This window comes from Buteo buteo, chromosome 11, assembly GCF_964188355.1.
Source record: "Buteo buteo chromosome 11, bButBut1.hap1.1, whole genome shotgun sequence".
Taxonomy (NCBI): Eukaryota; Metazoa; Chordata; class Aves; order Accipitriformes; family Accipitridae; genus Buteo; species Buteo buteo.
The window spans coordinates 6,072,256-6,216,434 of NC_134181.1; the positions used below are offsets into that span (position 1 = coordinate 6,072,256).

The 144,179-nt window shown below is 39.4% G+C and overlaps 1 protein-coding gene and 1 long non-coding RNA gene across 3 annotated transcripts; one reads left to right on the top strand and one right to left on the bottom strand.

The window, feature by feature from the left end:
* Positions 1-2,846: 2,846 nt before the first annotated feature.
* Positions 2,847-10,554, bottom strand: DYNLRB2 (dynein light chain roadblock-type 2). Of its 2 annotated transcripts, XM_075039369.1 has the most exons (4): positions 10,541-10,554; positions 10,242-10,317; positions 5,071-5,238; positions 2,847-3,119 (listed from the first exon to the last, which is right to left on the bottom strand). In XM_075039369.1, exons 1-4 carry the CDS (start codon positions 10,541-10,543, stop codon positions 3,076-3,078), a joined length of 291 nt encoding a protein of 96 aa, XP_074895470.1. In that variant the 5' UTR covers positions 10,544-10,554; the 3' UTR covers positions 2,847-3,075. The 2 variants fall into 2 exon arrangements, with proteins under 2 accessions (XP_074895470.1, XP_074895469.1); XM_075039368.1 differs by lacking the exon at positions 10,541-10,554 and having other exon boundaries at positions 10,242-10,506.
* A 43-nt stretch (positions 10,555-10,597) lies between these two features.
* Positions 10,598-93,638, top strand: LOC142036244 (uncharacterized). Its single transcript, XR_012652126.1, has 4 exons — positions 10,598-10,969; positions 13,187-13,298; positions 86,374-86,475; positions 93,461-93,638. It is a non-coding gene; the product is annotated as an uncharacterized LOC142036244 (long non-coding RNA).
* The last annotated feature ends 50,541 nt before the right edge of the window (positions 93,639-144,179 follow it).

Genomic DNA, 144,179 nt, shown 5'->3' on the forward strand with positions numbered 1-144,179 from the left:
ATTTTGTCTGGATGATTCCATTCCTTTTCAACGGCTCACCTTTGTTCAGATCAGTGTGCTGACCAGGGTTTTCCACTAGGACTGTTAGAGACTTAACTATTGTTACTTCCATTTCCTACTGAAAGAACTAAATGAAAAGTTTACACGTGTTCAGCCTGCTTTTGCTAACAGAAAATAGGAACAAATTACCAGGGAATGAAATGGAGTATTTCAATTTATGCTCCCTAGTGAAGATGTTGCCAAAATTGTATAATACTACAGTGCTTTCAAGGAAACCCGATTAGAGACTGCCCTGGTAAGAGCAGTTGGCAGAAGCACAGCTCAGCCCATGTGTTTGCATAGCATTCGTTACTGCGCACATCATTATAAACGGACCAAACTTTGCCCTCTTATCTACATCTATGCCTCTCATAGGAACATGGAGAGAAACTAATTTGTGAGCAGTATTTGACCCTTGGAGAACTACACGCATCTGCTTAAGGCCATTTTTCCACATAAAAACACTTTTCAGCAAAATGATTTAGCATGTGTTTAATTTTAATGATTTGGCTTAAGTGTCTTTTTGAGTGCTTTATCAAGCCACAGCAATCATCAGCTGCTTAATAAATATTGGATTAAAGTCTGTAAAGGGAACTAACACATGTATCAGAAAGACAAAAATGAAAGAACATTGCCAGAGACTAAGCTTTTCTCTTTGCAGTGCACTGCTGTGTTCTTTGGGCTGAAGGACATTTTTCAATGATGCTGGAAATTGCAACACAGATATTATTTTTGACAATAGAAAAGTGTAACAGGGACTGTAATTCTGGCAGTTTTCTGGACTTACACAGTGAAACCTCCACAGAATTTAATGCTGTTAAGAGAAAACTATGGAAACAAAACTATTAGCCCCAAATACACATTAATAGTAGTTAGAATTCAGCAATAGTTTTGGGTATGTGCTGAAATGAAAAATCTAGGCTATGAATTGGTAGGAGTTTGATGTGCCAGGATATTAGTAGAATAAATGTTCACTAATGCATAACAATAAGTAGGTTAGATTTTTAAAATTATCACAAGATAAGCAGAGAAGATAACAAATAAAAAATCTTTTTTTTTAAAACATTGCCACATGTCAATATATTGGTTCATTATAAACAACTTAAAATGGTTGTTTTCCAGTGAACAATTAAAAAACCCTCCTGCGGTAAGGAAATTCTTCTGGCACAGCACTGACTACAGTAAGTGCCAGCAATAGTGTCCCATTGATTTATATATCCTTAAAATTTTGAATAGCCAGGCCCAGCTGGATTGCTATGCTTAATTTCCATCACACTGGGCCTCTGTGCCTTTGGGTTCGCTTCTTCTCAATACGCAGCAGCACTGAATCTTCCGCGGTTCCCACTGCCCACTGCTTGGGCGTGGAATCTGGCTGCTAGCCTTTGCGATCTCAATGCTCAGATACCTTCAGCTCCAAGGAGCAGGACCAACTCTCCCAGATTTTTCAGTGATTTTTCAGCTTGGCCTTTCCAAGCTATCCAGCAAAGTCAGAGCAAGCAGATTTGCAAAAAATACCACCGGGCTTTGATACTCTTCTTTGTATAAGTTTTGAGTGATACATAACATAGTCCTAACAGCAAATTGCTGACTCCATATCCACTGAGACATTCAGTGATTTATCAGTTTCATAACCTCAACCACAATTCATATGATGTACTACAAAGATCCCTGAGCAGTATTCAGCGTTTCCTTTCATCCTCATAGCCACCCCACGCATTTGTTGTTCTTCCTTCCTATACCTAGAAAAACACCCCTTCTTGTGACCAGCTGAAGACAATCTGAAGTTTTAAAGTTTAAATAATTAATTGATAAAATTTATATATAATCTACAGAACCTGAGATGATTTGTAGTACAAGTATGACTGGATATTTTTTCAAGCACAGGGTCAGCTCAAACTCCCTGCGCTTTCATGCTGTTTCCGCATATACTCAAGTGCAAAGCTTAGCCTGACTTCAGGATCATGAGGGAGGAAAGCTTGTAGCCGTGCTTACCCTCACGCGAGGTGTACAGTGCGGGCAGAACAGGGGTGCTGCACCCAGTTCTGCACTGCCCTCCCGCAGCCAGGAGGGCACATCAGCCCACATCATCCCAAGGCACTGACAAAGCATGTCTTCTGAACAGAACGGATTTGTAGGTAGCTTAACCCTACAGCGGCCTTTTATCAGTGCATCTGTTTTAAAGGCACTCATCAATACCTATCGGATCTCTGGTGCTACTGTATAAACATGGATCTGATTTGGGAAACATTCTGAGCTTTAACCCACCTGTTGTCCCATGTCACTAAGGTTTACGGCTTGTGTATTGGATCTAAAGGCTTAAGCAGTTATCAGATAGCACCGTAGTGTAGTTATCAAAAAGCACCGTTTACCACTACCAACAAACTAGCAGTAGTTCTACATTAGACTGCAGGCTCAACTTTGTCTGCTTGCAATTCCCAGTAGTGAAAATATTAAATGAAGCTATTGTTTCCATCCGTAGAAATTGGAAAATAATAAAAGATAGCTTTTCTTTCACTTTTCTTCCCTTAGAAAACTTAAAAACCAGGAGTTAAAAGACAGGCCAATATCCAGTCCATCATTACTGACATGAACTACACTTGTATACTTTGATTCGTGTTAACTGTGGTGACTCTAGTTCATAGGGACACATTTATAGATGTGTCTATACACATGATCTACAACTTCCCATGAGGTATGATTTCTCTTCCAACATAACATTAGAAGTGTAAAGAGAATGATTTAATTGCAAGAATAGCTTGAACATCCATTAAAGAGAATTTTAAGCATTTTGCTTTATTATTGCTCTTCTGAGTATCAAGATAAACATACAATATTTTGATACATGTGTTATGATTTGCTCAAACACAAATTGATACAGCTACAACTGAGAACTTTAAATTGGCAACATTTCAATAATGACAGTTACACTTTATGTAAAATTACTTAGTGCTATGTTTGATATTAAATATCAACAAGTAATATTAGTTTAACAAGTAGAACTACATCACTGTCTCTAAAAATATTACCATAGTAGGACTATTCGCATGGGTTCTGAATAACGATCAGGAGATACTCCTTATCTGCAAAAAGATATAAAAATGTTTAGTTAAAATATTTTATCTTATCTCCTGATAAATACTCTTTATTCATCTATTCCTCTCCAACTTTTTATTTGTTTATAAAACATAAGCAAAAGCAATGTCATTTATATAAAAAAACATTTAGAAAACGTAAGCACTTTGTACAAAAATCTGGGATTACAGTTTAAAAAAAATCTGTGTCATAAAGCTTAACTATAGCATATTAAAACTATTTTAGTAAGCAGTAGATTTGCTTTCAAGAAGCTGTAAAGATATTTAAACAAGATGAAAAAAGTCACAAGATAAGCACCTGGAAGCTAGCACTTGTTATAATAAAAAACTTTTGACATCTGCAGCCTCTTCTGCAGGTGCAGAGAACTCTTTTCAGTTCACTAACTAGTTTATTCAAAATTGAGAACCCCATTTAGACATGAAAAAAACAGAAAAGATTTGAATAGACTTTTACTATGGATAAATTCTAAGCATGCCAGACTTTGCCTACTAATTCTAAAAGCCCAGTGAAGTTTTGGAAACAATTCAGTTGGATAGCTATTTAACATCATCTGTTTTGAATGAAACATTTCTTGAAAGTATCCAGTGAATTTAGTAGGGCCGAATCTGCTTGGGAGAGTTAAGAAGCTGCAGTCCTGCATTGTCACTTTCATCCAAAAGCAACTTAATATAAATCACAGGTGGTTCATTTGCCACCTTCTATTACAGTAAAATACAATCAAGCCTTTGAACAACTAATCTACCTGTTAGCAAAAAAGCTTCACATTTTATATCACTTATTTTCAGGCCAACATGCTTTAATAGTAACTACTCAAAAAGTCACCTCTAAAAAATAAGTGAAGGGCAAATGCAAAATAAGAATCAAGTGCATCAGTCTAAATCAATGAGCAAAAAACCATGATTTAAAAAATGCATTAGGTTTACATTCCAAAATAGAAACTAAAATTTTAATCTTAGTATCAGCTGATGACTAATGTTAACACTTAATGACAGTGCCAGGTTTCTTTCACACATACTGGTTTCATAGCAGCATTATAAATAATTCCAGGGAGGCGAGGTAATGCATACCTAGCGCAGTACCTCTGCTCTACATTTGCTGTGAAATCAGCATCGGGGGACTACCCCCGTGAAGGCTGTCTGTCACTACAAGCTCAGAGCCAATGGCCTCCCCAGTGGCTATGCTGAGGAGATCCCTGAAGCTTCCTTTTTGTTCTGCATGCCTTCATTGGATGTTTCTGTCAAAATCCTGCATACCGTTAGTCTCTCAATTAGCTAGTGCACACACTAGGATCTCGGCCCCAGCCAATCACTGCCACTTTGCCTGATTTACCTTGTACTGGTAATTGACCACAGCTTCACTACAGCTCACCTGGCCTTGTTATCCATTTTAGAGATACAGCTAACAGATTAGCATGTTAAATATAAATACATGAGTGAGAAACAGGTTGCTACATTCCCCTGGTTGTTTTAAGGAAAAAAATTATACCACAGTTACTATGTTGGTGATAATACTGCATATCTGTGACAAATCCCACCTATGGCTAGGAAGTCGTAACAACATACCAAGTAAAAAAATAATTTTTAGGGAAAAAAAAAGATTTTTTTGCATCTGTTTGAGCTAAAATGGATTTGCTGTCTTTAATACTATATATACACACACACTACTACTTGATATATATATTTGACTGGTTTTCCTTTGTGAAAACCCACAGAAACCAGAACATTAATCAGATCTAGACTTTTTTGGTTGTCTCCAAGCTTCAATACTATAAACTCTGTACATTAAAATCCTAACACATCTGGTTACATTATGAACATATGGTTATATTTTCATATAATTATTTTCAAAATGCATTTTCTATGGTAGCCTTATTTGTGAAGAATTAAAAGAAACTTAAAAGGACATACAATTCTATTGTTATTTTAATAGAAATATTACCTGGAGCTACCATAATTTCGTGTTTCTTTGATCTGATCCTAAGAAAGGTTAGATCATTCTGAGGATCAATATCTCTCACTGTGCTCCTAGCTTTCATGGTGAGCTGATGAAGAAGACCTGCATACTGGACTGTTGTAGAGTTATCGAGAGTTGTTCTTATTGGAATTCCTGCAAATAAATAATTTTCTAATAATCATTCAGTTAAGTTGCATATTCTCCATATACAGCAGATCATAAGAGAAAAAACAAGGATTTCATAGATTTTTTTTCTGTTTTGTAGCAGAAAGAAGTTACCTTGATTTCAGGTATCCATATGCTTTTTAGAGTATAATTTATATTAATCAATGGCAATTAAACGTTGAGTTGCCTTATTAAACTTTTGTAAGAGGCTACTTGCTGTTCAAGGCTCTTAAATACCTATCAAATTACATTCTGCAGTACTTAACCAGTTATGGTGCTTCATCAGTTTAAACACTGTCCTTGAGTTTGTATCTTGGCTGCAAGAATCTAACCCACACTTTACCTGTAGCATTTGGCATATGCAGTGATAGAAATTACACATTCCCAGTGAACCACCAAGAGCAATCAAAGGGCAGAAGCGGCACGTTTGCATTTGGCAAGCAAAACCACCCTTGGAACAATCCCTTCCAATCAGCGGCAAAATATTAACAAATGGTAGCACACAGTGTATTGATCCCAATTATTGAAAATAGGACCACATAGGTCAAGATTAATTTTCGATGATTTAATGAATCTTTGTTTATCAATGATTTGTCAAATCATACTTTTTATATTAATAGGCTACCAGGTGAAACTAAAAACAGGGTTCACAGTAATCCTACAAGTATAAAACTGGCTTTAATAAGCTTGTTTCACTAATAAAAAATTTATTTGACCTACTAACAAAGACAATAGATTACAAGCTGACAAGGCAATTTTCTCTTTGCATACATTTGTACTGTGTCTTCCAGATGGGCAGGACAGGAATACAAAAATAGAATAATATGACTTAAGTTGAAGAGTTTGATTATGAAAGAAGAATTAACATACAATATAGTGAATGCCAGGTAAAGAATTAGAGGCAAAGGAGTAAAAGAAATAATAGAACCACCTCAGACACTAGACTAGTCCATAATTTTCCTAGGAAAGCGTTATTTGAATCACTTGAAATCTGTGCTGTCACTTGAGAAATAATTCTGCATTGGTAGGATGTGTCATTTAGGGAAGTTGTGGTGGTGCATTTGTTCCCCCTCTCTGGGCTTATCTACAAACTTGGGAAGTCTCGGTAGGCCTTAGCATAAATGTAATGAGTTGGGCAGTTAAGCATCCCTTGACCGTACCAGGAACTCTTGCATGGCTAAGACAGAGAGCTGCACTGACCGTACCAAGGACTCCTGCTGCTTGGTGGAGGGTGGGGGCGGGAGCAGAGATAATTAGTTCACTCCTGACAAACTTGGGACATATCTCAGTGCTCTCCTAACAGCCTTGGAGCACCCTGTATCTGAATCTTAAGTCATTCTCTGAAAGCCCTGGAGCCTTCCTTATCTGAATCGTAACTCATGCCTAATGGTACCAGCACAACTGGAATCTCATTAATTTGCTGATGACTAAAGCCAGTCATCTCCCAAACCTACAAACAGTGGTACTAAGTGAGACCCTTTGAGCTCTCCTGGACCTCAGCGGGCTGCGACCAGCATCTCCCTCTGAGTGGGACACCTTTCAGAGCTCGCAAACTCTTCAGTTTGCAAAAATCGGAAGTCTGTTGCTAAAAGCTGACGAGACTTGGGCTGATACTCTTTGCTCCTTGAGGCTCAACCTTTCGCCCCTTGAGAAAGATGCCGAAGCATTTGACGTGAATATTTTCACTGAACTCGAGGGGAATTTTTAACAGGTATACCTCTTTTACCTCATTATGTGTACCTCTTAGTGTCTTTATGCATGTGTATGTACTAACCTGAATATTCTATAGCAAGTATATTACATATATTGCTTTTCAAATCTATACTTAAATTACTGTCATGAACTTTATTTGACTGTGAATGAATCTCAGGCTGCTATTATACTCACAATCTCTTTAGATATAAACCATTGCCCAAGTCTGAGACTAGGAGTTGATCCAGTTGCACCTAGACTCCGCCAGGAGTTTAGAAAGCAAGGGGGTCTCCTCTGAACCTCGTGACTCAACGGGAGGGTCTCCCCTACCTTTTCACATTCCCTATCTCTGTACAATTCACAAGAAATCAGTTCTAACTCGATTTTTCTTTGTATGTTTCTCTTTTACCCTATTGCGTCTTCGGTCTCAGTATACATAATTTTAATTTGATTCTAACTTAGTTTACCTTTGTGCATTTCATCCATTATTAAGTAATAGAGTGAACCTTGCCATCGAATTCTGTGAAGTCGTGCTTTTATATAAATTCCTATTAAATAATTTTTGCTAATACCACTGAGGTGATTCTTTAAGCAGTCCAAAACACTCTATTTCATGACAGAAGTGTACAGAATGACCCAGTACACCCTTCATGTCTAATGTTTATTACACAGATTGAAACTGATGTTTTAATGGAAACAAACAGGTGTTCCCAAGCACTGCATTAGCATGATAATATCTATATAATCGCAGCATTAAATAGTAAGTCACTTAAAAGCAGCAATGAATTAGTGTCAAGTTTATATGACCTTGTATCTAAAACATTGCTTCAACAAATACAGCACTTTTGATGAAAATGGTAAATGTTAAATGATCCTCCAAGGTCTAATAATAACATGAAAATGAGTTGACACTAGTGACATCCTTAGATTAAAGCTGAGCTATGCTTACTTTAGGACAAATTCTCTTTGCCTCTGCCACCCAAATTAGAGAAAGGCAAATAAATCCTTCATTAGAAATGCTGCAGTGTGATCTTTCTCAACTGTGAAGGCTAGCAACGGTTTATGAGATTTTCCAAATAAACAAGGTACACTTAGCACAGTGTTTCAATGAACAAATCAACTTTGAGCATTAAAATAAATGACAGCTAATATTTGTATCGGGAGTCTTTAATTTGCTATTTCACCTGCATACTATTACACCTAAGTGTACCTACACTATTACAAAAATCTTAGTAAAAGACAACTGTTTATGCTAGTGAAGAACAGAGTGTTTAATCTTTTTAGGGAACCTGAACAGCCTAAGAAACCTCACTACCGCACCACTGGATTGAGTATTTTTACGGTGATTAATTCAAATTGTACACTTGTTTGAAACATTTCAGGATAGAGAGAAATTAATTTTCTGCAGAAAGATTTGAAGTAATTAGATTGACCAGTGCTAATTACAGATATTTGGAGATGTTACCAAAACTTGCAGCTACACACCTACTTTGAAGTTTAGTTTCTGGAATCTAACTTCTTGGTACCTTGAAGGCATCCTCACAGAGTACAGACTCTCTTGTGTTCACATCTGGCATTGAAACATTTCTAAATGATAAACTAAACAGAAAATTCCTTCACTAGTCTTGTCCATCTGCTACAGTCTGGCCACATGTTCTACAGGTTTGTGTGGATGAGAAGTTTGGACAGGACACGGAGGGACTTCATACCTTGCCATGAATAATCATGTGTAAAAGAGGGAAGTGGAATGTTCTTCCTCTTTTGCAAATCAAAACTGAGACAGAGAAATCCAAAACAGCCTTTTAAAAATCATGCTGTTGTCCTAACTCTGCACAGCTATATCTGAGCTTTCTCTCAATACCATAGAATGACCACAGGTAAAGATGGACTGCAGTAGTACACCTGATTAGGAAGCATACTTGACCAACATTGTGCCAAAAAGTCAAGTTTTCCAAGTAACAGAACATAAGAAAATTGGGTTATTTTTCTGTTAGATTACATTGCTGGTTTTGCCTTGAGAAATGTATCCATCCACAAGCTCAAAAAGGATCATTTGTGTTACCTAAGTGCTTGATTTTATTCACTTCTCATTTGCAGCTTAGTCCAAGTGCTCATTGGATCAAGTCACATTCTACTTACTGAAACAGAATACAGAAATGGCCAAAATGGTACTTGTTCTGAAACCTGACTGCATTTCAGCTTGGTGAACAGCCATATCTAGACATGAGCATGCGTCGGCACAAAGCAGCTTTTCAGTTTCTATTTGCCAGGCTACGCACTTCCCTCTTGACCTGCATCATCTATTCTGTGAACAAAGACGTATTTTGCTTAACATGTCCAGGCACACAAATTTAATTGTCCACATTTTCTAAAGACTAACATTTGGGCTTCCTTCTCAGTGTTCTTTCCTCCTGTTGCTAAACTGCTGCTAGTACAAGAGATTTGGCGGGGGGTGGTGGGGTGGTGTATAAGTGAAGGAGGTCAACTAAATTATGGGCAAGGTAAACTGAGCAAGTTGTCTTTTTTCTAAAGGAATGATTAAAATGGATTAACCTGAGAAGCCTAGCTTCTGAAAACTGATTTCTGTGACCAATCTTCAGGATCACAGACAAAGCTGGACTGATGGGAAACTTGTTCTTCCTCCTATGACAACACACCATAACACAGTTTAATGAACTTGTGAATATTTAGCAGGACCAAGGAATGGCTCCCACAGCAGAAGACCAACTTTGTTTATTAGATATTTTTCTCCTTATGTTTTTGTTCTGTTGTAACTTTTGCAAGAAAGAGGCGGGGGGAGTGAAATACTATTGAATTTTCTTGCATACACAAAGAATTTTGGACTAAAAATGCCTGCAGAAGCAACACCTTAGTGCCACTCATTCTCCCTTTCTGTAACCTACCCGGAGATGTTCAAGATCTTGTTCTGAAAAATAAAGCATAGTTTGGTTGAACAAGGGGGTGAAGTAACAACGTGGAACTCCTTAACTTAAATGAAGATTGTGATGCTTCTCGTTATCTCTTCAGAGAAGACTTATGTCAACGCTCTCAACTTTTCTGCTTTCCATTAACTTGAATGAAAAACTACATCATATGGGGAGCTTCAAGAAATGGCCACAACCCAAACGTTCATGTCTTAAGATGAAACACCCATTCCTGAAAATCACGCCACCTTCCATAAAACATCGCAAGCGGATTGCGTTAACACCTCATAGCTTGCAATTTTGCGCTTAGGAGTTAGTACGCCCGTTGCCACTACCAAGCTCGTTACTTGGAGGACGCAGAGGAGGTTTTTTTACCTTCGGCGTTCACAACCATAGTCGCGACAACCCCTCTGTGGGCTTGAATCCTCTTGAGGGTTTCCTCCACCTCAGCCTGTGAGGAGAGAGGACACCACAGCACCCGCGCAACCCCCACAGCTCCGCCCCACGGCGACCGCGGGCCCCCGTGAGGACGCCGCGGGGTCGCCGTGCCCGACAGCAGCCCCGGAGCCTCTGCCCTCTGCTCCCCCCCCCGCCGCCGCCCGCTCCCCAGCGCCGCCGGCCGCCCCGTTCCCCCTCTCATCGCCGGGGGCGGCGGGCGGGAGCGGCGCCATTACCATGGCCTCGCCGCCGCCGCCGTTGCTATGGAGCGGCGGAAGTGACGGCGGGGAGCGGCAGCGCGGGCCGAGCGCGGCCCCCGAGGGGACGGTGCCGCCTCACGGCGGGCTGCGACCACCCACCCGGGGCCGGCGGGCGCAGTGGGGGTCCGAGGTCTGTGCTGGGACCCCACAGCTCACGCCCGAGGGGCGGGCAGGAGAGAAGCCCCTCAAAGGGCCGAGGACAAGGGCACCTGCAGCACGGCCTGGGGGGGCAGCAGCCGCCCAGGCCCGCGCTTAAGTGGAGCGCGGAGGGCGTGAGGGGAGGCCCCAGGTGGGGCTCGTCAGGGCAGTGAGGGCTTATTAGCGCTTTCAAGGGGCCTACGGCTATTAGTGTCATTTCTGCTTTGGACAGTCTTGTGGCTCAGCTCTGTTGATGGACTCTGGCTGGTAGGTGAGGTAAAATGAACCCAAGCGGCCTTCGTTGTTGTAGTAGAGTGTTTATTTTATTTTACTTTTTTTTTTAATTTTAAAGCTGAGGATGATGCTGACCAAATCCCAAGGATAACTAGTTTAGCTGCTGCTGTCAGAAAAAAGCATTTTGCTTCTGCCTGTGTACAAGCATTGCCTTGTCTGCTCTCTTTTTTCCACAAGTGTGGAAAAAAAATATTGTGTGGGTGTGCAGAGCTTGTTTTTCACCAGTAGAACCTTTCCAGTTTAGCTGTACTGTGATTACTGTGTATAGATAGATAAATCATCTTCATAAGAAGTGTCATGAGTGGCCGTAGCTTACTAGACTTTTCAAATGGGTGTAAGCCACTTTTACAATGCTGTGGTATAAATAAGTTTCCTGAGTGTTTCTATTCTTTACCAAAATAGTAGGGGAACAAACTTTACATGCAAGATAGTTGAAGAGCCATTTTTCTCCATGCACACAGTAAATAGTACTGATATGTTCAAAAGACTCTTACATGTCTTTTTAAGAGAAGGGGGCTGGTCTTACCAAGTCTTCTGTGTTGTATGTGAAGCTTCTTGTGTTCTTGTCATTGGAGTGACTTTTAGCTGCTCTGCTCTGAAGAGTTGGCAAGTTTACAAAGTTTGGTGTTTTGGGAAGCCAGCAGCCCCCCCCCCCCTTTTTTTTTTTAAACAGAGAGGTCTTAAGACAAGCTAGTTATTAATCTGCAACTCTTTCAGGACCCAGTTGTATTTGAAACTTGCAACAGTATATCAGCACATAATTTAATGCAGTTTACGGCCCTATGTTGGAGAGAAAATAACTTCAGTGTGTGGGATTGCCCTATCTATTGCAACAATATTATTCTAGGCATTTATTAAGTTTCAGACTGGCAGGGGCCAGCATAAATCAGAAGTGTTGAAGTTGCTGTGTATTCAGATAAGTATAACTGAATGGAAAATCTGGCTTATGAGGGAAGGGAGAAATTATCAGAAATTCCAGTATATTTATTTCAAAAGCTGCTATATTAGAAGCTAACCCAACATCCTATGACATGCTATGGAAGGTAATCAAGAGCACTATGCCTACAGCTGATACTGGTCCATATGAATTACTGCATCAGCTGTGTGAATTGTTTTCACCTGTGAACAGTTTAGCCAGCAGTGAAATTTACATTGATACATCTGTGCAGTTTTGTTACAGTAAGAAGTATGGTGTTCTGAATTTTTGGAAATGAGGTATCTTTACATATATTTTTTCTTTTTTTTTTTTTTTTTAACAATTGGAAGCACTCGTGCATGATTATTGAATCTGACCGGAGCATCTGCTGGGCAATTTTGTTTTAATACAATCAGTAGATGCTCTTAAATGAAAACTTATAGGTTATACAATATAAACCTGGTCCTACTGTTGGTGGTGGTCACAGTAGTGATCCTTGCTATTATAGTCCATATAAAGTCAGCACATTGTAGGATAACATAATATATGGGATGGTGGTGATCCTACTCCCAGTTACTGGACTGGCAATTCCAGGGATTTAGAAAAAAAAAAAAAAGAGGAGGAGTTTTTCCACTTACTCTGTAGCCCTGTTGCTATTTTTTAATTTTCTAAGGCTTCTTTCAAGACCACTGTTTTCCTTCATGGATGCAAGATGCCTACGTGTCTTTTAAAAACCAATAAAAATACCAGCTCAGCTTTGCAAAAAATACTGAACTGGAGCCAAAATGACAGCTAGCATGATGCAGGATTATTCTTGGAAGCATTATTTATGCTCAGCATGAAAGACTGAAACACGCAGACTTTTACAGACACTCAGATAGGCTTTGTCTCAGACTTAGACTCATAACTACAAATGAAAATATTTTCTTAGTTACTTGAAATTTAACTGATTAATTCAGATTCCAAGCAACATAATTATTCTTTTGATATACAGTAGTGAGTGCAGTATTAGGAACAGAGTGATACTTCTTGAGAACTGGAAACTCCTCATCATCTAGGACTGGAGTCTTGCAAATGCTTATCTGTGTGAATAAGTTTAAGTATTTGCTGGTAAATGTAGCAAGTGAGAAGCTTAAACTTCAGGTGCTTGCACTTGAGGTCTGGTGTTTCTGCATTTATAGTTAACACTGAAGAAAAAAAATCAACGGAAAGATGGAAAATACTTATAACTATTCTGTCTCTCTCTTTTTTTTTTTTTTTTTTTTTTCCCCAAGCTGTGACAGAAGATGTAATTCTCTATGTTGAAACCAGGAGGAGGATTTTGCTGGTCAGTACATGAGAATTTCATTCCTTCCTAGCTGCTTGAACCTGGAGACCCAGGAAGAGGTAGGGAGGGAGTGAAGTACATTGAGGGACTTGAGCTACACTGAAGTGCTGTAAACAATCTTGATTTGCTGCCAGCCATTATGAAATAACGTAAATCAATTCAGGAAGAACTTTGCTTTTTATAACCAGTAATCTTGATTACAAGTAACTGTAAAGGTCTGCCAGCTATTACGATAGCTCCCTCGCCCATGTTGTAGAATATCTCCAGAAGGTTTCAGTTTTGTTGGCCTATAAAGTGGAGTGAACTCATGCATGACCAACAGTGATGCTGTTGATGACCATAGAGTTGGTTCTTTCAGTTTTTTCCTCTATGCTGTTATTTCTAGCCAAATAGTCTCCAAGGAAATGTGGCATAGTAGCTGAAAGCTTAGAGTCCATTCACAGGCACACAGCCCTTACACATGTCTAAAATAAATGGCTGATTATTTGGTATTACATGATTATTTTGACACAATACTGAGAAAAAGAGAAATACAAATTGTGTTCAGGTGTACAAAAGTTTGAATTTTTAATGCAGATGTGTCACTATAAGTCATGCTGCTGGTCAGTCACATATCAACCAATGAACGGGAGCTATGGTTTGGATTTATTGCCCACAAAGTCTGTGGAGCAATCGCATTCTGAATATTCTCAATTAATTCTTGGTCTTTCAGTCTCTAAGGAGCTGGCTCAGAGCTTCATAGAAGTAACAAAAGGATTGAACTTTGCTATCCTCAGAAGGCTTCAGGAGCAAAAATGTTATTTTATGGCAGTAGCAGAGTTAAGTTATGGGGGAGAGTGTGCCAAGCTGAAAGTAGTCAAAGCGAGGTTTGGGGTGTCTGTGGATGGAAAAAATAATCAGTAGGGCTCCAGGGCTGTACCTGTCCATCTCCTCCTGTTTTAACAGTTCTGCACTGAGCAATGAGTTGTTGTCAGCACCTCCTATGTGTGAAATATAATAAACTGTGATCTCTATTATTCAATTAAAAACCTCTTCCCTTTCCCTGATTGAAATTTGGCTTTGGTTTTATTAAGAGACCTCCTTTAAAAAGGTGAAAACTAAGGAAAACAGAGTAAAGGCCCTGCCTTTTTCCACCTGAAAAAGGTCTTATAGCAAGCATGTGACCCAGAGTGGATGAGATCAAGATATTTCCCAATCTGACTGTTGATAAAGTTTTTTTGGTTCTTATCTTCTGTTACCTCTATGAATCCAAATATAAACCGAGAAAGTATTTAAGAAAAACTGTATGTCATGTAGGCATGTATGAAACAATTTTAAAGTTACTCTGTAGCTAAATGTTAGAATGAAAATTTGCTCAAAATATTTTGTTGTGTGAAGGTTATTTTCTTTTCCCCAGAACTTTTGAGAGCAGTTTCCCAGGTTTTTTGCCCATTGTGTGAGGCATTTCTAGCTCAAATCCTCTAGATGGTGCTACAGCTACAGCACATGGAAGCGAACTTGCTGTTAGGTTTTGTGTCTTGCTTGTTGAAATGCCACTTCACTTAAGTCAGGTATCATAGGAAAGGATTAATGACTTCAGCTATGATGCTATTTACAGGTTTTTTGCAAGGAGGAGTCAGCATAGGTGGATTACCTATCCTGAGCTAAGTAAGAGTAGAACTTTTTTTTGTAGATACAGAAATCTTGCAGGAACTGTTGTGTGGTCAAATTATCCGCTCATCTCTTGAAACCATACCTTGAGTGCTGACAAGGGCAGAAGTGGCCAACTGTAGCCTGTGGTGCTGATTAAGTGACAGCAATAAGCCTCTTAAAACTCCCAGCAGATGTTGCTGCTTTCGTATGCTAATGGCAACTTCACAAACCATTTTCTCTTCCTTCTGAGAGCGGATGTAAGTACATGAAAATTGCTTTCTTATATCAAGAGCAAATTGATAATAACCTTGGTTCAGTTGTAAGGCAGAAGCTGTAGAGGCACTTTATTTGGTAATTGCAGAAAGCTTGTGCAGAACTTCATCAAAATTTTTTTTTGTATTCTGCTAACTTTTCTTGTACTGAAGTAGTTAAACAAAATCTGAATCATGAGCACACTGCTACCTGGGCTTTTAAACCATCCACTTGAAGGCTTTCAGACTGGCATGTGAATCTGCTCTAGTACATTTGCCCTATTACCTCTAAGGTAGACACTCCCCTGCTACCCTGGTTATTTCAGTGGGTAAAGTTTAGTCAGAACAGGCAGTCAGTTTATCAGTAGTATTCCTCAGCTTTTGGTGACCTAATATGATGCTTTGTGTGGTCTGCTGTGAATATGCAAAAAAGAGTTGTGCATCACAGAGGAGTATGCCTCTAGCCACTAGCCATATATGCTAGTGTTCCACAGTCCTGCCTTCATAGGAAATGCCCACAGTATGAAGCAGTAAGAGTTTAGAGAATGCCTCTACTGATGGCTGAATCGTATTGAGGTTAGTACTGTTGCTGACAGTGAAGGCTGTGTTTGTGATTAACTTGTGTGAAAACACTGGGGTCCAGAAGTGTGAAAACAGAGGGGCATAATCTGGGAAGGGGACCAACTATCTAGTCTCTGTTATAACTGAGTCTTATGTTTAGCTCAAGGGTATAGACTATGTCCTGTATAAGAATAAGAAGGAACTTGACCATTTTCATAAAACATCTGTCTGTAAAAGGTGTTTTCAGACAATAATAAATGAGTAGCCTGAGCCATGGAATTGCATTTAAAAACTTCATTTCACTTGGATAATTGCATCCTTTCTGATGTAAGTTGATACCATGCATTTTAGATTCTTTGTGAGGCTGAATAAAATTTGGTCGGCATTTTCCAAATAAATAATTTAAGGTGCTTTTTGTACTTCTGTTTTACGAGATGAAATACTGGTATCCTCTTCACTTGACACTATTAAAACATCTATAATATTCTTCATAGAGTAGAGAGTTTACTTACTGGCCAGATTTCATTTTGGGTAGCAGCAGTCTGTCCAAGGGTAAGCTATAGTTTCTATTAGATGTCGCAATAGTGATTCTGAGGTGATTAGTGGCAGCAGCTAAAGTTCACTGTTTCTGCTTCCTGTCTTAGATGTCTATTTAGCGTTATTTGCCCTCTTTAAAGTACAGCTGTCCTTCAGTCCAGAAGAGAAGTGAATGACCATAGCATCTGTAAAGTTTGTGTGTATATTTTTCATATTGCTGAGGCATTTCAGTTTGCAATAACTGAAAGAAAAAACCCACAAGCTTCTGTGACCAGTTCTGGCTACTAAGTGTGCATACGCACATTCAAAAGTTCAACAGAGATAACCAGAAACTAGACGGTTCCCTGCCAATCACCAGTTAAAGTTAAAATGCCTATTTTAATACCTTGCATATCTGCAGTGTAGTGGCTAACCTTGGGACACAGCAAGCTGTAGAGGCTAATAAAAGGTGGGATTGGGGCTCTTAAACAAGAAGAGCCTTTTTCCCACTCTGTGGTGTTCAAATGTGAAAGACAGTATTAGACTGGCTGTAGTTCCCATCTTGGGAGAAAGACTGGATACAGCTGGGCTCCTGGCAATTTCTGTCTTTATACATAATCATCAAAAGCCTGGACAACAACTGCCAATGGATAGTAAACTATTACAGAATTGGGGTGAAACTTACTATCGATATTTTTTGGACAAGAGCTATATTTCTCATTACTTGAGTGTTCTGGGTGATCTTTGATGAAGGCCTCAATTAAACTGTCCAAAAATGCAGCTTGTAGTTTGATGATGCAATATTCTTATTTATTATTTCTTTATCTCAGTTTGGTCCAGAAGTAAGAGTTCCAAAGTATCATAAAGAGTCAGTGTTTAACCAAAGAAATCTGAAAACACCACAGCAAGTGTACACACATAATTAGATATCATGATATTTCTCCATCACCAACAATATGAGCTCATTTACTAGGGTAAGACTGCTTGGAGCAATTTTGTTATTAGGAGTTTCTCCTGAAGGCTTTTTTTAATATAAAGAAAGTTTGCGAACTTAATTGTGAGAGTTATTGGGACCATTGCTCATAGAACAATGATGAGGAAAGTAGTTAGAAGTGAGTATAAGGCAGATTACATTAAATATGAGGGAGATTAAATTTTGATTTGCATTTGCAGTTATTCTGGAAAAATCAGAATTCCTGGTTTTAAAGAAAAACAAATGCAATTGTAGAATTTATTTTACATCACTAATCTGTTTGGAAAACATCTGTGTTTATACAAGACACTGACTATTTTCCTAAATGCTGCCCCTTGCGCATGGTGGGATTTTGCTGTAACCAGTAACTCCTAGACCAGATTACCTGAAAGAGAAAGGGAGCTCTTGATAGAGATACTTATTTTGAGATTCACATCCATTACTTGTCTGACAGAACTCAAGCTGCTGTAAACTTTCTGTCCAGTGTGAAAACTGTGGAGTTTTTGTAGTTGTTATAATCAGAATTAGTGCAACTAGAGACTTGTTCTTTTGGTATTGGTGTTAATCTTGTATTGTTTTTAACCCTTTCTTCTTTGTAGGCTTCTCAAGATTGCATATCTGGGTCCAAAACCAGAAATAAATTCAGTAGTAAACCAGAAAGCTTTTAGGTGGTATGTGGCCATTGTAAAACTTTTGGAAGGAGTAAGGATTTGTGCTAGGTTGAGTTGTTTTATAACCCAGCATTGCAGCCTCACCAGTTGCATTCTTCCTGCATGTGTCACTAACTTAGTGAACCTTTAAATGCTTTAGTCACCTTCTTTAGCTCTATGTCAGCTAACCAGCAAAATGCATTATTCAGTTCAGTCTTTCCACAGCTAGAAAGCTTAGAAAAATGCCAAGAGAATGATAGTTCTAAAGGTACACTGAAGTGGCGTCAAAGCAGCATCCTGTGACAAATTTCTGTAGTGCTCTTGGAACTGGCAAGCTCTCAAGTAAATGTAAATATATGACTTTGACATCATTAGAGTGGAACCAGAAGCCACAGTGAAATACTGTATGCTATCTTTCATGTGGTGGAAATGTTCCTGTGAGGTTGTACATGTAAATTAAAAAATAGCCATTGGCACATGGTTTCCAAGTAACCAATGTATAAACATGGGTATGTGCTCTCTAAACACAACTTGAATTACACCATCAATCATGATTCGTGGGATTCTGTGTTCTCTTTCAAGTGGACACTTCAGTGCATCGTCAATAGCAGTGATCCATGATGTGAGGGCAGGAGCTACTGCCAAGTGCCAAATGTTGAAGGCACACTTCAGTCTAATCCAGCTCCTTTCCCCTTCTTTGCATATCTTATTAATGTTTTCTCAAAATAGAATACCCCGTTTCTTGAATGTAAGTTTTTACAACAGCTTACTGAGCAGGGGGATTTATTTTGTTTCTTTAGGGAAGATCTCATCTCCTTCAGAAATTGGTCTTTCAGAAGGTGTCAATTATCAGAGTTCCTGAATAGATCACAGGCAGGGATAGTATATCCCAATATCCCCTTGAGCTCAGGGGAAGAAGTGAAATGGGAAACTGAAGCATCGAAAGGTGATGATGTCCTTCCTTTTATCCTAACATCCTAACATCTTTCCTGGATTTTATGCAATGTTCAAGTTCAGGTCCTCTATATTTGAGGCAGGTTTCCCATGTTCTAAGCAGTTGTTTTAAACCCATATTGCACCCTGTGTTTTGTGTGGCTTTTTCCTAATCTCTCCTTTTGTTGCTGTTTTACTTTGACCCATTAAATATTTAAGTATTTGCTAGAAAACTTTTCTCATCTCATCTGCTGAAATTGCACATGAATGAAAATTCAAAACTGTTGCCAGCTTCCTTATGTACAGCAGCTATTATAAGAAAGTAAGTTCAGTAGCCATTCAGTGTTAAACTGTTATCACAATTTGTAAGTGATAGTGCAGAGTGCTGGTACTTACAGGTTTTCAGGCTGTGATTCTCTTGATCAAAGAAACAATCTCTGCTGCGGTATGAGTCTGTTGTTTGACAGCATTTGTTATAGTGTCTTCTTCCTCCTCTCTGACAAGTGAATGTGAGCCTTTTCAGCTTGCACAGCCCAAGGATTTATACTGAATAAACTCTGCTTGGAGACTCTCATGTCAATATAATAAACAGCTTTGGTTCTAGACTTAAAATCCTTTAAAAAAAAAATATGCCAGTGATAGTTGCCAAACAAATGTCTAAGCTCACTGGGCATAAGTGGAATTTTGGTTACAGCATGCTCAGTGTGCAGGTAGGATGCAATTCAGGCAAGTAGAATGTAGCTGTCGCTCAACATTAGGGTAGCTTTTAAAAAACAGAAATTAAAAAAAAAGTATAGTTTTGTTCTTAAGTTATAACAGATGGATATAATTTTCTTTAGAAAGTCAGCTTTTAACTCTTTATGTTGGCAAGCTGCTATTCTAATGGCTATTCAGATCTGCTCCCATGTCTTAATTCAGGGAACTTTGTTTTCTCTTAAGTTGCCAGTCTTATGATGGTTCAACTGTGCTGACTTCAGTGGTTGTAATTTTGAGTGAGGGAAGGGAACTGGCTTCAAGGGCTGCCAGGAGAATGCTAGGATACCATCTCAGGTACTGATTCTGGGATGTGCTTAGCTGGCTGCCCACAGTGCCAGCTGAAATCTGTGTAGCTCAGGTTATTTAAAACATCTAATGCTGTACATTGAGTGGGTGTCTTCTTGTGAGGTTTTTTTCTCCCTCTGCTTATGGTGATGCAGCAATCGTTATCCATGAGAACATATTGCTGAGAAGTGTGACAATGGCAAGTCCCTTAACTGCTGAGTGGTGGCATTGATGCATGAGGGATGATATTTAAATAGCACTTATTGGTCAAACAACATTGACATAATGTGGAGCCATGACAAGCTGAGCCTGAATTCCATACCTAAAGAAGGTAAGCAAGCAGGTTAGGTTGTAGTTTGACCCCCAGGTGCTAGGTGTGCGACAGCAGTCGGTCAGTTCCTTGTTATGATCTCTTGATGTGCACATGCATGCACTCTGCCCTCCTGTTCAAAGTTTTTTATCCTCTTGTGTAATTCCTAAAGCAAGTTTGTGTACCTTACCCCTCTCATCCGGGACTACGCTTGGTCCTGGTAAATTTTCTGTGACACAGCTACTACTGCACCTCTCATGCCCTCAGTGCACTTGACTCCTTGACTGATAACATAATGAAGGTGGAACGGATACATGGTTCTGAGAAAAATCAATACTTTGAAGAATGTCCTGGATGTTTTTTTTACTGGAAGTTTTACAATTTCTGGGAAATAACTACGTCATGCAGTGGTTCTTGCAGTTGGACAAAGTGCTTTAATGTGGCATTAGAAAGGGCACCTTTTAGGATGCTTGCTACTTCATGAATGACACGCTTGATTCATGTTCATCTTTGGTCAAAACTACCTTTTAGTTTGGATTTAATCAGTCAGTTGTTCCACGAGGATGTAGCTCTATTTCTGGTCTAGTTCTGTGCTAGAATGAACACTGCATTAAGGCATAAATATCTTAACAACTTTAACCACATGCTAGCTTTTCTAGAAAGCATACTTAAGAACTAAAATTGTAAACTATTCATAAATGTCTAGTTAGTTGACCACTCTTTGGTAAAGATAAGAGCTTTGAAGCAAGCTTGGACTTTCTGTGCAGCCTTTTAAATCCCAGCTGGGGCTGAATGATCTTTAACAAAAAGCCAACCAAGGCTGCAGATTGGAGCCTGTCAAGTACAGATCCTCCACTGCTCCATCATTTGGAACTTCAAAATCTCTTAGGAAAAGCTGTAATAATTGACTTGGCAGATTAAGTACAACTGCTGCACCTGTAGAGCTTTTTCCTGCTCAAATTTTAGAGAACAGCATTTCTTTGGGGCTACCCAGCATATACTTCTACTTTGAAACAAATGTTGTGCTTTCTTTGGGGTTTAATGCTGTACTGAGCAAAGAATGATATCCATTTGAGGCAGTCAAGTTATATAGTACCTGTAAAGCTGAAATCCCAGTCTCGTTTCTTTGCACTGTCTCAGTTCTCTTCCCTTTAAAATCAATGGCAGCACTGTAATTTTAACAGGAACACATCTGGTTTTTGAGAGCTTGTGCAAGTTTCCCCTCAAGGAAAATAACAAATTGGTATTAATATTTGTAATGCCTGAAGAGGACTGGATATGATATAGTGAAGATGAACCAAAGACAGGCACTATTCACTAATGCATGCATAAGTTCTTTGGTCAGCACCTGATCCTGAAATCTGCCTTCATTTTGAAGGCTAGGTGGAGTATCAGCACTTCCATAGTGGATCAGAGCTGTGAGTATTCTAGATCAGTATCTTGTGTCTGACAGTATTCAGTATATTGTGTTTTTACAGGCAGGTGAGGGACATTTTGCTATATAAATGTTAAAAAGAAGGTATCATTTTTCTGTGCTAAGAGTTCACCTCTTGTTGGGGATCTTTAGTTCCTTAACCTCACAGAGAACCAGAAGGTCTTGGCCTGTTAATGATGTGTTGTGTGATCTTGAGCAAACTACTTCACTTCCTTGTGCTCTGCTTCCCCTCCCACTCTTTTCTGTCAGTTTTCCAGAGTACAGGCTTTCTGCTATGTGCTTGCTCAGTGTCTAGTACAACAGGGCCCTGATCTCTTTTGGGGCCTTTAAATACTACCACTATATAAAATAAAAATAATCCATCTCACAAATAGGGATACAGGCTGGGAATTTCAAAAGGGCAGAAGAACGAGTCAGTTTTCATGGACTCCTTTGAAAGTCAAAGCTTTATGCTCAGAGGCTTAAGGCAATTTTCTGAGACCAGTCCTGTTGCTGTTGGCTTCAGTGATGTGGGACAGCAGAACAGACTCCAGAAATCTTCCATTGTATCTGTCCACCCTTTTAGATGTCACAAGGGAGATTTTTTAGTGCAACAGATTGAACCTCAGATAAGATTACATGCTGTAATTACCAGTGGGATTTATTTGTCCAATTCTTTAAGCACTGAGTGGAAAAATACATGTACATCCCTTAAGAAAAGGGCAGTGTGTGCATTTTTCCACTCTAAGCTAAGTAAAGAATAAGATGACATGTAAGCGTGGATGGGCAAAAAGATAAGTAAAGTTATTTATCAAAACAAATATTCAGATTTTCCTTGTACCTAATATGAGTATTTTGAATAGTTATAGAATGGCTGTAAAGTTTGTATTTTTTTATAGTTTTTTTTTAGCTGTAAATGTAAACTAAATTAAACTGATAGTTTTAATTAAATTTGAATTGGCTGTGGTATTACACCACTTTAAAAGCCACTGGAGAGACTCAAGTTGCATTTAAAATCTAGTGTTATAATTAGTGATATCTACATTTATTATTGTGGTAACTGCACTTTAATGCATGTGTTCTGTACTAAACAAAGCTACAAAATCTAAACAGCTCTTAAGAGCATGTTGATTTCAGTTACAGCTTATTCCCTTGGTCATCCACTTAGGTGAACTTGGATAATAAAACTACGCTTTAAAAGCTAATCAGGAGAAAGTGGTAAAAGTTAAGGGATAAAAATTAAATACTTTCCCTTGAAGTTAAGTAACTTTGCAGATGGAGTCTTCTGATCTTGTCTGCCACCCCTGTGTCTAAGGTGCTGCTATCCTTTCCACCCTAACCAGTGTATCTTGGAGACTTTAATGCGTTCTTCCACTTGGTGTCCCAGGAGGAGAGGAAAGCATAGTTATAGTTAAAATCAGGAGTTGTTAGGTGCAGCACCATCTTTCCATCTGTTGGATTTACTGTCTGACTTCTTTCAGCCCTGTGGAAACTGAATATGGGGAATGGTGGTGGGTGTATACTGTCATGTAATCTGAGCTAATACCAGTGCAAAATAGGGTAAAATTTACTACTGATGTTATTTTCACTACCCCAGACATATTTATTGCGAGGCTTTTTTTCCTAAGGGGAATCTTGTTAGGATATCCCTGTATTCATGAGGCTCCATCAGTGTTGGCTGCACCCCCTGTGGTTACTTTCATTGCTTCGGCCTCACTTGGGATTTTCGGGACATGTTTATTCATCTGGGAAAGAGTGGGTTTTGTACTGCTTTCCATATTGTTGCCTTCTCTGTATTTAGCTTCCTATTAAATGAAGGAGGAGTAAACATAAGGGAGTGGCAAAAGGCAGTATTTTACCAAATTTAGCCAGGAAGGCCAGTTTTTATGTGGGAATATTAGATCAGCTGTGATTCCCTAGTTGAGATGGAATTCCCATATTCATTCTATGGGCAACTTGACTGTTCCAGAGAAAGGACACTGTCTCAAATGTGAAGTTGAAAAGCATTTAAGTTTTCCTTGTACTAAGCTACTGGAGAGGTTCTTGGCATAATTTTGTTCCTAGCTAAGCTGCATCAACATCCTTGGGTTGTAAGAACTGTCTCACTCCTTGGTTTCATGCTGTTCTCCTCTTCCAGGTGCAAAACAAGCTCTAGTAGTGTCTTTGGAGTGCTTTCCCTGGAGATTTCCCCTGCAGTTGTAATTGCCACTATAGGATTCTCTTATGCTGCTTTGCCCATACTGTGCACTGTAAAGGGGCTGAGGTTGGGGGAGAGGATCTAACTGAATGTTTTGGAGTAATTTCTGCAGAACCATATTGATTTCATCTCTATTAAATTCATTGAGTTTTCCCATAAGGGCTTTTTAATTTAACTGTTGCTAAAAAATGCTGCACAAATTACCTGGCAAGAATGTTGTGGAGTTATAAGCCCTTCAGGCAGTCCCTTAAAGGCAAAGCAGTAAAGTTTGGTGAACTATTCACAGCCAGGAGTTTTTTATTCAATGAATTTACCACTTTGTCTGTTCACAGATTACTGACAAACAGCCACTGACTTTTTATGAATTTCTTCATTATCCCAAATTATTCAATGCCTGGTTTATGCAATGCAGTTTTAGCTTCAGGGCTGCTGGCAGACTGATCCACAAGTATTGTTTGAATACCATGGTTTGTAATTCTTACAGAAAAGCCCTGTAAAACTCAATAGAGGCCTGGTGTTTTATTTCTGGGCACATCTATAAAACTTAGCAGAAAATTATATCCTTACCATAAAATTCTACAGCTTGGTTTAAAGTAGTTATAATTTTCTACTGATTTCTATATGTTTTTAGTAGCATTTATGTAAAAAAAAAAAAAGTTTTTCATCACTGTTACTCTCAAGTTTTTGTAGTTTCTGAGCACGGAGATAATTGATAACATGGATGTAAATCTTTGGGAACTGACCTCTTTCGTCCTTGAATTTGGTTACACTGCAATTATGCTGATGCCCATTATAAGACCATTTTTTGCTTTTGGATTGTAAATGAGTGTCAGACCCTACTTGGTTCTGCCTACCATTAATCCTAAAATGAAAACTGAGGCATATAAAAAGAGACCGCCTAATATGCAAGTACATAAGATTTCTTGGTCCTTTTGAGTGGAATTAAATGCTCATGTCTTGTGATAGCTCCTCAAGGAATGAAGTTTCATTAGTGAGAATCAGGCTCCACTCAAATTGCAAGATGCCTCTGAACTTCAGAAGTGTTTTCTTGGGTCCAGACATGCACCTTGGAAGTGTTATGACTGTTGGAGACTTGTGACACCAGTGTTGTTCCACTGAGATAAATAGCTTTGGCTATTTGCTTAAATGAATCAAAGATATAAAATTCTCTTCTGGTAGGTTGTTTTGGCTTTAATTTGTTATATTTATGTTGTTTTTAAACATGTTCCCCACTGGCTTATTCTGGTGTGACAAGAAAAGGTACAGGTCCATGGAGAATGAGTTGATCCTCTGGTATGTTTGGTAGACAACACTGTAAAAAAGTCTTTGATTTGCAAATGTGCATAAGGAACCAGTAATTTACCTGACAGATTGTGCGATATCTCCTTTTGGTGTAGCAATAATGTTACCAACATCGCATTAACTCTCAGTGCTGTATTATCAGCGTGGTTTAAGGAAACGTCCCTACAAGCACTGCCCATGTAACAAGCTGGGTGTCACACACTGTTTGCAGCCACTTCACCGTTGAAGTACTGTATGGGAAGGGTGGATTGTAGGTTTTGCTACTTCTGCTTCTGGAACTTGCCAGTGTTCCTTTTATCCTACCTGAAATACTAGCTTCCAGTGACCTGTTGAATGGGAGTAGGATGTTAGTTTACCTGCTAACTCCATTGCTCTGGAACAGAGATGTCTTTAGCTAGTCAGATATAAAAAGAATTAAAACATCACTAGATGACATTTCTATAATGCGTTGGTGTTTCTGTAAGACATAATAAAATATTCAGCGCTTGAACAGATGGATATAGCCACAATCTTTCTGAAGATGTTATTTTAAGGATGTGGATTATACTGGATTAATAGGCCAATAACTTGGCAGAACTCAGCTTTTTGGTGTTTCAACTTGTAGAGCTAGTTATAATTTCCAATGATTTAGCTGTAAGTTACACCATTTACAAAAGACGAAAATTAACTTCTAAAATATGGATTATTTTTTTCCTTTAATGAAAATTCTATTTCTAGATAATTTTAAGAACCTTAATTCTTTTAACTGCCAAACTGTTTCCTCTGGGCTAAACTTTGACAGATACTTAGGATTATCAGGTTAACATGTAATGGATAAAAGATGGTGAGAGGCTATGCAAGAGAAAGCCGTTGTTAATGAACATCAGTTTTCAGTAGTGGGTTTTTTTGATCCATCAGAAGATTTTTAAAGTCTTGACACCTGTCAAGAAGGTATTACTGGTCATGATAAACCATATAGTCTTTAAATGCAATATTTAGCAACACTGGAATTCTTCTGTAGTTAATGGTATTTTCTTGTTCAGCAAGAAGGAATAAAGTTTATACTGTGACCTCCAGAAACCCATACTACAATAGATCTTAATAATGGTGTGTATTTCTTGATTTAGATTTGGAAGCTGGCACATGTTGCCATGAGTTCTCCAAAATAAACTTGACTTTAGCCTTAGAAAATTCATTAAAAGGACCCAGGATGGTTACAGGAATCATCCTTTCCATTTTAAAGAAACAAGGCATATAAAGGAAAACTAGCATCTTTTATTAGGCTATCTCATAAATTTGGAAGAAATACTGGCTCAGAGCACCAGCATAAGTCTGTCATAGTAAAATTCTTCAGCAAAACCTTGTGAGAACTTTTTGCTTATTGGGATACTCTGTAGCGTACAATGTTTCACTACTGTCCTACCACGGCACCAGAGGTGAGAGCTGGCTTGGAGGGGGAAATGGTAGCTCTTATGGAGTTTGTTTTAACTTACAGGAAAACAAGTTTAAATGGATCAATTTCTTATTGCCCAATGCAGTTAAAAAGAATGTTAGAGAGATTTCATCAGCATTAGTTTACTACATTATTAATATAGTTATCATTAAAATCTCAACAGTTACTGTGCAATGCTATTTGAACTATCACAGTTATCTTTTATACTTAACATGGGAATAACTGCAGCATCTCACACCACAGTGCATCATGGTGCCCGCATTCTTGAAAGCTGGTATAAATCTGGCACGTCCTCCTTGAATCCTGAGTGTTTAACAGCTATAGTGTGCAGATGTGTTGTTTTTGGTGATGTGGTAAATCAGTGTAATAAGAAGATGGTACAATTTCCCATCGCGTGGTTACGAGAACTTTCCTTAATTCAAATTTAATATTAAAATGTTTTGAGAGATACCAGTTCTGGAAAAAAATAGATGTGGTTCATTTACATGATTGTACATAAAATAAAGTTTTACTGTGTAGTTAATGCTTCTCAAGTTTAATGTATATTACCTTGGGAAGACTGTTTAGACACTTGAGGAAAACCCATAAAAAAGACTTAATCTCAAATATTGATCTCCTGAGATCAGAAGATGATACTGCATAGCCAAAATATGGAATGATAAAATGTTGAGGTCATTCATGGAGAAACAATATTTTTATCCTGTGAGTTTACAAGGGGTTTCCTGAATCTAACTTTTGTCTTTGGATCTGAGTAGATAAACATATTCTTCTTTTGCCTTTTTTTTTTTTTTCTTGAAATGTTTAACAGGGCTGAGGTGTTTTGCAGTTTGTAATTGTGCCTTTGCTATATTAAGGTAAGTGTAGACCTGCACTTGGCCTTGAGCCAGGCTTTGGTGAAATGTCTGGAAATAAACTTGTTAGAGAAACTTACATACTGCTATCGGGGTGACGTCTTATCACTTGTTTTCCACAGTGTATTTTCAACTGCATCTCTACTACATAATGTTTCAGGTATCCTAACCTAAAATACCATGGCTCGTTGAAATGCTTAAGGAAAGTATACTGTGACCTATCATTGAAACAATCTGACGTTATTCAGTGTACATGTCCTTCACTGCTCAAGTGTTACTCAAAGTGTCCATGATAATGCACTAAACGAAGGATGTTTCATGTGTTCTCAGCAAATAATTCATACACCAATCTGTGGTACTACTCCAGAACACCAGTTAGTGTTCTTATTGTGCTTTGAATGTGTGAGATGCTGAGCGTTCAGCATTGTTGTCAAGGGATTATCTTAAGTGAAGAACATAGTGGAAAAAGTGCAAGTGCTTTGTTTTGCTATTATTTTTTTCAAGTCCTTGGGAAAGATTATTTGCAATGTCCTTGCATGCTCTATAGCATCTTTACATGATCTTTTGATCATTTTTGTCAAATTAATATGCCTTTTATTATCACATTGAAGAGTGTCTTTCAGCCCATAGAGCATGTAAATTTTATGATAATGAGAAGCTCTTAGTGAGACTAGCATGCAGCATCTGGAAGCATTATAAAATGCATTAAAATGGCTGAAGACACCTACCCCCTCTTTGTCTCACCTCAATATGAGAGGATAAAAATTCAGCAGTTGAAAAGCATCATGTCAGGCCTTGCAAAAGTATTTTCTTGAGTTGTCACTGGTATTGCATAGCAAGAATGCCGACAGGGACTGCCTTCCTGTCAGCTCTGTCTGTAATGAGAAACTTTCGCAGGGGTATGGCATTAGTACAGACAAAGCCCATCACATTTTAGCAACACATCTGCAGGAGGGCAACAAAAAAAATGTCATTATTGTCCTATCCTTTTTCTTGTGCTTTCCACATGCAATTCAGCAAGCCTTCTTGGTTTAGAATATATTAATTATTGGAATAGCTTTCACTTGAGAACTCGGATTACATAGTCTTGCATGAAAACCACTGCTTCTGCCTCTAGGCTCTGCACCAGAAAAATGCAGGCTCCAGCACTGGATCTGGTAGAATAGTTTTGGAGACCTCTGCCACAAGAAGGAAACAGTGCTCAACTAGTATCTGTATCTGATTTACATCAGCTGAGCCCACAGCACCTCGTCCTTTGCTGGGATACCTAAACTGGTAGCCTATATTTTTGTTCTTTTAACACATACCCCCACCCAAAAACCCCACCCACCAAAACCAACTAGCTCAAACCTCAGAGGTCTAATTCCTCTATGTTCAGTGCTGAATTGATTTCACTGCATTCCCTCCTGCTGTGTGCAAGTGTAAACAGGAAGATCAGGCCTTGTGTGTGTTCATTTGCTGCTTGATGTAATGTATGCTGCTTACATCTGTTGCTGACTTTGGCCTCTTGTTGTGTGCCAACACAGTTTATGAAATGTGACTGAATTGTTGTATGTTGTTGCCCTCCCTGGCTTCAGCTGATGGCTGCTTGTTTTCGAAATAGCAACTGAGAAACAGTTCATCTACATGAGTCCATCGCTTGCTTTTCCAGTCTTTATTGGAAGCTGAATCCTCCTCCTGTCACTCATCCTTCCTCAAGCTATGGAGGCCAATCCCAGCAAATCTTCACGCACCATTGTATCTTTTCTAAAAGCCTGAGTTATTTTTGCTGCCTTCTGATGTATCTTTCTGGTTTTACAGATGTTTTCTCTGAACTGAATTGGGGAATAGAGGGATGCGTAGTATTGTGAAATTAGACCTTGTTCCTCACAAAATTCCTAAAAAACTGTGACTGATTTATCCTGCACCTTTATTTATACCTTTTAGTGTCTCTTGTCTTTGTCGTTTTGTTCTATACCCAGCTGTTTTTTTTTCTGGAAATCTCACTGCTAAGGAGATAAATTCCTAGTGAGGAATACTGAGCTGATTCTACTGTGAGTTTTCCCAACTCCATACGAATGGAACTTCAGTAGTTAAGCTGAATTCTTTCTCTTTGCATTTGGTTCCAAGATCACATTTGAATCTGTTCCATTCTTTACCACTTATACTTAATTTGGCTAAGAACACTGGGTTCAGAAACAAAGCTTGACCTTGGGTGTCTATGTAGAAGGTAGCCTGGTAAATGGGACTCTGTGCTGCCATGGACTGTGAGATACTGGGCCAAGGCTGGGATCTTCTCCTGCTGGACTACTCTGTTAAAACAAACAAAAAAAACCCCCAACCAAAACAAAAAACTCTGCATCAGCACTACTCTCTGTGCCCCATGTGTGGGTATAGTAGGAGGACAAATACATTCAGAAATCTGAGACAGTTGTATACTGTGGCATTTCTGACTTAAAATTTGCTAGACTGTGAAAGTATTATGATTTCTTGGGCATACCATCATAGCTATTTGCTATCTTTTATTTTCCCTTTGGAATATATTTTGCATTCATGATATGTTCAGATTGAGTGGTACCTCTGAGGACTTTCTAAAGTAAGAAGCATAAAGAATTCTAACCCTGGGGCTGATTTCTAAAGGACCCTACATTCATCATTATGGAAATAATTTGTCAAAAGAGCTTTGTTCCTATTTTGACACTGGAAGTATTAGTTAGCCAGACTTTTCTCAAGTGCTCAACAGATATCTGAGAATTCAGCTCTTCTATAACCAGCATTTCTGTATCTGTCCTGTGAAAAATCATGCTCCTGTTTCTAACAGACTAGAGGATGTGGACGGGGAAGTATCTGGCAGCTAGTAAATGAGTCATCCTATAGAAATAACGTGTATCTGGGTTGACACCACCTCACTCAGAATATACTTCTGTTGATGCTTCCTGAAGATATATGTGCTAAGCTTCTGGAAGTGCCGGTTCATAGTGTGTCTTTTGGAGCTATTTAGAGATATCTTTAGGATTAAATCATGTTCTCATGAATTTTGTCCTTTGGCAGTTGCCCTTCCTTCAGAAATCTTAATCATGGAAATGTTTGTGAAATTTGTGTGTCAAAGTCCATGCAAATTCATTTAATCAATGAAGCGAATGTTGATAGAAGATTTTCAGTAGTTACTCCAGTGAGGAAATGCATGTTGTTTGTATTCTAGTTCTGCTTAAGGTCAATGTGTCAGACACTGAAGATACATAAACAAGGAGAGCCAAAGAGCTTATTCTCAGTTACCCTTATTGATGGTTTTCCTTCTTTGATCTTTCTCTAGCCTTTGCTAACAAGGTCTTCTAAGGATCACTAACATCTTTAGGGGTGTGAATTAGCATTAGAAAACTTTTCCTTAGTGACCAAAATATATTGTTTATACTTATACTTTATTTCTGTTTAAAATCTTACATTTCTTTAAAAAGTGAAACCTATCCACTTTGACAAAATAAGCCTGAGCTATGAGAAACCTCATCCTCTTAAATAATGTCTTTGACATGGTTTCTGTTTACTGTTTTTCCTAAATATATTTTTGAAGAGTTGTCATCATCAAAGACTTGCTGCTCCTCAGCTGATTGCATTTTTTCTGTATGTTTTGTATAAAAGGACAAATCTCAGCCCTTTTGTCAGTGGGGCTGAAGAAGCAGAGTTCATTCATCAAGGCAATTCAGAATCCTTTCACTGGAAATGTGAGCTCATGCCAGTTAGGAAAACTGCGTAGTGTTAGTCAGTGTGAAAGATGCTTCATTTTTCCATCTCTCAGCCTCTCAGGAAACATCCTGACCTTCTCAGACTGGAATAAAGTGTTCCCTGGAATATTGGAGAGCTCTGAGACATGTTTGAAAGTCCCACTGGAGCAGAATCTACCAAACATGGAGACATTGTTGAGGTTTGTATTCCTTTCAGGAAGGTATTTTGTCATGTGTGGCTTTTCAGGAGGAAAAAAAACCTGCGGTTGCTGATTTTTCTATGGAATTTCCTGTTCTCTTTCTACTTTTTTGAAATCGACTGTACTCTATATTTGGAGAAAAAGGTAAAGTCCAAAAAAGATCAGATTGAGCCCAAATCCTCTGCTTTAGAGCATGATTAAAGACTCGCATTTCCCCAAACAGCTGTGTCACAAGACGCCAAGTGCAGAAGGCATGAATCATCTGTACCTTATCTCTATGAGAAGCCATCTTCAAAGCAGAAAGGAGGAGAGTTCTAACCTCTAGAGATAAATGGCATATCGTAAATAGTGTGAGGCACTCAGATACTGTGATTATGAGCTCTATTGAAATGCCTATAAATAATACTAGGAGATGCCCAGATACTACAACTTACTTAGGAAAATAAATAAACCACATAAAAATCTGACAAGATGCAAGCTTCTCTCCCATATGAGGACACTTCACTTTCCTTTTCCACTTACTATTCTGAGAGCAGGACCTGTCATGCAGGGACTAAGTCCTCATCCTTAACTTGTAGTTCCTTGAGAAACAAAGAAGTAAATCACCATGTAAAATAGCATGAAAGCATCAAGGGTGGAAAGCTCTTACAGGCATACTTAGCTGTGTATCCTTTCCAAATTTTGAATCTAAAAGTAAAAAAAAAAACATAGTTGAGCAGAAACTTCTAGAATCTGAATTTTGAGAGTATTTGAATGTGACAGTGCAGATTCTGGTATGACAGAAGAAAGAGGCAGATTGTCTACTGACTTCAGTGCGAGCATTAGATAAAGATTTCACAAAGGTGCTCGTAGCAGTAATGCATTAGCTTCTGGTGACCACCCCACTTATCTGCTGGAGAGCTGTACCATTCATTCAGCATGATCAATATCTAAGGAAAAAAAAATGCATTGATTGGAATTGTTCCTTTTTGTGTGTAATTTTTTTTTTTAGGCAATTTCAAGCTGTTGCAGTTCTGGTTAGTTTTACTTTCCCATCAAACATGTTGCTGTTAATACTACTTTTGTCCAATAGGCTGCAAGTAATTCTTGATATCAGTTACATGATGAGCAGGTTCAAAAACTCTGAAGTGCACAGTTTGTGTTGGTAAGATCACTGAATTAGCCTGCTCTGTTACCAGTAATGTTAGTGAGCCTCACCAGTGGGGAAATTTGGTTGCAATGTGGATATTTGAGAAAAAAAAAAGTACTGCAATGAACTGAAGAGAATAATTTTTAAATTTGAAATATTATTTGAACAGAGATTCCTGTATTTGCCTAGCTCAGTGTGGTATGTTTCTAGGGGAGCACATACAAATCACTGTCTCATGAGTTCTGTCTTTTGTACAAAGACAAATGCTTTACAGTAAATTGCATGGGTTTTTTTTCAGGTCTTAGCAAGTGCTTTTATTTCTCTCTTCTGATAATCCACTGTTTCATTTAAAGAAAATATTAATATTTAATCAGCATTTAGAATAGGGGAGGAAAGCTCACTTTCTTTTATACTGTCAATTTTATTTTGTATCGTTTATAAATGAAGAGCTAAGGAAATGGCCAGTGCACAAATCCAGTTTTACTAGTGTTCTTGATTATGTACAGTGCTCTGGAGCATCTTGGTGGGTAGGATTCCCCTTAGATAATGCTTTAGAGCATGCTGAGAACATACGTGTTCTGTATAGATACAGTAGTTTAAAATAAAACTGCTGAGTTTTGGTTTTACTCTTCCAGTAAGGCAATGAGTGCCTTAGTCAGGTCTTGAGGAGGAAGGCAGACATTGCTGAGAAAATTAAGTTTTTCTTTCTGTTGGAAATAAACTAGGCACAACCTTAAAGTATATATGGGATTTTGTTGATTCTGTGGCACACTGACTGCAGGCTTCCTCTTCAGGATGTAGTGTTTAACCCACAGTCATGTTCTGCACACAGCAAAAATGGGAGGAGTTGCATGTACTAGGCAGTGTACAGAACCAGGTGCCTATGCTGTTTGGCTTACCAGTATAGTCTTGACATCTCTTTCACTTGGGTGAAATTGAAGTGAGATGGAAAAATTTGAGCTTGCCAAGTAGTTAGAACAGGTTTATTTGTGCCGTAACACTTTTCTAGAATGATAAAGTGTAAGATTTTGAAAAGGTGTTTGATTAGATGCTCTTGAGATTTGCTTAAGCTGTAACGGTGAGAAGTGAAGAAATGTGTGCCTACCCATGCTTAATTTGCCAACTTTTTTTAAAAAAGAAAATCTCAAAACTTGTTTTGGTTTAAGCATCTGGGTGTCTGTAAGGTGCGAAGTTCACTGAATTCCTACTGTAGATGCTGTGAGTTGATGGGCATTGAAACTCATATCCAAAAGCAGTAGATTAAAATTAAGATTCAAACCATAACAATCTTCAACAGTTTTGGAATTCCATTTTAGTCCTATCATACTGATGATGTAAAACTGTGATTTAATTCTGGGTAAGTTTAGGTGCAAAGCAGTGGTTCATAGCTTTTGCAAGAAGGTATTTTTTCTGGAAATTATTATAAAAAACTTTAGGCAGATAAACTTCCAAAATTCTACAACTGTAAGGAAAAAAAGTACAACTCTTGTACCTTAGAAGCATCTTTTTACTATTAGTAGTATTAACAGGAATTAATAATTCTATTGTGAGCAGCACACTAGAAACTTCCCTGTGCATGGCACTCTGAATGCTAGGAGCAGTATGATAAAGATAGGTGATAAACCTCATAAACAAAGAACCTTACAGAAAGAGGAAAACAAACTGTGTGAGGGTATTTAGGCTTGGGGCTCTTGTAAGCTTTTTGGTTATGCTGCTGCAAGCATGAAATGGTTTGTAACATTTAAGTCAAGCCAAGTTCTCTACTTGCTAGTAGTGGTGAGAGGGTGAAATTTTGGATCTTGTTGACATCTGAGTAATCCAGCATCCAGTAATCTGTGGGCAAAGGAGTTTTGCAAAAAAGTTCTCTATCCTGATCTTTATAACCAGGATGCTAGGTGGGAATTCATGAAGTGGAATGGAGTAAGCTTCCAGTTCTACTGATCTGTTCTGTCTTTCCAGAGCTGTTTGAGTCACTTTGTTGGTGACTGACACATGGTGTGACATGTACTATTGAACAGAACTCATTGACTCAAAATACAGCTTCTTGATCCTGTGTCTTGCTCCTCTTTCTATAGAAGATGACGGATGTTTAGGGCTGTGCTCACACAAACTGTGGCTCTTCTATCACCTGGTAATTTAATGAATCTCTTTCTCTCCCTCTTTCAGCCTGGGAGGCTCCACTGTGTGCATGGAAACTTACTTGGTTATTGCTTCTCAGAAGTAATAAAAAAGTCACAGGATTTTGGTCTTGAGTTCAAGAATATTTTGGTATGCAGTTATTTTGGTAAAGGGCACTCAAAGCTCATTCACTGTTTCAGGAGTCCAATATGTGTTTTTTGAAAAATAGAAATAAAAATTGAGGAAACACTGGCTCACTGAAGTATTAAATATTCTTTTCCTATAAACTATGTCATAAATCAAGGAGACTTTCAAAACTATAGTTTGATTGTATATGGATGGATTGATTGATGGTACTTGTTTTAATTACATGTATAAATGTCAAGCAATTTCAGTAGGTAGTAGTCTAGTGGGCATTTATTATGACCAAATACCTGCTTGAAATAGCTTGTAGTTTCAGAGCAATCATTCTGGGTCTAATGGGGACTGTCAGGGCCTTTGCCACAAAGTCTTGCTATTCATGTAGTGGAAGTGTCGGCTGAGCCTTGGGTTCTCTGTAACATAACAGTAAATGCTTTTGGGGGAACAAGGTCTTCCCAGTGGGCCAGCTCTTTAGAACTGTGTATTTGCAGCTGTGTGCAAAACCTAATAATTATGAACACAGTGTGATATCTTTGCTATCGTTTGCAAGTTCAGTTCCCGCAGGTGATATCTGCATGTGGTACTGATAGATGTACATGTGTACCAAACAGGATAGCTTTGTGCTTCAGGTTTGTGCAAATGTGGTCTTATCCTAGGAAGCTTGAAAATTAAGTCATTTGTATGTTAGGATTTGCTGTTCTGTGGATGTGTCCATTTCTTGATTTGTGCTATTATGAAATGAGCCAACAAGTTCATGAGTTTGTTTAATGACACAGAAAGAAACTTCTATGTAATATTCTCTTTTCTGAATTGTTATTGTTAGGAGATGGTGATATTTAGACATCAATGTTTTTCTGCTCCAGTCCTCAATTAAGAACAATTCTTAAGTCAGGTTATTGCTGCTGTATTTTTTCTGAAGGCCTGAAACCCCACATTCTTAGGAATTGTTTCCATTGTTGGTATCTAAAAGAAAGTAAAATTGGAAGAAAAAGAAATGTGGAAGTTCTTAATCTTTGTTTTAAGATATTTCACCAGCTGGGTCAGACTGTCAAATTGCTTGATGGATCCAAAACAAAGAGCAATGCTGTGAAAACATGTGAAAGACAAAAAAGGTTAAAAGATTTTCTGGGGTCTCTGCACATTGAATAGTCATCAATTCTGTTACCAGAATGGCTCCTGGAATATGTCTGAAGATGCTAGTGAGAACATGGCCTCCCCTCTAATTAAATTCTCATCTTTGCCCAAATGGTTGAAAGGGCAACTGTCTTAAACCTTTGAACTTTATTTGTAATACAAAGCTTCAATTAGATAAAAGACAATAATTAGCAAATCTTTTATCTTTGGGCATAATTAAATCTTTAAGGAAGGACATCTTAATCAATGACTTGTAATGACAAGTTCATAAATAAATTAATTCCTCCAATGAGTGTCTGGCAGAGATCAATGAGTGTTAAAAGAGATTCAGGATGAGGGGACACCACTATAGAAACACTGTAGCTCAATTACACTTGGTTTAAAGATTCTCATCTATAAAGTATTAGCTTGTTCAAAAGATGATGTATTATTTAGAGAGATCATTAAAATATTAACCTCTAATACTGTAGAGCCTTTTTTGGAACTTTTATTGTTACGTATATATATATTTCACCATGGTTTATGATTAGCACTTTGTATAAGTTCTCTACCAAAATACATAGTCAGTTTGTTGCTGTCCTTGTTGAGTCCTGGTGACAAGTCTCATTACTGAAAGTAAAACTTGTCTGAGCAGACTAGATGTGTGCAGCCTCATTCACTTCACTGGTAAAGATATCCCATCCAGGTGAAAACTTCTGTCATTAAGCTCATTATGCTTAAATGTTCTTACTCAGGACACTACTACATTTCTGTTCATTTAACATGTTAGCAAAGTACATAACTCGGGGGTTTTCTGTTGGTGTAGGAAGAGTAAAGTGAAGAAATAAAACAAGGTCACAATGGAATCTGGTCCTCTGAGATCTCTCCTGACCAGGGTGTTACTTGTGAGATGTTAAGCCCCGGAAGCTAACTCTTGCTGAAGGGAATGCAATGGTAGCATACTCATTAGAGTTGTTAGTGGGAATTAGAACTTTTTAATATTACGTACAACAGTGTTGTTCCCAAATGGCATTGGTAAATAGTTTTGCCTCCTGTCTCCCACTTACTCTGACCTTCTGGTTTTAGCTGACCAAAAATGGCAGCAGCTTTGCACTATTTTGTTTGTGTGATGCTCTTACTAAATCACACTTCTTTCCTTCCTCTTTTAAATATCACATAGGTGTTTGTGGATATGTTATTTTGGCGCAATATTGGGTACCTCCCTCCCTCCTTCTCCTATCCTAATACTTTAAAGTTGAGTTAAAATAAAAAAAAGTAGCAAATATGGCCAGCTGAACTCCCTTTTATGAATTTTTTTTCCTGGGTTTTGCAGCATTTAGAGTTAGAATATCTCTGAAAATAACTTTTTATGTTCAACTTTTGAATGTGCATGTCTGAGGAGTGATGATTTTGCTTGCTTTCCTTGTCTTTCCCTCTCTTTTCTGCATTTTCTTTCTGCAATAGGTATCAAGAAGCTTGATACAGGTAAGTGGAGAATAAGTGCTGTAGCTTTTGATAAGGTGTTATCACCATTGGACAAAGGGACTGCAAACTGACAGAATAGGTGCTAAATCACTATTGTTGAATCTATCTTGGTTTCTTAAAGAGACAAGAATTATGAATGAGCAGTCTCTCCTACATATTTCTCTCCTTCTCTGTATCACTTGAGCCTGCTAATTAACAAGTTCAAATGGACTTAAACATGCTGAGGTTTTCCAGCAAGCCTGGACTACCAGCAGGTTGGGAGCTGTAGTCCCCCTAACCTAGCTGGCAGCCCTGCAGCTGCTCTTGTGTTTGGTTTGCCTGGCAGCCAAGAGGAAGAGTTGTTTGGCCAATCTGCACGTATAGGTCTGGTCTAGTCACAGCCAGCGTTGTTCCTCTCCATCTGGAAGATGGAGCAAAACTAGACTAAACATGTGGAGATATTATGGTGGAGACAAGCTGGGAAAGAGAGGTTAGGGTGTTGCAGTGGAGAGAGATCCAGGATGTGCCAGAGCTTGAGGGTATGGAGGTAGGGGAGGAATTCAGTCTAAGTAGAAACTGAGGAGGTTGCATTTAAACCAGAGGAGGCGAAAGCATTGAAAACTCAGCTATGTCAGGCTGCTTTGATCTCTTTTCTAATTTAGGGAATGAAAAACTCAGTAGTTCTATACTGCCCAACAGTATTAATTAAATAATTACAGTTTCTCCTAGTCTATTAGTAAGCTGCACTACAAATTTATTTTGGTTTTGAGTGGTGAAAATATGCAGCTTCTAGAATGATCGATTCTTTCTGTTGTGTGGGGCACTGAATATCAGATAAAGTTGAAATGTTAGCAATTTCCGATCTGAAACTTGTTAAACAGCACAACAGATGGAAAGTTCTGTTCAGGTTATGAGCGTCCAGATCTGTCACTGATTAAAAGAAGGGTGGCATATGCTGGTGGCTGGTCTTGTTAGATATCTCTTTAGAATAGAAAGACAGGTTTCCCATCCTCGTAATCCAGTAGCCCTGCTGCTGACAGACAGTATCTGCTGCCCCTCACATGTTGTAAAGATCAGTTGCTATCCGTATGAAACTACATTATACCTCAGAGCATCTTTGGACAGATTTGTTCACAACCTGGATATTTGCTGTTCTTCAGAAGGGTGATAGGAATCTAAACCTCTTGCCTCTTCAGATATATTCTCCCTTCAGAGCTGTCATCCAGGTTGTCAAAACTTATCCTTAGCAAGTTTCAGCTTTAAAGTCCTCTTATCAACACCATAACATTCCTGTCCATCCCATTATGCCTTGTCAATGAGAGCCTTTGCACATTTCATTTGAAGCAGCCTAGGAATCTTTTGCTAAATTCCTTCAAAGGAATTTAAATAGTCCTAATGACCATATTACCTTACAGACTTTTAAATGTTTCACCAGCTGCTTGATTCAGTGCAGTATAAATTGTAAGCCTTTCTGCGGTAATCTCAGCATTTGTTTGGAAGTTAAATATTAACAGATTTTTTTTTTCTTTCTCTCAGACACTAGGCTCTTGCACCTGCTTAATTCCCTGCAGGGTTTGTTAGAAGCAAATGTTGCTTTCCTTTCAAGAGCTCTGGGTTTTGTTCTGTGTATGTGCTTTACGTGAGGTCAGTTTGAAGAAGACTTAGACTGATGGACCTCTGTGCATCTTGCAAACATGCATTCTCTCCCAGTAGAAATCTTGGTTGGCGAAGGAGCTCCCAACTGCACAGATAAACTCTAGCTGAGCAGTGGATTTGATGCAAACAGATTAATTCAGTGTGATGCCCTTTACAAGGCTTCATTCTACATTACTGCTATCCTGTTTTTCAGCATGCTGGTAATTTAGGTCATTCAAGAAGAGGAAAAAGCACAAATGAAAGAAACAAATTAGTTGCATATATGGGCTAAATACTGGAAGCAATGTAAGTGGCTAAGCCAATACAACAGTTGTATCTTAGGTATTTGTCATTCAAAGACACAAAGATGGACTGCCTCCCACTCATTTCAAAATGAATCTCAAATGTATTATCATTTTCAATGATTTCCGTCAGAGAATAATAAAGAGATCTGATGCCTAGGGTACTTAATGTTCTGTGATGTGTATTGTAATAGCTATTTTAAGTGTAGGAAATACCCTAATAAGAAACAGTTTGCTAGTGTGCTGATCTAGTTGATTCTTATCATAGCATTCTCTGTAAAATAATAATTGGAAGATATGACAATAAAGATGTCTGATTAAACTGTTAAGATCTGATAAAACTTGGGCAAAATTAGACAGATCACTTCAAGAAGAGCCTTTTTTTTAAAAAAACCCTCAATTACTAACATTTCTCTTTTCTGCTACCTTTTATTTAAAACATTTTGTGACCTTTGCTAAATATAGTAGTTGATGAATTGAAACACTCTGAATCTTAAATAAAGAAAAAAACCAAAACCCTAAACCCAGAACATGTTAAATATCTTTTAATGAAAGAAGTATCCAGTGAATCAAGACTGTACTTTTAAAGGAATATTTAACTGGTTGTAGATTTAGATTTTTTTTGAAGTAGGTATTTAAGTCATTAACAAAAAAGTAAGCTTATAAGTAATTGCCTCTTCTTATACCTCCTGGCTTCCCCTCTCTAACCTCTTCCCCCCACCCTCCTGTCCCCAGATGAAAAATTGTTTTGTGTTGTGTCATTCCCTCCCCAGTTTCTTGTTTCTGGCAAGGAAACTGTAGTTGCAGTGGCTTGTTCCTTTCCTCTTCTCATTCAGCGTGTACTCTTCTGTCCTTAGTCCTTAGTGCCTGACATCTTTTCTGCTGTATGTTCCTCATCTCTCTCTTCCCCCCCGCCATGTTTCTGTATTCACGAACTTGTTAGACTCGTCTGCTTGCTCATGTAACTTCATTTGGTGTCTGTCTCACATATATTACCTTTCTTTCTTGTAATTATACTTTCTTGAAGAATTGATTTTATTATGCTTTTTACAAGCTCCAGTTCAGCAGAATTCTTAAAAGAATCCAGTCTCATCCTGAATAAGACTACTCTTTCAATTTTCTGGGATTCATGAGCACATGGCTTAGTCCAACAGGAATTGTATTTTACTTTTTAACTGTCTGCTTTTTCTTTAGTAAGATTCCTTTTTGTCAGCCACGTTATCTATCATATTTTTTTCCCCTTGATTTTATTATCTGATAATTTATATTGGTATCCATTGATTCTGGTTTTGCTGTATATATATATATATATTTTTTTAGTGCTTAGTCTCATCTTCTCTTCCATTCTATTTTGATTCAGTTTTTCTAAAGCAAATGCCATGTTTTTCCTTAAGGAAGTCTACAATTCCAAGTCTCACTTCAGCTTCACAATCCCAAAACTCCCATGATGGCAGTCCTTACCAGAATAGTCCATAAAATTCTGATTTGACTGGCAATATGCTTTGGTTCTTCCCAGCAGGGCAGTAACTAATTGTATCACCCTGCTGTAAAAACTCTGACCTCAGCATTTCCAAAACTCACTGCAACATATGGACCAGGTATGAAATATAGAATACATGGTGCAGAGATTTAAATGTCCTATGTCAAAAGTAGTATTTCTGAAAAATTTTTCATTGATTCGTTTTAAGATTTTACTCAGATTGTCAGCTGCTGGTATTATGCTGAAGCTGTGGTCTTGTTACTGGAAGATTAGGTTGTGCTTGAAACTGCAGTTATAGTAAGCTTTGAAGGTGACAGAATCTGATCCAACCAAAAAAGCCTGTTTCTTCTTCAAAAAATATTATTCCTTGAATTCTGTTCACTTGGGTTTTCAAAAATTAGAAAAGACCTTTTCAGAATTTATTTGGTCTAAAGTGAGCATTGTAATAACAACTCTAGTAAATTTTTACTATCTTCATCTGTCTGAATAAATTCTCAGAGAATAGTCTTTCTTTTGGTCTTTTGAAGTCTCTTTTCACTGTCTTTAATTTTCAGTGCTTACCTCAGCCTTTTAGTAGGTCAGACTGAGGACTTACCTCAGTCCTCAATAGCTTCTAGATACTTTAGATCTGGGGGGGTTTGTGTGTGTTGTTGCGGTTTTTTGTGTGGGTTTTTGTTGTTGTTGTTTGTTTGGGTGTGTGGTTTTTGTCTTTGGTGTTTTTTTTTGGTGGTGTGTTTTGTTTTGGTTTGTTTTTTTTAATATTCTAGTACCAAGGATCTCCAACTCTGCAGTCAGGCCACTGGGATAGCTGAGCACTGAACGTATTAATGTAAATGATACAGTCACTGCACCAGCAGCATCAGCTCTGATGAATGTCAGGGAGTTACTTTCCTGCCAAGTCTTAACTGAGGACTCAGTTTTCATTTGTGAGTGCAGGGCTCTGGGGCTTTTCAGGGATGTTATGTGCTTTCATTTTCATTTTTGTCCAGGATGGGAAATCAGCACTGCTTGGAAAGGGTGGCATATTTAACATCCCACCCCCAATTACACTGGTGCCAATATATGGGAGTCAGCTTAAATATATCCTCCTACTAACTACTGATGGACTGGTGCTAAATGTTTATTTTGGCTTAAAGGGATACTGTTGAGATGTAATCACAGGATGATTTTGTTTCAAATTTTCCATTCAGTGCATAGTTTTCTGGCTGACTTACTTGGCTGTGTGTTTCAACACATACATGTATATACGTGGTTATTCAGTGGTCTACATAAAAAATAACAACATTGCCTTTACACATTATTAATATGCATTTTCAAATGAATGAGTAACTTAAACAGTTCCTTGCAGATGTTACTAAAATGAGCTAAAAGAAAAAAAATGGAGATATGTAAAAACTGAACGTACTTCTAGTTATTTATGGGGTTTGCTTGCTTTTTTTTTTTTAGGCTACTTTCTGGCTTTAAGTGCACTCCCTGCTTTTGGCTCATATACAGTTGTGCAGTGGTGCTGTACGCTAGCATCTAAGAGGCATGAATACAGCGGAGTGGCTTCTTTTTTAATGATTGCAAAATCACAGTATATTTTTCTAGTAGAGAAAAACTAGTGTTCAGTTGGATGTTTAGCTTTTTGAGGTTCTGTAGTGGTCATCTACATTACAACTCCACATTCTGGCCTTGAAAAGTAGTAAGTTAGGGCTGGGTATATCATTCTTGCCTTTGGAAGAAGAAATTTTTTATGAACATTAACAGCAAGGGCAGAAGAGAAGTTAACTTTTTTATTATTGAGAAGTCTTGTTTCTTGTTCTGAGTTTGTGCATTCATCTTCGATCTGAGCATGGTAGTGACCTGAACTAGCCTGTCAATACATTATCTGCAATTTTGCATAATGATGTACAGACTAAGATTTGTAAATCACCTAAACCAAAAGGCTTTAATTGTTCATTTAGGATCTAACTTTCTTAGCAGCCATCCTCTTCAATTGAAAAAAACCTTGAGGCATCCACACCTCTACCTTTCTGCAGAGCACAATCAAATCAATGCAGTCATATTTAAAGAAGTCAAAGTCTCTGATTACTGTCATACAAAGGGTGGTCACTATAAGCAGTTCAGTATTATGTTCACTGTGATGTTTACCACAGTGGCACCCTAGTTTAGTCAAGACTTGAGGCAGCATGAGAATAAATTTATTATCTCTATAGCAATGGTTATATCCTTGGTCATCTTGCAGTTTTTCTGCCTGGTTTCTGGTAGAAAAAAAACCTGAGTGTGTGGGAGGAAAAGATGAATTGAGAAGCGGAAGAAGACTGTCTTGTCTTTTCTTTCACAAAGAATGTATCTGTTCTCACTTCTAAGTCAACCAGGAGTAGAGAGACACTTTACCAATAATACTTTTTATGCAAGTGATGCTATGGCTACCACATGGCTGTTCTATAATTGTAAGGTGATGATTGTGTGATGCCAACTGGGAGGCAGGAATGAGGTTAGGCAATGCTGCATTGGAGGGGAGTGCTACAGTGATGCAATCTGCTTATTACCTTGTAGCTGGTGAAGTGAGGTAGCCTCCTTTCAGAGACCTGGCTTCACAGAAAAAAATGCTGCTGTTGACATTCCAAGTAATAAAGATATCAAGAATTAGGTTTGGGGTGAGTTGTTGTTAGTTTGCTTTTTAGTACAGCTCTGCTCCTTAGCTATAAGTAGCGATGCCCTGATAGAAGTGAAGGCAGCTCAAGTCATTGGCACTTGTCAGCCACTGCCTCTGCTTCTTGGCCTTGCAAACACTTCCAGCTCAGTGCTTCCCTCAGCACCTGGGAAAAGAAATAGAAACAATTAAACTTCAGGACTAGGTTTATTTTTAGATGTATTTCCAGCTTGTCTGGAATCCTGTGTGTGGCCAAAAATATTTTTGATATATTTTTGAGTAAAATTTGGTAGTCCACTTTCCTGCAAAATATTACCTATTTCTGTAATAAGCACCATCTGAAAAGACTACAGGCTCAGCTATAAGAATATTGGAAAGTATCTGCATGTGTAGCAAAGCTGGTAGGAAAGGAGAGGATTTCCTGAATAGCTTATGGGATTTGGCCCCTATTCCCCCCCCCCCCCCCCCCCCCCCCTTCAAAAATCATCAGAGAGAAAAGGATTCAAAGAGGGCACGAATAGATGCACACTCCCCTACAAGGGACCACAACAGAACTTGGAGTTGCTGAAGGAGGTGCTGATTTAGAAACTTTTATTTGTTAATGTCCCAGTCATCTTGGTATCTCATCCTAGAAGAGCCCATGTATTAAATGCTTCCCTGCCACTTTAAAAGATGTACAGGTCAGCTGAGCCATCCTGGGTTTGAAGTAGATTTCACTGGTAAACTTCATGAAACTTGATGGCTCTATACCAACATATTAGTCAAATAAGAATTTAGAAACAATTGGGAGTTGCTAGAATACACAAACTTTCAAGATCTGTAAACCTGAGCATCTCTGATTTTATGGGCTCAAGCCAGGCACAGATGCAATTACTGAAGTGGGTCCAACAATTCATTACTCAGGTATGAAATATGGGCACAAAGTTTAGGTAGGGGATCACTGATTATAAAATTTACAGTTGACACTAGTGTACATTCAAGTCTAAATTTTGGAATTTGGCTCAAATATACCCCAACTCTAGTAATAGTACATAAATACTTAGGGCAGTGAGCTGATGATATAGCTGTAGTACTGTAAGCTAAAATCCTGAGAATGGGACTGCTGCCATTGACTTCAGTGGAGCCAGAAAGTATTTCCTCATCCTTTTACATGATAATTAGGGTTGGCCATGAAGTCAGTCTTCCATCTGTATTAAACCTTGGGGCCTACACTAAAGTCACTATGTGGCTGCTCTTACTCCAGAGTGGTTGCAAGATGTATCCCAGGTGCATATTGAGGCGCTCAGCTGCCTAAAGAATTGGTCAGTAGGCGACTATTCTTCTGTATATTTGTGTATATAGAGAGTTGTCAGTAGGCAACTATTCTTGTGTATATTTGCAGGCAGGAGGGAAGGGGGAATGAAGGGGTCAGGACCCAGCATGTTTAGGGATGGTTGAACTGCAAGTGGGCCACAGTAGAGGCTGACCTATCTGGAAGTATTTCAGACCTTTCAGGGCCAGACTGGACTGCTAGGGAGAGCTGTGTTTTGGAGTTTATGATTGGTCTCATAAGAGCGAGGATGCCTTTGATGTTGGCCCTTACTATCAGCACTGTGTGCTGATACTGCCTGAATGACTTGCCTAAATTGATGTAAGAAGCTGGTGGTGCTGCAAGAACAGCTTTAACTTAGATTGTCTGGGATTTTAGGTTAGTATTATAAACCCCAGACCTCGCTTCCTTGCACTTTCTTTCAGGCCGTGTCTTTATCAGTGACTCTGGCAGCTGGCTGAAAGTAGTATTTGCACAAAGTTGAGCTACATTTGAATATTTGTCGTCACTTTTTGAAAACCTCAGAATTGTGACTTTTTCTGGCAAAGTAACTAGAGATGTAAAAATCAACGAAGGAAACAGTTAATAGACTTCAGGGCAATCAGAGGGCTTTGGCTCCTACTGCAAAATATTAACGGCTGTAATTTGACCTCTTAGCCAATTAATTTTGGCCAGTGTAAAATTCCATACACTAAATCTGTTTACGATACTTCACTATTCTAGGCATCTGATACTGTGCCAAGACCTTAATATGTCTCTGAACAGAGGTCAAGTCATGGCCTTAAAATGAAGACTTGAAATATAAGCTCTGTGTGGGTGGGTAGCCTTATGTCCCTAAGGGGCTTATGAGTTCCTTTTCTATTGCTGTATGATCTGAAACTCTGGTCACTGCTTTCTGTATTACCTTCTTGTATTTCTCAATCAAAATAAATCCATCTTGCAGCTCAGATATGGCCTCTCTTTTTCGCAGTTTGTCCCTGCCTTTGTTTTTCACACATGGCTTTATTTAAGTATGCTAGCAGTTATCTGTTGTCCGTGTTGTACATATGTTCAAAAACTCATCTCTGTTAGAGTTCCTTGACAAGTCTAAGTTATATCCGTCTTGTACTTTGGGGTGAAACAGTTGTATCCTGGTCATTCTGCCTGTGCTACCCAGTCATTTAACACGTCATTTTCCTGTCTTTGGCTTTTGGGCCTGAATTTCCCTCTGTTAAAGTCTATGAATAAAAAAAATCTCTTTTCCTTCCAGCTTGCAGAGTGAATAATATTGGTTGCTGCATGGCAACATATTAAGAATACCAAGTTGTGTTAGGTTCAAATGGTTGCTAGTTACTTCTGCATATATACTGACTGGATTAAAGCCTATCTCAGTTCCTTTAGTTGATACCAAGCTGTACGTAGCTGGCATTTGGTTATGAATCGGATGAACTGGTATGCTTAAGTCCATGCTGTGTGAAACACAGTGCAGCACTATATTACCAGTGCCATGTAAATGTGCATCTCGTGGTAAGAAGCTCAGGGCAGGCAAAGGCTAAATTGCATCAAATTCTGTTAAAGTTGTCTGACTTACAGGTAGAGGGCTGGACCACTGCTTTGTTCTCAAGAACCAGTTGACATGTGTTTTATATCATAATGAAAGAACAGTTTTCTGAGATACTGTAAACTTCTCGTGTACTTGTTTTATTAAAGTCTACTGTTGGCATGTTCTGAACATTTTTTTGTGCAGGATTGAAATGTTGTGCACGGTAAGTTAAAGGTGTGCCAAGTAGCTTGAAAATGAAAGCATGAAGTGCATATCTGCTGTTCCACAGGCCTGGATGTATTAGCAATCATGTGCCTGAGACCTTGAGAAGCGTCTGTAAAAAGAAACAAAGCCTAACAAAATTATATGAGTCAAGTCTCCAAAACGTTTGAATCTTTAGATAATGAAATAAAAATGTCTCCCTTATTACTACTTTTTGGATTGTCTTCTAAAGTACTTCAGTATGTAGAAGTGCTGAAAGCAAATGGTAATCCAATTGGAGTCACTCACTGCAGAGTGCAGATTAAGATTAACTCAAGTGTAGGAATGGCAGATGACTGATAATTACCTGCCAAGGATTAGTGTGCCCCAGTTAAATGGCAAAGTAGTACATCCATCAGGGACTGACCTATATCTGCCTGCACAGCACCTGATACAACTATTGCTTTAACAGCAACTGCTACAATTATTTGTCTATTATACTTTCCTTTTATCTGTTGGCCATTACAGAGGATATTACTGTTTGAAAGATGAACTTTGAAGGCTAATAATGAAGAATGCCAGTAATAAGGCATTCTAACCTCGTATTAGGAAGTAAAAGAAATTTTGAGGCCAAATTCTTGATTTCCTTGAACCTGATTTATATTAAATTCAGTGGAGATAAGCTAGTTTGCCAGAAGTCTAGTCCTTGACTGAAAGAATTTATTGGGGGGGGGAAGAGAGTTGGGGTGTTAGGGAATGATGGTGAGGGGGATGGGGAGTAAAGAGACCAAAATTAAAAAGGCACGAGAACAAATTGCCTAGTCATTTCCATTTTGAATTTACTTAGCCATTAAAACAAATGAGATTGTCTTTGTCTGTGATATATAGTTCCCAGCTGATGTAAAGGGTATGAAAATAGTTAATGGCTTAAAGAAGAGAAACAATAGGGTTTTATATTATCTAAGGAGATTGTCTTTGTAAAGCTGTTCCCTGGGTACTGACAGGTGGTGTTGAATTTTGCATACCTTGTATACTTGAAAGAATAAGATTTTTAGAAGGAAATAAATTACAAAATCCTGTGCAGCAAAGGTTGCTTCTTGAAGTGGAAAAAGTTAGCCAAATTTCCCAGCCCCTGAATGGAGCTACATAGTATGAATGGAGTAACAGAACTAAAGCTGGACAAACTGGATGATATACCCTGTGGGGAATTACACTTGTATTAAATGTTTGTTTTGGGGGTTATTTTCTAACCTGTCATGGTAGAGAGCACCAGTGAAGTTGACTGGAGTGCACAGCCTGCAATCTTGTATATCTGGGAGGGTTTGGGAGAAGTGTTCCAGCTCAGTCCCATCTGTTGAAGAGAAACCTCTGCCTTGCTGAAGCCTTGCTTTGCTCATGAAGTCGAGGGACGAAAGAGCTTGTCACATCTGGCAAGTTTCTCCCACCTTTATAATTTGCTGCGTTGTGGAGCGAGTGCAACATGCAAGTAAAAACTCTATTGAATGAAACTGTACAAGGTGTGGGCTATGCCAGTATTTCAGGATAGGATTTAATCAAATCTTTTATATGATGGTGGGGGGGGGGAAGGAAGAGGGAGAAACAGCACAGAGGATGCGTGCTTCTGTGATTTGGGTATTTGAGGTTTCTTCAATCCTAAGAAAAGAAACTGGTTTTTCATAAGGTGTTAGGCCAGAAAGAACACTATATTGGGTTTTTCTTTTTTTAATGTAAAAGTTTTTTCAAACAGACCACCAGATGGTAGTGTTTCCTTTGTAATTAGAACTGTAAATGAGTACTCTTGTTTGGCATAGGTCACTCAAGGACTGCTCAATATGTAGGCAGAATTAGAGAATTCTAAGTAAGGAGTAATATTAGTTAACCAAGCAAAAAGAAAGGGGGGAAGCCCATCTGTAATCTTCAGCAAGTGAGACAATAAAGGACTCAGTGGGACAGAGGCTCATGTCCTGTGTATTACAGATAAGCTGCTTACCTGGAATCGCAGAAATATCGCAGGTGATTAAAGCAATAAGCCATGAGACAACCTGAAAATGTTCCATCCTTTGCAATAGCAAAAGTGACTGTTCAACTGCAGTGCTTTTCAGAAACATCAGACCTGACATGATTTTGTTGTTTAAATGGGATGTACAGTATCTCTTATTGCACAAAGTTTTGCTGGCAAGTAGATAGAGCACAGAGGTGATGGATTCAGGAGGACAAAATTAGCTGCTGGTGTCTGTCTTGGGCAAGTCTCTTCACTAGGGTGTGCCATGGGTTCCTTTTTTTAGGTGAGGAGAAGATTACTGATAACCATTATCAGGTTCTTGGGGTGAACTAAAATATTATTCAAGAGTTCTGTATATTATTTCAGCTGCACATGGCTTTAATTGACTGTCTCAAATAATATATTTGGGTCGATTTCCGTACATGTTTTGAAAGGCTTCATTTTTTTCAGCCTCAGAACTGGAAAAAGAAATTGTACCACACAATGTGACGCTTCACAGGAGTGTGAGAAAGGGATTTTAAAGACAGTCCTAATGGAGAGCTTTATACCAGGAGTTTTTGATTCCTTTCTGGACAGAAAGCGATGGAGAAATACTGTAGAAGGTTACAGTGAATACTTGTTTGTCTTTTAAATGAATTACCCTACACCTTTGTGTGGTTACTTTGCTTTTGCTTTGTTGGAATACTCTCACAATATCAGTTTTGGGAAGTTCATGGATGCAAGGGATTTTTAAGAGGACATATCTGACTATTAGTAGATGATATTTCCAATTACTGTTCCTAAGAAGTTACAGTGGATGTCTGAGTCTGTATATGATACGATCATCCACTCAAACCAAGGAAAATGGCTGTCATGCCAACCTGTCTCGACATCTGGCTGTAAAAAATTTCAGACATGTATTTTAAAATGAACTGCTCACCAGTGAGCTTCAAATTAAAACAAGTATTTGCAGAATTACATTGTGTGGGCAAGGGGAAGGACTTTGTATACAGGAAAAAAAATACTGGTTTTGCATGATTCACCCAAAATGAAGGGGGAAAAAAAAAAGGAAAAAAAAAAAGCACCCCTTCTTTGGATAACTTACTCTTCTTGTCTGTTCAACTGTGCTACTAATAATTTTAGTGGAAGTTTTTAAAAAATTCATTATTTTCATAGAACAATATCACTCTACGCAGCACAGGTTGTCAGAGAATCTTGGCCTTAATTCCCCACAGGGAAGCCCACAGTGTGTCCCTGTTTGTGTGTTGGGCTCGGAGTTCCTCCCTTGCTCCTCTGACCTGTTCTTTCTCTGGCCAGAATTCCTCCACTCCCCCTTAAACTTCGTGTCATCTTCTGTCTTGGTTCCTAAAAATCCTTCTTTTTTGCCTGAGGGACAGATGCATTTCCACTGGAAATGCTTTCTGCACCTGTGAGGATATAGACCGTGTAATTTCTGAGCTCTGGGTCTGCAATGTGTAGATTTTCCTGTACAGCACTATGTAGGTGAATGCAGAATAAAATCTGTATCACAACATCAAAATAGTTTGCTTTAAATATGACGTACGCTTGCATACAGCCTTTGAAGTGTACTGGTGATTACAGAATGCTAAACTTACCGCTGAGTTTACTTTAAAATCTACACTTATGATGTTTAATATAACTTTTAACCAATGTCTCTGTTATGTGTATGGGGATCTAAAAGGACATTTTTGGATATTTTAGTTGATCAACACAAATGTGTGCTCACAAGAGTATGTGGCACTCTAAGATGTCCGTAAGTAGGCGAAGTCTAGATCTTGGGTCTGAACCCGTACAATGTCTTTGAATTCTGGGAAGATTCAAAAGCAGAACAGCAGCAACTGTCCAGCAAAGTGAGGTTAAGAAGTGAGCAGGTGAACTCAACAGTGAAAATATGTAGAATAGCTGGAAGTCACTGCACTTGTGGCTCCTACATCATGTTTTGTATAATTCTGGGTGTGATTATAGCACTTTGTGCATAATTTTTAAACCATTGAAAAATGAGCCGATTTGTATGGGCAGAAAAGACTTGCAGAACAGAGAGCTGATCCTACTACCAAATAAAAAAGAAATGATGAGCATATCTGCTTTTAATAATGTTTTATTAGAAATGCATTTTAGTTGTGTTTAAGGAGTCTGTTTTCAAGCTGCAAATGGCTCCTGTAGAATTTTGCTGAGATAACTAAAGGCCATTTTTTTATTGCAACACGCCTCATCCTTCAATGAATCATTTTGATTTTCTCATGTTATATGTTTGTCATTCCTCACAGTTTTAAGATTTTGTCAGTATCTGTCTTGTAGTGTTTAATCGGTCATTTGTTGGTTGCATGTAATAGAGAATATTTCAACTGAGTATTCAAACACAGCATTGCTGCTACAGTGCTACATTTGACACTGTTTTTACTCATTTTTAACTCGAATACCAAGATGTTAGCTTGGAAAATAGGAGACATCATATCTCCAAATTTTTAACTTTATTTGCTATTTTAAATTTTATCTGATCAATATTTATCATATTTTTTTTCAGTTGGGCTACCTGTGTGTCTTAGAAGTAGGTAGTATTAGATGTGTAGTGGCAGACAGAGGTAAAATCAATTAGATGAGCAGCAAACTCTTTTTATAGTCTCCAGTTTTACAGTGTGTGTGAAGCATTCCAATTTCTTCATTTAAAATGTTTTTAAAACATTTTACATGTTGCTGTTCAGGAGCTCCCAGTTCTGTGTAGGCCAAGCTGATAACTTTGCTTTACAGTATGTATCTTTAAGACAAAGACACAAGGTAGGTTTTAAGAGAAGATCTAGAAGTAGGATGTGGTAAATAGTGAATACTGGACCTGTAATCCATGTTTCGATTAAACCCAAATATCCAGCATCATACAAATGCCATATCTCTTTTCTTTTTATCAAGAGCCTTAGGTGCCCCAGGAGGGGAAATTGGGATTGTGGTTTGGTGTGGGGTTTATTTGTGCTCAAATGCTAAACTGTTCCTAAAGATTTCTCAGTATTTTGGTTTGGTTAAGTTGGTTGTTTGGTTTGGTTTGGTTTTTTTTCCTCCTGTGAACATCTTTTGTCCTTTTCATAATGTAATGGCCTTGATTTCATTATTCTTTCTTTTTAATACTATGCACATCTTTGACCTGTTACCCTGCCTCCCCCTCTCAAGCAATGGCTCTGCATGCCGACCGACACCTCAACAAGCTTTTTTCATGTGTGTTCTGAGGAAGGGAATATTGTGATGTTGCCTCCAGCTGCCTGCCTTCTGTCTGAATTACTTTTGTAAAGGTTATGCTTACATATGGTTCACGCTGTGGTATCCACACAACTCCTTGGTGAACAAAAGAGAAAAAGTTAAGTGTTAATATTATGCTAATGTTACTTAAAACAACAGCAACCTTAGAATCAGGACACAGTGACCACTGTCACTGGCCAGGTTAAAATGACCCTCATAGATAACTTTAAATCCAGAATTCCTTAGCAGTGATAGAACTTCCTATTAAATACTATAAGGTGGTTTAATAGTAATAAATCTGTGGAGAAGGAAGGATAGTGTGCTCTGATAGTGTTAATAGCAGTTGAATATATGTAGTTCTGGAAAGCCCTACTAAACATCCCTCTAGGGTACACCTGCATCTGCACTAAAATATGAGAGCGTATTGCAGAGGGAAGTTACCCTACCATCATCTCTGTTCTGTGCTGTCTTCTCACAGGGAAATAGCAAATGAGTTGCTACCTCTTATCCTGGGAATTTGTGTATAGTGAGGAAGTTGGTTACTGTGCAACTCAACCAGGGCTGCATCTGTGCTTGGGGAAGGGAAGGAGGCTATGTGAAATTAGCTTTTTTCTGCCACACAGTTGTATTTTAATTTTTTTTAATAATCTTTGGACATACAGTTATAACCCAATGGCAAGCAATTGCTTAGGTTTCCAGAGGAAGGGCAGAAAATGGAGGTTTAGCTGTCAGTATTGACAGAAAAACTTTTGGTTTTCTTTTTCTCATAGGTTGAGTTCAAATAAGCACATTATGGCCATTATCCCTCATGACTCAAACAAATTACACAAATCCTTTGCAAGAGTGAGCTGTAAGGAGGGACCCCAGGAGGAGCTGTGGTCAGGTCAGCTGGCAGAATTAATTTATGCCCGTCTCTGTCACAAAAAAGTAAATGGCGTTTGAATTTGGTTCTGTCGTAACCTCTTGAGATTGATCAGTCAGAATTAAAGCAAAATGGGAGCTGGTTTCCAGTCTCGCTCACTGCCTCCCAACCTGCTGCTGTCAAAATGATTCTCCTTTTTCTTATTTTTTTCCTTCAATACAAGATGTCCATCACAGGCCTAAATCTCAGAAATACTGATTTTGATCAGCTAACCCTGCTTTATTTTCAAATAAGTTCCAGTCGCTGTACACATTTAATTGGCGCTTTTCCCCAGCAACCTAATGCTCAGTTTGGAGTAATGGGAACACAAACCATTAATAAAAGATTAAAGAAAAAGCAAAACACCAGGATTTAAAATTCCAAACATATCTCTGTAGACTGTCTTTATAAAAGGCAGTTTCTTCGGCAGGCGTTGAAATGCAATTCTTCCTACACATTAAATAATAAAATCAGACATGTGAACTTTCAGATTGCTGTGCTGAGCAAAATGGATGTAGTTCTTTTAAGTCCATAAAAGTAAGGAAAATCAGATTTTAAGAACCAAGATCACACTTGAACACAGTTGGAAAACTACAGCATGTTACCAAAACCTCATTAAGCTGTCATAGGCTTTTTTGTGCATTTCCTTTCCCAGTCTTTTTGATTGCCAAGTTATTTATGTGTAAATACTCTTTTCTAACTCTATTCCCCCTCCTCCTTCTATGATACTGTTTGTGACAACACAGCGGTTACCATGGGGATTGTGACGTGTGATGTCATATACAGCAGTGTGACCTTGGTGAGCCAGCGAGTCTGCTGAAAGATGGAGATGGACAGAATAACTAAGGCAGCAAAAATGGAAAAATATTTCAGGAAAAATGATTGAATTTTAATAAGATAAGAATAAAACACTGGTGTGTGGGGTTGGTTTTGTTCTTTAAAGTTCACCAGAATGCATGTCAAAAGCTTTTCTTTTTTGGCCTGAAACTCACCGGTTCTGGTTTTTGGAATATATGCTGTGTGATATGTAGCTAAGGAGAGACCTTTCCTCTACCAAGACAAGCAATATGAGGTAAGCTTAGAATGAAAATCGTAACTCTATCCCAGCTTCCAGAAAAGGGAGCATTAAATCAGACACTATAACTGCTTAGCACTTCTCTAATACTTAACACGTGGAAATGTTATTGAAACTTCACAACACCCCAATATGAAAAGTAAGCAAGTGCTAGTGTCCCCAGTTAAAAATTGGTGAATGTGTGATAATCTGAACAGTAAGTGAACTCTCAAAGTGACTCATCAAATTATTGGCAGCAATGGGATAAAGATCTGGAAATTCCTATCTTTATAGTCCCATGTTTGTTTCACTGGATCAGATTTGCCTTTCATTGAGAACACAATTTTCAAACTTGACCCGTTCAATTAAATAATAGTCTCACTCATACCAATATTGCTATTATTTTTTTAGAGACAGGTAAGCCTAGAGTTAGCACAGGATATTGATATTTCTTAAATGTGCAGAAGATTATGCGTAGAACCCATGCAAATGCTTTTGCAACGAATTTGTGAGCTGAATGGGGCTGAAATGGGCTCACCCATGTGTATGCAGATGTCTGCAAATTGAGCATCATGTATGCAAAGCATCCTTTTCTTTTCTTTTTTTCTTTTTCTCCCTCCCCTGAACCTTGAGTCTCTCCCCCTTCTCATGCATGCCATGTGTGCGCTAACTCCTAATTTATATCCATTTCAAGTGAGAGGAGAATCAGGGCCTTTGACTTGTAAGTCTCACTCAATACACACTTTTATGGTCAGGGTTATAATGGAAATACTGACAAACTCGGATATTTAACTATAACAGCACAGTGTGTGACACGATAATAAAGATATGCTTTACTGCCAAACTGACTTGTGTAGACATTAGGAGAATGATGCTTTTTAGTTTGCCTGTTGTAAATATACATACTTTGGCATGGAAAAGGTGTTTGCCAGGTCAAAGTCATTGCTCCGAAAAAGAATGCAATAATGAAATAATATAAATAGTGAAGGACCCAGCACCTCCAGTAAAAGTTATCAACTTTGAAGACCAAACTGCCAAATTATTATTTCTTATGTTCATGTATCAAACAGTATATCTGCACACCATTACTTCAGTGTCAACAGTATGGATTCTCTATGCATGTAACTCCCACTGAGATCATTAGTCGGTCTGTTTGTGAAAGGGCTACAGGCACACGTCACTAAAATGTAAAAAGTTCATATTTGCAGGGGGTTACTTCACATGTGGAACTTGAAAAGAAAGACCCTTCTTTGTTTAAAAAAAAAAAAAAAAAGTAAGTATCTCGAGTCTTATCAGTGTAAAAAGCTGCCTTTTATTTCAGTCTGGATCGGACAAATGAGGCTTTCATCCAGTAATGGATGGGGGAATAGGGCTGGTTTTACTCCTAAACATCTTTTGTAAATAGGACCTTCCTCTATTAGAGCTGAATTACTATTTTGGAGGTTTTGTTTCTCTTCCACAGTGCTAAAATAATGGTTTTTCTGTTTGAAGATCTTTTAAAAAATATGTTGTTTTGTTAAAGCTACAATGTCCTCCCACCCCAGACCTGAGACTGAGTCAACTGAAAGTTGAGCTTAGTGATGGGGAGAGTTTCTTTATTTTTCATCTATTATTTTTTTGCCAAAATGTCCTTTGCTATCTACTCTCCTTTCTCACTTTCTGTTCCTCCCAAGAGCAAAACACAGGCTTATTTGCTATAGTGACATTTCTGAAAATCTGCATGGCAGCATCACTGTTGCCTATGGAATAGTCATCATGTTCAATTTTGTTGATCCTGTATTTGTTTGCTGGAAAGCAAATCCATCTATTATCTTCAAAGTCTATTTTCCCAGGTTTCTGTTGCTTAAAGAGCTATACCCAGCTAGAGCAGAGTCCTTGACTGCAGAAGCTTATGATATTAATGTTTTGCTCTGCTGTTCTAATGATCAGTGTGATGTTTTGAAAGTGTTCTGTCTTGTCAGCCCTGTTGTTTTTGCAGTCTGTGTTGATTTGGATGTCAGCTATGTTTCCAATAAACTTCTGAACCCTGAGTACTTTCTAGTGGGGAAGAAAAAAGATGCTTTGTTTACCATGCTATGAAAATTAGAGACCAAAGACTTTCAAAAATAGGAGCCTACAGTTAGGATCCTTAACCTATGTTTAGATTTCTAAAGCAGTGGCCTAATTTTCAACAGGGCTGAGCATCCAGGAGCTCCTGTTTGGGGTCAATACTCTCTGGACAGGTTTTTAGATATTCCACATGGGGAGGGTTTAGTGTCTAATATAAAATTTACTTACTTGTAGGTATTCAGTGTTGCATGGGATTTTGATTGAGTGGAGTGATACAGCAATAGTCCAAAATCACAACACAAACACAATATAGTGATTGCACCCTACAGCTGGATCACAGTACAAATGTCACTCCCTTTGCTGGTCTCTACATGCTCACCATCATGATGCTGGGCTTCCCTGGTCTCTGGGAAGGAATATATGGGTTGAAGCCAGCTCAAGCCTGCTGCTTTCTTCAAAGTTTACTTTGGTTGCTCAATTTTATACCCTGAGCTGAGCCACATACATGCTTCCCATGCTGGTCTAGTTGGTCCAGGAAGATAATACTGATTATCAATTATTTTAAGGAAGTCCATTTACCAGTTGACCCACTCAACTGATAGAGTCTTTGTCTAAAACAAAGGCCACCCTCTGATCCCCTTTGTGTTGAGATAAGTTCAACCTCCTTTAAGATAGCTGTGGTCACTTCCTATGTTCTGTTCTGAGCTTCATGAGCACATTGTCCTTGCCTGTGTTCTCTGAGCCACCTTCCATGGTAGGCATTCACTGATCAGTCACAATATCCCACTGGGACTTATTCAGTGTGAAGTGGACTGTGGTAGCTCCTGCTGGTTCTTAGTGTGCAGTTGGTATTTCAAGAGCTCTTCAGTAGCAAAAACTGTAAAAGCTGGTTGCAGACTCAATTTGGATTGTACTTCTGTTTTGTATGTGCTTGTGTTATTTGGGGAGCCTGGAAGGTGGGGAATAAAACTTCCTGGGATAAAATTTGGTTTCTATTCTGAACAGAACTCTTGCATATTTTTTGGAATAAAATTTCTCTGCTGTGTTTTCAGGCAAGAACAAAACCCAATATACTTAAAAAGAAAACAAAAGTTGGAATGAATTCCCTTCACTCTGTCGAGCTTCATTTGTGGAGAGAATTTTGGCATATGAAATTTGGAGTAAAAGTTCTCTGGCCATGTTTTCAAGCAGAAACAGAGCAAATAGTCTTTACAAATAAGTAGTTGGAAGAAATAATTTTGCTTTCAAGCCAACAGTGCGTGCAAGGGTAAAAGGAAAGAAGCTGATGATGCTTTTGACTGGAGATTATATTTTCTTCCATATATGGAAAACAAGGTACTGGCTAATTCAACTTCTAAGACAGAGATGAGCCCAGATGTTATATTCTAGTCCTTCAAAGCCTTGAAGGAGGACTGGGCAGGCACAAGTGAAAGCTCAAGTATGTCTTCTCAATTCCCGGGCTGCAGCAGAATTGGAGATTTCTCAAGGGTTACTTGGCTATCTCCAGCTTCTCAGGAAGTTCCTGTACAGAGGAACAAGCACTCCTGCATTCTTTTTTGAACATCTTCTGGAGCTGTTGACTAAGCCAGTCCCCATGCCTTTAGCCAACTGTCCCACTAAAATTGACCTTGTGAGGAGATGCATAGCAGAGAAACACTTGTTCTGGAGCTGCTGGACTGGAAATGTAATCTCTTAGATCTTCTGCTGTTCCTCTGCTGCTCTGGGGCTGGTCCTGAGGAGAACCAGAGGTTGCAGTGCAGCATGGGCAAATCTGCAGAGCATTCCCCAGGAACTAGCTCCTCTGATGTATTGATATAGCAATATCTTAGAAGAAAAACATAAAATGAAATGATGGTAGAACTTAATGAGCATCTTCTGGATGTTTCCATGTCCTTTGTCTTTCTACTAGCAGCTGCAACCCAACTTGTGCTTTGCTATTTTTGGTGTAGAGGTCAGTCTTAGAAATGTGTCCTCAGATGCTCTTTGGCAAGCCCATGCACCTAGGTTTGCCAATGGTTAAGCTGGATTTCCTAGAAGATAGTGAGAGTCTAAATGAGTCACCTAAAAGTCGGTACCTGAGATGGGAAAGCAACTGTGGAGCCCAGACTGCTCAATCTCTTGCCATAACCAGTAGGCAATGCTCCTATTGCTAATATAAGCAAGAGGTTCAGGCACAAACAGCAAATATTATCATATTCTCAAGAGTTTCTTAAGAGAATATATCAATTTAACACATTTTTTTCTTTTTTTAAACTATAGTATATGCATCCGCCATTTTGAGCGTTAATCCTGTGGTCAGAATATGCCTTTTGGGTATTTTCCTACTAATGAAGTAACTTGCTGCAGAGAAGCCGTAATATCCTAACAATCTACATGTTCTCTGGCCAAAGTACTTAAAGTTTTAGCTTCTTCTTGAATATGTTGGTTGGAAACATGCCTTTTTTTAGAAGCTAGATACTTTTTATTGGATTTGATGGGAAATATAAATTGGGTTTGGAAAAGGGCTAACCCTTCAAGCCCTCGATTCTCCCTATTAAGATTTTCCTTGCAACTTGGCCTCTTTTAAACTCCCATCTCGTGCATACTCTTTTCTAATCTGATACCTCAGCGTACATATCTAAACATGATCAGTGACAGTTTTAGCTGCGGGGTGAGACTTTCTGTGACAAGGGCAGTGAGCTCTGATTTGAGACCATTCATTGCAAGTGACTTCAGCTGTCTCTTCAAGTGACATCCAGCTACTTGAGGAATGGGGGATGACGAAAGTTCTTTGGACAGAAAACTTTCACTGACAAGAAGGTGACAGGTCCTTGCACAGCTGGTCTCTGATATGCCTTGGAAGAGGCCTACATAGTTACTAATTTAAGTTTAGCGGTGACTGCAAGCATGGAGCAGACAAGTTCTTGTAGATTTGTAACTCATCTGCAGGAATGACAGGAGTTGGAGCTACACTTACGGTGCTTGTGTTGTATAAGATTTCCAATAGTCCATGTTTATTTAAAGAGCTAAGTAAACTGAACTGCAAGCTATTCTCATTCTCATTAATGCTTCTTAACATGTAGCTGAACATGGTGTATTCTGTTAATTTGTTCATATATTTAAGGTGGATACTGACCTTTTTTTAATGGTCTGTCAAGTTATAGTAATGGTTTCCTCACTCTTAGGGCTGTCTATTCCTTCCTCTTTTTTTTCTTCTTTTTTTTTTTTTCTGTCCTAATTTTCCCCAATGTCTCCTATCAGTTTTTCAGTTCTAGTGGTGCTATCAAGAATGAAAACTCTAATATGTGGGAAGTGGGTGGCTGGGGTTTTTTTGTGTGTTTGTTTTTTTTTTTAAAAGGGACCTCTTGCCTTGCTCAGAACAAATGTATGCAACTCCTAAATCACTGTGCTGTGTCCACCATTGCTCCCACTGGCAATAACACTTAAGGGAAGTCAAAAGATCCTTCCAAACTAGGAGGAGAGTGATGTGGCAGCCTGAAAACACGCAAGTGAACTGTCAGAGCACAAGGGGTAAGCGCTGGCCATTGCACAGGCGGCTGTGATACTTTTTGGCATGTTTGGTGTCATCTAGTTAGGAATATGGGCTTTTTGATCCCACCTCTGCCACCAACCACTTTGGCCACTGTCAAATTGTTATACTATGGCACATAAGTAACTGCTGATTATTTATGTATCTGTGTATATGCAGTAAAGCTTTAAATGTTGGAAGCGTCCACTGTGATGAATCCTCACCTGAGAAGAAAGTGTTTACTCTTTAAATATCAGGTAGCTCTTGGAATAAACCATGATGGAAACCTCAAAAATTTGAGGCCTTTGAGGCCCAGCCATTATCTTGAGAAGTAAGGTGACTTATTGTGGACATTTGAATAATGCTGTTGTGGCAGACCTGATTTCAGAGGCTCCTCCTTTCCCACCATCACTCATGACTCCTGTTCCCACTGCCTACTCTGCCTTTCCTGTTCAGCTTTTTGTGTGGTTGGGCTCTAAGTCTCCAACAGTCATTGTATTTTATTCTTGAAGAACACCATTTCACATATGTGATTTAGAGCATGGCCATAGAAATGGTCAAATTGGCACAACTGAGAGGAGAGTCACTTCCAGCGTGTGGCGGTGGAGAGAGAATGGCAGCGGAGGGGTGAGTCTGCCAAACGTATCAAACATGCTGCTGACAGAGAGCGATGCTGAAGCACTATCTGAATGGACTATTAAAGGGAAGATAGGAGAAGCGAGACTAATTGTTATGAAGGAAGTAATGGAGACCACAGCAACACAAACACTGGGTGGTCCTGAACTGAGTTCCAGGGGCAGTGTGGTCATTTATACCGCTCAAAAACTTGTCATCTTCTGTATATGGGAGTATTTGTCACCCTATCAATACAGTTTCAGCTCTCCTGGAAGGTCTTTACTTTTTGTATCTGAAATATCACCTAGTTTACATTTAAGATTACAGAAATGTAATCTGTTTCTCAGCAATTACATTTCAGTCCACAGCTGGTGTAAGTCAGCAGAGCTCAACTGACTGCACAGGAGTCATAGCATTTGCAGCCGCCGAGGCTTTGGCCCTCAGTAAATAAACACCAGTGTATTATTGCACAGATTTGACCTCATTTGTTTTTTTTCCATCTCCTTGACACATCATTGAGCAAATTGTCACTGAAGCAAGGGAGTAGGAGAGGAGATAATTAAATATTACATAAGGATAATAAAGTGTGAGTAAAATTATTTCTATGGTTTAACATGTATGTCTTTTTTAGTAATTTCTTTGCTAGTTGGAAAATATGAGCTCTGTGTAATGCCAAATAAACAGTTTGCTGTAGATATTCAAAAGGACCAAGTGCACCTCTTACAGATACTTTGTTGACAGTTAAAAAAATGACGTATCTATTATTCATGCTGAGCAGTCTGACAGGAGGAATGTTGCCCTAACTTTTGCATGGTAAACAAGGAAAGTGGAAAGCAGTGTAGCTTGTAAAGGCAATTGGGTTTGCTTAAAGAAACCCTGTCTTTTCTGTAGCCTGATTTGTAGTATGACTGAGTTGAAACTTGGTAGACTCAGCACTACAATGGCAAAACTTCTTTTGATTTCAGCAGGTCTGTAATTTGGCTTTGTGTATGCATGTTTATGACTAAGGTCACAGGCACAGAAACCTGATGCAGACAAGTATATATATATATATTTTTTTTTTTTCTTTTCCGGAAGTCACTATCCGTAAAGGAATGAGTGATGCTTGGCTTTCTGACAACAAACCTTTGATTCTTAATGACTCATCTGCATGAGCTGATAAAACACTTAATGTTGTGAAGCCCTTTCCTGAAGTGTTGGCTTAGCAGAATGTCATGTGAGGAAAAAAAAACAGAACAGCGTTTGGAGGTGTTTGGGGCTCTTCTCTTATTGAAGCTGGTATGCTGTTTTTAATTTTGTGAAAATTATGGGTACGCATAAAATAACAGTATGTTGTGAGATGTCTGCTTTACACTTGATGATTACACGTTGCTTACTGTTGACATGTGATGTGGGTTTTGTGCACCAAAGGAAATTTGATTACCTGTAATGTGAAAGCTGTAGCAGAGAGCACATCTTAACTTACCTAGAAAGCTGACCAAAATGAAGGGCTCAGTCCCTCAGTCATTAAAACCAGTGTGATTCTGGTTTTACAGCTGCTCCTCACTTGCTTTCAAACATATGTCCCAGGCCTTTTCTGTATTTGTGTTTGCCCCACGTTTCTAGGATTTTAGTGCAACGTGCATAATGCAGAAGTGCATGTCAATGAAAATTGTTCAATTCAGCCTTGCAGCATGGAGGAGTAAGATGTGGGACACAGCCCTAGAAAGTGCTGGTAACAGGGAAAAGATGCTGCATCTGCTGTCAGAGAAGTGGGTACTGTGTATAGGTTTGATCCGAGTAAAGCCTGAGTACTCTCGGTCTCTGTATGGGTAATACTTGTCCTCAGAAATCTTGGGACTGTGATGCAGGGAGCCAGCTAGCAGTTCCTCTTAAAGTGGGCGCACATCGCAGGGACGATGAGCCAGGGTGTGCCTCCGGGATCAGAATCTGTCCTTTGACTTAATGCCGAATAAGCACACTTGAAAATAAAATAAATTGAAACAAATTGGTTCAGCTAATGAATTTTTTGCTAACTTCTCTCACACTGTTTGCTCTCAAGCACAGCTTTGAAACAGAAGCGAAACCCTTGTGCAGTGCTTCGTAGTGAGGTATTGAAAATGCGCTGGTGGCCTGGTGTGCTGTGTTCCTCCCCACCGGCGTGGGCAGCCCGCTGCAGGGACGTCTGAGCTGGCGGTGGCGTGCGTGAGCACACGCAGGCAGATGCCCAGCACACCCCTTGCTGTACTCCACGTACCTCACATAAAACCAGGAGTGTTCTGCACCCACAGCATTCCTCAGTCTCTCCAGGGGGATAAAAGCAGGTACAAAGCAAGAGGGGAAATACACTGGTAAAATGCTCCTTTTATTCGTTATGCTCTTTCACAGGATGGGCTCCCTGGGGCCATGGGGAGGTTGGGTGTTGCAGTTGGAGTATCGTAGATCTGAATCCCTTAGACTCCAAGGACAGACCTAAGGGAAGTGAGATCGTGAACGAGGGAGCCATTTGGTTACTTTAGGCCATCTGATGATTTCCCATTGTACGCCATTGAAGGTTGACCCAAGACCTGTCTGTGGTCTTCTGGCTGAGGCATAGATTGCTTCGGGACTGCCTGCACCAAGAAGGCAGTGAGGAGAAGCGGGGCTCTAGTATTGCCCAGGTCTGCATCGCTCTACAGAGCACTGTGGCTCAAAGGTAGAAGAAATTGTGCAGGACGAGGGGCATAGCATAGTCTGTATATTTAGCCCATCTGGCAGGGCTCTTGGGAAGGGATTGCATCTTCTTCAGACCTGGTATTGCATCTGACTGGCTAAAAGTCACAAGTTGAGCCAACAATATTTCATCACTGAGTGATTTTTGTGGTGTGGAAGTAGAAGTGCCTAAGGCCTTGGATTTATCTGTGGCTGGTTTCTCAAGAAACCTAAGTATAGATTTATCTGTATAAGGAAATTAATTTTGTTCAGGAGAGAATTTGAAACAGAATGCAGAAATTATTCTGGAATAAGGCAAGTAAAGTTGTTATTTAAATCAGCTCCATACCTTGTGATAAATAGATCAAGAAGCTGGACAATTTATTGAATAAATTGCCCAGAGATGTCTAAATTATTTGCAGTGTCATTTGCACCTGAGCCTGAGGAATGTGAGGCCAAATTTCAGCTGACTATATTGCATTCCTCTCTAGAGCCAGAAATAGGATATCAGCTGTTATAAATTGATTAATGAAGGTATTGTTGTTTAGACCAGACCCTTAGGCTTGTAATGCTTAAGCTTTAGCATAAATGACCAAACCGAGCCATTCTTTAGAAGACATAGCTTTAAAAGCCATTTGTCTAGTTCAGAAGCAGAAAATATAATGACTTTAATTGTTTTGGGTCTCTTTATTGTCTGCGTTGCCTCCCAAAATGACTGTGCCCAATTTACTTTTTTTTTTTCTCCTTCCTCCTGAACCTGTATGGCATCATATTAGCATGGCACATGAAGATCCTGAGGTGAAAATAAATCCACAAAGATAAATATCAAACTTTGAGATGCTGTTCCATGTAACTGAATGTTTATCTGAACTTCACACACAGCATCCAGTTAGATAATTTGCCCACAAGGCAAGTTTGTTTCATTTTTCACAATGTTCTGCTACTTGAGATTACTTATTCACTGCAGCAGAGCTATGGACTAGCCTGATTTGTTAAGCAAGCACTGTGAGGATAGATACTGCAGTACTATCTTTCATGGAAAACTTCGGAGTGAGAAGCAATGAACTCTTGCCTAGTGCATCATGTTCCAGGATGGGCTAGAAAAACTGGTAAGGGTGCAGCTGTGGAGGTAAGAGGAGAGTCCTCCCTTGTGGAAATGTCTTTTCCCTCTGATCCCTTCTGCTTGCCCTGTAATAACCTTACATCAATATTCCAAAGCTCTTGATTTTTTTTTTTATTTTTTTTTTTAAGAAAGAAAGATCAAGAACTTGAATGCATCTGTAGTTAACTTCCTGGATGTATGTTTAGTTAGCAAAATAGAGAGACGAGGTATTTATTCCACCAGTAAGCACAAAAACCTTATTTCAGGCTTCTTAACTGAAATTTGATAATTAGTATTATATTAGACATTTCTTTACACTTACTAATCATTCTTGCATGAATGTGTTTGACAGGGGAAGCAGAGCTTATGTGCTGCATTAATTGCAATACATCTTGAAAGGCATTGTCATGGGATTTCTGTTCCTTTCCACCTTTATGTATATGAAGTTAAACTGCCCACTAAAAATTTAGCGAACTTAAACTGCAGCCAAAGAAAACATCTGCTTTGGACATGACTTACTTTATTTTCTAGCAGGAGGGCTCCATATATCAGTGCCTTGCCTTGTCTAATTTCATTAATGTGATCTTGTGTCCATCCTGTGGCAGTTTAATAGCCATTATTTGTGGCCTCCATCAAATAAAGCATTGACCATAAATCCAACTACACGTAAATGAAGATATAAATGTCAATCTGCATTACTGTATAATATTTATTATTTTAATTAAATGAAACTGATTGTGACATTTATTAGATCACAAGTTCCTTTTTAATGGCAATGAATACCAAAAAAATTTGCTTATTTTAGAATGGAAAAAAAGCTGCTTATTTTATATAATTTTTAGAAATTTTCCTAATGTTATTGTCTTAGGTTATCAAAGCTAGGGATCTGTGTGTGGAACACAGTGTTTGTGTTTCTTTTGGGGACATAAACTAGTTAGTGATGCCAAACATGACATATACTGCAGAAACATCAAGGAACAAATGTATTAGGAAGGTGAACGCACTGCTTTTGTTAGTCACTTCATAATACAAGTATTTACATTTAACTGAGCCAATTTCTTTCTTCTACTCTAAATAGCAGGAATTATCCAATCTAAAGTCAGATATTCCAGGTTTGTGCTGGTTGTACTTATAATTTCTTCAGTGTGAGGATAATACAGTCTGTAGTTTAAATGATTTAATTTCCAAAGTATTGTGAAAAACACAGAAAATCTATAATTTTAAAATACTGAATTCCAATCCTGTGTAATGTAGTCCCAAAGATAGAAGTCCATTACAAATTAGAGACTGTTCTTATTTGTTCTCCTTTGGTTGCTTTGTTCATTGTGCTTTTAATGTACAGAAAGAACAGCACATGTTATTTGCATGGGATATAGGAAAGGATAATGGATAAAATTCCATGGTCTTGATGCTGGCAAAATTCCTTAATCTGGCAAATCTCACATGTCAGTAAGAAGTGTAAGAATGAAGGTTTGATATCTGGTACATTTCTTCACTTGCAGGGAGTCAGATTTTATCAAAACTGAATTTACAGCAGCCTATTTAAAGTAAGAACAGCCTTTGTATGTCAAAGAGAGGTCATCAGCTTCTTACCAAGTAGACTGTATTTAAAAAAGCATCTGGATGATGGAGATGTTAAATTTTATTTAAGAAACAAAAGAACTGAGATATGGTTTATTGTTTTATATCAGAAAATATTGATCCTGCTCCTGTTGCTAATGAAGTCAGTGGCAAAACCCCAATTAACTCGTCTGGAAGTGCAGAAATTTAGGAAATCAGGATTAAAAGGAAATTTCATTTTTCTATATATAACTTCATTTGTATTTGTTTTTCACAATGATTCCTTGAAAATGAATGGAAACATTCACACTGACTTAAAGGGAAATTGTTTCAGATCTTCAAACATCTGAGACTGTTTTCAGAGTAGTTTCAAATGTTTTCTACGGATCTCTAGTATCTTTCACAATGAGCCTAAAAGGTTTTTAAGCAGGAAACCACTACATTGTCTATATTTCAGATCACTTTTAACTAAAAATGTTTATAGTGTATTTGTAACAAAGCTGGTCATGAGGTCCCTGTCTGTATCAAATCCAATTGCTCAGCTCTAATTTAATTCCATTAAAGAGGAGAAAATACTGCTCCAGAGTTTATCCTTTTGGTCAGTATTAACCATGTATATTCATAGCACTCTTTAAGTAATTACTAGATATTATCTTTAAAGCTAAGTGCTCAGCATTATATGGCATGACATAAAAGAAAAAAATTTAGCAAAAGCGAAGCTGAGAAGTTGGTACAGAAGAGAGACTGGAATCAGAGTAAAAGATAACAGTTTGCATTTTTCAGGTGCTACTCTCCTGTATTTATTTCAAGGCTTGTTTCCTGTAATGAAATTATCAAGGAAATGCTTTTTCCTTTACCAAAAATCTAAAATCAAATGAAGCGAAGGTGAGAATACTTCTGATGTGGAGTCCCACTTTTAAGTTAGCAGTTTTAATTCAGTATCATTTTTTCAGCAAATACTTAAATTTTTTTCTGTTATTTTGTGTGCAGCTGTGTAGAGACATAACTATGTAACACTTCTGTATTACTCCTGAGTTTACTGTAATGTATTTTTTTTCTTAATTTCCTCTTAGTTTATAAAAAAAATCTGTGCTTGTATAGATTTGTATTTTCTTTAAACCTTTCTAATAGCTAAAACAGATCTTGGACTTGTGTTCATTCCCTCTGTACAAAACACTTTTTTTCTGTCTTGCACCGAGGAGGTGAAAACATTCTTCTTTCTTTTTACTCTTGCAATGAAATGAGAATTGGCAATGTTGAGGTAACCACTGACAGTGTGCTTCACTTATTGCTTCCTTCAAACCTGGTCTTACACTCCCTCTAGCTCAGAAGCCTGTGAGAGATTTGTACATACACACACTGAGAGAAATAATTTCATTTCCAAATGCTGGTCCTGACAACAAAGTTTCATGTTCAGCATCTGCTGTGATGCCTCATCCGAATATTGCAGCACTATACCAGAGTCCTTTGCTCCAAAGTCTTGCTGACTGTCAGATGAAGGTCACTTTTAATGTACTAGAATATCAGTGTTTGGTAACGTGGTTGGTTGGCCCTGTTCAAACCCTATAACACAGTAAAAGTAAATTCACTTCCATGAATTCTGTCATATTTTTGATATTCAGTCATATTTGCTAGATGAGATCTTTCTTTTGTCATCATGTACCAAACTGAATTCTTAAATGTTCTCAGAAACTGTCCTAGGTTATGTTTATGTTCTTTCTTACATGTCAAGACTGCAGTGATTTCCTGAAACTATTCTAGCCATCTTGAGTTTCAAGTGCATTTCAGTGTCAGTTTAGGTTGTGTAACCCTCTGATACCAAAATGATTTTGAAGGATTCTGTAAATACTTAGCTTTTTGTTCTAGAAATTGAGAGGAGTCTATTCCATCTGTAAGTCTTACCAGTCTTCAGTCATTCTGATTTCTTGATTCCTTGTTCCAACATGATTTTAATTTCCTTCTGTGTTTGTTCTTCCCCTGGGAAATTAATCTGAGTTCTGACATGTGTTCTCTATCTTCTTTGTTGAATCTGTGAGGCAAAGAATTGATGTTGTTCGTAGTAGTGGCTATACCTCCTGCCAATAAACTATACTTTTTGCTGCTTTAAGGCATTGTCTTTTCTTCTACTGGTTCTTGCTTGTGTGCCTAAAAATAAACCCTGACACTCTCCAAAGAAGTGGCTTTTTGTTTTTCTTCTTCTTGTGCTCTCTTCAGTCTTCTCTGAGTGTTCCACTTTTCTGCTGTGGCCTGATGCATTCAACTCCTTCCAAAAGCTGATTGACCCTCTCATTCCACGTGCACCTTTCCTTTCCTGTGCAAAGTGTGAGGGAGTCTGGCCTTCTAGGCTCATTTTCTGAAGTGTCACTGATTTGTTCTGTTACTTTAGGCAAGTCACTTAATCTCACTGTGGTGCAGTTTATCCACTATAAAATAAGTCTAATAATCCTTGCCCGCTTTGCTGAGCCCTGAATCTTGTTTGCCTTCTTTACATGTGCAGTCCTAAGGGTATTATAAAGCTTCAATTATTAATGTTTGGAAAGTGCTTTGAGATCTTTGGATGGAAATCCCTGTATAATCATATTTAGCACTTAGCATTTCACAGCACAGTGCAGACGCTACGTAATCCTCAGAATACTCCTGTGAGACAGAATTACCTGTCAATACAATTATTATCCTCACTTTACTGGATAGTGAGGCAGAAGGATTAGGACCTAATCCTACTTCTCTTCAAATAAATGGGAGTTCTTCTCTTGACTTCAGCAGGAGCTGGAAGAAGTCTTCTGTGACACATCAAGTTTTGAGCTGTCTGGGATGCCAACACACACTCAACCTCATGGACCCTTCTTCCCCTCCGTAGTACAGAGTTTGGTATTTCCTGGTCATGTTATCTAGACTTCCTTGCATGATTAATTTTTAATCTTCCTCTTTACTATTTGGTTACCTTCTATATTATTTTATCTTTTTTTTAATATCTTTCCAAGTCGTAGCACATTTACCTCCTGATGCTGCATGTAACCCTGGGAGATATATAATCCATTAATTTTTCCACATCACCTTTGCAATCCTCTTCCTTCACTGATTTATCCAGTCCAGTTCTTTTGCCTCTTTTTAACAACTTTATTTTTCTGCTGGACATGTTATTGCAGACTGAACTGCTTAACTGGAACTGCAAAATTTAAAATGGAACTTAACTGCAAACTGGAACACTGCTTCTATATAGTTGACCTTATCAAATTCCTACTCAAGAGAAATTTTAGACCAGTTTTCTTGTTGTGAATATTGTACATAGTACTCTATCATCGTTATAATAATTTCATGGCTGTGATTATGCTAACCTGCCCTTTATTTCTCCCAGTTATTTCAGTCTGTTCCAATATTAGACAAAGCAGAGCTGCCTCACACTGTGGACGCTCGGGATCCAGTCTTCCCCTTGAAATGCTAACCAAAGCAGTGCTATCAAAAGACTGCAAGAAAAAGTCTTTAAAATATGAATAAAAATTATTTTAAGAAATCTCTTATGTGAAGGAGAGTTTGGATGGCAGACCATAGTAAGTTCATTCGTCAGAAATAAGTTGAGTTCTAAAACTTGTTTGTCAAAGAAGAAAAATCAGTCTTGCTGAGTCGTTGCATAATGCAAAATTCCTCCTTAATATCAGATACTGACCACACCATTGCAGGATCACCAAAATAAGCAGAATCTGTCTTAAAATAATGAGACAAAATAATTTCTTTTCTGTCACATTGATGGTGCTTCTCTATGTGTTGGCCTGCTTTGTTCAAGGGACCATTTTGGAGTACGCTGCTGTTCAATGTAAATAAAGATGTTACCATCCATACTGATTTGTTTCTGAAGACACTCACAATTTTGAGTCAAGAGACTCTGAATGAACCTGCTACTGCTGTCTGTGGAAGAGGATTCAAGGCTGAGGCTTGGCCACAGCTGCTGTTGATCACTTGCCTTTCTCCAGCTGAGGAGCTTTGGAAGACCTTCTTCCATACCACCTCTGTACAGTGCTGGAAAAGGCGTTTGGACAGAAGCTGGGTTATATGCATTGCCATGGGCTCTCAAGGGCCAGTAATACCTCTGGCAAAAGCAGCATTAAGCTAATTAAAAGCTATCAGCAGTAGCACCATATTTCTAGCAATTTCTTTGCTTGAAACAGCTATTATTGAGCAGTAAAAGGTAAAATCAATTCTATAAAGGTAAACAGTTTTGTAGTAATGTGACCATGACCTATAAAGTGACAATCTGACATTAATTTTTAAGGATCATATATTCACATATGCTGTCATTGTAGAGCAAGTAACATGACTGGAAGTAGGCCTATGCATTTTGAGAATGCATTTACAGTTTAACATGCTGTAACAAATGTAAGGAGGCTCCTTCTCTCTCCCTCTAATTTTTTTTCACCAGCTTGACAGTTTTTCAAACATATTCACTGTCAGCCCTAACAACCTGTCAACAACTGCCATTATGTGAGAATTGCAAAGACTTGCTTGAGCACTGTGAAAACTGACAGACATGCCACAAGGATAAGTTCCTCAGAAACAGAGGGCTAAAACTTTTGAAAGGTGCTCCAGCCCTTCCAAGGCAAAATGAACAGTCAGATATCAGGGGAAGAAAACATACACTTGTCACATCTGATATCTATTTCTTTTTCCCTCAAATTGAGGTGTATGTGAAAGAATAAAACATAGATTAGGACAAACTCTGCAACTTACTAGAGTTGGTGCAATTTTCCCCACTGTCAAGCATATATGTAAGAAAGGCCAAATTTATCCACTGTCTGTGTGGCTAGTACAAATCCCGGGGAACATGAATAAAATTCACCCTTGTAGAAAAATCTTCCATAAATGAAATAGAAAAAAAATCAAACTATGTGGCTTACTGTAATTGAGACTATATTTTTTTAACATTCACTAGAATATCATGCTCAGAAGTGATTCTGCAATGCGCTGAGCACCTTGTAGGGCTCATTGTCTTACTCTGTACACAAGTGTTAAACAGCTGCAATTCTGCTGACACCCATGAATATACTAGCTTCTGAAACTGATGTAATGGAGAGCATCTATGTTTCCCACGGAAATAAAATGGTCTAATCAGGTTTGTGGGAGAAGAATAAGTGATGGTGATCCTTAGTTGTATAGGACAGTATGTCCATTCTGTACACTAGTGCATCGTGTTTGAGTAACAACACACAGTGAAAGCTTTGGGAATTCTGCTCTCTGAACATCTTAGGGAAAAGTGGCATCTGAACTCCTTAGTAAAGCCAGTTAATGGCACTAGGAGATGTTCAGGATAGCCAAACAGACAGGAAAATTCTCAAACTATGAATTTCCTGGCTCTTAGTTATTGTTTCATTCTAGATGTTGTTCCGAAGTCATGAGCAGTGAACAGCCATTGAAGATGCTGGTTCTCAGTGAGTGCACCCCTCCTCTGATGGGTGTAACTGATGGGCACTCAAGTCATATCACCATTACATCTCCTTCTCATTTGAAGCCTCATATGACTTTACTAGAAGGGCTGTGAACTGAACTTAATTAGAAAATTCATGTACAGTTAGCTTTGAAATATGCCCCATGGTACTGAGCTGCTGGAAGAGTTTTAAATCCTAAACAGTCCCCATTTTTTGTCATTTGCCACCAGTCCCATGGGAACATAGTTGTACCTTGATTTATGCATTGATTCTAGTGGGATTTCTGAACATAAGCCTATGTGCACTGAGAAGAAATTTGAATATGCCTGTTCCTGTTGTTTTAATTTGAAGAAAAAACACAAAAAAACCCCCAGTGATATTGAAATTTCTTTTGTGGAATGTATATGAAATGGGGCATGTATGACTAAAGGAAATCATAGGCATGAGTCTTCTATACTTCATATGAAATTGCAGCTAATTATAGTCTTATGGAAAAGTAAGTGGAAATACTTTTTTGCTTTATGGTATAAAGATGCTGTAAAATAATGAATTAAAGAAATGTTTACTGTCTAGTTTATAAGCTATGAGTTTCATTCATTTGAGGTTTAGCTGGAAAGCAATCACTCAGAGTCTTAGAAGATGCTCAGTATCTTGCTGATGTACACAGCAGAAACTATTAGTGATAGTTAAGCATGTTCTTGTGGTTCAGTGTTGGATTTTCAGCTCTTTCCTAGTCATCATCTGTGACCAGAAGCAATTAATTCAACCCTTTGGTCTGCGTTTTGCAGCTGTGGGATAGCATCATGATATTCCTTTGCTATTTGGGAGCTGTGAGAATAAAGTTAGAGTTGAAGGTACTGAGGTCATCCAGTGATGAAGCAACAGAAATACCGAGGTAGTTAGATAGGATGATTGCTTTGTTTGGATGCCTATCAGAAAAGAGGAACTATGACAAAAAAAACCCACAAACCAGGGCAACAGCAAGAACCTCTGGCAGAAATTGCTTCATTATAATTCCCTGGCAGGATATGGCTGAGGTGGGTTTTCGGGCTTGGGCATGGCTTCTATGTTAATCTGTGCTTGTCTTTGAGCTCACAGTGGTGCATTTGCAGGGCCAATTTCTCTGGTGGAGATGATTAACTTGGGAGGCTGTGCAAAGGGTGGGTGTAGAGTTGAGTGTGGGCTCATGTTGGTGTAGGCTGTGTTCCTTACAAGGCCAATGGTGTTCCCTTGGAAATGTCTCATTTTCTTTAAATATTCTGTGACACAAACTTAGAAAAACCCTTCTAAAATATGCTTACTAATAATTATCTAATAGCAACTCTTTTTGTCTATTATCAAACCAAGTAAGAAGAGAAGCCTCTTCTGTATTTTTTTAAAGAGCTCTTCACTAGAAGATACTTAATTCTCCATTAACCTTAAGCTAAGAGTTATGCCTAATAGTGTATTGTGGTCCTCTAAAACAATGTTCCCTGTAGGGGAAGACACTGTAAGTGGCCTGAAATAGCACAACTCTGAAAGACAAAGAGGCTTTATACTTCTGTTTTAGTGTCCTCTATTATTTCTTTTTTCCCCATGTTCTTTTTCATTTGCAATTGTAAAAATAAGAGTAATATTCATAGCATATCCTTTTAAGGTAGATTTTCCTTGGGTTAAAAAAATATTTCAAGCATTTAATGACACTTAGAGTAAACAACATTTAAGGTAATGCTTTTTTTCCTTTTGTAACCCACCAAGTTAATTTTCTATATAGACACTCTCCCACTAGTTCTTGCTTTGTAAAATTTTTGTTTGTTGTTATTTGGTTTTATACTTCTGAGCTACACAAGGAAAGGGTATCCTTTGGTTTAATGTTTATCTGGTGGTCTAATCTTGGGTCACAGATGAGCTTAAATTAAAGCTTCAATGATATTTATCTAATTGAGTCTAAGCTGTGGCAGCCTGTTGCAAGATTGTGGTGAGATCTGAAAAAACACTCGAGATGGTCATCTAATCCTCTGGTTGCAAGGGGCTACCTTTTGTCTTTTCCCTTGATTTCACTGTTGTTCTTAAGATGGAGATTGTTCAGGTAATACAGTTAGCTGAAATAGGATCTGTTTTTTATTAAATGGGAGACTGCCTGTGTATTTTGAGTGTCTTTCAGTACATGTGGGAATATGTAAGGTTATAAATCACAGAAAGAAAACACCATAGCACTTCAATAAAACATCCTGCTCTAGAGTGTCTGGGACAGAGAACATGAGCATTTCACTACTTTCATGGAACATAATAAGTCACTCAGAAGACAAAGTACTTGTAATTTCTTGTTCTAATGTCTAACATTCTTGGGCAGGATTCCCATCCAGGGCTACTACCTAAAGGTAAAGGACCTGACACTTCAGAGTAATCTCTCTTCTCTGGAAAGTTCTCAGGTTGAAATTCAAGTATTGCCCTGCATCAGGAACATTCTTGGTCTTGCTGTTCAGCATCTCGGAAACTGACTGTAAACATGTAAAAAAGTTTCCTTGACCATCATATAATCAGTTAAAAGTACTTTCTTCTTAACCTGAGCTTCTTTCTGACCGATTTCTGAGGTCCTGTATTCATTTTGACTTGCTCAATCCACAAAAAAATCCCGTAACTTGTAAATTGACTACACAGTACCAAGACCTCGCTAGGACCAGAAAAGGACTAATATGTGTTTCCCACAAGGACTTTCATTTGCTGACGACAGGTTTCAGTTGTCCATCTTCACACATCTATGAAGAAATATTGATTCCAAGGATTCCAGAGACATTTGATGGTTTCAGGACTGAAGGCTCATGTTTTTTTCATCCACCACCATTCCAGTTCATCTTTTTTAAACCCTGCTGTGACTCTGGAGTTCAGGCACCAAGCGTTACTTGTCTGCCTCAGCCAGTCACTTTTGACATCAAATGTACTTGATCTGGGGCTGGTAGTTTACTTCAAACATTGTTCATATGAATGGGTCTGGCAGCTGGGAGACTGCAAAAAAGTGCATGAACAGTGATTCTTGTTTTCTGTCTTCAAAACAGATCTATTGTACTGTTTCTGCTGGCTGTTTTGAAAAGTCTTGACTTTGAAGCTGGAGAGAAATCATTATCTAAGTCGCATTCATTTAAAGTTGAGGCCAGTGGTCTCATAAGTGATCACTCACATTAGCCTTATGAACCTTCTCCATGGATGGGTGAGAAGAATATTGCTTTATTGTAAGGTGATTTAAATAAGAAAAAAAAATAATCTATGCACTGTGAGTGCACACAGTATATTATATGTATTTATACATTATGCATCCCAACTCCTATCATTTGATTATAGATCACAGCTGTTTCTTTTCTCTCTTGACCTCCTTTAGTTTGTGACATGCTCTGCTATCATTCTCTCATGCTCCTAGTATTTTCACTATTGAAAATACTGTAATTTTCTTTTTCTCATTGTCAGGTATTTAGTCATTTTTTTGTCATGTCTTAGACCTTAAACTCAGAAATTGAACTGTCGTGATTTTATTTTATTTTTTTTTAAGAAATGACAACTCATGTTTATTTGATTTTTAAATCTATGCGGCAGGTCTTTCTCTAACACTCAGATCTCACCTAAAGCTTTTTCCTAGGGGTCTAAAAATGCCTTTCAAAAAAGGTAAATCTGGTTGTCTGTATTTAACCCAGGGGAAACTGAAACACTGAGATGAGTGCTTTGCTTAGAGAGAAAAAGCAGATCAGAGGAAGCACAGGCACAGAAAGGACAAGCGTAATATTATTCAGCCATGTATGAGGACCATTACAGGGCGAAGTTTCTGTGCTAAAATCACATTGAGACTTGGGACTGTAAACTTGTTACAGCTTGAAAACTCTTCCTTTCTGGGATTTAAATGGAGCAATTCAGTACTAGAGGTCAAAGCGGCACTAGGTTTGGGTGGACAGTCAGGGCAGAGGGTAAGACCAGAGCAACAGTGGAAAGGGATGAGGTGGAAAGGATGTGGTCATGTTAATTCAGTGCGGCTTCACACAAGCAGCACAAGGAGATTTATAGGAGTGGTTTTGAAAGGGAAAAGTGGACATGGTAAATGGGTAAGTCAGTGACAATTTGTGAAATTACACCTTTGTGTCATAGTTTATCAGTAATTTCCTCATGCTATATTTGGATGATTTTCCACTAGCAGTAAGAGGGATTGAATGGTGACCAGCCTACCTTTCTGAATTACTAATTTAGGAAAGTAACAAAAGAATTGGGCTGCAGTGTGTGAGTCATCCCAGATGAAGGTCAGAAATTACTGCCCTGTTCTGACTTTGGTTTTGCTAAAGGTACCTGAGCTTTTTAGAAACAGTTAGCTGATAACTTTCTTAGTGTGTAAGAAGCCCTGAGAAAATTGTGAAAATGCGAGAAAGCAGAAGGAACAATCTAGCGTATCAGATGAGTGATTGAATGCAGTTGTAGTTTTGGTAACACTGCTGCCCCAGCAGCAGCCATCAGTGCCTGGAGCCCCATCATTTTGGGTGCCATCTGTAGCAAGATGCAGGCAAAGCATTGCAAGGAGGAACAGAAGAACAGAAACTGGTGCAAGTTTGCCAAGACCACACGGCAGGTCAGAACACACAAGGGTCGCGGTTGCAGCACCTCTTTCTGCGGCCGTCCCTTCCCTCCATGGTGAAGGCTCGCAGCCTGCTGTGTGTATTGAGGCAAAGCCTCTGATACTTTGCAGCGGTTCTCTTTCAGATCTAAGGGGTATGATTCAGCAGGGGTATGATTCAGCCTGTCTCAGCTGAGGGCTGCATGCGGAATAGTGTGAATGCACCTGTCTTAGAGCGCTATACTGCTCTCAATCTGTTAAACGTAAGCAGTTTTGGGGTAAAATCAATGGAGATACTGATTCTGGTGAAATAAATGCTATCCCTGCTCAGTTTTGTTGATTGCCTATCATGCCTCTCGTCTGGGAGGAAAACTCTGCATGGGATTGTGGTTTTGATTTATTTCTTTTTATGGGTTATTATACTGTGTGGAAGTTTAATTCTTTTTTAAACAAACAAGCAAAAAATGTATCATAAAGCAAAAGACTCTCCCCTGAAGAATTTTATATTCTGTATCAGGTAGATATAAACCATTGGCATCAGAAGCAAGAAGCCCAGGAGATACTTGGATAGTGAAGACTTTCTGAAGGAAAAGTATGAGATTTTGATGAAAGAGGAGATGGCTTTTTGGTTGAGAAAGACTTTGCAGGGTATTGGTGGAACATCTTGGTCAAGTTAAGGCAAAGGTGGTGTGCAACCCACTTCTTGCTACTGCGTGCAGAGATGACTACTAATCTTGTGGAACAATTGCCCTGGTTTCAGTATCTCCCAGTGAGGAGTCTCCAAAGAAATAGTCTGGGGTTTATGCTGTTGTAATAACAGTTTTTGATTCACTATATGAAGACCATTAAATTATGCATGAGATGTGCATTTTGCCCAGTTTGAACTATCCACGCTAATGGAAGCACTAATGTTAGATGAATGGTATCTTTGAACTAATGTGATTCTTAACTGGCAAGCAATACGCTGTCAGTGTGAAAATGCAGGAAACCTAAATACATAGCCATGTCATGAAAAAGGGTGGTGGTGTGTACGTATAGGGGGAACTTGTAGCGTGCTGGAAAACAAATAGCTACAGGCCACTCTTAGACAAGTAAACAAATAATATGAACAGCCACATCCAAATTTGTTTGATTAATGGATGCAGAACTATCAGAGTGTAATGTAGGTAGAGGTAAGCTTTGTCTGACTCAAAGTGTGGTATAGTGCCAAGAAATGAAATCTCAGAATCTCCTACCCTGAGATCAAGCAGGAGACAGGGTCTGACCGAGCCCAGGAGACCTTGGTACTCAAAGATGCTTATTTATATGCCATATAAAATAGGACTTTTTTCAGGCTTTGAGGGACTCTGCTGGCTCAGCCCATATGGCGAATGGCAGCCTTTCATTTATGAACAACAACAGAAAAGTATTCCAATGCTCAGAAGCATATTGGGCAGTAAGGCCATATGAGAAAGCCCAATATGCTGTTAAACAGCTGTCTGGACCCCTGTTTACAGGAGAGTGATGAGATTAAGAGCAGGTTTGTATTTTCCTCTAGATGTGTGCTGTTTCAGGGTTTCCGCAGACAGCTTGAAATCTGCTGTGTGGTTTGACAGGCTCCCCTGTTTCAATCTGCGCAGTTGTGGATGTTTCAGGGCTGTGTTTATCTTGGCTTTTTTTCCTTGCACGCATGACCTGTGAGGTCCCTGCATGAGACCAGTTGCGTTTCTTGTGCAGGGCCACTCGGCAAACTGAAAAAGCACATCTGGGAATGCTTTAACACTTGCAAAAGCTTGCATGCCCTCCTTCCCTCCTGTTACTGCAAAGATTTCATGTGAATGGAAGAGAAGCAGGAGAGCTAGTGGTGGCTTAAACAGTTTTCTGACCTCTCTGTGCTGTCTTCTTCAAAGCAGGTCTGGGTGGATAGGACAGGGCAGAGAGAGGGATCGTTATAGTGTGTCTGCTGTGTCCCGGAGGCTGCTCTCACCCTTAGTTTGGATGAGCTTATGGATTGAGAAATTGGGCCTTTCCCCCAGTTTTTAGGGCTGTTCCCGAAGGCAGGTGTTGATTCCACTTAAGTCTGGGGACCACAGGCTTTTGCTCCAGCTGAAGCGACTGGGAGTGGTGTTATTTGTACTGATAGAGACAGGATTGTTGTTCTAGTTACTCCATGTATGATTATGATTGGTTGTATAAAATACTATTGCTAATCCTATACAATAAAAGCTATAGTTCATTCACCAATAGCATTATAAACTTGGATTTAAATAAACCTTTTTGTCATTATCTGGGGAATTTTAGTATATTTTTTATATTTATGAGACTTCATCTTGAACCACTCAAGCATATTTCACTGGTAAGGGAAAGCTGAAATTCTCAGCTGTAGCAGGACTCCAGGAGCTAAAGCTTTAAGAATCATCCTGGATGGCATAATCTCCCCAACAGGTTTGGAAATCATTGGGGAAGTCCTTCATGTATTTGTTTGCTTCATTCCATCTCCTTTCCTTTTTTTTTAGTAACATCAGTATTGACTTCTGTGCTTTGCTGTTAGAAAAGTCTTAATTTGACTGAGTATTTTAATAAACAGAATCCCTAGAAGTAACAACTTCATGCACAATGAATTGTTCTCAGGTCCTGACATTAACAGAAGCCTGTGCCTATATCAGCCAGTGATAAAAGCCCTCTCCCTACGGGGTACTTCCCCAGTTGGACCAGTTTTTCCAAATTCTTTTTTTTTTTTCATATCAGGCTTACATTTGTGAGACTTCTTGAGGGTTTGAGGTGTCCTCCCCCCTCCCCCCCCTCTTTTTTTCTTCTTTTTTTTTTCCCCCTGTATTTCTGCTTTGAATGGGAGAGAAGTAATTCTCAGAAATGTGGTAACTTTGATTACTTGATTTTCAGAGACTTCCAGCTCCCAATGTTGCTTAAATTTTTTATAGAGGAGACTCTATTACCCTATATTTTAGTGGGCTTCAGACATACCTTCATGTCTTGGGAAGGCTGGTAGGGAACAGGTTGGAAATACTAGACAGAGTTTTTAAAAAGAACTTGCCAAGAAGATTGTCTGGGTGATTTGTAAAGGGACAGATATTAACACATGTTTGAGTTTTCATGTTCACTGATTTTTCAGAAGCTCTGAGGGAACATTTTTCAAGTGTGTGAATTCAGGACTGTAGTCTTGGCTGTCCTTCAGTGGAACTTTTTATCCTGATTCCTCAGATCAGTTTGAAAAAAAATGTTTATAACATAAGTGTATAGAATAATATTAAATTAAGCCAGCCTTTATAAATATATAAAGGTATAGGTATCAGCTTTTAGTGTCATTGTGTACCTAATCAAGACCTCTAAAGACAATTTCTAAAATAACATTCTCATTTTTAGGGGTAAAAATGGCAAAGCAAAATAAAATAGTTTCTGTTTTCCCCAGTATCTTTGGACTGTAAAAAGCAGGACTCCAAAGGGAGATTGCAAAGGTCATGGAAACAGTTAAACCACAGTTTAAGACAGCTGTCGTGCTCTCCTTATTCTGTTTTTCTAACCTTATATTTGCACTTATTTTTTCAGCTGCTTTTCTTTAGAATCCCTGAGATAAATAATAAGAGGTGTAGTAATATCCCTGCTGTTAAAACAGTATCAGCAAATAACCTGTGTGAGCCCAATTCTTTCCTTGTAGAGAATCCTAGGTTCAGAGGATAGCAAGTTTGCACAGCTCTGTCACTCATAACAGCAGTTTGTACTTGTATGCACCTAGAAAGGTAGAATTTACATTTGAGGTGAGATCCTGTTTGAAAACAAGACACTTTTTCCTCTCCTTTGGGAATCTCTGCAGTTTAAGTAGAGAAAGCAGATGCAAAGTGCTCTGATGACCAGCAACTGAATGTTAAAAAAAACACAACCAAAAACCATAAAACCCCAACCCAAATTAAATACAAGGCTGCTGTGCTTCTTTGGGACCAGGCAGATCATGGACTTGTGGAGTTGACTGTAGCCATTAATAGGAAAGAGATTGTTTTACAGCTCTAGAAGGGTGTAGGGGATGCTCTGTCAGCACCTGTGAGAACAAGGTCCGTGCTACAAGGAACTTAAGTTTTGGTCAAGACTTCATATGACAAACAGGACGTGTGGATGAAGTTGACTACGTATGAATGGGTAGCTGGGAAGAAAAGGGTAGAAGTAATGGATAGAGAAGTGGCCAGGAAGGAAGGTATTGAATTCCCTCAGCAAAAGCATGCAGTGATCATGAAGAAGTAGGTTCTTCTGTTTTTCTTGGCTTCCTGCATGCCTCACAGAAGAACTAAGCTTTCAGAAGGAATTTGAGTAAGACACTGAGAGCCTACAGGCAAGTTCAGGAATGGTTTTCCATGCAGAATAGCACCTGCTCAGTGCAGGGAATACTGGAAGATAGAGTTGGCATTATCTGGCACATGATATACAGGAGCTGTGTGAGAAGTAGGAATCAATGAAGTTTTGCAAGTATTACAGGGAGCAGTTGTGCATCTACTAGCAGCATTGCTAATATGCCCGAGAACAAAAAGAACAATTCTACAGTCAGTGTTCTGTAGCTCTGGTAATCAAGGAATGCCAAAAATTAGAAATGAAAAGTCCTATTAGTTCATCTCCCCCTATAAAGGGATGTTTCCTTTGTTATGTATGATAGTAATTAGCTTGCTTGCAAGGGGAGGAAGTATGGAACAGAAGAGATTTAAAATAGTGATGGAGAGCCCAGGGCTGGGGGGATGAGACTGCAACAGAGGATTATCAGGACTGAGAACAATGGTTTAGTACTTTCCACCTCCAAAACATTGCATAGATATTAACCAATTAATCTGCACAAATGAGCCATGAAAATGATCAGTGGCTTTGTTGAAGTCCAAACACAGTGAAATCATGTTTCAGATTTAGCACTTAATGTTCCCAGTCTTATGGCTTAAACAGGAGAGAGAGAGTTTGAGATTTCAAAGAGGTGCTGACTCTAGGTGAGCATCCAAGACCACCATTACGTTGCCCGGGGGTGTACGGCTGGAAGATCCTTTCATAGATTTAAAGGCAGCAAGGACTGCTTACTCAGATGCATAACATAAGCTATACAATTTCACTAGTGATTCCTTTTAAAGTTCTTTTACTTGTGATTAAACTGAAGTACACCTTTTCAAAAGAAGGTTTTGGTTTTGGTATTCTAAAACATAAATAACTTCCCACATTATTTTAAAACTTTTTCCAATAATTAGTTAGCTTTCCTCCCACTCTCTCCTTTTAAGTAAAGAGATAGTAAAAGAGAGATCTTCAAAGACTGAAATAATTGTTGCTTTCTACATAGATAGAGAGTTGGATTTTGTTGCACCTCTGGTGATTGTCTTATGAGGCCAGAAATATAAACATTACTTTCTTGAACTTTTTCCAGATCTTTCTTATGCAATCCAGAAACATTCTGGGTTCTCCCAGCATTTTAAAAATTATTTTCAGTTGTTACGCTATGGCTTATGCAGCAAATAACAGGTGTGTGTGTTTTCAATTCTGGGATTTGCTCTTGGAGAAAAATAATTAACACTGGCAGGAGTTTGATTGCATTAATTCACAAAAAGAAACACCCAAACGATAAATCCATAGTGGGAGAACTGCCCATATGTTACAGATTGGCTTAACATGGATGAGGCATTAAATAAACTAAGTCTGAAAAATAAAAACCTTATCAGCTTTATTAGTGTTGAACTCTGTGGCTTCCACTGGGGCTGACACACTTAATTAAAGATGCTCTGGTCTAATTAGGTTGCACATCAAAAATACAAATACAAGTTGGGTTTTTTAAAGACCTGTCTGAGCTCCAATTCCCAATGTTGTGAATATTTATTTTATTCAGTTAGTCTCCACCTAGACTGAGTGTTGTTAAGTTAGCTAACACAAAAATACAGGGATGGTGATATTTAGATTTCTTGCACTGAACAAGGCTGGCTCAGATCCTGAATGCCTGTATATCTGAAGAAGACAAGTGTGGGCTAGGGGGAAAGATGACTTTATTTTGAATTTTAAATCATTATCTGATTCTATTTGACTGGCTTAATTCTATTGGTGACTAGCTCATGAAGAAATCCATCGCCTTCATTTGTTTTACTACCTATGGGATTGATTCCCCTGTGGGTCCAGTCCAACCTCTATCAAGGTCAATGGGAAAACTGCCATCGATTTAATAGAAGATGGTTCAGAATCAATGGGAATGCTGCATGTCAAAATGGAGGAGTGTTTCTTCCATCTCCTATGCTTTTAAAAACTGAATTCTTCTCCTTCTATCAAACAGGACAGATCTATCATACCCTGTGGTGTGTTCCCATGATTTTTTTCTTCATGGGCAGGGTTGAGCGTGGAAGCCTTTGATTCAGCCCCTCTAGTTCCTGTATATGACTCTTTTTTCAGATAGATATTGGAGCTTTATAGCCTTGTCAGTCTTTTACTGCCATTTTTTTGTACTAGTTTTTGAAGGTTCCCCCCCCTTTTTTTTTTAAATTTTAATTTGTAATTTTCCTTAATGCAAATTGCAGCTGCTTCTGACATCAATTGTTTTGTATGCTCTTATGTTCAGGACAGCAGGTCTGAACTTAACCTCCCATCTACTGGCAATAATTTTCACTCCCGATGATGGCATTTGGGCAATTCCAAATCACTGTGAACAAAATGCCTGTCTAACCAGATAATTATAGCTCAGCCAAACATATATTGGCTGAGGACAGGTATAAAATGAGAGCATTTCTAAGCCTTTTTATTAACGGAAAATGCAAGCCCATACATAGCTTTTTAGAATCCACCATTGATTTCTGGTGCTGTTTTGGTAGCTCTAAATCTTAAGTGACACCTAGACCTCCTTCAGTGGTAGAAGAGGGTTGAGACCAGCAGCATGAGGCCTGTGATTCTCGCTGATTTTACTCAGTTTGTGAAACCTGAACCTATGTGTTGGAAAATGGACACCCAGGAAAAAATGGTTGGCCACAGTTTTAAGTCTGGCCTCATTTACAACTGTGAACACAGTAATATGTCCCAAATATTATCCCTGTCACGTCCTGTTGTGGAGTTATTTTGCTTTTGCACATTCAGTGTTAACTTTGATTTTTCTTAGTGACTAGAAAGCACACAGACTATCTGCCTTTTGCAGTTTGCTGTACCAGGGTTTGTTACTGGATTAGGATTTTGGAATCATTTAAAACTGTTTCTTGGAGAAAGAAGACAGACAATTCTGATTTATTAGGAGTGACTTAGTGTTAAATGGAGTGCAACTCCAGGCTGCCTTGAGCTATTTTGGCTTTGTTTCCTGCTTTGCTCATTGTATGTGTGTATTTGTGTGTGCACATCCATACAAATTCAAATCTCAGAGCTGAAGAAAACAACAGTCTCCTTGCTCAACCAGTGATCTACCTAGAGATAGCTAAGTACTATAAGTAGGTGTGATGTCTCAGTGGTTGAATTACTCTTTTTAATCATTTCTGCTCAACAAATCTACAGTAATTATACAGATCCACAAGTCGGCTTCATATTCTGTGCCCCATAATTGAGAGCAATTCCAGGATCCACGTTTGCCATTACCTGCCTGACTAAGGACATAAATACAATTGCAGTAGGTACTCCAGGCAGCAGTGAGCAAAGGAGAGATGCAGCACTACAAGAACCATTCCTCTTGAGACACTGGTTAGCTACGTCTGGGTCTGGCCCAGATATAGCAACCCTGACAAACAGCAAGGGCTACCTGTGTGGGTAGGTGGTGGGATCTGCCAACGTGTTTGCCATTGCTACTTCTAAGACCCTCTCTGCTTGTAGACCAAGCTACTGATTTTATTTTTCTCACACTGGATAGCATTGAATGTCATGCATCTGTAATCTGTGGTGTGATTTGCTGCTTTTCTCCGTGCACTGCTATCTTCAGGCCCTTGAGGGAGAAAAGGTTTGATGCATAAATTGTGAGCCATGACAGAAAACGTGGCCTTGTATGTTTTACTATTAGTATGAGCCATCTCAGAATGGAGTGGCAGCTTTATCAGTGAATATCCAGCAGTTTTTTTCAGATGAAGTTAGACATTTAGGAATAGATGCACCTCTTTCTACTTTCCGAACATACATTTTGTTATGACACCTTACGGAGCTCATTTTAAACCCTGCTTCAGGGCAAAAATATTTATGGCACACTTTAAATAAAGCATATTATGTGTTTTGTACAAACATATGTATCATTGTCCCCCTAGCTGGAGCTGATATAATTTCTGACACCAAGTGCTATGCCTCATGCAAAATTCATGACATGTCATTGCATAAGAATGAATGTGTTTCTTTAAAATATAGGCTTTCCAGCCATGATAACCACTTCGTTTTCAGTTTCAAGAACCAAAATCCTTCCTTGCTGTGAGAGTTTGAGTGAAACACTGTGTCAGTGACTGGCAGCCTCAAAGTCTAGGTGGTAGGGTGATTGTGGTTTTCTCCTGCAGATGGTCTTTACATCTAAGTCAATGGTATTTGTGGCTCTATATTCAACATAAATCATCCCTTAGAGTAGCAACAGGGCTGGTCAGTGAATACTTGTCTGACTCTTGGATATATAAGCATCCCCTTGTTAAAAGCTTTCAATACTGAAATTTTTCAGTTTCTAATCCTTATTTATAAAGAGAGGAAAAAAAAATAGTTCTGTCAACAACATACCTGTGGCAGAAAAATATCGTAAAGTCATAATGTACTGCTGCATGCATGTACAGGCATAGATTAAGTCTGCTTTGTGCATAGCGCGGCACAAGCATAATGTAAAAGTGGTCCCCAACCTCATGGATGAACAAAATGAACAAATAAGGGGGCACAAAGATAGCAGGGGGAAAAAAAGCTGATTTAAGAAAAAAACACAAACCCCACCCCCCAAGCACCCTAAAATCCAACAATCCCCAAAACTTCAGGGTGTGGATGGAGAAGAGCTGAGTAGTGCCAGGCCTTGCCTTCTGACTAATACTGGGAAGTGCCTGCGCTGAGCTGGGCTCCTCCGCTTGCTTCCCAGGGGCGAGAGGCAGCAGCCTCAGCTGGGACATGGTGCTGTTTATTCTCGTCTCATAGCTGTGGAGCCAAGGAGCAGTGTTGAGGAAGTTCATCTCTGGTCTCTATCAGCTCCTTAGCAGCTTCATCTCTCTGCTGGGGAAGAGGTGGTGGAGAGTCTCCACTAGAGGCGACTGAGAGGCCACGGAAGAACACGATTACTTTTTGAACAGCTGAGGGGGTGATTAAAGCATAACTTTGAAAAGGAAATATTAGTTAAAAATTAAAGATTGGAAAGTCAGGAGGAAAAGGGTTTAAAATAAAGGCGCTGTTCTTAAATTGTCCTGGACAAGCTGTGCTGTTCGCAGGGTGCGCTTGCAGCTATGCGGTGGTTCTTGAAGAGACCTGGCACGTGGCTTTCTGCCGGGGCAAAGCGGCTTCCCCTGTGGCTGAGGTCAAGTCTAGCTGGCACCATAACGCGTGCATGATGATTTCTAAGGCTGTGTTTCGTAGCACATCGAAAGCCTGGTACTGTGACAGCGACTGCCCCTTAAAACCATGCTGGGATGTTGATGGAACACAGCAAAACCTATTGAGTCCTATTAGTTATAAAGGCTAGAGAGTGTTGTCTCTTACATTAGCACTAACATCATCTTCTTGTGCAGAAAATCACTGCTCTGACGCACCTGGCTCCATCTCCCTGCCATTAAACCAATTAATACAACAAATGGTATTTTATAATAAATATGTGTCACTTTCATGATTTTAACTGGTCTTTTGATTTGTTTCCCATTTTATGTTGTTTAGACAGACTGATTTAGACAGTTAAAAATCCACTTAACCATGATACATTGTGGCTGCCTGACAGACAATAACATTGATATATATGGCTAGATGAATCTCTAATTAGATTTTGGCAGCGCTGTCACAGTCAGGGAAAGTTTCCCCAAGTACTCTATTGAAATGATATTTTATGCAACCTCATGGAACAAAGGCCATTTTTAATTAAGCAGGTCCCCTCAAAGGGACGTTAAACTTAATGTCATTTTTTTCAGCGGCCTTTGCCCTTGCAGTATCTGCCTTCTCAAATATACTCTTTGGTAGCACGACTTAAAGTGTATATTAAAAAAAGTACATAAAGTAGATAAAAATAGGTTAAAAAAATGATAACTGAAGCTTGCCCTGAATCCTATATGTAAAATTAGTTATAAGTGTGGAAGAAACAGTCATTTGATAAATTATTATTGTTATTTATATAGTCAAGGAAAAATGTAGTTTAGAACCAGAAAATGATTATATGATTGCATAATAATATCAATTTTCTGTAAACCTCAGCTTTTATGAACACTTCAAAGTAACTATAGAACAGAAGAGACTATTAAGCAAATGGAAAACCTATTTCCAATAACATCTCCCTAAAATACTTCAGGTTAGTTTCAGAGCTGGAGAGAGGCCTCTCAGAGGTCTCTGGATACTAGTGCAATTTAAATGTGAAATAAGAAGTACATACAGCTATGCTGCACTTAATGGAGATGTACATCATCTTACTTTCTCCAAACCTGCAGTGAGCTAGGTGTTAAAATCTGCATTGCTTGACTTAACACTTGCCATGATAGCTGCACATGAAAGATATAAAAGAAGCAATCAGATTTCCTCTTCTGGATCTGGACTGTTCAGGTTTCATCAAGACTGCAGAGAGCAGATGTGAGCACAAGATCTGGAGTGCTAACCTGGGAGTATCTATCGGCCCACTGGCATACAAGTTAAATAAAAGCTTTCCCTGTGGATGTTTACAGCTTAGAGAAAAACAAACAATAAATGTAATATTCCTGTATCCTAGCATTTAATGAGTAAAGATCCATTTATTCCTAAGCACATATTAAGAAATCTCTAATGATACTAGTTGGAGTTGTGTGTGTGGATTGCTATACATCAAGAAAAAAAGGAGTTGAGGAGAGTGGTGCTGTGGGAAGGGCCAGCGTATGTTGAATGTTTTCCAATCCCATCAATTTCAATGGGAGCAGAGCATTTTTTTTTCATCCTATAGAGATGAATCCTCTAATTAGCAAAACAAGGGCTGTTGGACAGTCATTGATGTCTGTAGCAATTTTGCCATTAATTGCAAGAAGTGCAGAATTCGACCTAGTCTACTCAGACCATCTATACATATCACTAAGGAGGTCATTCTGTGGATTTGCCTATACGAAGAAGTTAGTGTGGTAATTTCAAGTGTGAAGGCAGAATGTATCACACTGATGTCCTGTGTGGGCATGTGTGGTGCCCTTTAAAGCAAGAGTTAGGCTACGGCTTATTTTCGTTTGAAAATAATACCCATGAAAATACAAATGGGAATTTGCTGTTCCCGTTCTGTCTCTATTAATTCCAAAAGCGAATGGCAACTGCAACATTTGAGAAGACTTGCTCCTCTCCCATGCCAGTGAGCAATTTTGTACAAAACTATCCTTTCTGTATATTTTTTAGGAACCGGAGTGTAGTAGACTGAAAAACAAGTTCTGTGGACCTTGTATCATGATGTGATCAACTGAACTCAAATACTAAACATCCCAGAACTGCAAGAAAAAGGTAACTACTTTGGTTTGGGTTTTGCTTTTTGTTTTATTATTTTTACACCCCCCCTCCTCCTCCTACTAGTTTTTTTCCTAGTTGTAAATTTATTTGGAGGGATTATAGTTCATGACTTCTCATTTTTTTTAATGCGTTTTGGCTTTGTACTAGTATTTGGTGAGATTTTCTCAGCAACTCTGAATGGAGAAGGTAAGTTTACTTACCTCTGCTCTACCCTGTGATTTGTGAGGAAGATGTGGTTAAGATCAGCTTATAACACCCAAGAAAATAGAAGCTTTCCCTGTGTGATTTTTAAGGGAGTACACTCAGCACCTACTAGCTTAGTGCTGTCATCGTAAGCCTTGTCAGGAAAAGGTACACCCACCAGTGCAGTTTTAGGTGACCATTTCTGGGATGTTTAGCTAATGTTCTAGTCACCCTTCTCTGTCTCCTCCTTGAGCTCTAAATTTATTTGCTTAGGCATTTAAGTCTTATTTTAGGGCAGGAGCTTATTATTCCTCAATAACCCCAATTTGCCTTAAACAGTAGATCTGATATCTTCTCTACTGATGAAAAAGATAGGAGGCTGTTAGCGCTGGTGCTATTTATATTGTGCTGATGGGTCTTAACCATCTCACTGAGCAGTGCTGATGGTTTAAAATAATGACTAGGCAATAAATTTTTACTGGGACAGGTGTACAAATAGTACCAAAAAGAGAGGGCTGCTCAGGGTCAGACTATGAAAAGAATGGTGTCCCAGATTATAGTGCAAGGTGAAACCATTTCATATACTGGTAGGACCTGACGATACATGGTTTTAACTTTAGCCATCGAGACTTATTTGCTATCATTAAGAAGATCCACAGGTATCTAATACTTAGACCTGTCTGAGTCATAGTCATCTCAACTTGTGTTTTCAAAACTATTAATCTGGAGAGAGGAGAAGTGTCTCTACCAACTGTTGACTTCAGTGGGAACCAAAACTGCACCCAGAAAAATCCTGGTTTGCACTGATAGTTGCAATCTTCTGCCATTTCCAAAACCTCCATGAGACTCCTGGAATTCCTGTCATGACTGTACCAGATGTGGATAATGGGAAGACAATTAATTAATCCTGACTTTAGTATAGGACAGCATAAGTAACTTGTGCTAATTTACCATGATGTCCTACTGTTATACTGAGTATTGTGTTATTTGATAGCAATGTTTGTTTCTATCACTGAAGACAATTTTCACAAGTATTTTCTCCACTAGAAAATTATAAAACAAACCCAGATGTTTTATTTTCCATTGTTTCTGTTTTCAGCTCGACACTTTAGTTTTCTTACTACAAAAAGTCAGGGTTTGTTTTTACCATTTAAAAAATGTCCACGCTTAACCAGCTCTGATATTCACACTGCAGCATCTACTTTCCACCAAATCACACTAAGATATTTTTCAATAAATGAATAAAGTATATAGAGCAGAAGGTGGAAAGTGGGTAAGTTTAAACCAAATGTAAAAGGTCATGTTAAAATTGTGATTTAAAGTATGAGCAAAAAGGTAGATCCTTTTGACCTAAGTGGTTCATCACCTGTTTAAATCACTAACCAGACTTCAGTGAAATTTCTGTACCTGGATAATACTATGCGAGTATTTGCTAAGTTCATGCTACATGCACGTGGAAGAATCCAGCAGCATTTGTTTGTTCAGCAGATACACATTTTGAGTTCTGTAGTCAAATGGGAGCTATTATAACCTTGCTAACGATAGTTTTCAATATGATACAATCAAAACATTGTATGCTTTTGCTGAAGACAGCAGTGTCATTGTAAAGACTGTATGTTTGAATGGTAGTCTTAAATACCTGTACTGCACACACTTTTTTCCCCTCAGGACACCAGGCTTGTGAGATAATATATACAGTACTTCAGAATGTAATAAAACACTCATCAATTGTCAAATGTAGAATTCACCTACCCCATGTTCTAGCGTGGATTTATGCCATCTGATTTGGAGAAGCAATTAAAAATTCTCAAGCTGGCAGCTAAGTAGTTCTATCCTCTACTTAGTTATCATAGCGTCAGAGATAGTCCACCACTGGAAAAGATGTCAGTTTGGCAAAATATGTAGTTTACCCCTTGGAAGCTGTAGTGCTTGTATGTCCTTCCAGATATCTTTTTTGTTTGCTCTGTTATCGTTATACAATAGTGAGCATCACATGACCGGTGTTTGATTTGGTTATAATGTTTTCTTTCTTCTGGTCGAACTGTAGAGATAAGTGACTATTCAGTCCAAGGTCTTGGATTTTAAATGAACAGCTAGCTGTTCCTTCATTCATCACTTTACACCTAAATGACAAACCACGAGCATGAAAAAGGAAGGTAACACAAGGGTCTTTGTCAGCAAATAGGGACATACTTCACATTGTAGCTTTGCTGAGAGTACTTGGCTGCTATAGAATACCTTCTACTCAGTAATTCAAAACACTTTACAAATACTTCTATTTTAAGCTTCTTAGCATTCTTGTGCACTGAGGAAATGTTACTTTCCCATCTTGCAAATGGGTATACAGAAGAACAGAATGTGGAAATGGCTGAGTAGCTTTATCAGTTCTGGAGGGTATCCCTGTAGCAGGCAGCTGGCACACAGGACAGGTGCCAGGATGTTTGCATTTTTAACAGCAACCTGTGTGAAGACCCTGACTCCTCAGCTTCATTTTGTTGTTTACCTTTAAGCAAGGATGTGTCTGGAAGCATTGGTGATGAGCTGAACAGGTCTGTTCTAAGCAACTTGAGGTGGAAAGACACAGCCAAGAAAATAACAGTTGCTTGAAATGATCTTACTGTCCCTAATCCTTTCCCATCACAGACTGATTTTTTTTTTTTTTTTTTTTTAAATTTCAGAAGAAAATTATCTTTAGGGGAAATCAGAAGGAAGAGAAAGAACAGGAAGGGTACAGCTGTTTTCCTTCACAAAGAACTGTCTTAGCGTAGGTATAGGGGTGAAAAGAAGAATTAAAAAAAGCTTGTCCTTATGGTTGGCAAGTGTTGCCACTGCAGTGGTCAGTGGATGTTTTCCACATGTGTACGTGAGGGCAGCAAGGATCCTAGAGCTTGTTTTTCTTCTGAGTGCAGCACAGCACGTTGGCCTAGATTTTATTGCTGTGACCTGAACTCATCTTTGTACCATAGGGGAAATACTTGCCGTGCTTTACAGATCTTGGAGACAGTCTCATTTTCTCAGCACAGAGCTAATATATCAAGCTAATTTACTGCCGTGGTGTGTTGCAAAGCCTATATAATACTGAGTAAACATTGTTGGCTTATACATTAACTGTAACTAAAACCCTGTGCAAACTTTATTCTGGCTTCAGGGTTTTCCTTGAAGGAGTGACTAAGAAGGGTAGAGGGATTTTTTTTTTTTTCCTTGGTTGTTGGTGGCTTGTTTTTTTTTGTTTTGGTTTGGTTTGGTTTTTTGTTTTTTTTTCTGCAATGAGGAAACTTTACTCTTGAACTTGGCAGTTCTGTTAATTCTAGGTCAAGTGGCAGGCATGGTTGGAGCTTTCTGTGTGGATCACTCAATTGACTCCTTTTCTTTGTCAGGATCTCTTAGCAGTGTTTAATGTGCTTTCTTTTTCCTATTTGGTGTGCAAATATAGCTGAAGAAAATGAGAATCTAGATGTCTGTCTGCTTTGGAAACTTAGTGGAGCTGCTGTGCCTTCATATGGCTAAGGATTATAATGTTTTGGATGATCTTCTAAAAAAGAAAACCAAATATTTAGTTCTTTGAATTTATGTGGGATTCCTTATCTGAGGATTGTAATGTGCTTTACCAGCAGGAATCAATTAGAAAATAAAGTACTCATTTAAGTATTATCCTTTAAAAGGGAGGCAGGATACCACCAAGATATTATTTTATTTGGTGAAAAGAAATACCAGTGTTTGTCAGTATGTAGGTTAAAACCATTGAAATTTGATTAAAAAGCCCATTGTGATCATTTGCTATGGTTCTCAGTGATCCAGTTGTATAGATGAATAGACCAAAGTTGTAGATCTTAAGTAACTAGCCCAGTATCAGGCAAAAAGGCAAATGAGCAATGCAGGAATTAGTAATCCTGATTCTCAGAGCCCAAACTAGCTGAGAGTGCTTTCTGAATGCAAGCTGCAAAAATGATGCTCTTATCCATTAGATTAACAGTGCACAACTGCCAAACTTACCAAGCAAGGAGTGAACTGAAGGAATCCGATGAAGGTATTGATTTGATACCATAAAAGTCTGACTAGGCTCAGTCCTGCCTGTATCTGAACAAAGCATGCATTTGGGTTCTTGTTTGAGGATTGTTCAGATACCTTGTAATTATTGAAGTAGTAAGGCACTGATAAGAGAAAACAGCAGCGGAATGAGTATGTGCCGGAAGCTCATAAATCCAGTCTATTAAAAGAGGTGGTAGAAACACCATTGCTTTGGAAATTTAAGAGTAGACTGGTTGCTCTTGTAGGAAGTGTCCTCGAAGGAACCTGTCCTAGAAAGGTCTGGGCAAAAGCATTTTTCTTTGTGCAATTCCTATGAAACTTTTTTTCCCAGTGTGTACATTTCTATTATTTACGGTAACCATATGTTCTAGTTTTAGTGGGACTTTCCCAGATTCTCATGTGATACTGTCCCAGTGTCCTGGGAACATGAAATAACATTAATCAGAAAATGTAAGGGCTTTATTTGTATTCCGGGCATATTGCTCTGTCGAGTAAAATTCATTCTGGCTTAACTGTGAACAAACTTTCTGGTGGATGAGTGTTAATCTTATTGAACAGTGGTAGGAATGAAAAGCAAAACATCATCAGAGCTGTTGTTTTGCTCAAAGTGAATATTAATGTCACCTGTTCTGTGTTTCATTATAAACTTGGTGCATTACTGGAAAAAAATTCTCTCCCATGAGAAAGAGCCAAATATCACTATGAAGATAGATTCTGACAATAGGGACATTAGCGTTTATTCTTGAAAAACAATCCCATGTGTCTTCTGCAGGAGTCTGGCAACCCCAAAATGAGTCACTAAAAAGCATCCCATTCTTTTGTTTCTAAAATTGAATCACTTTTAATCACTTTAGATTTCTACTACACGGGGACAAAATTTCAGTGGAAGGAATACTTACAAACTTTCCCTCTCAACTCACATTCCTTTATGTCTCCTTCATAGGAGTTTACTACTGCTAGGGCCTGATTTGAAAGTGTCACAGTCTGTACAATAATGGCTGTGATGCTTTTTGAGTTTGCTACAAAACAAAAGATCATTTCTCACTGTTTTTCTTGCACTAGTGGGGAGGGAGGGAAGCAGCCTCTGGATTGTTTTCTGTTTGTTCTTCAAAGCAAGCCAATTGAATCATGTTTTTGTTTTTTTTTTATTGAAGTACAGTCAAGAGAAGATTCTTTCATGGAGGATGGGTAAACAGATTACATGGAATCCTATTTTTACTTCGTTTTGAGATACGAGTTAGCTTTGGACCTGAATTTTGGTATATTTTTGTATACTACTTAATTTTCTGATTGAGCCTGGAGGTCAGAATTCTACAGTGGATTGAGAGTCTTTTCTGTTCCTGCCTAAAGCAGGAACAAATGGATACTACAGGCCTGATCTAAACCCCAGTGAAGGCAATGGAAAGATGTCATTGACTTTGGGATTTGGATCAGGTGCCTGTTAGAGATTGTGTTTTCATATATGTAAGCAAAATCCTGGAAGAAAAATATCTGTTAGTTTCAGATTTCATTACAAACTCCAAATTCGTACCATTCTTTTTAGATCTTGCTTTTGGAAACTCTTATTATAGTGTAAGAAGAGTGTAGATAATCTTTGAATTGTACAGACAGTAAAAGCAAATACTGTACTTACCAGCGAGGAAAGAAAGACAAGGTAGCTTGTTACATGGGGCTATGAAGTCCGCTCCATTGCCTTCACTGAGATTGCTGAATTTCAGAGATATGCTTTCCCAGTGCTTGGGAATCCAAAATCTCCTATGGTTTTCTAACATTTTTAGTAAGTTCATGATTGACTCAAGTATTAATTATCATTTTCTTGCAGTAGAGAATATCCACATTTAACAGTTCACCCAAATGTCTCAAAATCCTTCATGGGTTGAAAAGGGCCTTTGAGAAGCAAAGTTGTGCAGTGATGGAACTGGAGTGTAACCTGCATGTTCTCTTTCCCTGTCCGTGACTTTACTCATTCAGCCACTGTTCTTCTCATCATTTTATGATCAGCTAGCAACCTTTTCCAATGCCAATTGGATTTTTCGGATAAAGCCACTAATTTCGATTGTACAATAGAAATCAGCTTTCAATGGTATTTCAATTAACCTTGCTATTAAAGAAATTGCTTTTTGCCAATACTCAGTGGTTGGTTGACATTCAGAGAACACATGATTCCTTTAATACAATCTGTATTGAAAGAACAACCTGCATTTGTTGTCTTTGAACTAGGTTCTTGTAGTTTGGGTAGTTTTCAATATAGCTGACATACAGCAGACTAAAAACAAATGCACAAAGTCCTTTGAATTAAAAGCTTTCAAATATTCTCTGCTATATTCTATTCCATTTGGGCATGTATCATGTGAATTGCATGTCCCTTTTTTTGGTAGATGGCGTAAGTTATTTACTTAACCCACTGCTGAAAATAATACATGAGTCTAAAGGTGCAGACAAGCGCATGGTAAGACTTTATTGATGCCTCTAATCCTTTATGTGCTGGTGGGAGGCCAGACTCAGTAAAGTTCCTATTCCAGCATGCAATTCTGGTCTGGTGCGCGGTGCCAGGCTTGGTGCCAGTTTGTGTGCTGTCTGTGCTTAGCACAAGGAGGAAATAAACTCTGTTGGAGTCTTGCCAAAGGTTTTAAGGTTCAGGTGGGGTTGCTCCCCAGTAACCCCTGGTAAGAGCCACCTTGTTAAGATTTGCTGAAATACCTGTGCAGGGAATCATGACTCTCTAGTTGTCTGGCGGGAAAGAATTCAGAGTTCTGTTTTTTTCTAGGGCAATGGGAGTTGACTGTCTTCCCCTGAAACATTGTTCATAACTGAAGGCCAGGTGGCTTTGCAGCAAGATGGGGTCACACAGCCCTTTGAGGAAGCACTGAATATCTGAGATGGGGACATCTGTACAACAGGGTTCCTGCTACATTGCATTGGTTAGTGCTAATGCATTTCAGAAGAATGAGGTAAGTATGAGGAATCCTACATATCCTCCTTGATATAGATTAGACTGCTATACAAGTGACTTATAGGAAGTCAGTGCCACCAGTGCAAATCCAGGAAAATGATTATATGGATGAACAGATGAACACAGCATTTGGGGACAGATCCTGAGATTTTTTCCCAGCAGGAAAAAGACTTTGAAGGGTACTAGTGCTGGATTTCCTACCAGAGGATGGCTTTTGTAATCACACTGTAAATTCTAATCATGCCTTACAATGAGAGATACTTGGAACATACTGAATACGGGGTTGCAGACTTGAGATGATTACTTCACTGTGCCCATCCTTGCATTTAGTATAGCATGAATCAGTGGTTTTTTTTAAGTAGGTGTTTTGTTTAGCAAAATATTGAATACTTAGGGCTAAACTGCCCAACATGCCCATATTCTGCCATTTCAGTAGCTTTTCGTATAGTCGTTTTAAGTACCCATATCTGCTTTTGAAGAAAAGTAAGCACACAGGGTCTGATGTTAGGCATTAACACATGTGAGCCTGTATTTGTAAGCAACTTGCAACAAGGTTCAGTCTATGGACGACCCTACAAAGATTGCATGTACGAGAATGGAAAAATGCATATGGAAATCATGCACATTTTCCCTATGAACTTGTTCATGCAGGAATGTGATAATCTGGCTCCAGACATTGTTCAAGGGATTTCTAGTTGGCATCTGGCTAAGTGGAGTTTATCGGTTGTGTTCAAAGCAGTCCAGCCTGCTTTTAAAATTTCATTGTTTGTTTTCAGACAAAGTCAAACCCTCTGCCTCCAATTTGCTTTTTCATTCCTGAAGACCCCAAATGTTAAAAACATCCCAGTCAGAAGAAGTGGGCTTTTCTAGTTTTTATGTCTTTAATTGAAATCTGAGCCAAAAGACCCTGCCAGTGTTTGAGAACTTGAATTAACTGAGAAGTAAAGACCAATCTGAAATTACAGCAGATGATAGAATAGAGCACTAAATAAGAATATAATAAAATAATAAAAAAGAGACAGCCAAGTTGTCAGCAGCATAACAGTATTTTAGATAATCCCCTCTGGGCCATTTTCTTAACAGCAACCAGTTGTGTTTATCCGAAGATTAGTGCAGAGACTTTTGATTTTACAGTGCATGTTCCCCATTTACTTTAAAAAAAATGTTTATATGCTTTTATATATATCACTTGGTATTCCATGTGAGGCAAATAGTACCACATTGCTTTAGGTTTTATTGGCAATGCATTTAATGTTTGGGATGGGGTCTGTAGTAAAGAGAAAGCAAAATTATTTGGTCCTATAGGCTGATTAAATGAGGATTAGAGCCAAATGTTTGGGTCCCAGGAAACTGGCCAAGCCTGGATACTCACAATGTCAACTTGCACGTACAGTACATAGTTTAATATTTTATCATGAGTCTTTTTTTTGAAAGAAGCTGTTTGCCATTTCAGCTCTGTTCACAAGACAAGAAATCAGCTGAATCAGTTAAAAATAAAAATCTTCCTTTGGCTTAATGTGACAGTAGAGTTTTGCCCAAATAGGAGTACAGATCTACTGTGCTAGAAAGAGGGAGATGGGGAATTGTAAGAATATGGCTTTCACAATGCTGCCCAGTCCTGTTACAAAAAGGAGAAAAGGACTTGCCAGCAATTGGAAACAGAGGCTTGGGTTTCTGCTTGCTTTTAAGAGATTTCTCTCATTTCAATAGATGTTTGAATAAAAATGTTAAAATGAGCTTTCAGAAAGGATTATTATTTTTGCATCTGATTTAACCTCATTTAAACAGGAAAGTTGCATTATAACAGTGCAAATCCTGAAATAAGAGTGGCTTTATCTGAACTCCTTTACTGGATCAAATCCGTGATCAATTGGAAACAGGTGTAAGTTAAAATGAAGCAGGAGTGTTCACACTAAGATTGGCCCTGGTTTAATTAAATTGATTTTCAGATCAATTTAAATTGAGCTGATGCAATTTGCCCTGTTATTTAAATTAGGCCTGCAGGAGTAGTCTTGGAATGAGGGGACTGTACACAATGTGAGTAAGAGTATCTGAATCAGGACCATTATTATTATTTACGGGAATCTACTTGTCAATGAATTATTTTTTTCAAATTAGGGGGTAGCAGCCATAATAGGCCACTGGTGTTGGCTCCATTGATAATTATACCATTTTTCTCCTTTTTATAATTGTCCTAGTATGAACTGTGCTATTTTAGCAGAAAGTGTTAATTATTTTATCAACAATTGGCAGACCCTGCTTCAATTTACTGGTTTCTCTTTAACCAAAACAAAGATTACAGGCCCTATTCCATAGCTCAGCTGCTGAATCTTTACTAAGAAACTTGGGAACCCCTTTCTCGTGAAACACTGTGTAAAGCTTTAAGCACTCTTTGAAGCTGAGTTGTATTAAATGATAGACAAAAAAAGCCCTCTGAAGAATTGGTGCTTAATTACAACTTAATTAGCATAATTATGCATGCTAATAGCATCTCAAATGAATAGCAGTTGTCAGGAGGTTGGGACCATCTGTAAGAGTGTCGGATTAATACATCATTTTTTATTTCTAACAACGCTGTAACTCTTTCCCTGAAAGTGATTTTCATTAATCAAGTTCATTTTTATTATATAGAAAATTTGGCATTTTTCATTATGGGCCATTATCCGTTTCCCCATGCAGTCCTAATACAATACTAATGAGACCCCATGTGGCTACTCCACACTGACAATGGTAGTACAGGTGTATTATTATAATTGTTACAAACAGCACATTGTACCTCAGGACTAGTAGAGTTCTAATCTCAAGATATCAAGGTTTCCACTTGGTACCTTCCCTTGGGTCCAGTACAATTTCCAGAGCTTTATGAAAAACATACATGTTTGTGGTTATGAGGAAGCAGATTTAAAGAGATAGAAGCGTGTTTGTTTTAGAGCCGGAAAACTTCGAAGTTCAGTAAGCTGCTTTGGAGATTTTTTCTTTTACTGGCTGTACTAAGCTTTGAGCTGAAAAGAAACTGCTTGCTCCAAAGAGCTGCTGAGGGGGACAGGGATGATGCAGTAGATACTCTAAAAGCGTCAGTATTTACTTAAGAATGTTTGTGTGTGTGAGAGATCAAATTCCAGAAGTATTATTCACTATAAAATTTAGTAAAAAAAGGGGCAATGGAAAACTTGCCCTGGATATCTGAATGTCTGCAGAAGAAATGTATGTACTCAAGTAGTCAAGTTCTAGTGGTACACAGCGTGTACATGCACATGGGAGGTGGCTTTTGAAAGTTTAGAACATCTTTTGCATTTAATGAATTGGCCAGTCTCTGCTGTCAGACATGCTACTGGAAATCCAAAGCACGATGATTTAAGTCTATGGACTTAGTTCAGATTTACAGTGCAGCAGCTTAGTGCATAGCTGACCTTAAGGCTTGTGTTTTAGCTTTAACTAATTGGTTAATGTTTGCTTTGTAGAGTCAAAAATCTCTGTGTAAGCTCTAAGGATTATTTTTATTTAGTAGCATGTTGGTATATTCATGCCTAATGTTTGTATTTGATTTTTTTTTTCTCTGAATGCAACGTGTTTTTTTCAGATGAGATTTTCCCAAGGGATTTTTTTCTCTTACTTTCTGTAAATAGCCTTCTGAAAACTAAAGGCCTTCCAGTAAATTCTGATTTCCTTTGGTGGCCTGACTATAGAATGAATGGAGCAGTTCTGGAAATGCATTTTTAAGGAGAGGGTGTGAAAGGGAGAGGAGAGAAGGACAGTCAACAAAGCTGCTGTGCCTGTGTTTTACCAGACTGCCAGGGGAGCTGCACAGTTCAGACTGCACTTCTAATCAACCCTAAACAAAAGAACATTGAAAATAGCTCAACTGACACAGTCTTCATCATCACTCAGGACTCAGTGGCAGGCACCAGTAAATCCTGCTCTCTTGTTGTTCGTGAATATATTTGTGCATATAAACCCTTCTTCAACATCTACCAGGGTTAGGCATCTCCATGGAACAACCCCATCAACTTTTCCTCCACTGTTCAATCAATCTAGACTTGGAGACAAATGCCCTGTGGCTTAGGAACAGGTGGAGATTGAGAAAATAGGGCCTGGCCAGGATCGAATAAGATTGCATGTAAATTAGCAACATTAATATGTGAAACAAAAGCTCAGCAGAGACTATTTGTCCTGGTGTACAGCTACTCAAAACATGATACAGACCCTGGATAAAATATCAGCAGCACCCTGAGGTTAAACCTCTCTCCCAGCATCTGATGTGCTTGAATGTCATTTTCCACTGAAAATCCAATATAAACAAGCAAGATGGTATTTAAATAGGAACTAGAAATTGCTAGGACAGTACCACAGTTTGTATCTCCCATTGGTCTGCTCCACAATCTCCACTTCGGAGTCCCAGGCAGGGCAGGGAAGGTACTCCACAGTTCAAGCCGTCTGCATGGTATATAATCCTATTATTTCTAAGGTACCAGCACAGCCTCTGCCTGCTAATACTCATTATCTGGGGTGTCTGGTTATTAAGTTAGCCCGGTAACTGCTAGTTTGTTACTGTAAAAATTGAGAGAGATTAATCCATGCGTGAACTGAACACCCAGAAAAACACTGATGGTGTCCACAGTGAGGTCAGCTTTAAGCAAGTTAAAATCTGAGTCTGCTCAGAGTTGCCCCCCACCAACATGCAGTTAAGCATGGGGATCTGACAGCTTACTCTATCCTGGGCATGTGCACTCAGGACTGGGTATCTTTTGTTCAGGGATTTTAGAATAGGCTTAATTGTATTGCCTTGGATAATGTTTTCTGATGTCATTAAACATCTACTGGAGAACTAAGAATAGAACTTCAAAGTAATGTCACCTGTAACATTTGCATTCAGATTTTCTGAAGAGAAACACTAACGGTTGCTGCAGCCCTTGAATTCTGTACGTTACATTTAACTCTAAATTCCCCGAGCAAGGCAAAAGGTGAAACTCCTTAAAAACCAACCTCCCCCCAAATAGTGAAATGTCAAGAAACTAATAAAAATCAACAGACATGTTTCCTTCTTTTGCCTTGTTTTTCCTCAGTGTTGGATTTAATCATGGATTTCAGTAGGAGGGCAGGATGCATATTAAATTTTTAAGTATAATCGTTCCAGTTTGACTGCTCTGTGCTCAAAGCCTTCAGCTCCAGTTCTGTCCTCTGCAGATTTTAAATACTGTGCATCCATGGACCCTTTTGGAGGTCACTATCAGATGGTCAGCACCTGACCATGCGACAGAACCAGAAAGAGTTACTGCAACTCAACCTGAAATGTAATTTATCAAGTTAAACAGTGCATCTGTGGCTTTTCAAATTCAGTTTTTATGTTGTTGCAAAAATTGTAGTACATAATATGTGGGAAACACTGTGTTATGGGTAGTATATGATACAGAGGCCTGTAGGCACGCTGCAGAGATGGTGAAGCCTGTCTGTGGAGCGATGTGTGCACTGAAGTGCTCTGGAGCAACTTGCACAGCGTCTGTCTTTGATCTTGGGTATCAGGCCGAGGGTGGTCTCGGAGGAGCTGCGGCACCTCATGCCATTTGGCTCACTGCAGGGCACCAAGAGATGTTGCTTATTCTGGCTGGGAGGATCTCAGGGAGGGAAAGGAGAGTGCCAAGGAACTTGACTGTTGGAGTGATTTTTTTTTTTTTTTCTCCCCACCCCTCCAGTCCTCTAGAAGATCCTGACCCTCAGCTCTAAAAGATAATCCTGGAACAGTTTGTCTCTCCCCTCTTTCTGTGGTTCCTCCTAACCTTTTACTCTACTGCGAAATGTAGAGGGATTAATTTTCACCGATAGCACAAAATTTCATGTTGAGGGAAAAGCAAACCAAAGAACGAGAAGCCCGATGCTACTGGAATCTTAGATGGCAAAACACCACTGTGCCTAGGCCCGATGCGAGGGAGCAGCTTTCTCTGTTGTCATCTATTCATTTGGCTTGAATTGGCTTCTATATATGAAACCCAGGGTATGCAATGACTACAGCAGAGAATGGGTGCAATGATCCAACTGCAGTAAAGTACTGGCACATGGGAGCTGGTTATTAGTTTACATGAAAAGAATCACAGGGTGGAGGTTATAAGTGGAAGCAAAATATGTGCTGCAGATGGCTGTCTGTTGACATTGCTATGGACAGATTATGCTTTCCAGAGATAAAAGAGTAATCATAAACTGGATGTCCTGCCAGGAGTGTATATATACTTGAGTAATAGACTTGGACTATGGGGTTAGTTTCCAAGTTCATATTAAGTATGTATTTTCAAGAAATTTGTGGATTCTCGGATTCAGTATTTAGCTCATCATAAAAAGAGCTCCAGGCCATGAAGCTTGGGCCTGAATCCAAACTTTTACCAGATTTAGCAGATTTGGAAACTAGTGTTTCCCTTTTGAGCTGGAGTTCCATTGATGATGATGATTCTTAAACAAAGCAAGAAATGAAGCCCCAAAGATCCATCCGTTGTGCAGGCTCCCAGGCTTCTGAAGGCGCTTCCGCACTCTCCTGTGTGTGGGCACCTTGTAGGTAAGTGCCGATACGTACGGTGTGTCTGGGCACCAGGCTGGTAGTGCCAGAAGAACATATTTATCAGAATGTGCGTAAGCGTTCTCTTCCAAGCTGGAAACATAATTTGCTAGTCATGGGCCCAAGAGGAGAACTTCCCAGGCAAAGGGATCAGTAACCCCCTTTCGCTGTTTTACTACGTTCTGTTTCGGCATCTGTGCTGAGCTTTTCTCATGTTATGGTTTTGACTAGAAGAGTCCCTGACATGTGGCTTTTGGGCTAAACCCCACTGTATGATGTCCTATGCAATATTTGTCTGGCAATAGCGGTAGGATTTTGCCAACAGATCCCCAATACCTCCTTGGAGGTTAGAAACATGTTGCTGAAGTATTTGAGTGCATTTGAAAGGGTTCTCCACAGCTGGGGAAAAGCACACTTGTTGGGTTTTAATAAAAGACCTGTTAGTTGTCTGGTTAACAGCATTCTTATTAATGCATAAAACTTCCATTGTTTCTTAATTTACTTGAAAGGGTTGTTTAGACCCTTAATTGCCCTATAACAATATAGTGATAGTAAGTTAGATTTCAATCAACATACTCATGAATTGCCAGTATTTTAGCAATAAATTGCTAGCTAATAAACTTGTAGCTTCCTTTGTAAATGCCAGCTAAAGGCCTAAACATTCCTCGCAGAGTTAATTGCACATTTAGTGCTCATGTAATTTTGAATTAATTACATGCCAAATGGATTTATGTTGTATGTACTTAATAAACCTTGGTAAGTGCCCTTTTAACAATCAGTTGGTATTTAGGATCCTATTTGTGTAAAAAGAATGACTTATGACACTGGGTCATGATGTTTCTACCACATGCTTACATGCTGACTGTAGTGTGTGGTGGTTTCTATGAGATTCAGGACCAGAAGCTGCAGAATTAAATGAGCGCAGGTGTGAATCCAACGGAGGCTTGTGAAGATTTACCATATCCCAGCTTGATCCCATAGTCAGGAGATGGAGTCTATATAGGCTTCCATGATCCAGAGCCCACTAGAGTGAGCAGGATGGTTGGTACTGGTTTTATTTTAGGTTTGGGCTGTGTTGCAAATGTAGAACAACTCTGGAAGCAATACGTGGCATGGCAGCAACAGTAAGAACCAGTGGCAAAAAAGAGCAGCACCCAACACCCAGCTGAAATGGAAGAGAAAATCCTTACCAGACTGCTTATTTGACATCCTTTTGTAAAGTATTATTTTGTCAGCCTCAGACTAGTAACCTGTAAGGAAATTTGCTTTCCTTCCGACGTAAGTATTTAATATGTGAAATTTTAAAAAGCTTTAAATCTGTCAACACTAGTAGTGTGGACTTGCATTGTAAACACAAGAAGCATGGATGTTTAGGTAAATAGGGAGGTAAACTAACTTTCCATGCAAAAATTGCTCCCAGGGTTGATCTTATTAAGGTCCTTCTGCTTTTAAAACATTAGGCATAAAGAGTTCACTCAAAACCTTGTGTATGTGTTGTCCTGAAGTTCTAGGGGCTTTATTTTGGTTTTGACATGCCAGGAGCAGTGTGTAATGTGTTTGACATCATGGCTTTACACACATATGCATTCAGGGTTTTTTATCTAAGTAACAGCAACCCATTCCTGAAAGAATTTGCAACCTTTAACACACAAATGGTAACCTGTAGGCTGCGGGCTTTTAAAAATTTAATTATTGACCTTTATTCGTTTACTTTTTCCTCTGCAGATAACACTTCATTTAGTGCATTTTAATATGTAGTGAGTGCTCAGTAATAATATTTCAGGGAGATATCGTTGTCAGGTTGCAGCGATGTTCGAGTGTTCATGTGACAGGAATTCCCCTTCAGAATAACGCACTGAATCGCAGGCTTTTGCCCTCTTTACGTAGAGATAAAGGCTGAGCAACTTGGGAATACAGAGGCAGGTCAGGGTGAAGAGAGAAGGGCAACAATAAAATGAAAAAGCAGTTCCTTAGGGCCTGAAGTGGAGTTCTACATAAAACAGAATTGTATAAGTTCTTCCACTGCTGTGAAAATGTCTGATTTCCCTTGTTGTCAAGAGGTCGGGAAGGCAGGTTTACAAGCACCAGATAACTGATGCAGCAGTATTACTAAAGATGTTCCTTTTTTTTGTCCCAGTGAGTGCCATTCAGTTAAATTGTTACGCTGGCAGACTTGAGGTATCTAAATAACCAAGGCATCTGGAAAAATGTCATCTCTTACTTTGCTGGGTTCTGGAATAACTTAAGTATATATTTACTAACGTTATACTGGAAAAAATAGTTGCCGTGTTTTGAAATGGATGCACATTAGACCATGAGATATTGGTGACTGTGCGATTAAGCAGTGGCATACCACGTAGCAGTCATCAGTGCAGGATAATAGACCATGCTGCTAGTTTAGCATCCCTAGTGAAGCAAAGGTAGTTGCAAACTGCTGAAATCAATGATCATTTGTTAATGCCAGTTGCAGAGCAAAGCCAGGATATCAGGTGTTGAATTTTGAGTTGAAAAGCTCTCTGTTTACATGTGAAATTCCAGCAGATATGAATGGAAAAAGAGATCACATCTTAATGATCTCACAGCATATGTTTTTTATGAAATGGGGAAATTGGGCTTAGACTACTGTCAGATACAGTTTTCATTATAGCTCCAAGCTCAGACAGGATTGATTTTGCTTGGGCTATACAACATGGAGAAGCAGATGTATCACATATATTAATGAGCAGTTCTGCCCATCAGGGAAGCAATATTGCCAACCCCAAATGCTCAAACAACAGAAGAAGGAATGACAACAGTAATAATAAATGTTGAGTTCTGTTTCACATTTCTAAGCACCTTCCTTAATTTTTTTTTTCTTTTGCCCTCTGAGTCTCCGTACCCAAGTGAACTAGAAGTTAAGATTCTCTCGAGTTGAGCAGTTGTCTTTAAATGCCACCTCTTCCGAGATGTATGACAGAGTTGCAAAACTGACATATTCTAGCTTTAGTACGTTTAAGGCATTTTCCTAGAGGCTTTTTTATATTCCACCAAAGTAAAGTTTATCAGTTAAAAAACACTGCAGTAACCTCCAGACCTTTTCCTAGCCCACTTACAGGGGAGGGCACGAAGACTTATCTGTCTGCTTATCTCTGTAAAATGCCCTGTGGAAGGACACCCATCAGGCTCTCCTTACAGTTATTTTCTTCTGGATGTTGCCCTCAGAGGTGATTAACCAGAGAGTCTTCCTCATCGGAACCCTTTTCTTGCTGCAACTTCCAAAGAGGTAGGGTGGTGGTCCCATAGCTGGAAGGCTGTGATGACTGTACACTATACAATGTGTATTTTAAGCCTAGTGCTCTAGAAGTGTGTTTCTCCAACTCTTACTTGCTGCTCTTGCCCACCTCGGTTTTAGCTTTGCGGTTTACTTTGGTCTTATGGGAAGGGTCTTATAACACTTAAGTCATTTAGGTTTGGGACACAGTGAAGTCCTTAGAAATTTTTTCACCTTTTTTCCAAAAATATGTTTTTTCCAAAGAGGAAAATTTATTTCATACTTCAGATGGGGGAAAAATTAATTGAAAAACTCTGCCTAGAGTTTGTTTTTTTTTTTTAAATAATATGGTTCTTGTATAAATGCCAAGGTTTTATTTTGATATTATATTTTCAAAGTAAATCTAACTTCCTGAGGTGGCTTTGGTTAGTATAAAAACCAAACCAAACAAAAAACGTCACCCCAAACACCCTACACTAGAGGAGAAAGTTACATAAAAAGGCTAAATATTTTCTGTCATCCCCAAGTAAATTATTTTCTCTTTGTTTCATTCCGAAAAGTGAATCTCCCCAGAACTAATGCAGTGACAAAGGTCAGAGAATAAACTCGTGCAGAGGGAAATTTAGGGAGAGAATAAAAAATGTGGGACAGTCAGTGAGGTGAGGAGATAAACACAACTGTTCCCTGGATGGCAAAAGTTTTACAAAGGGCCTTGCATTAGTTGTGCTGGAGTTATGCATAGAGATTTGAAGAAAACCCTGCCAAATAAACAAGAACACACTAGACTATGGACACCAGAGGAAGTTGCAAGTTGTATTAATTATGCTCACTGATGTAAAGGTGAGAAAAATTGGGCCAATGTAGAACTTTTTCGTTGAACATGCAAATATTAAATACATTGTCACCTGGAAAAAAAAAAAAATAAAAGTAACTCACCTCCTTACAGAAGGTAAGGTTTTGAACTGCACTAAACTCATGAAGCACTGGCTTACTGCCCCTCTTTACCTGAACACCAAAGAAGACAAAAATGGAAGTTTCAGAATCTCCAGTTTAACTTCGTTACTGCCGTTTTCCTCAGTAGTTCTCCTCGTAGCTAAGCTTGACATTTTGTTTTGTTACCTGGTCAGTGTGTAAAGGACTTGCTCTTTGGCTGAGCACTTCTGTTACAAGTATTTTCTTTCAGAAAGTCAAATTCTGCAGCCTGTGGAGGGCCTTCACTGTGGTGGAACTGTGCGTGGTGTTTACTTGGTAATTAATATACATGAATTTGCTGTGAGGAGAGGAAGGAGACAAATCCCTTTCCAGCAGTGCTTCTTTGGGCAGGATCGTGTGTTACAGCAGCATACACATGACCGTGCAATGTCCTGTCCTCTCTGTCCCCATCCCCAGCAGATCTAGGCTGTCTCTCACCTTCCTCATCAACCCAGAAGCAGTTTGGGGGAATGTAGGTCTCTCTGAGCTGCTTAGAAGCAGACAGAGGCAGCTTCAGGTGCTGCACTGGAACTCGGGGACCTTGGATGTTTTTGCCATTTCAAGGCCTAATCACTGCACCCCATGTATGACCTAAGTATCTGTTCTCTCCTTGAAATCCATGAGAAACCCCCCGGAGCAACAGTCCCAAAGAGCTTGGATTTACCATGTAATTTTCCTTTGCTAAATGGCCTAGAACAGCAATGGATATCACTTCACAAAAGTATAGTTAAAATTAACAATGCAAGATGCTGCCCGAGAATTGCAAATGCTGGACAGGGACCCAGCTGCAACTTCTTATACTACTCAAAGGATTTCTGTGTGTAAGTTAGGTTACTCACATCATTAAGCATTTGCAGGAACATTCTCTGTACTTATACATCATCAGCCTTTATAATCTTGTTAGTCCTGACCCCTGGAGCTCTGCTTTGTGTTCAGGTGGCAGGCTCAGTAATTTATCCCATCCAGGCACTTCATGACCCAGTTGTGTGATGTTCCAACTTTTCTATGCGTACGACAAGCAGTTGCATGCAGCAAAATGGCCAAAAGGTGAAAAGAAATGAACTCGTGGAACGTTGGGTGCTTTCTGCGTCTTGCAGCCAGGGCCAGACTGAGAGGATCCGAGGACTCTGGGGGGCAGGCTCCAGGTCACCTCAGATCTCCAGGTGGTCTTAGAGTCGGGCGTTTCATACTAAGGTGAAAGCTCACTGGTATGTCAGAGAGGACCAGAGTATTCTTTTCTGTATCATTTTGGAGGATTTTAGAAAAGTTGTGCCCTTTACTATTTCTAACACACTACATGTCTGTGCTTCTTTTGAGTGTACTTCAGGCCAAACAGAATTGCTATGTATCTTAATTAGAGGATGGAAATAACCAGCAGCTCCATCTTCGGTGGAAATTTCTCATGCAGAACAAAGGCGGATTATAACCTCATGTACTTATTTTCTTGTCATTGCAAACTGCACAGTTTTTTAGACTCAAAGATCACCATTTGGAGAAGGTCTGAGCAAAACTAGGTTTTCAGATCATTTCCCTTTATTTGTACTTATAAAGTTTAGTGTTATAAAATAGGGCTGGATTTTTTCAGTCAAACAATTATAGCCACTGACATGGAACTTTGAATTTTCAGAATTTAGGGGTTTTCTTTTATTTGTTTTATCACCTATGCGCTTTTATTATTTTTCTGTTTTTCTTTTTATCATGGTTTCTTAAAGGCTTGTTCATCACTCTTTCTAGTATGCACATGTCTGTTGCATCCCTTCCCAGTGACTTCTATTTTGGGGCCTATTTCACAAAATTTGATAGATGACATGGGTGTCAAGGTTAAGTGCCTTCAAGTTTTCTGAAAACAGATGTGTGGGTGCACTCACCTCTCACTAGATGCAGGAGAATTCATTCAGGAGCTCACATTTGAGACCCAGGGGATGGTAGAAAGTAACCGCCTTAAGTTCCAGTGCTCGCAGAATGACTTGACTAAAAATGTTCCTTTTGATCCTGTAATTTTCCAAAGCTTGTTTTGTGAGAAAGTTATGTGTGGCCTAAGAAAGAAAGCAAATGGAAAAATAAACCCCAAACCTTTTGAAATGATCATTTAGATTTGCACAAAGATGGGGGAAAGAAAAAATAAAAAGAACAAAGTAGGACAATATATTTTTGGTAATTCAGAAGTTAAAAATATCGGGAAAAAATTCTTTGTGCAGAAGTGTGGAAAGGTGAAAATTAGTTCTAGCTATGGAGGGTAGAAAGCACTCCAAAGCCTTTGGCACTGGTTTGTTTCTTTTTTCTTAGTTGTTTTTTTTTTTTAATTTTTTTTATTTATTTTTAACTGTCTGTCACTTAGTTGCATCTCCCTGCTGTACAGTGTACAGCCCACATTGTTATATATGCTCCCTTCCTTCCCAACTTTTTGAGCAAAGCATGCGCATGGATATGCCAGTGTTCTTGATTCCCCAAGCAAGAGCTGGACAAAACCACAAAAACTTACCACGCAGGTAAATTTTGAATCTTTTTTCCCCCAATACCCTCCCTCACTGTGTCATCAGCCAAAGCACAGTTTGATCTTGTATTTGCGGATCTTCTTGGGAGTCCCCTTTTCCTCTGTTAAAACAGAAGGCGAGGGTGAGCCATGGAATCAAGCCTGAACTTCATCTTTGACATCTGGAAGAATTCAGCAGCAGATACCGTCATGAGGCCTGCTCCAACGCCCACAGAAAGGGAGCGTTTCCCCTCTGGTCCTGGCCCTTCATAACTGACATCTCTGTGTCGCGGGTCTGACAAAACTCCCAGAGACAAACACCCTCTCTCTTGGATCCAGAAATTCAGGGTAAATAGACTTGGCATTTTGAGTCCTTGTCTCAAGGAGTTGTCAATAATGCCCACTTGTTCTTGAGCCTGTCAAATCCACTGACAAATTAGGGTGAAGACATCTCCCCTTCTTGTTTAAAAGCCAGCAAAGTCTCCTTATTTACTGTTCCCTCAGCTCTATCGTCATCATAATGTAACACAGCCTTGTTGGAGCGAAGCCTGGTCAGGGTATGTTTGTTTTTAGAAAAAGCTTTTGAGATGTAGGAATTTGTCCTATTGCTAGAACAGAAAGATTAGTTTTTATTCCCAGCCCTCATGTCAGCATGTTCCTATCAGGTGACTTCTCATGCCTCAGTTTCCTACCCTAGCCAGTGCAGGTAATAACATCTGCCCATCTTAGCAGTCCGACTGAGCCCAGTATAACACACTACCAGAGGTACCTTTCTCATGCTCAAACATTGTGCTTCCCTCTCCAAGAACAGCTGGGGGCTCCTCTGTGAACGGGAGCTTGAGCTCACTGGGTAAAGATGCTCCCTTTGTAAGGAGGGAGAAGTATCATTATTGACTAATATTGTTATTGGCTCTAAACTAGCTAGCTTAAGTTGCTAACATACGTTCATAATTATGCAAGATTCCACTATAATGAATGGGATTAATTATAAGAACAGGCTACATCATAATTGATTAATAGAACTAATGGTGTTTTATTTATGTCGTATGTGGCAAGGCCAGAATGGGAGGGGGATAAATGGTGGACTCTGAAAGGCAAGATGAGATTTAAAGCGAATACCTTGAAACAAAGACAGTCCACATGGTACCACTGGATGTCATTCATCGGTAGTACTGCAGGCATAGTAGTGATGACTATCCGCTATGATGTCTTGAAGCAGACATCAGGTATTACAATACAGTGCTACAGAAGTTTCTGCTTTTTTCTGGTGGCAAATAGTTTTTCTGGTTTGCTGAGAAAGGGAAAACTTAATTCACATTCACTGCAGACAGCTTCTTCCTCTGCTTTTGACATTTAACCCTATGCTAAGGGGCCCAGAGCCTGCTAAATCTACAGCCCCCACTGTTAGCACTAACATATCGTATCAAAATTCTTGACTTCTAGCAACCAGGGATTAAAGTGAAATAAAAGTTGGAGAGAATGATTTTCTCACCGTCTCTCCCTTGCCATTATATTCAAGCCACACTTCCTGCATCCGCTATAAATATTTAAAGCAACAGTAGCCAACGTTTAAAGATTGGGACGGAAGCAGAAATCTAACCGTGTCTGCATCTTCCTTTGCAGCATGCGGCAGCTTTGCGCAGCACATTCAGCCAGAGGTCATGTGCATTCTTAATGAGGTCGTCTACCCTCTGCTTACATGGGAAGCAATATGAAACTTCAGTGAGAGTTTTAATTGCTAACCATGCTTTATAGCCTTGGATGAATCGGAGAAAGCTTTATAATAATGTACATCCAGGCTTACCAGGCAATCGTGGTTATGTAAGAGGTTGTAATTAGTAAAAAGGCTGGAAAATGCATCTCCATTTCTACAGCTTCCATACAATAAATCCTCGTACAGTTTCTCAATCTGAAATTTATCTCTCTTTTGGGTGCCTGTTACTTCTGGAGTGACAGCTTTTAAAAAAAAGAAGAGAGAAAATACTAGGAAGACAGGGAATTAAAGTCCAAGGATAAATTCATAACAAATCCAAGTGTTTAAAAACATGGATTTCCCAACTAATGTTCCCGAACTGATTTACTTTCCCCCCATTTTGGAACCAAATGCCTCTCTTCCTTCTTCTGTATCACATTAGCTACTTTCTGAGAAGTTATTTTGGGCATGAGGATTTTGCTGAGGAATTGAGGAAGTCCGTGACCTCTCCTTTAATTTCTCAACAACCACTTTAGAGGCAACAGGACTTTCAATTATGTGTATATCACAGCACTGGTTTAGAATAATCTTAACAACCTGTCTTCCATGCACACTGAAGAAGTACTCCCACAGACAAACATGACAGCCGTGTTAAAGTGTTACGGTTTTTTTGTCTCTACTTGAGGTTTTGGGATTCATTCGTTTGAATGTATTTTACTGAAAACTGGAAATCCTGCAGTGCTACTTTTATTTCTCATAACTGATCAATGGTTGGGCAGGGAGGAGAAGAGCGTACAATGGAAAGGAGCACGCGTCTATTGCAGAAGAGTTGTTCTAATGCATGTGAGAGGTAGCAGAGAGAAAACTGCTGGGTTTAGAAGTTTTTCCTCCCTGTTTATTACTCCACTTAGAATTGAAGTATTTTGTTTGAGTTCTGGCTCCATGGTATGTGAGGCATGAAATGAGACTGTTTATGCCAAGAGAATGATAACAGCTCGGACTAACTTTCAGGTCTGTGGATTCATAATCCAGACCCTTGTATGAAAGACGTTTGGTATCACACTTTTCATCCACACCACATACTTAATAGTTGGTTTATTGCTACTTATAAGTGGGTCTATGGTTTCCTTTGGGTCTTGGAAGGGCTCACATTTGGACAGTGTACAATGTCAAAGCCTTAAAGACTGATCAACAAGAAGTCTTGCTCTTGGAAGACTATTGACTTGTACAGTGAACAAGCTTGTTACTGTGATTTTATTCTGGATAAAGAGGCATCTGTAGTAACTCAAAGCAGCCTGAGAGAGGCTCCTTAGGACTTTTGAAGATGACATTTGATTTGCAGCCAGAATAACAGAGTTCCACCTAGACAACACACAAGCTTTTTTTGCTAAAGCTCTCTTTGGGAAGAGATCGTATCATAAATGATTTGAAGCATTTCCTGGGGCATTTAGTAACATCTTTAAGAACCTGATTTAACCCCCTGAGAGGTCAGTGGGAATTTTTCCTCTGACTTCAGGGTGCTTAAAGAAGGCATTTCTTTTCTGTTCTTTAAAAACAAAATCTTCCTGACTATTGTTTGTATTATTCTTCCTTCTTTTATTTCTACCACTGAACTCCTCTCTGGTATTAGTCTTTTAATCTCTATGGTAAAAAAGAAAAGAAAAAAAATTTGCTGATAAGCGGAGAGTGGACAGCAGATACATCAGCTCTGTGATTACCCTACTATATTTGGACATTGAAACTGAGAAGTTGCTGCCAATTGCAACCAGTCTATGGGGACCGGTGAATTCTGTCAATGAATGTTGTTCGATTGCTGTTTTTTTACTAGCAGCTGTCGCTATCTTTTTGGACCTACTAACACCCAGGTCGATAACTGAAAGACTATGTGGATACAGAGATTTCCTCTGCTTCCCAAATTGGTAGTAGAGGTTATATGTTATAAATCATAGGCCGTTACTTGATGAATCCGGATCATAATCTAAAGGAGACATACAGCTGGCATACTTTTCTCAGCTGCCCTACTGGATTAATTATAGTATATTTCTAATCGATGTTCTTTGTCAAAAAGAAAAGCTGTGAAATAATTCCTCTTAGAAAAATGTTTGACCCTTAGCCCTCAGTTGTCTTTTTACAGGCGAATGTAAATCAGGTGGCATAGCTGGTCTACAGAGAAACCCTCAGGTTGGCCAAAGCTGCAGAATCTGTCTCTGATTTTGGAGGATTCATCTGAAGTATTTCATGCTGTCCAGATCTGAGGGTTTAGTTAGGCCTCCTGTAAAGCCAGGTACATTTAATTCAGGTCACGATTGGGAGCTTTCTTAAAGTTCAGGAATATTTCTGCGCATGCACACACACAGACACACGCACAAATGAGCTGCTTGTGCAGTTCTGTGGACAAAGCTGATTGAATTAAACCTGAGTCCTTTCATACTGTTTGCTACCAGGAGTTAATGAAGTGTTGCTTGCAATGCTTAGTGCTGTGTGTAATCAGTCACTAATTGTAGAAACAACTGATTTCAGGGAGTTCATGGCAATTATGAAATGCTCATAATGGCAGGAATGTACTAAAACAAAATGAAAAAGACATGCTTTTTTCTCGAGCGAAACCCAGCAACACAGCAGTGAAGTGGCTGGGATTTCAGGGGGAAAATAATAGCCTCTTCTCTACACTCAGTAGAACTGGAAAGTGCGTATTAAATATCTGTCTTGAAAAAAAAGTCAGTAGTTGTTCCTTTGCAAGTAATGTTAATCTAAAAAGTTTGGAGGCAATATTGCTTATTTTCAATTTTGAAGGAATTTATGCTTTCAGCTCACCTGACGGCATGTCAAAGTATTAACCTGGCACTGGGCATAGGTGTGGGGGGAAGCAATGTGTTAATTTCCGTTTCTTTATGAATCAATCGATAAACAAACTATAATGTCACTATAAATCTTAGAAAAATTGCCTGCTAAGAAAATGCGAACATTTTTATGCAGTTCCTGCTTTCAGAAGCTTGAGTAAAGGATGGCCCTGAAATATGCTAAATCTGAATGCTAAGGTTAAATCAGCAACATAATCAGTCAGACTGGCTTTGCTTTCAACATGCAAAATTAATATCGCCATAGGATCTCTCTGTCTTAGCCCCGTTGCACACTGACAGTGCCTCAGAAAAGGTGGCGAGGCAGCACACGCTACCTGAGCTCTGCTGGTGCCCTCTCTGCTTCTGTTTGATGCAGATTTATCACACTAACAGGCTAAATCTCACTAAGCTACAGAGAGCTTTTAAGACAATTATACTGCAGTGTCCCCTTTCTGCAAGAGTCACAGTCATAATCTCGCTAAGCAGCAGTGGAAGAGCAAGTCGGATAATTAATCTGCAGCCTTCACCTTTCATTCATAATGACTTACTCACTTAAAAAAATGTAATGCATCTCCTAGGATGCTTGCCTTCTTAATGTAAATCCTTGATATGTGTATTTTTGATCTGTATATTTTTTCTTATGGTTAAAGATAACTACACCTGTGCCCATAGGCCTGGGGAAAGCTGAATACATGAGACTGTGTACTTGGCGTTTCCAGACCTGGAATCATAATTGATTTATGCCATCATGGGTGAGGTGCTCAACAGCCTCCTGATGTGCTGAAGTTTGCACAGCCCAGAGAGAAGGCATATACGAGAACTTGTAGCTCAATGGGAAAAGTTTGGGCAAAAACCTTCTCTGTTTCCCCACTCCTCACCAATTTGAGCAAATTAGTGTGTGTTCAAACCCAGCCTGGAGGAGATGTTGTCATTGGCAGTTTTAAGTAGTTCAAACAGTCTCTGTCAGTGGAGATGCGGGCAAAGATATATTATGGTGTTAGATTATCATGGTTAATCCAGTACTGCTTCTTCGTAGTTGGTTGACACGTTGCAAAGCTTCTCTCTTCCTGACTACCTGGGCTGTAAAACTGTGTGCAACATCCTGCCAGTTAACAGGACTTCATTTTCTCTTGCCAAGAGAGAAAATATTGTCTGAAGTAAAATGGTATGGAGATCCCCACACAAGACAGCATGCTGCTGTTTCAATCAACTATTTCAGAAGAATTAATTTATGAATTAATTCATACTGGGTTAACAGGAGATAACAAGCTAAAACCACTTGTCTGTTGGCGGGTCTCTGTCAACCAGCCGGTCCAGGGACTCTCGTATCCTATCTGTTGGTATAAAAATCGGTAAGAAAAAGGAAAGTGCTCATAGGAACTGAGAGATACTGCGCCTCTGCTGTTTGTGTAGGCAAGTTCTGCACATGACTACTGACCTTCTGTTGACAGGTCTGGTTTTGTTGTGTTTTTCAGAGGTTTTGGGGAATTGCTCAGCTGCACTAAGTGCTACTGGAACTATGGCAGTTTCTTGTAGCTGATGGCCTGGTGCTCCCAGATTTTGGAGTGGAATGTTTCATGTTAATTTTAACAATAGCTGTACTGAAAAGCTTTTCTTCCAGTAGCGCTTACAGAAGGGAGGAGAGAAAAGAGGGAAGAGTATTTATATCCTTCAATTAAGTTTATCTGGCATCCTTACAGAGAGCATCAGAAGATGAAACTGGGGCAAGAAATATGTCAGGTATATTCTAATGTAATTTTTAAAAGAAAAAAAAAAACTTATTGAAATTCCCCATTTTATTCCTTTTTTTCTTGAAATTACAGCAGGTCCTGATCATTTACAATGTTGGCAGCTCCAAGCGTCAGTTAATGTTTTCAAGGCTGCATTTATCTGAACCACCGGTAATAATTTTTAGTAGAGTTTCTGTGAAAATGTAATCACTAAAGAAATGCAAAAAAACTTCATGTCTTATTGGATCTATACCATATAAAACACAGTGATTTTAACACACTAAAACTGTTGGATTAGTTTACGGCTGCTGGGTACGGGACCCAGAGCTGTGTGATGTTAGCCGGGGGGGATCGTGTAGCTGCACTGGGGTGCGGAGGCACACGGGCTTGTAGGATAGTCAATGGCGGGCATGGAGACGCACTTGAAAGTCATTTTTCCCCTTTCTTGGGACTCACTTGTGCCTGACTAGCACTGTGGAGCAGGGTTTGCAGGAGTGAAGGGACTGGAGCCATGCCTTTGACGTGTGCGTGCATTTGCAGCTAGGCTGAGGTCAGAGCAGAAGAATGCTGCTGTAATTATGGCTGCAGGCAAGGGCTAAGCATAATGGGAATCAGGGTCTGGCTCAGCCAAAGATTTCCTGTATGATCCTGGTCAAGTCACTTAATTACTTTTGCCTCATTTCTCAGTTGTACAGTGTATATCCTAAGGCTTCAGTTACCTGCCTTGTCTATTTAAATCAAACTCCCTTTGAAGCCAGGACTGTACAATGAGACTATACTGTTAATTGGAGTCTCTGGGTGATAGTGTAATTGTGTGTAGTGTAATAACAACATTTCCTTGCAATTTGCATCAGCTTTGCCACTGAATCAGACCTCTGCAATGTTCACAGTTTCATACTGCTCCTGTTGAATGTCAGTGCACAGAACACTGGCCCATTAAACGTGGGCTAATCTCACTCAAGAGACTTATCACCGAGTTCACTGAAGTCAAAGGCAGACCTCATTTATTATTTTCTGGGGCTGGGATTTCCCCCTAAATCCCTTCTTGTGCTGGAGAAATGGAGCGGGAGGCCTGCTACCGTGTCCGCATGCGGTGTCCCTGCATCCCTGGCTGCAGATGCTGTGCGTGGTCTAACGTGGGAACTAGTTGTCCAGGTCAGTTCCACACAGCTCCTCGGGTTTAGGGTTAGTGGACCTGCACTCACATGGTGAGAACCAGTTCTGCTACGTCAAGCTCTGAGGTAAGAAGTTTAGAGAAAGTTAAACCAACCCTTGGTTTCTCCCCTGAAGAGTTAGTGTTGTTTTCAAAGCCTTTTTGCAAAATAAGTCAAGTTTCATTTGATTTTAAAAGAAACAAGCAGAACACAAAATTAGCAAACTAACCTTTGCCATACAATTTCAGTGACATTTTGAACAGCATTTCATGCCTTGGTATGAACTGTCCTGACAGAAATTGCTATTTTGTAACTGTAAATACTGCTGAAATCCAAGCTTGTGTAAATATTTTTAAATGGGAGGAACATAGACAACATGTAATGCAAAGTTTAGGCTGATTCTGATGGAGATTGGATCTGCTAGAGTAACTCAGCTGGCTGTGATGGGGTCTATGGTAATTGGGACTGAAGTGAATGGTTAAGAACGGATTGTTTTCATAATTTTGCGTGGTAGTATGTGGTAAGGGAGAAATCCAACCCTGTGTAAAGGGCCTGCACGAATGCCATGAATCTCATATATCCCACTTAAACCCCTCAGAACGGGGCTTAAATGGGAAATTAATCAAAGAAATCAATACAAGGTCAAATGGTGTTTGTTTACCCCCGGAGTAGGCAGGAGTGAAAAATTCATTTGCAGTGTAAGTCTATGAAGTTGAGTGGGTTTTGCTGACTTTCAGGATGAATTTGGCTGGGAACCTGAGTGAATAATGAGTAGACACAGGTTAAGAAAGCTTACAATTTTTTATGGTTTTTGAGCAAAAGCCTCCATTTTTTCCAACATTAGAAATGCGTAGAAGGAGTATTCAGATTCAAAATTTCCTTTTTATTTTTCAAAACGGGAATATTTAATCCATCAGTGGAATCACAGAATTCCTAATATTTAAATGTATTTAAAGTGTGTCTGTGTATTTTTCCCTCACCTCAAAAGCAAGAGGTGGAGCATTTTATTATGGAGGAGGACCTGGAGGATGAGACAAGTTTTTACCTGTTGTGAAATGCCCCATCTCAGTCTGGATACACACTGGGTAGATTCTTAGTTGTCCCTAACATCTTGTTTCTGCACCTATTTAAATCAGCAGAGAAAACTTACAATCTTTGCTGGCAGGTGAGCAGTTTAACTCTGAAAATAGCATACTACAGTTTAATATGGAAAAGGAGGGATCTGAAGCTGCAGCTGATTTGCAGTTGCCATTAATCTATGAATTAGTCTACATACATCCTTGCCACCTCACAAGAACATTTATAGTAAAGGTTCTTCCATCTCTATGTGTGTGCATATGTGTATGCGTGCATAAAATATACATGTAGAAGCAGCTAAGAATTTGCCAGGTGCACCTTCTATTAATAGCAGGAGAGAATCTACTCCTCCAGCACAGCCTCTGCTCGCTTTAGATAAAGGAGCTGCAAGATCCTCCCTATATAATGGGCTAAGTCATACCAAGGGTATTCATTAATAAAAGTGAAAATTTAAGTTAATATGAATTTAAGTGAATGCATAATTCAGTAAAATTGCTGTGTAGTTCTCTGTCTTACATGTTTATATGCACATATACATAGACATGTATCTAGACAGTGTCATGGATTTAATTGCAGTGGTGACTTCCTAAGATGAAGCCATGTGCAGAGGGAAAGGAGCAGGTATTTGCTGATAACTCTGAACTTTGGTTTATGAGGTTGCTGTTACAGGCAATGAAGGGAAGTCAGTGGCACCAGAGGATAAACCAAAGTGCCTGAACAAGTTAGGCTATTAACTTTTTCCTAGCAGCTATATTAGGTGGTAAAAATATTCTCTGAATTTCAGATGTACTAACATTGGTCCTATTTATATCTGCATCATCTGAAAAGGTAGGATCTGTTTGCTGTAGGAGACAGACACAGGGCAGTATTTTCATCTGCTGAGTTCACTAAAACCCTGACTTGACTGAACAAAGTGCTTTAATAAGTATGATGGGTTTTGGAGTCTGAAGCTTGGAATTATTCCTTCTCTTCAGTTACGCTAATGCATCTAATAAATTAACAAGTATAGGGATACCTTAATTCCAAACAAGGAGCCACTGGTTCATGCAGTCCATTGACATCTGTAGGTGCTTTTGCTGTTGCTGGGAGTTTTGCTCTTGACTTGAACAGGGCCAGGATTTCTTCTGAGGAGAGTGTTCCCACAAACAAGGATGATGCGTGAGTAAGAGCATCTGGACTGATTTGTGTGTGTCTTTAGATTTCCTCTCAGCACTATTTGAATGCCCCAAAAAGTAAAATAAATGCCACTGATGCATTCATGTCCTTTTCAATTTATGTAACACAAAACAATAGTTTCCACTTCTATTGTGTGATTTATGTTTCCATAATGCACAACTGGTGCTTTGACATGCTGCAGAAGAGAATTTGTTGGACACGGTAATACTGATAGAAAAATGTTCTCTCTATTTAGATGTCATGACTATTTTCTTTTTCAAGTGAAAATTCTAGTGTCACATACAAATGTTACCTTTTCCCCTGATTATCTTGTACAAAGCTAATAGTTTTGGAATAGATACAGATTTTTAATGCAATGCTATGGTTCTGGTTTATAGAAAAATGGATCAATTACCAAGGCAGGCTTCAAAGAGGGAGACTGCCCTAAGTTATAAATGGCTCAGTCCCTTAATTCTGTCATAATCCTATTTGATATATAGTTCTCAGTGCTGCTGAATCCTTTTAGGGCTCTTTGATCAAGTGAGTACTTTCAAATGTGATGCCTCCTGTCATCTAACCCTCTAAAAATAACACAACTTGCCATTTAATTTCTGGAAACATTAATTTTCCCTGGGTTTTTTTTTGGTGGGTTTTTCTTTTTTTTTTAGTAGAGAAAACAAAAAGCCTGACTTTCATATTAGCTAGTTTAAGGAGAGAAAGAAGGACTACCAGAAACAAGACCTTTTTTTATTTATCAAAGGCCCACTCCAATATTCCTGCTTAGGCTAATGGCCTGAGCTCTAACAGAGACAGGATCTGACCACTGGTACTTATGTATTAGCCATTAGATGCCAATGTTCTAGGCTTCACTGAGGACTTAATTAATTGAGAATATCAGATGTGTGAGAGATGCGAGAATATCACAGAAAGCTTCTATTTTCAGAAGTAACAAATGATTTGGCAGTTATTTGGGGACACCTTACTGGATGCCTTGAAATTCGACTCTAAGGAACAGATCTCTGTACAGTGCCTCAGGTCTGGCTTTTTTCAGCATCCTGATGAGTCTTTTCCAGATCAGGTCATGGGACTCATTAGATGTGCGTGTTTGACATAGATCCTTTTCTTCCTCCCCATTTTTAAAAGAACACCAGGAAATTGTACAGTTACTAAGCCTGAGTTAATATTTTTTATATTATGGTGATGTGGTGCCAGAACTCCTGCTTTTCTGTTGGGCACTATAACTTCTGTAACTGCTAGTCAAAATCTAGCTCTGTAACAAGGAAAAGCATTCATGCAAATGGAAGATTTAATATTTGGCATATGACAAGGTCTTTTTTTCCTTCTCCTTTGCAACCACTGCCACTAAGTTACATTCAGCATTGGTATTCACTCTTCCTGTAACTGATATGCACCCAGGTAAGCAGATCCATCGACTTAACAAAGACAACTCAAGAGAGTGAGGGATTGTCGGATCAAATTGTCCAGCCTCGTGCAAAGTTTTCAGCTGTTCTAGTTGGAAATTGGCAGCTCCTGGAGCTACACTTGGCAGTTTACTGCAGGAGAAGCTTGGTCTGGGGCACTGGAATCCCGGGAGGAAAATGTAACTCACACACAGGAATGGCTAGCTCAGCACCTCCTTTTTTGCCCAGCCAGTCACATTTTCCAAGAGATCATTTATACCCTGGAAAGGGAAAACACTGGAGGAGTGTGCCTGAGGTGAGTCTTGCAGACTTCTCACCACTGTGAAATGAACTTTGTACTCTTGGAAGCTGTGGAGTTGTAGGCTCTGTTGGGAGCCATGGCTCACACCGTGCACACCCAGCAGTGGCAGCCTGCAGAATTTGATTTCTTTTCTATCTTTGCAGTCTGCTCTTGGCTTTCTTACGCATGACTGCAACCTGTCTTCCCGCAGATGCCTCCCTTTGAAAGGTAAAGAGGGTAGGTTAGATCTTCAGTTTCATTGTAAATACTCTTAAATGGTAGATTAAATGTCCATATCTGTCCCTTAGAGCAATTAGATTCTCATACAGCCTTCCAAATGAAGTGATGAGTGCACAACAGCCAACTGTCGTCATGATGGAACTAGGCTGGCTTGTAAAAAGGGCTACGCAACGATGCAGCTGCCTGCGATGGTAGAGGACTGGATGGTTTCTCCAATATACATAGATTATCCCAACCAATCCTATGTTCCTGTTTCAGACCAGCTCTCCCTCAGCATTTAAAAAGTAGAACAGACCATCCCAGACATAGTTCCAACCTGTTCAGATGTTATTCTGCTTCTGCCTACAGGTTATTGTATGTTCAGCTGGAAACCTGAGCATTTTGAACTCCTGAACCACCATCTGCTCAATCTATACAGTCTGTTTATCAAAGGGTTTAAGTGCACTGTAAGGTCCAAACCATTTTATGGAGCCCTGCCAGCTGAAATGAAATATTAGTTGCTGTATATTTTGAAAAACTGTCGCTTTGTATGCCAAAAGAGCTTGGAGATCCCAGCTGGTAATCAAAGAGCAGTGTCACATTTTTCATGGTTAGGGGCTCCTTTGGTTCTGCAGATTCTTTAGAAACCTAACTGATGAATTAGCCAATCAAATTTAGATCTGAATTAAATCCAAAATGCCATCACTGAAGACCTGTATCACCAACAATAACAACCACTGCAAAAAGTCAAACCTTGTGAAAATAAACATGCAAAGCATCTATGCAGGATGTTTAAATTCACGTTCAATAAATACCTCCTGAGAAAACAAAAGCTAAACACAAGTGTGATCCTGCAAGCACTTCTTCCTAGGTAGAGGTGTCCTAATCTGTCACCATTAAGATTGGGAAGGGTTTGCTATTGATTTCTGTGGGCTAAATGCTAGGACTGCTCTCATTCCCCCCAGTCCACAGGGCAGATCACTGTGGATAAGAGAAAAAGCAGGCTTTAGGAGGCTTCAGTCCTTGGTCCCGTAATGCAATTAGTGACATTTAAGTCTGATTCTGCACCTTACTCGGTGCTCTGGCTAATCCAGTTAAGGCTACGCTCTGAGTTGTTGCGTGCTGCTGGAATGAATTGCTGAGCCTTAACCCTGACCTAGCGTCAAGTGAGAAACTTACTCTTTTAGACCTTTTATTGCTCTGGATCTGGCAGTGTGGCAGCAGTGGCTTTTGCCAGCTCTGGACTCACAAGAGCCATGTGCAGCTTGTCTGAGGATGGCTCAGGTGTGCATGATTCGAGAGGGAGAACAAGGCAGAGGTGAAGACCGTGTAACTGGGGCAGTGCCTTTGGACGGTGCTTTCTCCAGCATCTTCCTAGATTGACAGGCCACATGTCCTGAAGCAGGCATCTCATGGTGGGTCCTGGGAGGTGAGGATTGGAGTAAACGAGGGAAACTGTAGCCCTCTCTCCCTTTCCCGTTTGCTGCTTCTCGCAGTGAACTTCTGAGCTAGCCCGAAGCGTGTGATGTCTACTGCTGTGCTTAGCCCTGCTGACCGGAATGTAACTCCTGGTACTTGGCAGGACCTCTGCAAGTTTGGGCCCTGGGGTTTGGAAAGAGGGGGAAGGGGAGAGCGGGATTACTCCTGAGACGAGCTCTGAACACGCAGCTGTCCTAGCTGAGACACTTGCCAGCCTTCTAAAATAAACCCACTCAAGCCACTCTTTTCTGATCAAAGAATGAAGTGGCTTAAGCTGGATAAAGCCTGTGTTGGTGACAGACTTCACTGCTAGGGCCAGCTCGTGCATTTCCTTCATTTAGCGATGGCTTTTAAGGATTTTGATTTAATTCTTTGGGTCTTAAACATAAGCAGAAAATTCTTATAGTTAATCATACATTTTTCTTTTAATTATGGAGTTTGGCAGCTTTAAAATAGAATACCATCTCTGCAGTGTTTCCTGTAAAATGTTCTATTAAAATGTATTGTTCTATCCTGTATTCCCTTTTTCCTGCAGCTGAGTTTAACACAGGGTAGTTAAAGAGACCACAACAGAGAGCAGTTGGCTTGTTACTTTGCAAGGAGAAATTGTTTCCAGTGAATGTATAACCTCCAGAGCACCAGAACACATCTGATTTCCCCTCACCTCTGCTGTGACTTGTCCCATGACATGGGACTATCGATAATATATGTATCTTCTTACTGTACAGCTCCGTACATTCTCCTGTAGGTAGATCTGGTTAGAAAGCACTTGAAGTTTCCTTACACATCTCCACTTCCCCAAGGGATCAATGTCTTGATGGATCACATTCAAACATATTCAACGTCTCACGGAGGGTGTGTGAAAGGACAACAGAATCACTTTCATTCTATCCATATCCATTTCCTACTGCACTCCCTGTTTTACAACTATTGGCATGCCCGGGGGGAACAGCACTTCTCAAGGTCACAGGAGGTGGAAAATAGCCGCTGTCAAGGTACAGAAACTTTTGAATCAGGATAGCAAAGGCACGACCTTTTTCTACGTCCAAGGAGAGTTAGTGGGATTTGCTGGTGGTGGCAGTGTACCTGTGTGTACGGTGGGGTTGTGGTAGTTTGGGGAATTTTTAGCCTTCGCAAATAATGTTAAGTGCTTATTTTTAAAAAGGTGATCATCATCTTTGCATTTTCAGGGTGGGAATAATTTTCTAAGTTTCTTGACTTTGCATTACAGGAGTGAAGGAGAGTAAGATTCCAGTGTTACTGCATTTCACCCTCACTTTACAGTGGGATCTGTACATGTGCCTTATAAAAGTGTGGTGCAGTTTTATGCACTGAACACTTGCTGTTTCAACTAAGTAGAGTTGTTTCATTGATATTAAAAAGGAGATTCTGACAGACCATAGCCCAGGAGTGTCCAGCAGTTAACAGTCATTTGTAAGATGAGTTTTTACTGTGACTCTTGTGGGGGTGGGAATTAAACCTGAATCTTCCACATCTGAAATTAAAGTCCTGGCTGTTCGGTTTCAGAGAAAGAAAGGAAGGAGCACATCACTTCCTTGCAGCCTTGAGATGGAACATCAAGTCCCTGTAAACGTATCCTAGCAGAATCTCTCCCAAGTCAAGAGGATGTATTTTGGATCTGCCAAAAGGAACGTTTGTCAGTGTCAATGCAATTCACTTCAGTTATGTGTGTTTGAGAGCGAATACCAACTAGGCAAGTGCATGCAGCATCCCGCGAGGCATCCAATTACCGCTGGAACTTTCTACTACAGATTTTCTAGTTGTTTTTTTTTTTTAATAGAAAACATGATTTATGGAATTTTCTGAGAGGAAATTTCATTATTGTCACAAAAATATTCATCCTCCATTGGGGAAAGCAAATGAAGTATTTTGTTTCCACTTGGATTTCTTGAGTTTGTGGGTTTTAGAACCAAATCATGTTTTGGGTCCAATTGGCATGTTATCTGTTTCTACCCTGACTGCCAGGGTGTCTTATGGGAGTTGTAGTTTTCTAGTGCTGCATGTAGGAAAGCACCAAACTTCATCATCATTAAGCCAACCTTAATCTTCCACAGTTTTTAGCTGAACTAGTGCTTGTATCACAGGAACCCGCTGACTGTCAGCTGAGTAAGGGGGATCTTCAACTCACATCTAGTGTCCATATGCCAGAAGAGCTGTATTAAACAGGGAACAGCTGATTTTGCTCTGCAAAGACCCGCAGATTTCATAGCCTTGTAAAAGCAGGAACCAGATGTATACTTTAATGAAATTTAATGAATTCAGTATTGGCCTGCCAGCAAGGGAGGGAAGCAGAGTTGATAGGAACTGAAGTGAGGTATTTATTCATTTCTTTGCAGAATTTATTGGGTCAAAACCAAGAAACATTTAAGCTGAGTTTTTCAAAGGGATGTAGGTTCCCAGCTCCCACTGATAGTCAGGAGCTGCAGGGCATACTCTCTCGAATTTTCTGGAAAATCTGAATGGCCTCAATGGTTTTTTTTTCCCTACTCTTTTTTTGTGCTTGAGATGCTGTGAGATGTGTGTGGTGCTCATACATGGTGGGTAAATCTTTCTTCCCTGAGAATATAATGTATAGCATCACATATAACACTCTTAAAGTGCCAGTCCTAAAGCATCTCAGAAGTTTCCTTAACTTTAGAAACTTATCAGATAGGGATATTTATTTTCCTCATTTTACAAACTGGAAAACTAGGAAACAGAATAAACCATATGCAATCACACAACTGGATCAGAAAGATACTCTGGATTTCCCAATAGATTTATTTTTCGTGTTCTGTTACCGTTGGCTCAAATTTATTTTATAGCAGTGATAGCATTCCCATTAGTGCATGACTTGGATGGTGGTAGGTTCCATACAGATTAATAAAGAAGTGGTGTTTCTGTGAAGGCTTTATAGCCTGAAAAGATCACTGCGTACCGTATGTGAGGAGAGCTGCTTAAAAGCAGCCTGCCTCTTCTTGTGCAGAAGGTGACATTTCAACACATTTGCACCATTGACTTTGCCCAACTTACACCTTTTTTTTCACTTTGCAAGTGATATTTTGTTAATATTTGTCAATTTGCCAATGTTTGTGCCTCTTGCAGCCTTGAACAAAGCTTGTTACTGTTAGTGAACGTATCTGCCTTTCTTGGCATCTTTCCATTTCATTCTTAGGATTCCATATGTTTTTAACATACTGAAAGTAAATTCTTCTTATTGCTGTAAATTCTTCTTATAGCTGTTAATTCTGCTGACCTTTCTATCCTTTTACCTCTCTTACCAGTTTTCTACAATTCTTGGTTTCTTATTTTTATCTGTTGTTTTCAATTTTCTTCCTCTTTCCACCTCTATTTGTTATCTATTTTATTTATACATACTTGGCATTCATAAATAGCTGCTTTTCCTTCTCCCTCCATTTTACCCACTGGCTCCTTCTTTCCTAATTGCATCCTTCTGAGCTAATTAGTAATGCTCTCAGTATCAATCATAACTTTCTGTTTACATTCTTTCTACTACTGTAAGTGGCAAGGTTGGTTTAGTCAACAACAGCAGCCAGATCCAGGGAAAGTGAAGGGCCAGGACAGAAAGAAATCTAAAAATGCCCTTTACATTTGACTTGACTCTTACTCTGTCCGAATGCCCTAGGATGGTGACTGACAAATTTCCACTTGTCCTTAGGATGACTGAGGCAGATATAAATAAACCACAACATGTGACCTAGCAAGGAGTGTGAGGGGTTGAAATCCCATCCCAAATAATCAATCCCACTGCAATTTCCTAAGTAAGATTGGAGAAGGGATAAGAGTCAGCTGTACTGAGCAGCAGTGATTAGCCTCATTTACCCTGAATTGCCTAGGAATGGCAAGGTTGTATAAGTGACCAGCTGAGCAAAAGCATTGGAGGGAGGGGATAGAACAAAAGTCTGGGTTTGTTTCCAGGTGATAGAAAGCAGTTGGCCATGAACTATGCAACTCTAGAATTTCCGTGCAAATTGCAACTAGTTCATCACCTGGTCAGTGAAGAAATTTTGTGAATGGAAGGGGCAGGTTCTTGCTCAGGAATTTCCTTTTTTTTTTTATTTTTCTGCCATATTCTTGCAATAGCAATTGTTTTTCATTCTCAGATGCAGACCTATGTGTTTCTATGTTGAGTTCTTGCAAGCAGAATTAAAAGCACTCTTAGGTTAGACCGAGACTAAGAGAAGCAGAGTAACCCCAGCCTGATCTCTAGGATGCTCTGGCTCACCTTGTGGAAAAGTAACGTATGCTTTGGCTTGAGAAACAGGCTCACGTTAGGGGACCTGGCAGCAGAGTAGCAGGTGTGTTGCTTGCTGCAAATGAGTTCCCCTGGCAGCGCTATGTGGGGATGCGTGCCTACTGCTGATCAGTACTTTGCCTGGCTCAAGCTCATTCTTGCTTTTCTGAGCACTTAAAATCAATATAAATTAATAAAAAGAAACCCAACAGCCCATAAACAACATTAGCTATGGAGCTGTTAAAATGCAAGCAGTCAAACTATATTTAATCCACTTTCTCACATTAATCCTGTGCAAGACTGCGTATTTAAAATGCTACTATTTAGATCAGTAACAGGTGTTGCTCAAAGGAAACAATAAATGATTCTTATGGAGAGTTACTTTGAAAGAGGCTTCTTTGGGACCATCTGAAGTCAACTGGGCCGTATGTGTGCACCAACCGCTCAATGCGGAGTGACTCTGGACTGTGTGCACCGTCAGGGCTGACTCCTGCAACCAAGAGTCCTCCTTTGGTGCGGCACAGCTGGACCACAGTCCTGAGAGCAGGGCAGCTGAGCTGTGCGGGTGCTCAGACCAGCGCTGCGCTGGTACCTGGCCGTTGGGTCCACCTTTCAAGTTGTCAAAAAATGGACTGAATTTCATTATTGCTCTGAGATCCATTTGTTAGCAGCTCAGCCCCGGTCTGGCTTCAAGTTAGCATCTCTGTAGTTCACCAAAGATGTTCATGCTTCTGATAAAATAACAGTGTTTAATACTAAATTACATATCCATGTCCTTTGGGAAGTACATGCTCTTGTAGGATTCATTTCAGTACAGTCCCTACTTTCAGTGTTACAACTTCTTCCTTGCTTTGTGTGTCAGACTTGTCTGATCTGACATAATTGTCTAGTTTTAATTATCTTGTAAGTTCTGGCATAATTTAGCACAGTGCTGAAGTATCTCCTTTCTACTTCATTTCTGTAGAGACATGGAATGATCCCCCTCTCTGGTAATAAGGCTCAGCCTGGTCACTCAAGTTCCAGGGAGCTTCTGAAAGCACAAGTCTCTCCATGCCTCGGTTGCAGCACCCAAAAAATGAGTAAAAACATGTGCTTGCTTTGTGACACACAAAAGAAGTGCTACATTTTGGAATAGATAGAGAGTGGAGCATCTGCCCTGCAGCCTCAGCATCACAGGGCTGGAGGTGGTAAGGGGAAAGGGGAAGGAAGGATCTGCCTATAGTTCATACACTTCTGTGGAGAGCTTCCACGAGCGCTGAACTTTGATGCAGGATACTCACAACCTTGCTACCGTGTCCTACTTCAACCCTAGTGTCTCAAAGGAACCTGAAACCAGCAACTTAACTGGTTAGGACCTCCCTGCACAGAAGAGCTGTGTAGAGAACAGGGAGAAGCTGAGAACACCTATTAGGACAGCGGGTTTGAGGCTTTCTTTTGGTTGAAGCAGAGACCAGGCTTTCTCCTCAATAGCCTACGTTTCAGGAAAACATCTTTTCTTCTGCCTCAAGCAGGTAGACACATGCATATTTAGACCTCTCTTCTTTCTCTAATACATGTGTGTGGGTGGGTTATATACATATGTATATACACACACCTATATAGCATAACCACCCATCCCTCTTCCTATTGTAATGTTTTTTAAACATTTGTGATTATACAGCATCTTGTAAAGAATTAAGAAGTTCATAATTATTTATAAAGTTAATACTTATAATGAAATGGTTGCACTTTGATGTCTGTATATGTTTTCTAAGCTAGGATGACCTATATTGTAGAGGTATTATGTATAGTAGGTGATGCAGGGATTGGCTGGGGAATTACCCATGTTTAATGAACACTAAAATTAGAATTTGACTGAAATCCACATAAATGGCTCGACAGCAAGTTCGACTGCCCCTGGGGAGCTGTGGGCAGCTCAAATTTACCCACAGGCATTTTTGAAAATGTTTTTTTTGAATCAGCATAGTGTGCTTTTTGGAGCAGAGAGTGCAGCTTGCACTTTAAACTCCCTTCTCGTCACCTTGTCCCCCATTTTGGCGTTGAAAAGCCCTCCACGGAGAATACAGCCTGAAGTATGTTGCAGGTATAATAAACGCTACACTGATGCTTTTTTGCAGTACTTGCCATGGGAAGTCTTCTGCTTTCTCTGCTCGGTGGCCTCATTGCTTGGACTCTTGCTATTTTGAATTTCCAAATATTTGGTCTTTTCTGTAGGTATGTGTACTTTGGATAGTGCAAAACCTGGTCTAGCCGTTTTATATCTTACTGTCCACCACACTGCAACACTAAGAGCATGCAACCACAGTGAATCCTAGCTTCAGAGTTGAGGGCTTTTTTTGTTTTCATGTTAGAGGCTTGTTCTCTAACTCTGGGAAAAGGTAAATCTACCTGCTGTGCCTTTCTTTTACCATAGGAGAGGGGTTTAATTATCCTTTAGGAGGCCTGTTTATATCATGACTCATATGTCATGATCATATATCCCAGTTACTGAAGGGAATAAGATTTCTGAAAGAATAATGTATAGTACTTTGCACTTTGCATAGGCCTGGGAAAAAAGGCAAGTCTTACTTGCCTTGCATCAGCCCAAAAGTGGAGTCAAGAAACATGTTATTTCTGTTCAGGAAGGATTAGCAGATGCAGGCAGTCCTTTGCTCCTTTTGCTTTGTCCCAGCAGCTAACTGGTGACCCCAAGCTGTGCCATGGCCGTGACTTTGGGATGTCTGGGTTGTATGTGACAGGACAACAGGCCCCTTGCCCTTGGCTTTTGCTGCAGAGCCAGGCAGAAGTGGTTAGAGCTCATGGCCTCTTTAATTCACAGCCCAGTTATGCAAGTGGAAAAATATTGCAATTATAATTGTCACCCACAGTCAGTGTGAGAATTCTTCATAAGATTCAAGGAGAAAATTGCTAATATAAGAAGCCAGTGTTCTTCCAGAGAAAATCTTCAGGAAAATGAATATCCCAAGTCAGAAGGGGAATACATCATTTTATTGGTGGGTTCTTCTGTAGGACTTTGGTTTGTCTTAAGAGACATATATCTCCTTTTATGAAGTATCTTTAAGGAAGCTCTAGGTAAAATGGAAAATGATAACACTGGTTTTGAGCTGTTTTACTGGGGTTTGTGACATGACATGGCTGCAGAGAAGTCAGTCCACCAGTGCCTCCTTATTTGGCATACTCTGGATTTGTTTTTTGCAGCTCTATGCCCCAAGCCTGAACCGTAGTCTAGCCTTTTAAGGCTTAAAGTCTGCATTGTTGCTTTTCTTTTACCTTCCCTTCCATCTTTCTTCCTTTCTTTCTGTCTTTCCCCCAATTTTGCCTTGCCACATAGCTGTAGGATGTTGGCTTGGCTGGAAACAGACAAGCCTTTTTATTTCTTTTGACTGCTTCTGCAAAGCTTGATGGGGAATTTACATAATCAATGAGGTAACCCTGTCACCCCAAACATGGAGTCTTTAAAGAGAATAGTTTTATGCAAATTAGATATTGATGGTGTAATGATTAATTGGCCCCAAGCCTTTGTTAATATGCAATTGTTGTAGTGTAACATGCATTTGTAATTATTTTGGTTTGCTTGTTCAAACAAGTGGTGGGCACTTAATTGCTTGCAGCAATTGAAGAGACAGGGTATCAGAGAGAAAAACAAAGGGCTGGTTAACTAGTTATCTGATATAATGTTAGATTTCCTTTGTGTATATTGTGTTACAACGGTCAGATTCTTAGGTGATAAAAATCAGTGCAACTCTCTTAGAGGGTATAGAACTATTCTGACTTCCAGCAGCTGAGGATGTGATTTGAAATGTTCCTGAAGTCAGATTTCAGTGTTGTATTTGGTGTTGGTCATCTGGGAGTTCGGATGGTCAGCTGTGTTGTTTATTGCTGTTGGGTATTATTATTAAAAAGAAACCACTTTGGTTCCAAAGGCTGCAATGAGTTAAGAGTATGCATTAGTGAGAAGCTGCTTGGAAGACTGTTTCAAGCAAACAAATAAGTATTTGAGCTACTTTACATTCTCCAAGGTGCTTATCTGCTCTGTGCGGCTTTCCAGCTAGTTTGATATCTGTTTTTCATTCCTTTTGCCTCTAGATCTGCATTTAGCAGACAGGAAAAAAAGCCTGTGTATTTGGAGGTGAAGAATCTCCATAAATGTACTTAAGCTATTGACTGTGTCAGTTTTTTGTAGCATATGAATTTACTACATTTTGCCTTAGAGAATACTTGAAGTTGTGAAGTTTTTCTCCTAGGACAAAGATAATTTGGAAGGGGTAGCAGAGGGATCCACCTAGGAACTCTGAACAAGAAGGAAGCAGCTGAGTATTAAGATCTTCTAAAAATGAAGTCTGTTAATAATGATATGTATAAATATGAACTCTGTATATAATTATGTAATTATATTATATAATTATTGTACCTACATAGCAATAGGGCATGAGGATAGAAGCTAAAATATGGAATAGAGAAAAGAATGGGAGTGAATAGAGAGTAACATCCTTTTTGGCAGACAGATAGCAAGATGTTATTTGACTCAGCAGCAGAAAACAGAATTACTTAGAAAAGATACGTTTTTTTGTCCTTTATTCCAGCAAATGAGACACTGGAAATGTGAGGGCTGTGTATGTACTGTGGGTAGGACTTGGCTTAGCAGTGATAGACTGTTAGGAGGCTGAGGGTGCAGGTTTTTGGGTTCCTCATTCCTGCTTTGGTCTATTGTTTCTCTGAAGCTCTGTCCCAAATTCCTATGATATATAGCTTAACCTTGGTCGCTTAAGTGGTATAAAATCCATGGAGAACCTGCAGCCCATTTACATCTCATTTAATAGGGCATATTATGACATGTATGCATTGTCCTGAAGTTGGTGCTGGAGTGTAAAATAAAATCTGGTTGTAAGGTAAGTTTTTTGCATGGTCAAAATGGATATACAATTTTCCTCAAATGATTGTTATAAAGTTGCTGATGAATTCTAGATTTTTTAAATTAATGGTATTATTACTAGGAGAAGGAAAGGTAGAACTTTACTTTCAATCGCTTATGAATCTTTTACAGTACTTTTGTTTAAACCTACTTATGATAGTGGGGATTAATTATACAGATCTACTCTGTTTTGGTTAATGTCCTTTGACCTAACGGTCAAGTATAAAATGTGTCCTGTCTTCTTTTGTATAATATCTGCTCTGCTTCCCAAATATGAAAATACCATTTAATCTCATAACAAATTAATAGTCTTTTTTTTTTTTAATGTAGACCTAATAGGCAAGACAACAAATGAATGCTCATATCATCTATATAAAGAGTTCAAGCAGATGTCTTTGATCTCTTCATTCACTGAGAGACATTGGTGGCAAATGGCTTTAATTTGAAATTGAACGTGTTAAAAAGCTGCTCAGAACTGGTGAAGCCCAGTCATTAACCTGTGGAGCAACATCTTCTTTACCACCCATTTGAACCTCAGAGAAGTAGGCAGTTTTTCTTATGTTTGGGTAACATCAGCCACAAAAGCTACACCAAAACTTTTAATTCCTCTCAACAGAGGAGAAATTAAGTATGTAAGGAAGAAATGATGCCTTGAGTTGCCAGGAAGATCGAGTCAAAGGCAAAGTAAAAGAAGGCCAGTCTAGTTTTTGACGTGCAGATCCTGACCTGGTCATATTTTCACTGTAAGATGAAGTAGTACTAAGCGGCCAAAAAGAATCATAGATTTTAAGAGGGAACTTCACAAGCTCCTCTTGAATTCATCACTGATCATCATGAACATCATGGGCTGTCAGCTAATTTCTCAGCCAGTGGGCAGCTTGTTCAGTAAATCCTTTGTAATCTTTTTCTATACAGCCAGTGATAAGAAACAAAGAAACCTCCCCTTATCTACTAGTTAATAATAATATCTAGTAGTTGAGAGGCAGCTCAGCTAACAACCAGAGGAAGTGTGCAACGCTGGCTGGCATTACAGAAGTCAGTATCTGTTTAGAAAGAATTAAAAACAGCCCCAAAGCTAGCAAGAATCCCAGCATCTCCCAGCTCAGACATGATATTAGAAAGTAAAGAAACAGTAAGATGAATCATTTTACAAATGTCGGAAAAAAAAACCAATCTGATGCAAGTTGGGCCGGGGGCAAGGATGTCCAGGAAGAAATAAAGTCACAAATTGGCACACAAGTGATTGCATTCACCAGTTTAAATGAGATCTGGTAATAAAAAAATGTACATCTTAATAACTTAAAAACTAAATGATGCCTCTTCAGCAAAAAGAAAATTCTGTCTTTATGTGCAAAGGTGAAAGCAGGAGATCCAGCAGCAGAATAGCTAGTTCCAGACATCCACAGCAGCAAGTGTCTCAGGAAATGGCTAAATATTGAGTGAAGTGAACAAATGCTGAGGAAGGTTTCCATGCCAAAACCAGACCTTTAGGTAGGATTTCATTGCCTGATGTCTCTCCTGTGCTGCTCGGTGCAAAGAGGCTGTAGCTGCGTCATCCCTAGTCTCCAAGCAAGGAATCTTCTCATCTCAGGAGACATCCTTGTGTGTAAAATTGCCTTGGGGAGCAGACACAGCTGTTGGTTCTGGCTCCAGTTGTTTCTGCGGCTAAGGCCTCTTAAGAACACCAAGATTTAATGCAGCATTTTTAGACGAAATGCAATGCATATCCATAAATTGCATCCTAGAAAGGATATAATGAACGTGTCTATCTCAGGCCATAATCTGTAAAGAATCCACAGTTCTATCTTAGAGATACTACTGTACATCTGAAAAAACGTTATTGGAGTGAACGAAGTCCCTCAGTTTACACTGGCGCAGAAAACCTAATCCACAGTCTTTATTCTCTCTAACATTGCACATATATTTAAAGTATAATATATAATTTTCAACTGTATATTATTTATCCCTAAGAATGTTTGTAGGATAAATAAAAAATTTGCATGATAAAGCGGACGAGCAATTCAGACATGTCCTGGTCTCCTGGGTAAATTTGAATTTAAGCAGGTACTGTTATGCATTTTACAGAAATGTACATTGAAAGAAGAACTTTCTTTAAGTATTATACCAATACCCCAGAACAGTTCTAAAAATTTAAGCTTCATAAACTGCTTAACTTGTGTTTTCTTAATACTCTTGTAGTTTAAAGAAGCTGAAATGTTTTATTATTATTATTCTTTAAAATCGTGTTTTCTTCAACTTCTCCACCAAACTTCAAGCAGATGCTTATGAGCAAGTTACAGAATAAACCCCAAAAGAAATGTTTCTCAGTGGAAACATGGACACAGTATTTACTATGGCAGTAAGGTACACTCAACTCCAGTGCCTCATTTGTAATCAAAATGACAGCACCTCACCTACCTGGAACATAAGACATGAGGATGCCAACTCTATCATCAATCTTTGGTTATATTTCATCAGAACCAGGCTATTGTCTGTGCTTAAGATAGTTTAGGGAACTACAATAATTATTAAAACAAACCCTCATATATTGCTTTCTGCTAAAAGGGTAGTGACAGGTTTTCATGTAAAATCAATCTCAAGATTAAACAAAAAATCATTATAATAAAAGAAGATAATTTAAATAACTGATTATGTGAAAGTGGTGTAGAAAAATTACCCTTTCTGTTCACACTCTTAAGTAGCTCTATAGGAAATATCTGTAGTGTGTGGTCAAATTGTTTAAAATGCCAGACTGTCATCTCCCTGAGGCAGGCTGGTTGTGTCTTTGTTTTTGTCGCTGTAGCTATTAAAAAACTTAGATAGCCTGGAGAGCTAATGAAGATGAGAGTATTGTGAAGTTCATTGTGGCAAAGACCCACAATGGTAATGAAAGGGACAGACCTCGGAGTGGGAAGTAAATTCCAACTGCAATTGTTTTTTCCTTTATTTTCAAAATCACAAAACTAGAGTTGAGTTGCATAGTTGCTTTTGTCGCATCCTGCTGACCAGTAAATTCTGCAGCATGGAGTCAGGAATGCTGTGACTGCTGAGCGCTTTGTGGCTGCCTTAAGGAGCAAGATCCTCTTGGTTTGTGTAGAGTATTGCAAAGCAAAGTAGCAGGCACGACCTCTGAAATGCTGGGACCCGTGTGTGCTGCTTGGGGCAGCAGGCAACGTTTGGAGCCCCTTTAGTTAGTTCATTATCATTTTCCTGCCAGGTAGAAATGCAAAATGACTAATTTCTCCATGTTCCATGGAGAAATGGGAGGAACAGCAGTTCAGGCAATTGATATAGCAGTATCAGCGTATGTAGAGTATATTATTGTAGCTTTTTCCATCGGAGAGATTCTCCTCAGGGCTGCCTTTCAGAAACCTACCAGTGTGAAAAATGTGTGTTCTGCGCTAAGATTTGCTGTATCCCCATGCATTCTCATACAACAGAGAAACCCGTGACCCTGTTAGAAAGTTACCTACTGGGCCAAATCCAAAGGTGACATCTATGGTATTGCAAATTATATGTTGGTAGGACTGTCTAAGGGACTCTAAATTGTTGGAAGTTAAAGCAGCTACAGAGACCTATTTTGACATAAACTTCTACCCTCTTATTAGCTGCTTTTTGCACTTCCTTTCTACCAGTTTCCTACTGCATAACATGGGGAGGTTGAGAGTCCTTCTGGCTTAAGCTGTCTCTGAACCTGGTAATTTACCTGGCCGCACACCTCACCTTTGGTGGCATCCCTAGGAATTGGTGTCAGTCCATGTCCTTCACCACTCCCAAAGGGCTTGAGGGGTATTTGCTTTGGCAGGAAGCTCTCAGGGCAGGAGTACCCGCTTTTTAAACTGCAATGCAGACTCTACAGAAGGTGGATCCATCGTTGTAGAGTCTGTCTGTAATAATTTGCTCTTGCTGGGGAGAAAAAACGTAACTGGATCCATTAAGGTGAACACAGAGTAGGAGACTAAGCATTTAGTTTCTGATGGATGACGGTGTAGATGTGATAAATGTTAGAATGGTTGCAGCAATAATGATTCTATGTTGTCCAAGAGGTTGCATTAATTTAATTAGATTTGTACTGGAGTTTGAGATGACCTGCCTCTACACAATGTCTTAAGCAGCCAACATGCACTGGAGGTGTACAAGAGAGAGGAGGTGGGGGGGGTGTCTGTCTTTTTTTACTTCATAGACAATAAATTCTAGATCAAAGCAAAAACAAGCAATGATATGTGTAATTTTTTAACAGAAACTCTATAAATATTCAGTGCTGCTGTTTGGCAACATTAAGAAATCACTGAAAAATGCAGTCATTGCTAAATGTGTTCATTTGAGAGGTTTGCTGTTACAAAAGTGAATCTTCAAAGGCCGTGAAACTTAACAATAGCTTTTCAGTATTAGACAGAGAGTTAATTATAACATCTATCACACAAGCAAGGTAACTAAAACAAATCCGTCTACCTCTTTATTTTTCGGCTTGTTGAGTGAATGCTGTCAGAAGGAATTTGCCTCAATGCATGTGCTTGGTGATGTTATCAAAGTGTCTGTCAGGGAGAGCACTTTAATACTGTTCAGAGGCCTGAGCGAGCGCATTGGGATTGGCAGAGACAGTGACAGAGGTGACTACGGTAGGTCCTGACAGTTTGAATACAGAATTATATAGTGCAGTGACAAAGTGTTCAGTTTATTTAGACTGGGGAACACGATGTGCAGGAGACAAAGGAGAAGCAAAGAAAAGGTTAAGTTACCGAAATTTTAATTGAGCTCCAAGTGACTGTTTTTGAATAATTGGTTGTGTCAAAACGTAATGATTACCGGCTTGGGAAGCTGCAGCCTTTCACCCTTAGGTCACTGGCTCAAATCCGGACTGTGCTGGTTGTAATGACTGATGTTCAATACCAGCTAATGTGAAATGAATTGCTGATCTCTGCCCAGCTTCTACCGGATAAGCATCTGCATCACCAACAGTGTGTGCTGGGAGTCTCGGCAAAGACAGCATCCAGAAGTAATCTCCTCCTTTTTATGTAAGTTCCCTGCTGACAATCGGTTGTCTGGTATGTGAGACCTTGAACTATTGCTACAGTAGCTTTATTAATGTGGTGGAAGGATGAGAACTTGCTTTTCAATGTTTCCTGCCCGGTGACTTTTGTGTGCGTTCGGTGAAACCTTTAGCAATCCTTCACTAACTATAAGAAGCCCTTCACAGCACTAACAGGACTACTGGCAACCAGGGCATCAGTATTAATCACTGAGGATTGTTCTCTAGGGTCTGGGCACAGTCATTTCACTCCATATTTAAGAATATTTTTGAGTCTTCATCTTCCAGAGACAGGGAAATAAAAATAATAGCCATGGCACAGACAACATTAACCCACACTATCACTCCCCTAACTGTGTCATGAGCCAATTTTTCTGCCGCTGGAGCTAGTGTGAGATCTGTCGCTGGAAGTCTCCCGGAACACACTGAATATTTCTGAATACACCTGTCTCTGTATAGGTCTGGCCCGGAGCCACTCCTCCCGAAAACATGCCATTCTGCAGGCAATGGGAGCTTGGAGTAGGGATTTGCTATGATGCCTCAGTAGATCAAAGCAATCCAGCAGTCATTGGGTTTTGCCATCTGAAGTGTATGTTCCTTGGAATAAGCAGCAGATGAAAAGTTTATTTGTGCATCCCAGAATAAATTGTGGAAAGGTACCTCTAGGCTGCCAGAGTATTTTCTAGGAATACAAGTTGGCCTTTTAATGGTGCTAAAATACCTAGATTTTGTTGGCACCTTTGAAAAATTCCAAATCTTCTGGACAGGCAACCCAGATGAGAAAGACTCATAAACTTTTAAGTTGATGTAAGTTGTTTCCAAATAAAACAGCTCAGCTTTAGCAGTTTAAAGCCATTCCTGGCTTGTATATCTGGGGAGGAATACCCTTCCTGCTGTAGTTTTGTCATTGAATTCAAAAGCGAAAGAGGTTTCTCCACTGATTCAGCAGGCCTGGAGAGGACTTTGAATCAGTATCAGCTTCATGAGTTCATGAAATCTTTTTTCTTATTACCCGAGTTACTTGGTGGTGAGTCACTTTATACTCTTCAGTGAGAATCAAGGAGGGGGTAAGAATGCACGTTCTCCGATTTCCTATTCCACTGTGTTACCCAAACAGCTGGATCTTCACGCAGACTCTCGTGGGAACGGCGAAGGTTATGAACCAAGCTGTTCGACTGGTTTGTGGGCCCTCTCCAGACACATTCCAGCTGAGAGTGCTGGCATTTGAATGAGAGAAGGTCTTGACATCTTAATTCTGGACTAGCAGGTATCACTCCCCATGCAAATATAATTTCTTAGAGCATGAGCAAGTAACATATGTCCAGCCCCCGCACTGCAGAAGCCCCAGGGAATGGGCAACTGAAGTCCAAAAGCCAAACATATTTCCTGATTAATTGGGCCCTTGAGGCTTTTGGGTGACATTAAAGAATCTGCCAGTCATTTTTCCCCCTCTCTCCTCTTCTTTTAGATAGTAAGTAATAAAATAACATAAAATCTGCTTTCAAGACCTCATTACAATGAAGCACTTCATTCCAGATGCTTTGTAGCTTCTGTGAGACCTCATCCTGTAAGGGGCAGGGTGCAAATCTTGAATGCCTACTTCAACTACAGGAAGAATATAAGCTCAGCTGCTTTTCTTCCAGCGAGGGGTACTGGCTTGCACAGTGTTCACCATGTTCTGAATCTGATGGAACAAGGAGATAAGTTTTGGGATAAAAGGTTAGAATTAGAAAGGGAGCCATTTTCTAAAGCCAGAAAATACCTGCAGATTTAAGAGGTTAGTGGAGTGTTAAAAAAGTGTGATTCTAACTCTGTGTGGCTCACTTCAGGGGGAACAACCTTGAGATATAAGTGCCTTGACACTCAGAGATCAGGGAGAGCACCGGAGCAGACATTTTACCTCCTCTGGATCTACAGTGCACAGCATGAATGCAAGGCAGAGTGCCGAGCGTCTTCCACCAAGAATGCAAACAACATCGTGTTTTTGTCTTTTTCTCACATAATGGATCATCTTCCCTGTGTGGTCTGGCCCAGGAGTGTTGACTGTCTAAGCAACAATTCAATGTTTTTAAAGAGCTTTATGTTTTTATTTATTTTTAACTAATAAGGGTGGCATGATTGATTACGAGCATCATGTGTGATGAATCTTGCCACCTCCAGCATAACTTCTGCAGAGAAATCACCTCTGTGGGTTCAGCTGACCATTAGGATTCAGCCCCTGACTGCTTGGCCTTTCCCCACCCAGGATGAGAAAGAAAATCCTAGCAAGGTACCAGCAAGGGCCATGGTTTTTTTCTGTTTTACATGATGTGTGTAAGGGGGAGTTCCCCGATGAGGGACAACGCTGGCATGCACCAACGAAGTGACAACATCTTGGTATCCTTGTAAAATTCCACCCGGTTAAAGGGAACTGGAGAGGAGATATATGGCTATTAAAGTAAAACATAACTGCCTGTCAGAGAAAAGTAGTGACAACATGCACCGAAACCTCCGCCATCTAATGCCTGTCACTAGGAGCGGGTAGTTTTTAACATCGTTCATATTCCTCAATGAACGTGCTTGAATTGGCAGAGACAAGGATGGAGTTGACACGGGCAGGTTCTGTCAGCTCAAATCCGGAGGTGAACGGTGTGCGTCTGAAACCCGGTCCTGACAGCTGCATCCAGGCGCAGGCATGTTTAGGAAGCGGGGAGCCGCGGGAGGGCGGGGGAGGTACCAGCCTGAGCTTCACCTTCTCCCAAAGAGACAAGGTCCGCTTGGAGCAGAAAAAGAAAGGGGGCAGGGAGAGAGAAGGAACAACAAAAAACAATGCCTATTATGTTTCATGTCAATGTTGCTGTCATTAGGTAGTCGGAAAGATTTCAAACAGATAAACTCCCCTTTGGGATGGCAGACCGCCTTGGCAGCCAATTTTAGGCCTTGATTTGATTGATAAACTCTTTGTGACAAGGAAGGATAAAAGAGGCCCCTAGTTTGGTACATATAAATAGGAAATTAGCTGGCAAAGTTGTCAAAGATAATTAACTCTCTGATTCTGTGTGTCTATTCAGGTTGACATACTGAAATTATTTAGAAATGCACATGTCAACGCTCTGACAGAATTTGGTGCTGATCAGATAAACAGTTTTTGAGATGCCTGATTGTAAAATGATGTAAGAGCTTAGCTGGTGGTTTTATCATTATGCATTCTCTTAGCAGCAGCAGGTATCAAACGGCAACACCATCCTTTAATGTGCTAGATTCAGAGATCCGGAGACAAAGTTAAGCACGCTACTTCACAGCACTTAGCTCGCTTGTTTTGTTCCTTGCCCCTAGGTTAAAAAAAATACTAATAATGTGCTAAATTTCTGGGTGTTCATCTGCTCCTCATCCTTTCCCCAGGCACAATTGGAAGTAAGAAAGATAAGGGTCTGTGAGATAAGAGGTCTGAAAGCCATGGCATTTTGTTACTTCTTCAGAAGAGATAAACTACTCGCTGCTATAATCCCAAACTCAAAGATTGGCAAGGTTAGGAAAGTGCAACAGAAAAAAATCAGTGACTCTGAACAATGTCTTTATAGTGGCTCCTATTAAAGCAATGATAGAGAATAACAAATATATTTAGCATTGCAAACTCAGCGTCTTACCCACTGTCCCTTGTTTACATCTTGTCTGGAATGGTCGGTGTAGCACTACAGTTGCAATACGTGTCTGGAGTGTACCTTCTGAATGGGATTTGATTTCCAAGTCCCATCAATGTCCTTGGAAAAGTTAAACTCGATGCATGTGTACGTGTTGTACAGCAGATGTGTGTTACCCTGAAGTCTTTTAGGGTAACTTGACTTTGATTTCTTCTTGGAGATTTCCTCCATCTGAAAGTGTTTTTCAGCCTCCAAAAACAGCTGCTCCTTGGCAGTGTGAAGGTATAGGCACCGTAACATCTGTCTTGAACACGGTATCGATGGAACAGAACTGGACTTAGCTTTCCTTAAAGCACTAGGAGCTTTGCGCAGGTTGTAGGCTGTAATGACTGGTGCCAGAAAGCACCGTTACCCCAATTCTGTGAGTGAATGCTATGGCAGCATCTAGTCAACTCACCATGCTGTTCTCAGCAGACTGGGATTTTTAAGCCTCCAGAGTCTAAACTCAGTCTGGACACTGGCTGTCCAGTCTTGCAGCTTTCTGTCACATCTTGAAAGCTGGCAAACAGTCCAGGTTTTTATCCTGGGATCTAACCCCTAGATAGACAGCTTTGCTTGATTGCTTGCCTTTCCAGAGTTTTGTCCAAGGTGTGACTGCTTGATTTAGGGGGGGAATGGGGAAGGAAATGAAAAGAAAATGAATAAAGGGTTGGTATGACACATTGTTGCATTTACCTAGGGGATAAAGGAGGCAGTGCTACAAACCACTAGAAAAATAACAGGCAGAATGTCTGCCTTGTTTTGTCTGTAGTGCAAATAGCTGCCCCTATTGGAGCTATTGCTGCTCTCTGAAGTACTGACCGCTCTCTGCCTCCTGCCCTTTTTGTGCCTTTCTAACCATGGCTTTCCAGGCAGTGTGAGCTTGTGAAGTGTCTTTGCCACGCAGAGAGCAAGAGCTGAAACATTCAAATCAGGACTCTTGTGCCTCTCTGCCAAACCTGCCCTAACATACATGAGCCCTGGCTCTGATCATGCCTTTGATGAGGAACTTCAGGATCTTCCAAAGACCTACCGCCAAAACATACCACGTACATAACCTCCCATGGGATTCACAAAGGGTAGGCACAGGTTCTCTGCAACTCAATACTGATGAATACGCTACTGTCCTCGGTGTCAAAATGATAATGGCACATGCATTATTCTTCCTGAGAGCCCTACAGTTCCTTTTTATCATATTTTGCACTCATTTGTACAACGAACAATGTCTTGCCTCCCATCACTTACTTACACACCAAGAAGTTTTTTGTCTGTTTATAAATAGGGTCTCACTTGACATAATACAATTCATGATATTATTTCCTCATCCATAAGCATTTCTCTATTGCTCATTCTTGCATTTACATTCTGCAACTATCTTGTACAAGTAGGCACCCCAGGGGCCAGGAACTGGGCTTTGGCGGTAAGATCTTATTTTTCCCTTTTTTGCTATTCATCTCAACAAGAGAGTTCAAGAATGATGAAGGTCTGTGGTGGTTAATAATGGAGTGGATGCAGGTACCTATTCGAAGTGCGGGGACAGGCAAGGGCTTTATAAAAAGATATCCTAAACGCTGATGTCTTTGCTTTATTATGTTCATCATGTCTAATTCATACCTCCCAGCACATGGCAGCATGGGTCTGTTCATAAAGAAACTGATATTCTCATGTATAATGCAGCATTATCTAACCTTCCATATAGATCACTGTTTCGGGATGACTTATCTTAGAGCTTCATGCCCCTATGTTGCGTGGTATCTATCTTACAATAGGTTTGTAACTTATCACAACTGAAACCAAAGGAATAAACTGGAAGGAAATGCACTTTTCTCTTGAGTGGTTCTTGTTAGAGCTTAGTTGAAATGTAGCGTCTTACAGAGACTGTTTATACACAATTTGATGATGAAGGCTCTGCTGCAGGCAACCTGGAAACACGAAACAGGGCTTTAATCATTACACTTCCACTTTTCTCCATTGGGAGCTGTAGGTGTGCAGTGCCTTAGAATAGCAACCTGCTTTTATTTTGATGCCTGATATGGATTTATGTGCCTGGGCTTAGATATGCAGATTTGAAAACAATGTCCGTGTATACCAGACCTACCTGGAAGCCAGAGGTCTCACAAAAGGACCTGGGGCTTCTGGTGGATGACAAACTGAACATGAGTCAGCTCTATGCCGCTGTGGCAAAGAAGGCCAACAGCATCCTGGGCTGCGTTAGGAAGAGGGTTGAGAGAAGTGATTCTTACCCTCTGCTTGGGACTGGTGAGACACATGCAGGGTCTGTGTCCAGACCCGGGCTCCCAGGACAAGAAAGACTTGGACGTACTGGAGAGAGTCCAGTGAAGGGCTACAGAGTTGATTAAGGGACAGGAGAATCTGGCTTATGGGCAGAGGCAAAGAGAGCTGAGGCTGTTTGGCCTGGAGAAGAGAAGGCTCAAGGGATATCTTGCCAGTTTATATCAATATCTGGTTGTGGAGAGTAAAGGAGACAGAGCCTGACTCTTCTCAGTGCTGCACAAGTTGAAATACAGCAAATTCTGGGTTTTTTTTCAATATGAGGGTGGTCAAACACTGTAGCAGGTTACCCAGAGTGTGCATGGAGTCTCCATCATTGGAGATACTCAGAATGCCACTGGACATGCTCCAGAGCAACCTGCTGTAACCAACTCTGCTTGAACAGAAGGGTTGGACTAGACTATCTCCAAAGGTCCCTTCCAACCCTACGATTGTGTAATCCCTTGAGTATTTCCCATACAACTGGAAATACAACTCATAGTATGGAGTTGTCTTTTCCACAAAAGACAAGCATTCTTCTAAGAAGTGCATAGGTTATTATGTCCTGGAGCAGGAGTAACTTCCTCATAACTTGTTGGCAGATGCTTGACACATCTGTTTGCTTTAGACTTCCACTGAAAAGACATTTCTGTTCCTGCATCACATGTGTCAAATTCAGCTTCTGGGGAAATGTACAGATGTTCACACACAGAGAAGAAAAAAACATGCCACAGGAGTATGTCATAGTCATTGATACATCACACGATGTATTAATGAGGAAAATATGTTTCCTTTAATTAAAATGTTTTGCCTAGGCTTAAGTTATGTTGTGATTTCAACAGGCTTTTATATGTATGTGGTTAAGTAAACGTGTTGGATGTGTGTGTGCACAGTGATGCTCACATGCTACTCTTCCCATATAGCTGTAAGAATGAGCCCAGTGTTGATGGTGAGGTTGTTTCGGGGGTTTTTTTAGGAAACTGCATGCCAATACTTCTGTTGCCTTTCATCTGCTACTTTGTTGCATGGTTTTGCTCAGGAAAGTAGTTAGAGTACTTATGGAACAGTCTGAGGCTTCTTAGGAGTTAAAAGTGGCAAATATCTGAAAAACAGGGTAAGTGCTACATGTGCTGTGAGGGCTGGGAAGCGGTGGGGTATTCAGGGAAATAAACAGGGTGAGATAGAGGTCTCTCGCTTGTCTTCAATTCATCGTTCTTGTGGAGCTTAAAAAACAGTAGCTATTCTGTTTGATTTCCATATGTTGGCCATATGATCGTGCCGTCTGTGCATATCCTTTTTCCATTTCCCCATACTTGATTTCCAGGCAGAATTCCATATATTTCAAAGGTGCAGTAAATTTTACTGTTAGTGGGTTTGGGAGCTTTAGTCTTCTCTAATAGGGTATGTAATCTTTTTTTTAACCCAGTTCCAGACCTGACAACCTTCCTACCTGTTTTCCTCTTCTCCTGTAATGACAAGTTTTCTTTTTCCTTCAAATAGGACAAAATGTGTGGTCTTGAATGATGTGAACAGGCAATCTCTGATCGTTCTGCTTCTGCAGTCACATCGTCATTTGGGGGTTGTGTAGTCTACTGCTCTGCATACGGGGCCAAAAGAGTTCAAGCTGTGAATAATTCAGTCGTCTTCCAGTATTATTGAGATGCCTACTACCTGGAAGACTCAGGGTACCCTTGTGGTATCTGACTTTAATCTTATCTGTGCCAGAAGCCTTATACAATTCTATGGAAGCCGGTGTCCAGTTCCGAGCTCCGAGGTCAGGATCCAAGGCTGAAACTGCTCTTTGACATGACTTGCCATCAGCAAGAGCACATCTCACTATCTGAGATATTACAGCTAAATCCTGTTCCCTCCCAAAGACAAATACTGAGGCAATTCAGGTATTGCACTCTGGTAACTCTTGGCATATGCATTTCCCTAAAAATTCTGACTCGCATTACACAGAGGGAACAAAAATCTCAGAGTTCAGGGCCCACATCTGCTCCACAGCTGCAACAAACATCGAATTTATCATCGGCTTTTGTGATGCAGGGTAAACTATGACAAATCTTGTCTTCCTAGCTAATTAATGAAAAGTCTTGGGAATATCTCAGCTTGAGAAAAGGAATGCAGGAATGGAAAAAGGGAATGACTATGGAAATTTTTTTACAGGAGGAGGAAAAAATGAGCCTTAGTAGCAAAGAAAGAATAGAAAATAGTTTTTCCAAACTTCTTTTAGAAAACAGAATTACAAAATCAATGGATAAAAGGCAATTTGCTGGATCTACTGATGATTTGGATTTTAGTAATGCATTTGATGTGGTTTCTCATGACATTCCTGCTTGCAAAACAAGTTTACACTTTGGTTTGGGTATAAACATTGTGTCATAAGGACTGCAAACTGGCTGAAGGATAATTATTAACAGCAATGTATCGTGTTTTGGGGAGGTGTTTAGCAAAGGTTGGCACCAAGATGGGATTTATGTTGATTCTTAGCTACTGGTAATGATCTGAAAGAAGGCTGTACTAATAAAATCTTGAGATGGCAGTTGCTTGGGAGATTGAGTGGACCGTGAAGCTGCCCAGGTATGTCCAGGTAGACCTACAGAGGATGGGCATATGAACAGAAAACAGCAGAATGCCATGCAGTATGGAAAACAAGAAGCTAATACATGAGGAAAACCTCATTCTGAGGGAGAAACGTAGAAGAACATTTTACTGACCCGAGGTGACAGATAACAGAAAATGAAATATAAATTTGTGGTGCAATGACATAGCAACAAGAAGTCCCAAATGGGATGGGGAATAGAGGCAGGAATTTTTTACCAGCATTATAACCTCTCTCAGGACAGTATGCTCTGTTTTGGGCACCTCAAGGCTAGACTGGGTGGAAGTTCAGAGAAAATCAGCAAGTTTCTGTGTACATGTGTGGATGTGTTTATGTGCACCCAAGTGACAGTGGCTCAGTCTCTCTGAGAACTGCTGAAACTGAGGGCAAGGATATGAATGGGTAGTGACTGCGTGTAGGAATGTGACAGGCATAAACACCATGGTGTTAGAAAAAAACGATACAGGGTTTTATTAAGGGATTGCTAAGAATAATACAACTGAAACTATCAAGTGAAAAACTGAAGCAGGATATTAATGAAAACATCCTGAATGAATGAGATCATTAGGCTGGAACATTCTCCCTTGGGTCTTTTAAATTCAGTTTGGGGAACACTCAGCTCAGCACTGTGGGGATGCAGTTCTGCCTTTGTACTGGAGGGTCGTGAGTTGAGCTGTTTTTTAGATTGTATGAGCTTCTCAAGTCTGCAAGATACTGTGCTTCCTGGGTTTACCCTGTTTGAAGTTTTCCACAGAGCAAACCCCATGTCAACCGCAAGTGAAAAGTCAAAATTGTCTTCGGCTTTTGGCCTGAACAGGCCACCTGAGGCCTCACTGAGTTCTACGCTTATCGACATCCCAGCATCTATACTTTCAAAGGTCTGTGCAATGGATGAATGGTACAAAATACGCAGGACAGTGTGACCCTTCTGCACATGGGTATGCACGCTCAGAGGCCTACACGATCGCCGTGTGTAGAAGCACAGGTCTGTGCAGACAAGGCTGAGGGGGTGTGGACAGACAGATTAATGTGAATTTGTGCGGTTCGTTGGTTGTGCAGAGCTTGAACAATCAAATCCCTTCAGTTCACTCTGCTAACTGGATTGCTTATGACAAAATCACAGCTTTTTCTCCAACCCTTTTTAATCTCCATTTTGAAAAAAAATTGGAAATGACATGGTAAAGTAAGACCAATTAACATTAACAATTGCAGTTTATTTGCTTCCACTGTTTTACAGCATGCAGTCTGGTAAAGCAACATGCATTGCTGTTTTGGAGACATCAAAATAAATAAGTAAATAAATACATAACCCTGTGGGCTTACAGATTGAGTCAAAGAACAGGAGATTATTCCTGGCACTGCACTCAGAAAAAATTGTTGCCTTTGAAAACACCAGACATTGACAGTTTTGCATCAGGACAAAATTAGGATGAGGTGGAATCTCTCCATTCACATTGTGCCAATTCAGCAGATGTTTCAGACAATTTTGGAAGGTAAAAAGAAATGAATAGAGACTAG

Coding starts and splice junctions, on each gene's coding strand:
- DYNLRB2 (XM_075039368.1), bottom strand. CDS start 10,506: ATGAGAGGGGGAACGGGGCGGCCGGCGGCGCTGGGGAGCGGGCGGCGG. Junction 5,239..10,241: donor TATGGTTGTGAACGCCGAAG/GTAAAAAAACCT, acceptor ATTTATTTGCAG/GAATTCCAATAAGAACAACT. Junction 3,120..5,070: donor CGAAATTATGGTAGCTCCAG/GTAATATTTCTA, acceptor ATCTTTTTGCAG/ATAAGGAGTATCTCCTGATC.